The sequence below is a fragment of the Mustela lutreola genome, chromosome 18 (assembly GCF_030435805.1).
Source record: "Mustela lutreola isolate mMusLut2 chromosome 18, mMusLut2.pri, whole genome shotgun sequence".
Lineage (NCBI taxonomy): Eukaryota > Metazoa > Chordata > Mammalia > Carnivora > Mustelidae > Mustela > Mustela lutreola.
The window spans coordinates 4116658-4260836 of NC_081307.1; the positions used below are offsets into that span (position 1 = coordinate 4116658).

General features: G+C 42.0%; 3 protein-coding genes across 10 annotated transcripts; 1 reads left to right on the top strand and 2 right to left on the bottom strand.

The window, feature by feature from the left end:
* Window positions 1–2587: 2587 nt before the first annotated feature.
* On the bottom strand, window positions 2588–14051 carry SMIM19 (small integral membrane protein 19). 2 transcript variants are annotated; one of them, XM_059156309.1, is made up of 4 exons: window positions 13918–14051; window positions 9823–9960; window positions 8109–8233; window positions 2588–3034 (listed from the first exon to the last, which is right to left on the bottom strand). In XM_059156309.1, coding segments are annotated over exons 2-4 (261 nt in total). In that variant the 5' UTR covers window positions 9957–9960; window positions 13918–14051; the 3' UTR covers window positions 2588–3032. The 2 variants fall into 2 exon arrangements, with proteins under 2 accessions (XP_059012292.1, XP_059012290.1); XM_059156307.1 differs by having other exon boundaries at window positions 2588–3038.
* On the top strand, window positions 13946–121479 carry SLC20A2 (solute carrier family 20 member 2). Of its 5 annotated transcripts, none has more exons than XM_059156302.1 (11): window positions 13946–14083; window positions 71861–72413; window positions 77749–77889; window positions 79276–79361; window positions 82450–82546; window positions 91201–91317; window positions 95534–95737; window positions 96774–97365; window positions 106971–107156; window positions 108213–108297; window positions 120000–121479. In XM_059156302.1, exons 2-11 carry the CDS (start codon window positions 72125–72127, stop codon window positions 120162–120164), a joined length of 1962 nt encoding a protein of 653 aa, XP_059012285.1. In that variant the 5' UTR covers window positions 13946–14083; window positions 71861–72124; the 3' UTR covers window positions 120165–121479. The 5 variants fall into 5 exon arrangements, with proteins under 5 accessions (XP_059012285.1, XP_059012289.1, XP_059012288.1 ...); XM_059156304.1 differs by lacking the exon at window positions 13946–14083 and adding an exon at window positions 14096–14168; XM_059156303.1 differs by lacking the exon at window positions 13946–14083 and adding an exon at window positions 46040–46266.
* An 8780-nt stretch (window positions 121480–130259) lies between these two features.
* VDAC3 (voltage dependent anion channel 3) lies at window positions 130260–144032 on the bottom strand. Of its 3 annotated transcripts, none has more exons than XM_059156070.1 (9): window positions 143908–144032; window positions 140915–140983; window positions 139757–139806; window positions 136722–136874; window positions 135931–135983; window positions 133742–133969; window positions 132108–132258; window positions 131220–131277; window positions 130260–130782 (listed from the first exon to the last, which is right to left on the bottom strand). In XM_059156070.1, the coding sequence occupies exons 2-9, from the start codon at window positions 140979–140981 to the stop codon at window positions 130691–130693; spliced, it is 852 nt and encodes a 283-aa protein (XP_059012053.1). In that variant the 5' UTR covers window positions 140982–140983; window positions 143908–144032; the 3' UTR covers window positions 130260–130690. The 3 variants fall into 3 exon arrangements, with proteins under 3 accessions (XP_059012053.1, XP_059012054.1, XP_059012052.1); XM_059156071.1 differs by lacking the exon at window positions 143908–144032 and adding an exon at window positions 143611–143889; XM_059156069.1 differs by lacking the exon at window positions 143908–144032 and adding an exon at window positions 143058–143076.
* Between the last annotated feature and the right edge of the window lie 147 nt (window positions 144033–144179).

Sequence of the window (144179 nt, forward strand, 5' to 3'; positions counted from 1 at the left end):
ACCTCTGTAGTTTCTCTGTTTGGAAGAGAAGAAACTCTAGAACTAGAAACATCAAAAATAAAAGGGAACACAGTGGGCCTTCAGCATCACACTGGGGGCTCGACTACTACCAATAAGCCTGGACAGTGAGCAGCCTCCCTCGGATTTATCTCCCCTTCCTACTTGGAATGTGGAATGTTACTAGTCTATACAATTGGTTTTCGTTTTTTACTATTCCTGAGTAAAATAAAGGTGGAGAATACATCAGTATGAAATCCAAAGCTAAATGCCCCTCATTTATTTTGGGGTGAGAGGTCAAGGACAGGAGGGAGCTGCTGCTGTTTCCACATGTGCGTTGGGGAGTTCGTGGGGCTCACCCCCTTGGTTCTGGAGCCTCCTGCGTCATCCTTCCTCTCACATCCTCATTCAAGGCTGTGCTGCGCATAGACTTACAGGAGGCTGAAGAGGGACGAAAAGAGGAGTGGGATATTTTTCTTGCCTTATAGTTTTGTGTAAGTTTGGCTCTGGCTTTAATGGCGGGGCGGGGGGGGGGTTGTCCAGTGGAAAACAGATTTAAGACTAGACTTGAGTTCCCACTTTGTGATGCTCCTGGTTTTGCATACAGGTTGGAGATGAGCCAAGTGTCCTTTCTATTTCCATTTGGTTTTTCAGCCCCTGTTCCAGTTCTGATTCTATTACTAGACTAGAATAGCCTCTAGATCACAGACAGCTAGCACAGAGTCTATGCGCCTCAACAGCTTGTTGAATGAAGTACTTGGCGCCGCAAAATATATTTTTGTCCTTTCCCCCTTTAATTGTATTTTCTAAGTTAAATGTATTCTTAGCCATGGAAATGATTTTTATTACGATAATTTTATCTATTTCTTTTCCAGCCTTAAAATAGTTCTGACATTACAACAATTTCATGATCAACTCTGCATTTCATTTATGAATCATAAAGACTTCCACCTGTATAGATCAATAACAAACACCTGTGCCCTCTGGAGGCTAACTCCTTCCTTTAGTGCGGCTGGCCTGGCCAGCGCTAGCTAAACACCCAGTGATTTACCACCATGAGGCGGGACACCAGGAGAGGCTCACCAGTGCTTCTGCTGAAGATCTTATGCGTTAAAAAGAGAAGAAAGGAGGAAAAGGAGAACACAAGTGTTAGTTACCAGTTTATTAGTCATTCCAGTTTTCTTCCAAAGAAAATAGTTTCACTGAACCCTTGGATGAGTGGGCTGGGGGTAGGGAGAGGAGAAGCGGTACTATCAGCTGGTGTGGCTTTGAAGTGTGGCTGCAGGCCTTCCAGCCCTTTCCCAGCTCAGCTGTTGAAGCAGAGAAGCAACTTCAAAGGCAGACTCACTGTTGTTCCTGCCGGTGGGGGGTGGGGGGTTGGGGTGTGATTCCCATCAGTTGGCTTTAGAGAAAAAATGGGGAGGAATTCATCCTCTCCCTTGCCAAGGTTTGATGCTCACCAAAGGATCTACCACCTTTTGGTTTTGACTGTAGCTAGTGGAGGCAAACCAAAAACAAACCACAGTCAATTTCACTGGGACTTACATTTACTTATGTACACTATTTTACAGATCATCTGAGATGGTCAGTTTTTGTAATTTGTCCAGATTGTGCAACATGTCAATGATACAAGGAAACTGCTCCTGCTCCTGATTATAGTTTCTGTTCACAGAAATATAAAGTGGCTTTCCCAAGAGCAAAGCAGAGTTTAAGAAGATTGTTCCCTTGCTGCTCTGCGACCTCCTGCCCATAATTTTAACTGCTTACAGTCCTGAAGTTAGTTTTTCAGTGTATGTATTGGTAGTGCATTCAAACCCTTCTGTGAGTCAAGAAAGAGTTATTCCATTTGGTCAACAATTCACCTTGTACAAGAAAGACATTTTTGAATAATAAAATTTAAAAGCAAATGCAATTTCCCTCTATAATTTTATTTGGTCTAAATCTTTCCATTTAAAATTTATGTTCTTTACTTCACAATTATAAAGGGAAAAGAAAACAATGCTTGAAATATTAACTCTAACTCTTAAAATCAAACGAGCTTTGATTCAAAAACGAATTCTATGACAGTGATGGGGACAGGTAAACTTCCCGGCCACTAGCTTCCACCAACTTTTATTTAAATAAACTTGAAAAATTAGGTAAAAACATTTCAATGTACGGTACAAGACAGGAGAGTTTTCAGGGAAGTTTAATTATGCTAGAATAGAAAAGTGTAAGGAACCGGTCACATTAAACTTGAGAGTTACACGGCCAAGAAGCAAGTTGCCAACACCAGTATACAGGTGTATATTATTCAGCGGCATGCCTCCAGCATGGTCCAAAGAAGACTGTTCTGATGGGATGAAACTGGGGGATTTAAAAAAAAAAAAAAAAAAAAACCAAACAAGTTCCTGAGCACACAATGAAGGGAAAATATTCCAATCACAGAAAGCTTCCACAATTAGCAGAGTAGAAAAGACAGTCTCCTGCACAAGTTCGGAAGCAGCGAAGATCGTTAATTCAATTAACGCGTAGTAAGGACAGCAGTGAGAACCCAAATTTGTCCACTACCTGTATTACATTCATCACAGAATACGACTGAAGAGGATGATAATCTTCCAAGGACTGGATTTTTATTTTTGAATTTCACAAAAATGTTTAAATCACAGTGGCATACTCTCCAGTGTCACTTCCAAAGATGTATTTCTATTCCTCACTGACTGTATCCTGAAGAAATAAAAGGTCTTCACAAGGTAAAATCACCATCCCTGGTTACAGTCTGTGCTTCCCCTGTTTCCCCTTCCCTCTTTTTTGGTATAATAAATGACTTGGCGATATAATTTTGTAAAGAAAAATAAAACTGAGAGAAATGACAAGTGAAGTGATTTTAGGGACATAGGGTTTGGAAAAAAAAAAATGCTGTCCATGATTTAGTATATTTAGAAGCTTACTACCAGACTGCTGAACCATTACTTATGTTGTTCATTTTCTGTGATTTCATTCCAACGAGAGTTGCACGCTGTCAGCTTGGTTTTGTGGCTGCTGATAGTCATACTTCCTTGCTATTCAAAAACAAAACAAAACACAACAACAAAAGAAAGAGATAAAATTAATAAAAAGTGAAAAATAATTATTAGCTAACATCATTAAATCACAGTCATGATTCTCAGTAAAGAATTAGCTTTGAATTAAATAATTTTTTATTAGAGAAAATTTATTATATTTTGTGATCCTCTCATTTCTCAATACTGCTGATATCCATTTTTATATATTTATTATTATTTGTATATCAAGATTATTCAGAGCTTTAAAATAATTTTTTTAAAGATTTAATTTATTCATTTGGCAGATCACAAATAGGCAGAGAGGCAGGCAGAGAGAGAGGAGGAAGCAGGCTCCCCGCTGAGCAGAGAGCCTGATGCAGGGCTCCATCCCAGGACTCTGGGATCATGACCTGAGCTGAAGGCAGAGGCCAAGAGCCACCCAGGTGCCCCTAAAATAATTTTTTAATGAAGCTATTTAAATTAACATTTTTAAAAAAAGATTTTGTTGATTTATTTGAGAGAGAGTGTGTGTGCACGAGTTGGGGGGAGAGAGGGGAAAGCAGCAGAGGGAAAGGCGCAAGCAGAATGCACTGGACATGGAGCCTGATGTGGGGCTTGATCTCACAACCTTGAGATCATGACCTGAACCAAAATCAACAGTCAGATACTTAGCCGACTGAGCCATCCAGGCACCCCAAGTTAAATTAACATTTTATAATTTCCTTCTTTCTTATCTCCCACTTCCACCTTAAGATAAGTTAATAATACTACTTTTGTCCACATCATAAGGAATTTGTATTTCAACTTTTGAGTCTAAGAGACTTATTATTGAAGGCTGTCATTGATATAAACGAAGAAAAACAGATAGGCATTCTGCATCCTTTCTGTACTTCTGAGAAATGTTTATTGAAGAAGAATGGTTTTAACCTGCAACTAGACAAAGTATGGAGTTAAAATCTTTGTGAATGTTAAAACTTTTCACTCTTTTCTTTAAGTTTTTACTAGCCAAGAAAGAGATACTATTTATTTATTCTACTCAGGGTGCATCCAAATTTTTGTGGCCTAAAGTTTGTACAATTTTGGGAATCCTCTTTTTTTTTTTTTTAAAGATTTTATTTATTTATTTGAGAGAGAGACAGTGAGAGAGAGCATGAGAGGCGAGAAGATCAGGGGGAGAAGGGGAGACTCCCCATGGAGCTGGGAGCCCGATGTGGGACTCGATTCCGGGACTCCAGGACTGTGACCTGAGCCGAAGGCAGTTGCTTAACCAACTGAGCCACCCAGGCGCCCGGGAATCCTCTTTAAGAAAAAGAATTTTTTGTTATTTCCTCTTGAACTGCCAGACTGTCAGGACTAGATAGGTCACAAACACTAAGAAAGAGCCACTGTGAGGGAATTCATAAAATGTGCAAATCCACACATATAATATTTATTTATTTATTTATTTATTTATTTAAAGACTTTACATATTTATTTGACAGAGGGAGACACAGCGAGAGAGGGAACACAAGCAGGGTGAGTGGGAGAGGGAGAAGCAGGCTCCCCGCGGAGCATGAAGACTGGTGCGGGGCTTGATCCCAGGACCTTGGGATAACGACCTGAGCTGAAGGCAGCTGCTTAACGACTGAGCTACCCAGGAGCCCCACACATATACTATTTAAAAGAAAAATGGCTTCTAAAGATGTTTGCATCCTTGTCCCCAGAATCTATGAATATGTTACTTTACAGGGCAAACAGGACTTTGGAGATGTGATTAAGGTAAGGACCTTGTGAGGGAGAGAGTACCCTGTATTATCTGGTCCATCCTAATCACATGGGCCTCAAAAATCACATGGGCCTCACTTTCCTAAGTGCAGAGAAAGACTACAAAAAAAGGAAGAATGACCCAAAAGATTAAATGCTGCTGGCTCCCAAGATGGAGGCAGAGGAATGTGGGTGGCCTCTAGAAGCTGGAAAAGGCAAAGTTACAGACTCTCTTCTAGAACCTCCAGAAAGAGGGCTCTGCTGACACCTTGGTTTCAGACTGTTGTAGGACTTCTACACTACAAAACTGTAACATCACACATTTGCGATGTTTGAAGCTACAGGATTTTTAGTAATTTGTTACAGCAGCAGCAGAAAACTAGCACACCTTATAAACACAGGGATTCTGATAAGTTATATTTTATGGCATTGCCATCAAAGAAGAAAAAAACCTCTATACTTGGTTTAAGATAGTATAGACTGTGTTATTGAGTGTATTACTGCTAGGAAATAACTTCATTTTGACTGGGCATGCATGGAAACTTAATGTTTTATAATTTTCCATATAGAGCTTCTGCCTCTACATTCATTTTATTTTTTAGTATTTAAATTTTTTTAAGGAACTTTTCTTATTGTGGTAAAATACACACAAATATTGCCAATTATAACTATTTCTTTTCTTTTCTTTTTTTAAGATTTTATTCACTTATTTGACAGACAGAGATCACAAGTAGGCAGAGAGAGAGAGAAGAAAGCAGACTCCCCGAGGAGCAGAGAGCCCGATGCGGGGCTCGATCCCAGGAACCTGGAATCATGACCTGAGCCGAAAGCAGAGGCTTTAACCCACTGAGCCACCCAGGCGCCCATCCATTTGTATCTATTTCTAAGTGTACAGTTCATAGTGCTGTGCAACCATAACCACCGGCCATCCACAGAACTCTTCCCATCAGCCCAAACTGACCTCCACACCCATGAAACAAGAACTCCCCACTCCTTGTTCCCCAGGCCTCTGGCAACCACCATTCTACCTTTCATCTCTGCGAATTTGCCTCCAACAAGTAAAATATGTGTTCTTTTGTGACTGGCTTATTTGTCTTCATAAGAATAATTGTGAAGCATAATGTCCTTAGGTTCATCTGTGCTGTAGCATGTGTCAGAATTTCCTTCCTCTTGAAGACTGAATGACATCCGACTGTATTTCTCTACCACATGTTACGTATCTGTCAAGGACACTTCAGTTGTTTCCGCCTTGTGGCTATTGAGATAATGCTGCTATGTTAAATGTTACTTCTTATTTTGAACTGGTAACATAGGCGGATGGTACAAAATGCGAAAGGAACAAAGGAAACAGTAAAAAGCTTATCTCCCTCCTACCTGATAGGTCCTGCAGCTACCACCCAGTTCCTTCCTGTCAAGGAACTGCTGTCACTAGTTAAGGTAAAATTTGTGCTTAAGACTTTAGAAGTTCTGGGGCGCCTGGGTGGCTCAGTGGGTTAGGCCTCTGTCTTGGGCTCAGGTCATGATCTCAGGGTCCTGGGATGGATTCCCACATTGGGCTTTCTGCTTGCTCAGCGGGGAGCCTGCTTCCCCCCACCCTGCCTGCCTCTCTGCCTACTTGTGATCACTCCCTCTCTGTGTCAAATAAATAAATAAAATCTTTATTTATTTAAAGATATGTGTATGTGTATACACATATGATATGTATATGTGTACACACACATTTTTCTATTTTTCTATTTTTTTTTAGATTGAAATTATATTTCATTTTGGGGAGGGTATGTGCTATGGTGAGTGCTGTGAAGTGTGTAAACCTGGCGATTCACAGACCTGTATCCCCGGGGCTAATAATACATTATATGTTTATAAAAAATAATAATAAATAAATTATATTTCATTTTTCTATTTTCTATTTTTCACCTAAAATTCCATTCCATCCAAGATATATACTAGTGATATCTTGGGTGATCATCCTTTCTTCCTTCTTTCTATACAAACACACACACACACATCTGACTTTTTACTGTAGATGTCTTTTAAAAATGTCCAGTCTTTTCCCCTTAAATCCCACACAGTCCCACAAGGTAATGTATGTTAATAATCTGACACGTATCTTTCCGAGCCTTCCTCCATGCTTCCATGGTTACATAGGACATTTATATTACACATAGATAACACAAGGGATATTTTGGTCATTTGATTTTAAAAGAGTAGCATCCTGGTATATATACTATTTTATCTTGCTCTTCTCACTTCATAATACACCTTGGAAACTACTACTCTTTCTTTTTTAAAAATTTTTAACCTTTTAAAAAGATTTTTATTTATTTGAGATAGAGAGGAGATGCATGAATAGAGGGGACGGGCAGAAGGATAGAGAGAAGCAGGCTCCCCACTGAGCAGGGACCCCGTTGTGGGGCTCGATCCCAGGACCCTGAGATCATGACCTGAGCTGAAGGCAGACACTTAACCAACTAAACCACCCAAGCGCCCAACCACAACTCATTCTTTTAAATGGTGGCACAAAAGGCTGTGGCTTAGGCATACAATTCATTCTGGCTCCATATATTTTAAACTTTATTTCTTGTCCCTGACATACATACTCATGGTGTTTAGTACTATCTGACATATTAATAATAAGACATGAACTCTGGCCTTGCACATTGATATCACATGCCATATTCTTGTAAGCTGTTGGTTTTTGTTTTGTTTTGTTTGTTGTTGTTGTTGTTTTAAGTAGGCTTCAGGCCTAGCATGGAGCTCAGTGCAAGGGTTGAACTCACCATCCTGAGGTCAAGACCTGAACTGAGATTAACAGCTGGAGGCTTAACAGTATGAGCCACCCAGGCGCCCCTGCAAGTCATTCTTATTTTGCTTTGGCTTGCAGCGATTCAGTTCTAATGGAAATGCCTGCAAACTCCACAAATACAAAATTCAAACCCAAACCAAAGCGGGTCCAACTCAACCTCAGCCAGATCCCCAAACACTCTTGGTTTCTTCAATGCTACTCCACATGAGGGGAAGTGCAGAAGAGGGCAGACTGGAGCAGGCAGAGACAGCAGTTTTAACTGACGGTTCAAATATTGAATTTTTGCAAAATTTATAAAAATATCATCATATGAGCACCTTTCTAGGGCTATTCTCAGGGTCCTGGATAGGCCCTGTACAAGCAAAGAGTCCTGAAGCGTCAATTTCACGGCAGATATGCCTTTGCTAATACTGCTCTGAGCATCTAAAAGAGGCACTAAGTTTTCATTACCAACTCTTTCTGATAATTTTTGCTAATTGAATTCAATTCCAAAAAATTGATTTTTAAACATGCCTCCTTTCAACACAGAATATACTTACAGATGGAATACATTTCCAGTTGTTGTCTTAAACGGATTTTGCTCATTGTGTCATAAAAGCTGGGCTCTGATAAAGTTTCTGCTGTAGGTGGCACACTGAATATCCTCATAATTTTCCTTTTATTCCTACAACACAAAACCAATACGAAAGAGAGATTTATACTAATAGCTGCAGGTCTGTAATGGACTCAGGACTATAGTAATTAGAAGCTACGTTAAAAGGACTTAAGTAACAATGAGCTCATCTTCTGTCTCTGTGAGATGCTTCCTTGGCTCCAGTTTTCTTCCCCTAACTAAAAAGTATGAAGTTATATGTGTAAGGCCACAGAGCTCGAAGAAATCGAAGAAAGCTGAACACAGCCACTTCATATAACAAAGTCACATACCTCCACTGTGCTTCTACTCCTGCACCCCTCCAAAAATCAAGTATTCTATGGCAAAATGCACCAACTAGAAAATATCTTATTTTTCTCCTCCCTCTGGTGTCATCCAAATAAAGCTAAATTACAGGGTTAGAGAATAAACAGAATGTGACTAGATCTTAATTTTGGAAAATAATGAATCACTGTATTTCTTAAATACAATAGCATGGCCTTAGTGGATCCATCTACTTAAAATCAACAACAGTGTCTCTGTTTTTAAAACAGGATGGTGGGGAGGAAGTGGTGGCTATTTTTGGAGAAAACCTGTTACCTGTGGAGCCTTCTCTCAGCCACCCCTGAGGCCAGGCTGTCAATGGGCCAGACAATCCAGATGGGGCAGGAGGCGGGGGTGGGGGGGGGTTGGGGAGTAAGGTGGGTCATGTGGCCCAGAAGGGCAAAACTGCCTGCCTGAGAGCAGGTGCTACCCAGGCCAAACATCAATTATTTCTCAATTACTAATTACTCCGAACTATGCTTTTTTAACCTTGGTGAAGAATACCAAGAAGCATGTGGCTATAAGGAGAAGTGACTCCATCCAACTAAAACTGCCTTTCTTCTTCAAAGCACCCACCCTTTTTCTTTTTCTTTTTTTTTTTTTTTTTTGGTATTTAAAAGAAAGGAGCCAGGGAGTATAGAAAAGAATAAATTATGCTACAACATCTGGAATTAAAGCAGGAAATATTTATTGAGGATTTACACTATGTGGCATGCCAGGGACACAAAGGTTAAAGGTCAAAGTCCTTGTTCTGAAGGAACTGGAGTTTTTGTGGAAGGGACAGACAAGTCATCAGATAATACCATTATAATTCAGTAAGTGCTATCATATGGTTGTGTACAAGAATCAGAAGGGAAAGCTTAAAATGTGTGAGGAGAGAATTGCTAAAAACATAGGAATTTGAGTTTCTGCATTTCAGGGACAGTAAACCCAGGCTGGATGATCAAACTAAGCTATATTAGAAATATAATATATGTGTATATGTGTATGTACGTGTGTGTATATACACACACACACACATATATATATATAATATATTATATATTTAATGTATATAATATATATAATATAAAGCCGGTCAGGGTGCCCAGAGCTGGACACCAAATCTTAAAGCAACGGGCTCTTCAAAGCCAAACTGGCATCCAGAGCTCGAGAACAGACCCAAGGAGACAGTACTTCCCTAGCAGGAACAAAAATACTGATGAAATTATTTGTGTGCATTTAATTTGGAACAAACAAACATGTCAACTTTTGAAACGCTCACTTTCTTTCCAACCCTGAAACACTAAAACAATTACCTCTTGGCATACATGAAGAGGACAAAGCTAACAAGGATCACTACCAAGTAAACATTGGTGGCTTCGTTCCAGGCCTCGTGAACGCTGTAATCCATAGAGCCATCGTCCCCCATCACCCTGTAACCTGCAGGCATGGGGCTGGGAGAAAGAGAAGCGAGGAGGGTTTCCGTTAGTGCTGGGAAGACCATTTGTGGAGGGGCTGGCAAACAGAAGGCCTGCTGGCCAAGTCCAGCCTGCCACCTGCTTTTGGATGGCTCAGGGGCTAGAGATGGCTTTACATGTCTACACAGATACACTTTAAATAATTAAAATGTAAAATGTACCTGTATAATATCCTGACTTTTTGCTTCCCAGCCCTTGAAGTCAAAAATATTTACCACCTGGCCCTTTAAGAAAAAGTTTGCCAACTCCTGGCCTACATAACTAGGGCAAGTAACATATTTCCCCTTATTTTTGATTTTGAAACATTTTGTTTTCTGCATGAAGGTGAAAACTGGAGTTTAAAAACCCAATTACAAAAAGATAACAAAAAGGATATATGGCTGAAATGTTACTGTCCAGTTTTTGAACTGTAACTATCACCAGATAAAAGTACCAAAATATTTTATTTATTTATTTTTAAATTTTATTTATTTATTTGACAGAGAGAGAGAGAGAGAGAGTGCGCGCAGAAGCAGGGAGAGCAGGACAGCCTGATATAGGACTTGATCCCAAGACCCTGGGATCATGATCTGAACTGAAGGCAGACCCTTAACCGACTGAGCCACCCAGGTGCCCAAAAGCACCCAAATATTTTAAAACACAGACCCAAACTGGCCGTGATGTTAAAAAATATCCTGTCATGCTCATGATGGCACCCTAGAAAAGATAAGACTGCCCTCGCAATGCTCTTCCACTGGCCTCTCCAGCGAGTGGAAAATGTTGGAAGCTTTATCTAGTTTTGGCCTCCTGGCCAAATATGCTTGAAAGAAGCTATGGGATAAAAAGTTACTTTTTGCTATTTACACAGCTGTGACTTCTATTCAAGGAAATGGATTCTTTGGACATTTCCACAGAAAGTAAGAATGGTAAGAGCCAGTGTATCAAACAGCAAGTATAAGAGTAATGGTTTCCTCTTTGTGTTTGAGAGTTAGTTGAATTTTTCCTTGAAGAGAAAGTGCCTCCCTTCTGTTGGACATAAAAGGTAAGTCTAATAAGTAAAATGACCTACTATGGGAAAAAAACCCAAAAGCATTTTTAAGACATTCTATAAGAAGGAGAAAAACTGAACAAGTGATAGGTGATCAATGTACTGTAGTTTCTAAGAATAAGACAGTCATTTTCTAATTCCAAGAAAAAGAGTATCTGAAAAGTCCAAGAAATTGTTTTGCAATTTCTCTGTAGACATCCCACAACAATGAAGGCAATGCAGACATTCTTGCACTAAAATATCTTCCAATCTCCTGTAAGCCTCCAAAATGTCCTGTAATGTAGATCTGGCTTAGTAAGTTAATAAGTGTGCATTAAGGGAAATGTCTGTTTTCCTTCCTATAGCTCACCTCTGCATAAAAATGAATAAAATTCTTCCATAAGTTTGCTCTTAGGCCAGGTGGCATGTTTTCACTGTTCTGACATCTGAAATTTTTGTCAGATGTTTGGGGACATATTGTATTCATTTATGATAAAGTGAGTGTCATGAATGATCATATAACCTAGCTTCTGGACACTGAGGTCGAGAGTGAAAACTTTAAAAGACCTATTGGTGTCCGATGAATATAAAGATTGGTCTTGTGAAAATTAGCCAAGTATTAATAAAAACAATTTATTTTAAATCATAAAAATTTATAGACATAAGATCTAAATATTATTTAAACATCACACCAGACCCAATTCCTTGATATGAAAGACTGACTACAGATTTTTTTTTTGAGAGAGAGGAAGGAAGACAGGGGCAATTTGGTATATTCACAGTTTTAATTCTTATTTCCTACAACTAAACTCCAGAATTTCTCTGAAAGTAACATTATGATTCATAGTAAGTAATCAGTCTATTTTAGAAATGGAAACTTTTGGAAGACAAGAGACTATAATTATCTTTATGATTTATGGAATCTAGAATTTTGCTGGTGCTGAAAAGTAACAACAAGGAATGTGTTTTGGGCAAAAAGAGATGACTTTGAGTATCTGATTTGAGATGCTGCAGAAGGCCACAGACAATTATGCCACAAGGGTGGTAGGTTTCTGGGTTGGGAGCTGTTAAATTCAGGAAGAAATAGGGGACATACAGCAACATTTTTCAGGTGTCCTTTACCTGCAAATTACGGAAGTGTTTCTGACCTGTTTTCTAACACCTGAATGGATCTGACCCAGGTTAATTTCTTGCTTCAATTTCTCACAAAATTCTGTTCATGGGCCACTTAATAAGGGGTATATTCCTACAGAGCTTGTCTTCATCCTGCTACAAATATGTCGGTCTTGAAAAGTATTTAGAGAAGGATTTTGAATTACTACTGACCCAGAATGGTAAAATTTTAACATGAATGAAACAACATGTATTATACAACATCATTGGTATGCAATGACACTGCCATTCCACAGTTCCAGGGACACGCACTTGAATTATTTTTAGTACTGTAGTTGTGAAAGATTTGCACTGAGGGTAGGCCTCTCCTGCCCAGTCCTCCAACATGACCAATGGCACGACTTTGCAAGACTGCCAGGAATAAGGAATGGCCTTGTGAGGAGTCATAGTGCAGACCCATGGCCCACATGTGGCCTGAACTATGACCGTCACCTCCCAGCACGCTACAGTCTAACCAAGTGTACACATACATACTTGCTAAGTAGTTACTTCCTACCACCACAGCCTTCTTCTAAAGCAAAATGCCCATGGGCATTACAATGGTGCATTCCTGGGAAGTTAATATTTCAGCAAGATCACTAAGGTAGCAAGCCATGTGCCTAGATCGTCATTGAGGGCTCTTTTGAGAAAACGGAACTTTTTCACATATTTTTCCTGGACATTAATGCTTGAACAATTTCGGTAAGGAAATTCTAGGATGAGCTGAATTAAGATCCAAGTAAAACATTAGTATCCAGAGACAGAGTTCCCAAAATATAGCAACTAAGGGGTTAGTTTTAGTTTGATTAACTTTTAAGTTGAGAACTAGGAGAAAATTTTCAAGGGATCAAGTGATTATATCCTAAGTTTTAAAATCCGTTTCCTGATTTCAGGTTCCTGACTCCATATCTAGGTGGTTCTAAAATTGTGTAGCACTTGTCATTACGCCTCATTTGGCCTCTCAGAGCTTTGCTATCTGAATACAAATTCGGATTAGAATCATTTACGCAGTGCCTTACAACACAACCCACCGCGTAAATGTAATTTCCTTTCTCTGTCCTCTGAAACACTGAAGGTTTGAGCCCCTGAATCAGAAGGGTACGAGGTAACAGGCCTTCAACCAAGAGGAAGGAGGCAGTGTGTGGGGTTCACCAGGAGGGCAGTCCGCATGCTGCATTTCTGCCGCGAGGTCCTGAAGCTCCGTTTTACAGAAGAAACCGGGAAGGTGGGAGTGGTGGTTACGTAACTTGCCCCAAGTTGCACAGGCCAGGGCTGTCCCATGCACCTGACACCCAAACCTGAGCCCCTCCAGTCGCGCCCCCGGCTGTGCGACACCCGCTCCTCCTGGAGAGAAATCCGGCCGCGGGGGGATAGAGTAGAACCCCCTCCCAGGAAGCGACCGCGGCCGCCCCCGGAGCTGCCGGGACGGCTTTGGCGCTTCGCCGCTCGCAGGCTGCGAAACCCTGCGCGATCCGAACACACCCGCGCGCGACGGCACCGTCCCCGGTCGCCGGCGCGGCTGCCTCGGTGTATCGCCCGCATGGCCCGCACTCGGAGCCTCACTATTCCTCACGACCCTGAGAGGCTCGCGGCACCGGCTAGGATCAGGGCCCCGGTCCGGCAACGCGCGGCGGGCAGCGGTCCCTTCCCCCTCCCGCGCGAGGCCCCGGCGGTGAGGGCGGGGCGGGGCGGGGCGGCGCGCGGGCGAGGGGGCGGGGCCGGGTGACGCGGCCCCGCCTCGGGCCCGGGAGGCGCGGAGACGCGGGTCCACTCACGCTGCTGGCTCGGGAGGCGGCACGCGGCCAGGCTGCTCCGCGCGGGGCTCTTTCCCCTCGGAGTCTCGCCGGACGCGCGGGGCCCGGTCGCCGAACGGACCTGGACGACCTCTGCCTTCGTCATTTCCTGCCGGCCCGCCGGTTTCCGGATGAAACGAGGAGCCAGGTCTTTCCCCCCGCCCTCCCCGCCCCCCTTTTCAGTGTTCGAACGGGAGCGACGCCGCGGCTGCTCCGGTGCCGCCCCCGGGCGCGTGAGTGGAGCCGGGCTCCCTTTCCCCTCTCCCCGCGGCGCGTCACCGGCGCGCCCCACGCCCTCCGCGAGCCCCCGGCCCCAGCCCGGAGCCCCCCGCGGGCGGGCCGGGCGGGCCGGAGCGCCGGGCGCGGGTGCTGGCGGGGGGTGTCGCCGCCCGCGTCTGGAAGCCCACGTGGGTGGAGCTGTGGTGCGCCAACACCGGGCGAGAAGTAGCGGGGACAGGTCGTTGCCCGGAGTTCCGTGCCTCTTCCCGCCCCGCTTCGGCGCGCCCGGGCGTGACTCAAAGCGTGGGAGGGGGAATGTGCAGGGTCCCACGAATCGGGGTTAAGCTGGGCAACACGAAGACTTTTTTTTTTTTTTTTTTTCCCCTGTAATGAGGACATAAAGTTACTTTTAATATTTACTTTGATACCTCACTTGAGAAAGCATATGCTCTCCACACTGTCTTCCCACTTCCTCTGTCATAATAAATGTTGCGTGGCTGAGACTGTTGTTTTAAAAACTGGATGTGCCCAGGATGCTGCGGTATTGTCCGTTGAAGTGATTTTTGTGTCTTTAAAGAAAAATAAAAAATGTGTGTATAGGGACTTGAGAAATAAGTTTTCTGGCATAAGACAGGTAATGAATTTATGCAGGATTTCAGCATCAGTGTGGAAGTCATCAGATTTCAGTGGTTGGTAGCAACCTTGGGCATAAATGGTCATTGTCCACGTGCTTGAGGTCTTAACTGTTTATGTTGAGCTAGTTCTCTAGGGTCAGCTGACTGCTAATTATAATTCATCCTAGACCTTGTACAAGTTGTAGTCTTAATTAATAAGCAGAGGTAAGAACTAGCATTTAGCCCAAATCCCTTAGCAACTTTTCTCTGCCTTTTCTTGTGGCTCATTCTGTTAAAATTGAACTCACCTTTGTCTGGAGAGCATTGCTTCGTACAGTAAGGTACTAGCTTTATTTATAGTATTAATACATGTTAGTTTTTATGTATTATATATACATTGCCATATATATGCCTTATAACCATTTAGTATGACTTTGAAGTTGGAACATTAGGAACAATAATAACGGATAATGTTGAGTACTGCCTGTTTGCAGGACCTGTGCCAAATGGTACATCCTTTATCTCATTTAATCTTCTGGGATAACTTTTGTGTAAGCATAGGTTGCTCAAAAATTTTTGAATACATGGGTCTATTTAAATAGGTCTAAATTTGGAGTATGTATATTATTAATTACTTCTGTTTCTGCTTTTGCGAAAAAGGGTGTTGGCAATATAAAATGACTCAGTGAATTAATATGTTTTTCAAGTTGGAAGATGTCTTTAAAATTGCATAGAACTGCAATTATTCTCTTTACTTGGGTATTGGATAGTTTCTAAAGCACCGTGTCTCATTTATCCTAATTCCCATAACACACCACATTACCCAATGAACAGGCTATTCTTGGACATTGGTAGAAGGGAAATGTTGGGGAAGCCCTAATCGCCTTCTGAAAGTCTCCCTCCTACCATATTTTTTCTAAGTGGCATTCCTAATTAGGGATCGACAAATGATGATGAAACAAGAAAAGTAATTTTCCAATACCAAACCAAGGAAATAAAAATCAGTGGATTGGTTATTACTTTGTTGATGAGTCTAACATTCGTGGGTATACAAATGTTAAGAATGTTAGATTATTTGCATTGTGGGGTCTCTACCTAATTTTTCATTTTGCCTTTAATATCATAAGCATTTTGGAGTCCAGTACATTGTGCATTAAGAGGTGAACATTTTGACTGGATTTAATTGAGTAGTTTTGACATCCTTAATCAAGAAGTTTATTTTGACTGTGTTTCCAAAAATACAATGATTTGTATAGGCATAACAATGATGAGAGTGATGGTGAGTTCTAACAGTTTGCAACTTGTGAGAGTGGAAGTAGATGAAAAGGACTGGAGAGGACAAGGGAGATGTTTTGGAAAAATACATCTTATTTGTGATGAGTGCACATTGGACTTAACCTGTCTCCTGATTCTAGTGGCCCAGTTGTTGGAGAGGAAGAGATTGGGAATGCTTTGCCGGTCAGTATTTATAAGAGGCTCGTTTACCTCCAGGCCTTCTTTTGGGGAGGGGATAAGTAGAGAGCTGTCACCGATGGAACGATAGAAGAAGAAAAAAATGCACGTATTTTCTTTTGGAGTTAATACTTCCACCCATCGTGATTAACAGATTCTTGTCATCTTGTCACCACATGCATCTTCAGGCACTTTCCTTGTAGACGTTTGATATTTGTGGGCAGCCGCTGGTAGGGCAAGTGAAGAAAGGAAAAAGGGGGTGGATTGGGGGTAGAGACAAAGCTCAGGGGTATACAGCAAAGCATTAATGGGTTTTTCATTTGAGCAGAGTTTAGGAACTGGGCCTCCAGTGGCCTCTGTTATGAAAATCAATCCAGTAGTATTAACTCTATGTGTTTAAAATCTCTTGTATGTTATTTGTATCCAGAAATATGGAGAATATCCCTTTGATGTGTTTTACGAACAATGAAACATTTAGAATACAGTACATGGAAGTTAACTGAATTTTTCATGGTGGCCATTTCTGTATGTTTGTCGTTGTTGGAAAGTCAGAGCGACTGTGATACCAGCATTGGCTCCTGTTTGTAAGGCATTTAAGCAATGTTGTTTCATCCTTTTGGGAGATAAGTTCTTCTCATTCCTTCAAAACTTGGCTCTCATGTGGAGTGCCCTTTGAAGCTCCAGAGAGCAGGGATCTTTTCTCTCACTCATTGCCATATCTCCAGAGCCAAGAACAGAGCCTGACATATAGAAGGTACTCACTCAGTGACTGTTTGTAGAATGAACAAAAATACATCGGAATCCTCTTTTCTTTGCACTACTGAAGTGGCCCGGCCACTCCAGTTTACCTCCTTCACAGAATCTTCAGCCCACAAAAAGATCTTTGAATGTTCGATGTTTATGCCACATACTTTGGCATTTAATCCTTTATGGCTTTATACTGTTATATGAGCATTTCCATGTTTTGTTTTCCCCATCTAAAATAGAGGCTACTTGAGGGCAGAGAATATATATTGATAAAGTACTATTGATAAGGTACTGTTTCTTTATTTATACAGTATAATAATATCTACAGAGTAGGTTTATATTTGCTTTCTTTTTTATTTTTTTTTAAAGATTTTATTTATTTATTTGACAGAGATCACAAGTAGGCACAGAGAGAGAGGGAAGCAGGCTCCCCGCTGAGCAGAGAACCCGATGTGGGGCTCCATCCCAGGACCCTGGGATCATGACCTGAGTGGAAGGCAGAGGCTTTAACCCTCTGTGCCACCCAGGCTCCCTTTAATATTTGCTTTCTGAGTGAATGTTAGATACCATAGGGGAAATGTCAGAGATACTGAAAATGTGATTCCAGTCTTCAAGTAGGTAGTATTTTAGTAGGCAAACATTGTGTACAACGGTATGAGAATTTGCAGTTAAATGAAACAACATAATAATAAGAGTTAACATAGTGCTTAAAATGTGCCAGATACTGTTCCTGGAGGCTTTGCCTGTTAATTTATATGAATCTCATAATGATCTTTTGAAGTAATAGGTACAGTTAGAATTCCCTTTTTAAAATGAGGGAACTGAGGCATAGCAGGGTAAGTTACTTGCCCCAAATCACAATGCAAATAGTAAATAGGGAGCCTGGCTATGAACCCTGGTGGTCTGCCCCCCCAGACAGTGTCATTTCTGTGGGAAATTTACTTTACCTAAGAAGAGAGATCTAAAAGTTGTTACTACTTTTTCAACTGTAAAAGCCTCTTTCAGATTTCAGAATAGCATAAAAGATTGCAATGACTGCACTGCAAAAACAATGCTGTGGATTTTCCAAATACAAGCGTCTGACAAATGGTTACGGGACAGTGTTTTGAAATGACTAAAGGCAAGGGGAGAGAAACTGAATTTTGAATCTCAGAGCTAAACGAGGGTTATAACTCTTTGTAGGTACTGAATTCTAGGACAGTGATTCAGCAGGAAAACTTACGTGAGCTATAATATTGAATGATACTTGATGTCTTACTGCTTTTCTTTTTTAAACACTTACTAGATTCATCCCTAGTGGTAGTAATTTACCGGGAAGTGAATGTTACTGAAAGTTTCCTATGTGCTTCTACCCATTTGCTTTGTCCTTACGTGGAATCTCGATCCACTTTTTCAGCTTGTCTTGGGCAGTAGAGAGCACTGTTGGGGCCAGGAGGCCTCTTCAAACCAAGAACTATTTCTTTGGTGGAAAAAACTGTTAAAATTGTGCTCTTGATTGGATGACAGACCTGGAGTGAAGTGATCCTGAAGCTGTGTGCAATTGGATGTGGGGCTGCAAGATGAAGCAAGATGAAGAGAAATGGGATTCTCTGAAAACCCACTTTTGTGTCCCTTTTGTCAGGAGCTGACAGTATTATTTTGGGGGTGTTGGGCATCAACAGAGTCACTGAATCTAAACGGCTCCAGAGATAGGGGAGTACATACGTCAGCACCCCCACTGTCCAAGAATCAGAGGAGGAAGTGCCCTTGAATGAAGCATGGGCCCCAGTCCTGGTTAGCAGCCAGGGAGGACACACGCTCTGCAGGTATAGTATTCTGTGTTTTAGATACTTTCTGCTGGGCAGGAGGTCGTGTTGTTTGTCTTGGGGAGATAGCTTTATAATTTGAGTTGTCACTTTAATATCAGCACATATTTGTGGATGGCCTGTCAGGGAAACAGCTTATAAGTATGGATATTGTCGCACCCTTGTGTTCTATTTAAACATTCTAGGAAATAATTGGAGCTAAAATAATCTATGTTGAAGTGTTTTTCTGACTGGTGTGTTAGCTTTAATCTTAATTTCAGGTTCTTCTCTAAATGGGGAGTGTTAGGGAAAGAGAAGATGAAGCACTGATTCGTTTATTTTTGTTCTATCAGTATGGGATAATTTGATAAAATCTCTACTGCCCCATTGGATGAATTTTAGGGTTTTCTGAGCAGGATCCTGAATGTGATCCAGTGCTGATCTAGTGCAGTGGTTTTTTAAGTAGGAGTGTCGGTCAGAATGACCCAGGGTTTATGATGAAAGTAACAGATCTCTTAGCCTTACCCTAAAGATTCAGATTCTTTAGAGCTGGGCCTGGGTATCTGTATTTTAAAGGATCCTTAAGTGATCCTAGTGCCCGCCTCCCTCTGTAAGTACCAGCCTTGTATTTTATAGATAAGAAAAGTGAGGCAAAATCAGATGACTTGCCTAGAGCTGCTGCAGTGGTACCAAGATTGTATCACCAGATAACGTGTAATTTCAGAATTTTATGGCTGGAAGAAATTTTCCAAGTCAATTCAGTAGCTCATTTTACAGCTTAATATAAACCGTGCTTGTTCACACAATTTCCAAGTAATACATGAATGCAGCAAAATTTGTGTTTTCTCAAAGCCTGATTTCTGTCCTGGCCATGGTAAAGATTAAAACTTCAATCACCAGAATTTCTTTACAATTTTAACAGATGTTTTTGTATTAATTTCAGGAACTGTCCATTATTTGCAGTATTTTTTTGTGTACTTTGTGATGCTTTGTTAAAGTTTCTTGAAAATATAGTGTATTTAAAGCTGAAGTGAAAGGTTAAAATTTTTTTATTTAAATTACTTATTTTTTAATCTTAGTTAAAATGTAGTACTGTGTGAGAATTTGTGCTGTTTTATTAGAGTTTCGTGTTTTTAAAATCTGGTTGATTTTTAACTTTTGTAAAAATTTTTTTTTAAGGTATCTTACTTTGGAAAAAGCTCAGCGTGGCTTCTATGTCGTCTTTGAGTATTAGAGAGAATCCTGTTTTGAGCATGTCCTCAACAGAGACCAAAGAACCAGGTTTATTCCTTCAAAAAGTCTCCTGAAGCCTGTGGAGCAGCATCCTTTTCCAGAAGTCGATAATAATATGTTCGTGATGCCTGTGAATGGACTATATGGCCAAGTGACTCATTGAGATATTCATGGAAGAGTGGTTAAAAAAAAAAGAAGAAGAAGAAGAAGAATAAAAGGCAGATTTCAAGAAGCCCACCAATATCATTTCGAAGTTTTGAGGAGTTGAAAGAAGATAGTTCTGAAAATATGAGTGAAAGACTCTAGCACATATCTTTACATGTTTCTTACAGCACCTCTGTTAACCCAGCTGCTTTTGTGTATAATATTTGAGTTACTTTCCTCTACTGCAATAGCTGGTAGTCCCCTCATGAACAGAGTTTTATTTCATGTGGATGGAGAGCTAGTGGCTACTAGGAGAAATGGGAAGGGCTACAGAAACCAGCTTCAGCTCGGTAATTACTACAGGGACAGAATGTTGATGAATTGCTTCTTCATAATGCGCTGCTGTTTGTTCACAGTCTTGCGGCTTTAGATTCATCTTTTATCTACTCTCAGCCTCTCTGTGTGCCTGCCTCTTCTTGCACAATTTTTTTAGCTTGAAGATCTAATGACCATATTTTTTCAGTTTAAAAATAAGAATTACATCTTCATAAATAGATCTCTGTTATTGTTCTCTCCTGCCCAAGGTTATTTTCTAAGATCAAGAATAGAATAATTTCCATTCGTTTTTCAGATTTGCTCTTCTTAACTATTTTTATATTCTTGTTCAATGTTTGGTTTTCCTCTACTCTTTTTAGGTGGAAATGAAGGATGATGTCTGTGTTGTGTTTTTAGTTATCTAGGAGACCAGAATAACATGGATTGTAAAAACTTATAGAAAATTTACAACATCTTTTAACCATTACTCTTTTAAACTTGTTTTAAACCTCCATCAGACTTCTTCTTAGCAATGTTGATATAAATACTACCTTCTTACTCTGCACTTTCCTTTTTGGGGGAAGCAGTAAGAAGCAGGGATTTCTCCAAATGCTGGGTAAGTGCAGAGTGAGAGGAAAGGAAGAGAGGAGAGAGCACTTTTGTAACTAGCAAATGAAGCAGGAGAGAAAAGCTTTTGTACTTAACAAATGAAGCATTTGGTCATTAAAGTCATTAATGTGTATATTCACATTTTCAGTATAAAAATTGGTTTGTGGCTTACAACTAAAATCATTAATAGTAAATTTTATTGTTTTCAACCCTTCTTACTTTTGCAACTGATTCAGTTGACCTGATCCATAGTTTTCTTCTTTGTAAATTGAGAAAACCTCTATATTTATGAATCATGTTTTATGCAACAGAGAGGAATGTAGGCAAAAGAGCAGCTTTTAAAATTTAATAAGCTGAAATTCCAGAAACCATTTTTTTATAAATATTTCCTTCCCTGGTAGGCCCATTTACTTCACCCATTTTTCTCCTTTCTACCTTATCTGTTTATCACCTTGTGTCACTTTTACCTTTTTTTTCCCCATCTGTCCAGAATTCCTTGCTTGCTATCTGTGTTTTGCCTACTTCCTGCCTTTTCCATGATTCAGCCTCCCTTTGAAAGTGATTTCTGTTCTTACTGTCCATTTCCTTGGGTGGGCCTCCTTCCTACTCTGTTGCCTCCAAGTCTTTTGTTGTTATCTCTTGAAGAAGTTCAGCTTCTGTCATCTCCAGCTCCTTCCTGTTTTACCGCTCACCTGTGTCCACCTCACTTCCTGTCCACCTGCATCCCACTGTCCTCTCCCATCATTGGTATCTTGTCTCCACTGCCCTGTCTACCGCTGTCCGTATAAGCTCCCTGACCTATTGTGTTTCATGCAGCTCTCATCCCTTCTCACCTCTTAATCCTGATGTTTTCTTTCTGTACTTTATAGTCATTGTGCATTTGCCTTGTGAGCTCTATTTCTGTTTTTCTTGTCCCCGGGTGGTAGGTATTACTAGATGGATTTGTTGTCAGTATTTGCATAGAACACAGATTCTTGCTGTGTATTTCCTGGGTAGCCAGGATGAATCAATTATTATTAACTTTTCTTGGAACATTGAGCTTCCTGTGTTTTCTGCTTCTAAGAATTAGATTAGTATTCTAGAAGACTAATACTACCTTAAAGAAAGTCAGGATGGTCCTGTGATGCTGTCATTTTAACTTTTTATCCAAGGGTTCGTGACATTTGAATTCACTCCCTTGTTTTGAAAGATTAAAAAAGACATCCAAACCAGGTTTGGGGATAGGAGTGGGTGGAAGGTGGGAAGAGAAAGGTAAATACTAGAAAACGATTCATAGTCAATTTCTAGACCTGGAAAGAAAACTGAAAACAAACCACATGCTTTAACATTTCTTAGGTAAAAGGTCCCCTAACTGAAGGAAAAATACCATTAATTCTGTTAACTAGTTTGAGTTCTAGGTCATCTGTATTTTTACATTTCCGTTTAAGTTCCAGCACCTTTATTTAATGTTTAACAGAACAGAAACTTAATTTTGTAAACATTCATTTTATTTTGAGAGATTTGATGTCGCCTTAAATATTAACCTGTGTCACTTTATAATCACACTGTAACATTCTCAAAAATGCCGTTAACATCTGACTGTTAGTTTCTCATGTGGGAAAGCACATAAATTGTATGGTTTTGCCCCTCTGGACTCTGTAGTCATGTTATAATGAAAAGGTAGCTTATTGGCAAGCTTTTATTTTATGCTGTTGATGATATGTTGTCTTATGTTTTTCCATAATTTTTGTATATACTGGATGTGGAGTGATTCTGTAACTGAGTTTTCTATAATGTATCTGAACTACTGGAAGTAGACTAATGTAAGTGTAGATGCAGCTTTATGAAACTTAAAAAAACAAGAGCCCTATACACGTAATGTGCTGCTTCAGATTTTAAGAATAACCATACACCCTGGGGTCAATTGTATGGAACATTCTTTCTGGCTGAGCCTTCTCTAATTGTGGTGGTTGAGCATCTTGAAGCTGAAGGAATGGCTACTGATCTGATAATGTTTCTGTAATATTCACCACCTATGAGCAGCTAGTAAAAATAACATCAGAACTGTGGATAAGCCACTAAGAAGAAATTTATGTAGATGTGCAAAGTACAGGACTATGTTCTGGGATTACAGAGATGAACAAAGCATAGTCTATTCTCTCTGGAAGGGAAAATTGGTAAGTAGATGATTGCAGTACAGGATGGCAAATGCTAAAATACACATGTATAGTAGCTGTTACAGGAACAGACCAATTGTGTAGGTCAAAAACCTAAGAAAGTTAGGTATCATACATATATAACCTTGACTATATATTGTGTATAAATTCTGACTGTGATATAATTGCTGATGTCTCCCTTATTACGTGGGCAGGTTACTCAGAGCGCTCAGACTCCGTGTCTTCCCCTTGAAAGAGTGATAATTATTTAGGAGTGTTCTGTGTATTAACTGAGATAATATATATGAGGTACCAGTTATGGTCCTTTATTCAATTATTATTTAAAATTTGGAGAACACGATATAGGATTATACTTTCATTTCATTATAATATTGCTGCTCAGAATGCTTGGAATTCCCATTTTAAATTTGCTTTTAATAGTTTTTAAGAAAACTAAGCTTACTCAAAACCTTGTAGTCAGTATCCTTTTTTTTTTAAAGTCAAAAGGAGGTTATTTGATCTATTTGCCAGTTGTAGTTCTCAGTGACAGTTGTCTGTTCCCATAAATCAGAGCTGTTCTCAGAGAATTTAAAATTTGCTACCATTAAATGTATTTGACAAAAGTGTGCCACAGGCTTCTATAAACTATTTAGCAAGAGTGAAAATATCATTGGAATAGATCTTTGTAATGATTGCTTTTGGGAAAGTTGGGTAAGACTTACTGGGGACAGAAACTTTTGAATATGTTATAAAATCAGTCTTTGTATAGCTGTAGTCCCCACACTGGATTATATATATCAACCTGAATAGATTTCCCGAATTTTATCTATGTTTTTGTTATTTTAAAAGGTGTTTAAATTAACTTCCTTTAACAGAACCAAACTGAACAGCCTGCATTTTCTTATGTAGTAGGAAAAATTGGCCCAATAATTTAATATTACTTTGTTCATGGTTGATTAATTTTTTCCTAAATTAATGGGTCATTAAGATAAGGGTGTGTGTACTAGACTATATGATAAATCAGGCTGGGCAAACTTTTCATTTGATGAAACAAATTGATTCTTCTGCTCTGGGTGTTTTGGCCTTGTTATAAAAGTCCACTCAGTCATAACAAGATTAGACCGGTCTGTCACACTGATTTAAAGATAAAACAACCAGCCCAGAATTGTGTTACAGATCAAAATATATGTCTTGTTTAGAGCATCTCTATTAAAGTTCATGATTTACAGTCATGAGATTTAAATAGTTTAGTTTGTATCTTATGGTTGGTATTTATTCGTATTGACATAGTCATAGATAGGGAAACTATTTCCATAGAAAGGGAGACTTGATATATTAATATTCCAAAACTTAGTTTAAGCTGGTTGTGATTAGAAAAGTGGCTTTCACTTGTGTTCTCTGGAAGATTCTCAGGTCTGTGGGCATGTTAATAATGACATGTTTAATTCCCATAATATTTAGTTAGCAGAGGTATTTGGGAAATTGCTGCAGATGATGTAGAATGAGCTGAGGTACGTTTTTGTCTTTTACTGTTTTGTCCCTGTTAAGTTCTTAGAGAAACTAAACTTTTTTTTTTTTAAGATTTTATTTATTAGATTGAGAGAGAGCATGCAAGCAGGGGAGCAGCAGGCAGAGGGAGAAGCAGGCTCCCTGTTAAATAAGGAGACGGATGTGGGGCTTGATCCCAGGATCATGACCTGAGCTGAAAGCAGATGCTTAATCACCTGAGCCACCAAGGTGTCCCAGAACTAAATTTTTCTAATAATGATTTATTTTTTTCTTGGCTTTTAGGGTCCAGAAGTAGGGCCAGGCTCTTGACATACACTGAACTCTTTGCTACTGCTAATGTAATTCATTCTAATAAAATTTGATGTTAAGAAATAGTTTTTATATACTGTCCATTCATATATAATGTATAATGTATGTTTACATTGACAAGGGAGTAAATGCTAGGGCAGTTCTGCAGAACAATAGGTTTGTTGTGTTACGTATTTCCTATTATAAAAATGAGGACATTGAGGGAGGTTATTGAACAGCCCAAGGTCACACCAGTAAGTGGTAAAACCAGGAATTTAAGCTAAGTCTGGTTAAGTCTCATGCTTTCATTCATTTTTCCATACTAACTTTTAAATTATTTCTCCTTGGGGCACCTGGGTGACTAAGTGGTTAAGTGTCCAACTCTTGGTTTTGGCTCAGGTCATGATCTCAGGGTCCTCGGAAGGAGCCCTGCATTGGCTCTGTGCTCAGTGAGGAGTCTGCTTTTCTCCCTCTGTCTCTGCCCCTCTCCCTGCTCGCATGCTCACTCTTTCTCAAATCTTCAAAAAATAGAATATTTCCTCTTGGGAAAGTAAAATTTACCTTTATAAATTCACATTATTTTGAACCAGGGAGTACTTTTATTAATCCTGTGCTGTATGCCTAACTTTTTCCCAAAAAAATAAACTTTGTTTATAGTATATAAGGTTATAGAAAGCTCAATGTTCAAAGTAATCAATGCTTAGCGGAAAGAATAAAGTCAGATAATACAGAAAAGTATAAGAGGGTGGTGAAAATCACTAGTAACTAACATTCAGAGGTTAACATTTTGATGTATAATCATGCAAACATTGTAATAAAATACATATATGTATATTTTTAAAACAAAAATAGGTTCATAGCATGGATATTGTCTAGTAATACTTGTCATTATATATTGGCCATAATTTCACATCATTGTTAGTTTATATCTTACTAAATTTTTTTTTAATTTTTAAAACATAATTCTTTTATTTTAGAACAGTTTGGATTTATAGGGAAATGACACAGTACAGAGAGTTCCCAGACTCCCCTATTATTAACTTCTTACATTAGTGTGGGGCATTTGTCGCAATTAATGAACCCAAACTGATAATATTATAATTGACTGAAGCCCTTTTTTGAGATTTCCCTAGTTTTTACCTCATGTCTTCTGTTTCAGGATACCGTCCACAATTCCACAATACATCCTCATGTCTCCTTAGGCTCTCTGTGGCTGTAACTGTTTCTCAGACTTCCCCTGTTCTGCAGGACATGGCACTTTTGAGAAGTACTGGTCAGATACTGTAGAATGCCTCTGCGCTGGGATTGTCTGATGTTTTTCTCATGATTAGATTGGGGTTATATGGGGTTAGACTGAGGGAGGCCACAGAGATGAAATGCTATTTTTATCACATCATTTCAAGGGTGCATCCTATCTGTGGGACTTTATTGTTGATATTGACCTTGGTATCCTGGCTGGGGTGGTGTTTGTCAGGTTTTTGTATTGTAAAGTTATTTTTTTTCCTCTGCTTGCTTTCTTGTGCTCTCTGGAAGGAAGGCAGCCCACACTTAGGGAGCAAGAATTGTGCTCTACCTTCTGAAGGGCAAAAGCAGAATTTCTGCCTATATTATTTGGAATTCTTCTATACAGGAGATTTATCTGTCCTCTCCCATTTATCTCTGTTGAGTCATTTATTTGAATCAGTGTAGACCAATGGATATTGATACTTTCGAGTTAAATCCAGTATAACTTTATTGCTCTAATTTTTCTAGCTGTGGCCATTGGGAGTCTTTCAGTTGGTTCCTATATCCATAGACCATACTTTCAGTTGGTCCCTATATCCATAGACCATACCCCAATTGTGGGTTAATACCTTAATTTTTTTTCTTTTTTTTTTTTTTTTTTTTTGCATAGCTGCATGGTATTCCATTGTAAGACTCTACAACGATATAGTTAGCTAAACTCTGATTTATGGTAATCTGTGTATCAGATTTTTCACTGGTATAAACAAAACTGCGATGAGAAGTCTTCAAAATATATTTATGAAAGTGTTGTTTGATAATTAGGAAAAATTGCTGTATTAAAGGGACGGCCTTTTATACCCTTACCTGAGGCAAATTTCTGAAGTGTGAGCATTTTCACCTTGCCTATGAAAAACAGTGGTATATTTATCATGTGGTTGCTTCTCTGTTTTCTTTCTTTTTTTTTTTTAAGATATTATTTATTTTGGGGCACCTGGGTGGCTCAGTCATTAAGCATCTGCCTTCGGCTAGGGCATGATCGCAGTCCTTGGCTCCCTGCTCAGCGGGAAGTCTGCTTCTCTCCCTGCTACTCCCCCTACTTGTATTCCTTCTCTCGCTGTCTCTCTCTGTCAAATAAATAAATAAAATCTTAAAAAAACAAAAAAGACTTTATTTGTTTTTAGAGAGAGAGCACCCACACAAACAGGGAGGGATAGACTGAGAGGGAGAAGAAGCAGACTCCCTGTTGAGCAGGGAGCCCAATGTGGGGCTTGATCCCAGGACTCTGGGATCATGACCTGAGCCAAAGGCAGACACTTAACTGATTGAGCCCCCCCCCCCAGGCACCCCAGTTTTCTTTTTCATGTGATGAGAGCTGTTGGCAGGGGTGGCACCAGTGGACCTAGAGAGCTGCTGTGAGATCACATCTTGCCTTCAGACACCTGTGCCTACTCAGTATAGAATCAGTTACTGTACACAATAAACTCTGTTGGGAAGAATAAAACAGCATTCTCAAAGAGTAAAAACTTAAGAACTGGAAACAATCTTAGAAATCATGTTCCATCCCTGCATTTTAGAAATCGGAAACTTGTACCACAGGGTGAGATGATTGCCTGAGATTTTGCCATAATGGAAGCATTTAAGAACCTGAATTTCTGGGGTGCCTGGGTGGCTTAGTTGATTAAGTGTCCAACTTTTGATTTCAGCTCAGGTCATGATCTCAGGGTTGTGAGATTGAGCTCTAAGTTGCTCTCTGCTGGGTGTGATATCCAAAAACAACAAAACTTGAATTTCTGCTCAGAATTCCTTGTTATGTGAGTATATTTTGTATCCTATTGCAAGGATATATACAGTTTTTATGTTGGAAAATTTCAAACACATACCAAAGAAGACAAGATAGAATAATTCATCCCCATGTCCCCATCTCTCAGCTTTACTTGTCATTTTGTGGCCAGTCTTTAAACTCCATCCATATTATTTTAGAGCATATCCCAGATATTAAATTATTCATCTGTAAATATTTCAATATGTTCAAGAAATCTTTCTCAAAACACAACCACAATGTCATTATCCTACCTTAAAAATATTTCTATTCGAGGATATTTAGTTATAAGAACTTCAGAAATTTGTACTCACCATGGATTAGAATCAAGCATTACTGAAAATATATTTACTTGGTGTAATTCCCCCAAAATTAATAGATTTTTTAAAAGATTAATTTATTTTAGAGAGAGTTAGCATATGTGAGCATGGGGAGAGGAAAAAGGAAAGGTGAAGCAGACTCTCTAATGAGCAGGGAGCCCGACATGGGACTTGATCCTGGGACCCTGAGAAAATGACCTGAGCCAAAATCAGGAGTGGGATGCTTAACCAACTGAGCGTCCCAGGTGCTCCTAGAAAGATTTTAATGTGTTATCTGTATACCATAAAAAATGGCCTAGATTATAGCTTTTATAAAAAAAAATGTATTAGGGTTTTACCTGGGAAAAATAAGTTAACCTCTCATGAGATTTCTTTAGAGCAGAGAAATCCATCAAGACTGTATGACAGATACCCCCAGTTGTATACATTTGCTTTTTGGCCCTTCTTTACTCTTTATCTGTGCATGGAAAAGTCCAGGTATAAAATCTCTTTCACATTTTATTCTATTAACTGAAGCCATGGACAAGAACTAGTGGTATGGTCATTCTATTCACATCTTCTGTAGAGAGATTTTTGAACGTGAAGTAAAATTCCTGCATGCTTTTTCCTGAATTAGGAGTTTACAGAGCTTCTAAGAGAATCAGTGTGGACATCATCACTGCATTTTCATTTACTTTTAAGAAGATAATTTAAGAGGAGAGAATACCTTTTGTATCAGAGCTGATCCTAAAGGCAGAACCAACTGCAATTACCCTGTTTACTTCAAGCAGCACACTAAGCGGATTACTTGACTGTCAACAATTTAGAAGGATGGCTAATACTCCCAATATTTTAAATATCATATTTTCTTGGGGTTTCACTGGATCTTTAAAATTAAAATTGAGGTGTTATTTTCTCCTGAAAAAACAACCCTGTCTCAGACGCTTTGCAACCACAATAGGAAACTTTCTCCAAAACACCCATTTACTTGCATTGAATTTATCCTAGAATTGCTTCTGTTTTTTTGACATGCTATTAAAATATGCAATGATCTAAATTAAAGAAGGAGTGAAAAAGAGGGCTGAAATTTTCTTTCTGCTTTTTCTAAGCCAGACCAAAACCAATCTTAACAGCATAATTTTATTTAAAACTATTCTGTTGCTAATAAATATTCATCTTGTTCATTATATGCAGATTCATGTTTTATTCTAACCTAATTTAGACTTTTCTGCCTTGCGTTTCACAGTCTTACAGCCTTTCCATTTTCTTTCGTGAGTGGGCTTTGTTATAGTCAGCTTAATTTTCCTTCCATTTTGAGTGCCCTATTTGTATTATTTCTGAATGTTGGCACACTTTTATCTACTTGTTTTCATTCAGTGATCATCTTTTAAAGAAGAGAAATAATTGTTCTCATTTCTAAGCAAAAGCCAAAAGATTAACGAAAAATCATCAGTTTCAACTACATCTCTCGTCAAGTGCATTCAGTCTTCCTAGGCTAATGTGTATTGGGAATTTTAAGTTCTTGGAGGACATAGTATTCATCCTGTGCTGTGATTGACCTCTAGCATTTTACCCACTCTGCCTATTTTAAGCTACTTTATAAACCTCTTCTTGATACGTAAAGGATACTTCTTCTTAAAGTCCTCTTTGCTTTGACATCTTTACTACTTTGTCAGCATGTGATCTGGACTGAATTTCTTATCTTTCAGTTTCTTCCTCTGAACACTGAGGATATTAATCAGTAGTCTTCTCATTGGATTGTTGAGTTAAATGAGACAAGCTGTAGTTCCTGGCACATAATAAATGCTTCAGAAACATTGAAGCCATCCTTATTATCTTTACCCTTTGTTTATTTATACCTTCACTTGATTAGGAAAAATGGTATGCATATCTTAAATAAGTGACCCCCTTTTTACATTTTCCTCAAACTTTTAATTGTTTTCCTCAAACTTCAAAAAAAAAAAAAAAAACCAACCACCTTCATTTTGAAATTATTACAGATTCATAGGGAATTGCAAAAATACGGAGAGGTCCCATGTGTCCTTCACCCATTTTTCCCCCAAAGGTAGCTATAGTACAAGATCAAAACCAGAAAATTGACACAGGTGCCATCTGGCGCTTACTCAGATTTCTCCAGTTTTATATGCACTTTGTGTGTGTGTGTGGTGTGTATGGTTCTGTGCAGTTTGATCACATGTATATTTGTGTAACCACCATCACAATCAAGATACAGGAGACTATCCCTGACCCATCAACCCAAAGCTTCCTCTTGCTCTCTTTTATAATTTCCCCAAACCCTTGGTAACCACTAATTAGTTCTCTAGCTTTCTAGTTTTGTTACTCTGCGAATATTATATAAATGGAGTCATATGCTGCTTGTGATCTTTAGAGATTGGCTTGTTTTACTCAGCATAATGCTTGTGAGAGCCACTCAAATTGTTGTGTGTGTCAAATACTCTGTTCTTTTATTGCTGAGTTCTGTTTCATGGTGTGGATGCACCACAGTTTAGCCGTGGAAGGACATTTGGGTTGTTTACAGTTCTGGGTTATCACAAAGCTGCTGTGAACATTTGTGTACAGGTGTTTTGTGTAGACCTAAGTTTTCATTTCACTGGGATAAATGCTTAGGACTACAGTTCCTGGATCAGAACTTTCTAAATGGACCATTGTAAGCTTTTTTGAAAATACATGCTAATGCCATATGCAGATATTAAGAGCAGGTATTCTTAATGCTAGCCATTATAAATAATACAGTGTCCTCTGTTTTAAAATATCTTTCTGTATAACTTGCAGCGTCAGTCCAAAGTATTGAATCCTTTTTGTACTGTAATATGTTTTTTAACTTTTATTTTTTATTTAAATTCAGTTAATTAACATATAGTGTATTATTAGTTTTAGATCTTTTTGTATTGTAATATAATGTGTACTAAATAAATATTTCATTTTGTTAATGAATCCCCTTTCATATTGTATTGACAGTTTTCTTGGGTATATTGCAGTTCTTAGATACTAAATTTGAGTGGGGGACATATTTCAAGTAGTGCTTTTTTCTTTTTATCAGTTCTTTGCAATGTGGTAGATGTTGAAATTTTAAAATACTTGTAAAGATGAGCACGAAGAGTCAGGAAGTCCATTAATCAATATCCAGCAATATTTCAAATAATGAGTAATGTTGGACATTTGTTTTCCAACATAATGTTTGGGGTCCTAAGATATTTTATAAACTCATTGTCTCCAAGATTAAAAATAAATGATGTCATTATTAAGGCGAAGCTACTAATGCTCTTGACATGTGAAGAGCTCCTAATGGTAATACCCATAGATTTAAGTAATTGTTACTGAAGTTGGGCATCAAAAGTCAGGAGAAAGACAATATAAATTATGTGTGGTGGACAGGCATTAAATGGTTGATCAGTTCTGGCTTTCACAAATATATCTAATAGTCTTAAAATAACTAATAAAAGGAAAGCTCTAAAAATTGGTAGAAGAGAAGGAAACAAAATGTAGAAAGCAGTGGTTTTTAAGTCTGCTCATCTGAATATTGTCAGTCAATTTAAAAGTGAAACAAGCACCCCTCCCTGGGCCAGTTAAATTAGATTCTGGAAGTGGTGCCCAGGCCTTGGTATTTTAAAAATATGCCCAGGTAGTGTTTAGCCCGAGTTGAGAGCTCCTGACCCAGCAGGAATGGCCTCTCTGCTCCTATTTCTTCACCTTAGAATTCAGTAGCGTTTGTGCTGTGAGCATCCATCTCTTATGTATCGGACTCATGTGGGTTCCAGGTACCTTTTATTTATGGCTCTGTGGGGATGCCTGTTTTCCTAAAGGGGAGGGTACCCACACTTTTGGACACATTGAAACTATAACAGAGCTTTAATATGTGTAACAGAAGAATGCCTATCTTTGGAATGTACCCCAAACAGGGAGAAACTCTAAGTCATTGACAAGTCGAAAGGAAACTAAGTTTCATCTGGGGCATATAGTGGGTAGGACGCTTTTTGGGAAATTGGGCATTTAGGAAACCTGCAAGGGGTGTTGCAGTGAGAAGTCTCGGGTTTTATTGATAGATCCTATTGTCAGCCTTATTTAGTTTTTATTTCTTTATTTTAATTTTTACTTGGCAAAAAGTATAACAAGTGAAACTATGCAAAGATGAGTATAGACAAAAAGAATTAATACCCCACAAATTGTTCATAGCCTGATGTGAATTCTTTTTCTGTATTCATAAAAGTTTAACTATATAAGGTTTATGAATTTTTTGTTTTTAAAATAGGATCGTATTCTATACATTATTATGAAGTGTTTCCTCCTTAATATATCATGGATATTTCTTTAGGTCAATACAGATCTAAGTCTTACTTTCAAAAAATGAATAACATTTTCAATATGCCATGATATATTGACCCATTTGCCTGTGAATGGACAGAGCATTAACTCTTTTTATTTAATTTTTTAAAAATTTACCACAAACGATGGTGTATCTTTGTATATTTAAGCTTAGGTATTTTTGCTTTTGTTTGTAAAGCATTCTTATAATCCATGGTTTGGTTTTGGTCAGATTTCCTAGTTTCTGGATACTTTCTTTGATACTGAGAATTAATGGACTAATAATGTCAGTTGATTTCCAGCTAATTAGCTCCTAGGTATTAAGTTGGACATTAGGTAGAGGAATCAGTTATTTTAGAAATGGATATTAATAAATCCTCATGGCCAGAAACATTCATAGGTCCTAGAATCCCTAATGTGGAGTAGTACCTTAATGAGTGGCCATCAGATGGGCTTCATGAGGGGTCCTTGAACCGTCTGATGTTGATTGAAAAGGTGTGTATACATTGTACATTTAATGGCTTTTATTACCTTTTCAAAGGGATTTTTATTGCCCCTCAAACTGGTTAAAAATTGGTAACACAGATATCAGAGAATAGTACTTAGTCTGCAGAACTTGTAGAGTACTGAGTTGTCATTGATAGCATGTTTTTAATCACAGTATACTTTTTCTGTAAAGATCTGGATTGAAATATGTTTCTAATTTCCAGGTGGCACAAACCCAGGAGAGATGGCTAATGCTATAGCTAGCAGACTCCAGGCTCAGAATAACCTGAATAGGTCATAATAATGTTCTGAAATCAGCAAGATGATAAATACTGAGGATAAACATCTGCAGGAACTGAGGAATGCTTAGGCAGGGAGGACAATCTCAGATGCGCCTAAGATGAAAAGAGCGAGGAGCTGATTTGCCCACGGGCTTATGTGGGCTAGCTCTGTGATGTGGCTGTTAAAAATATGAGCCATGTGGACCACATTTGATGGGTTGTTTTGCGTCTGAAAACCACATTTGAGGTGAGACCCAGGAAAGGAGGAAGACTTGATGGGAGGGATGGACTGAGACGTGAACCCAGAAGTGCACCAACGCTGAAGGAGTTTGGTTTTTGGATCTGAAGGAGAGGGTATAAAAGAACAATGGTGGCAACCCTTGTAGGTGAAGGAATAGGAAGACAAGAAAATGTGCCCAGTAAATGTTTGAATGAATGAATGAATGAATGAATGAATGAATATTACAAGGCTAAGGATTTTGACTTGACCTGAGCTCTGGTGAGAGTTCTCCAGTAATGGGGTGGGCACGTCTAGAAAGCAGTGACTTCCCAGTAGAGCCCTTCAGTCATAGTGATGGGTGACTGGGGTAGGGCTGTAGAAAGCGTTCTTGTTCTCAGTGATAAACTGTTTAACAGGACTTTAAAACACTGTTAATTGGAATTTTGTATTTCTCTCAGGTACTTTAATTCTTAAATAGGAGACAATTCCAGGATAATATTGTAGGCTCTTTAAAAGTACTTTTATAGAAGGAGTGTTTTTGACTCACAGACTACATGATTATCCATATAGATACTGCAACATTGAACTGTAATAGGTTGGTTTTTTTTTTTTTCTTTTTAACATATGTATCATTTGCCTCAGGAGTACACGTCTGTAAATCATCAGGCTTACACATTAAACAACATTCACATTACACATACCCTCCCCAGTGTCCATAACCCAGCCACTCTATCACTCCCCCTCCACCCCCCAGCAACTATAATAGGTTTTTTATCTGAAACTGTGATGAATGCATTATTCCGCTGTTAAACCTAAAGTAGCTAGCTTGTCTAGACTTGTAGAGTAAGTATGCTTGAAGATTTTATTTTTCGTGACTTTAGAGAGAAGAAAAACCACATTCTTTTCAAACTACAAAAAGAGGAAAAAAGGGAATTTCGCCACTTGCCGTGGCCTCAGGAAACAGGTACACTATCTCCATTAGACTAATTGTCAGAGACCTGACTCCGATCATAGTAACACACCAGAGAACTGGCATCCTGCTGTGCCATTTACATATGTGTGCCCCTCAGTGTGCATACTGCCCTGTGGAAATGGATCTCTAATGTTTAAGTTGGTTAATAGAGATATCTTTTATTACCCCTCAAGTAGTCAAAACAGTGTAAAAGAACTTCAGGTTATAAAAATGGATATTGTCCAAATTATTTTATATACAGCTTTTTAAAAAACAAACCCTGTGTCTCCCACTAGCAGTTTTAAAATAGATTGGGGGATAAGGCCACTTGGGACCCCATGGTTTCCACTCCTTTTTATAGGGCCCTAGGAGTTTAGGTCAGGGTTTAAGATGGGCTCCACCGCTCACTGACTGGCCTTGATTTCCCGTGAAAGATCGTGCTGGTGCGCCTAAACATTGTGAGAAAGCATGGTGCTGGGTCCATCGGGAGAACTCAGTATCTATTCTGTATCTTCTGCTCTGACCTCGTAACCCCTTTCTCTTTTTCCTGATTCAGCAGCTACTGTCATTTGTATGTCTTATTCTGTCTTGAAAATAGCACATCTAAAAACTAATCTTTTTGTATCCCCACAGCCACTCCTTCCTCCTCTCATTCTTAACCTGCTCCTGCTCTCTCCTCCTGTCTCCTCTTTTTCATCTGTGGGTTCCACTCACCAGAGGTAGCCCTGGAGGAGGGCTGTGAGCTCTGAGTCCTACTGTCTTGGATTAAGTTCCAGCACTATCACTCTGTTGCCACGTGGCATTGGACAAGTTACTTAATGTCTGTCTCTAAATCTCAGTTTCCTCAGTTCTAAAATCAGTATGGTAGCCATCTGTCTTACAGAATTGGGAAAATTCCGTGAGATACATACATGTTAGCAATCGGTGTGGTTGCTGATGCTTACGCGAGTGCACAGTGTGCATTTATTAGTTCGAGCTCAAGCTGGAAGCGCTGGGGTCTTCCTTAACTCCCCTTCTTTCCCTCACCTAAGCGTCCTCTCAGCAACTGATTCTGCCTCAGGAGTTTTTCCTCTTCCTCATCCCTGCTTTTAGGTCAGGGTTTTTAAATTTGAGTTTATCATACTCAAAGAGGTTCATAAGCCCTAGAAATTGAACATATATCTATTGACCTATGTGCGTTTTTCCTAAGGAGAGGGCCTTTAGCATTTATCATTGACTTTCACACAGGTCAGTGATCCACACAATGTTTATAACTGCTGCTTGGACTCTCTCTAGCCTGTATCCAGGAGCATATGCACTGATACTCCTCCTCTGGCTCTGTGCCTGTAATCTCCCATACTGTTGCCCAGTGAACTTTTTTTTTTTTTTTAATGTTTTTACATCACCATCCTGCTTACAGAGTTGTGTTGATTCCCTGTTTCCTACAGCAGTGGTTCTCCCCCCAAATCACATCCCATGGGAAGTTTTTAAAGAAGTACCCAGGTCCCATCCTAGACCAGTCAATTGATACTGACAAATACTGGGCATCAATATTTTGTTTTAAAGTTTCCCAGGAGATTTTAATGTGTGGCCAGACTTGAGAGCCTCAGGGCTACAGGATGATGGCCAGACGTGTTAGCGTGGCCCTTAAAGTCCTCAGCAGCCCAGTGCAGATCTACCTCTTCAGCCTGATCTTCTGCCTCCTCTCCGATTCCTATCTCACCACTTGCTCTCTGGATATAGACTTTTGCTATTCCCAGAACATTCCATGTTATTTCCTCCCTCTGAGCTTTTGCCTGTACTGCTTGCTCTGTCTAAAATGCCTTTCACCCTTTCTCTGCCTGGTGATTTTAATCATAAAACAACCCTCCCAAACCCCCAAAGAGAATTGCAGCGCTACTTCTGTACAAACTTGTGGGCCTTAAAGTGTATTATAATTACTTGTCTATTACTATCTTCCACATTACACTGAACTCCTAGAAGGTAGGATCCTTCTTTATTTGATTTCTCTTGTGTTGACACCAGGTTTAAAGGAGTTCCTTGAGAGTCTAATGAATGAGTAAACGACAGTTCAACAAAGAGCAGGCTACTCTGGGGAATCTGGAAATCCGTGGGGTTGAGGAAAGTAAACATGGCGTACTAGCTGTGGTAAGGAATGCTCAGCAGAAGTTTAATCCTCTACTATTGCTCTTCTGTACTTTTTTAAGAATCAAAGATCAATATATGGAGTTTCTCATCTGGGACTAGGAAAGTCGAGACCAGCTTTGAAAACATCTCCAAACACTACTGAACATTATCAAACAATAGCGTAAAGTCATATCATCTTTGTCTCCTGAGACTCAGAGATTTCTGAATGAGAGATGGAGAATCAGCCATTATGATGATGGCAACTTTATTTTCCCCAGTGGATTATCCTAACTTAGTTACTGATTTAAAGACACCCTTATATGGACAGTTCTTCAGACATTATATGTTTCTAATTTTGATCTCACCCCTGGCCTTTATGTTTAGCTGCTGCCTAGTCCTTCTGTTGGCTATTTTTAATACTTTTTTTTTTCTGTGTGTCTCAGAATTGTCCCAACACATTTTAAAGAACAGTAACTTCAATGTGTTTTAGTCTTCCTGTTTCTTCAGTGCCCAGGATTAATTTAATGGTGATTTCTTTAGTAAACGGTCTAAGAGAGGTTCTTTTGGATATTGTCTGGGGGCTGTTTCATCTTACTTATCTTTCCTGAACGCGCTCCCCCCCCAACTACACTCTTAGGAGAAGAGATGGGTTATTTAACACTTACACAAAGGACAGTGGCTACTAGTCTGATGTCATGAGTTGCGTTTACATCATTCTGATATGCTGTGTATGAACAATGAAAATACCCTTTGTCTAACTGGCTTCTGATTACTTTATAATCTTAAAAGCTGGGATAATAAGGACAAGATTTTTTTTTTTATTCAAAGTCAGAATGTTAGTTGGAATGTATTACTATGGTATCCTTTTATGCTTCTATTCATCTTATTTAAAAAGTATTTTAAGAAGCCTTAAAGAAATCTGGATTTATCAAGAAGCCCTCCTTTAAATATGTTTACATAAAAGAATCTGAGTCTGTGAAACTAAAAAGAGTAATTTTTAGTCTTTTTTTTTTTTTTTAAAGATTTTATTTATTCATTCGACAGATAGAGACCACAAGCAGGCAGAGAGGCAGGCAGAGAGAGAGGAGGAAGCAGGCTCCCCGCCAAGCAGAGAGCCCGATGCGGGGCTCGATCCCAAGACCCCGGGATCATGACCTGAGCCGAAAGCAGAGGCCTTAACCCACTGAGCCACCCAGGTGCCCCTTTAGTCATTTTTTTAAGAGCATTTTTAGGAACAGATGTGAGTCAAGGAATTAGGAAATGGTCTAAGAGAGGCCTTTCTTGGCAAATGGAGGGACAGGAAAATATGTCAAGAAAAAGAAGAAACCAACGCTTACAATGATTGCATTAAGGTCTAAAATGGATAATTGTCTATTATTTCACAGTCTACAATCAACAACAACAGATACCCCGGTACTGTGTGTCCACTTTTCTTGTAGTGAGCCAAGACCTACAGAGAGGAACTGGCCTGTGGTGTTTTTGAGAATGGCTTCTTGGATTATTATAATTACTGGGCTGTTACAATTCTTAGAGCTGAGTGGTTTATCCTGTAGTTTTTTGCTGTTTTGAAAGGTGAGTACCCAACATCAGAGGACTGTTTTAAATGAGCTATTTAGTGCTTAAGAGATACAATTATATCTGTCTACTGTCAAGAGACTAGGCCATACCATGCCCACTCCTGGAAGAAACTAGCCACCTACTGGGTTCTTGTAGCAAGGGAAATTAGAATCTCTTATGAATATGTCAACAGACCACGTCCATCGACAGCGGAACTGGCAAAAGTTAGAGAAAGCATTCTTGGTTTCTCAAGTCCCTTGGTAATTGGTACCAGGTGTTGTATTCTATCACACACTTGAGCATTTGCCCTTCAAACAGATCTTACAAATGCTTGGGGACTCATGAGAACATATTTGAAATTATCAATAATAAAACCAGTGCTTTTGGGCTGTTATTTTGAAGATCCTTTCCTTCTTAGCCTGCAAGTACCCTGTTTATCCAAAATAAGATAGAGAGGGAACCTAAAAACTCAGAACCCCGAAGTAGATTCTCTACCACATACAGGTGGTTTAACCTGGAATTCCTCTTCAGTGTTAATTTCTATAGCTAAATATATATATATATATATACATAAAAGATATATTTTATATATAGAAATCTGTGCCAAGTACTGTTCTGAGTGCTATAGGTAAATTAACTTGTTTTCTCAACAGTCCTTGGAAGTGGCTTCTTATCCTCATCTTATAGGTAGGAAGAGTGAATTCTGTTAAGTGACTGGCCAATGGTTGCAAAGCTACTGAATTTTGATTTGAATGATCCCAATAGTATGACTCTTAAGTGTTCTCCAGTCCTCTTTTCCTTAGATAGTCTTAAATCTCAAATCAGAAAGTAGAGTAGCTCTTACCCTAAAAAGATTGTACATGCTCTTGAAGTAAGCTCGATTGCTATGAAGCAGTATGCATTGGAATAACAAAAATTAATACTTGGTGCTAATGTATCAAAAGCTTTTGGAGGTTAGTAGCTGGTTGCCTGATTCTTGATAGTTTTGCTCTAATTGGATCAAAGAAACAGAGAAGTGGGTGTTTATGGTCAGCAGCTCGGCATGGCGTATCAGTCCACATACTGGCCACCAATATGGGAGTGGCAACAGAGTTTGATTTGCAGTGGGTGAAATTTGTCTTTGTATTATCTGTAAGAAAGACAAATAAATAGTATGAGATCGCAGGACGTTTATTTATTTAAACAGACTCTTTTCAAGTACTTTCACCTTAAAAATGAAGAGAACTCACTTTAACCTTTTATTAATAGATTTGAGTAATAAGGTTACATTTTAAAGTATTTTCAGTGTGGATATATGACTGCCTTGAAGCCAAATTAGAGTAGAACTACTAAGATTTTGTTACTTTTGAAATATCTTTTGAAAAACTGTGGCTTTAAATCTAATGTTTTTCCTAAACTCTCAAATTACAGTACATTTGTTGGTTGTTTTGGGTTAGCTTGAATACTAATGAATTATAGAAGTTCAGATTGTACTTCATAAACCTATGCTAATTTTTCCATTTAAGGTGCGTTTATTACATATTAGTGCTTGTTTGTTCAAACCTGGCAGCTCGTCTCTGTCTGTGTAGCACTTTCAAGCAGAGCATCTTGTATCAGCAAATGCAGAAGTGTTGCTCCAGGAGAAAGGAGGAAACTCCCAGAGTAGAGGCTAATGTTAGGGCATATGAAAACGTCTGACCGTGTCCTTGTGATTCTCTATGAACTCCAGATGAAGGGAAAACAAAAAGCATATTTAGCACCTACTACATCCCAGGTACTCTGTTTAGTGGTATACCCATGTCTATATATTCACGCACGTTTGTCTATCTACCTTGCTGTGTATGCATAAACGTGCAAATTTATTTATTTAATAAAATATTTCTATATTAAGCACCAGTGTTTTACATGCTTTACAAACATAAACTCATTTAGTCTTCATAATAACCATATGAAATGTGTCTATTACCGTCCCCGTTTTAAAGAGGGTGAAACTAAGACACAGTGAGAGTAGTTGCCCACGGTCAGCAACTACTGATGATGAGGCTAGAATTTGAACCCAGAGAGAGATGAATTCTGAATCCATTCCATTCCCCAGACATGCATTATAGCTTTCCTTTTTCTTTACCTTTGCTGAGGTCTTTGCTTCTCTATAATGGTCTTTCCACTCCTTTTGCTCTTGAAAGCTCTCCAGCATGCAAAGGCTCAATTCAAACGTCACTTCCTCCAAGATGCCTTTCCTGATGAACCCAACTGGAAGCCTCTAATTAGATTCCTAATGGAATGAAATGAGATACTTACTGATTACTCTATCCTATGGTAGGAAGTTTATATATTCTATCATGTCTCATGCGAGATGATAAGTTTCTTGAAGGCAGAACTATCATTCACACTATTTTCTGCTATAGTCTTGAATATCGTGCCATTCGTACAAATGTTGCAGGCACTTGGGAATTTCATGGTGGCAGGAACCAGCTGTTCAACAAATGTTTGTTAAATGGATGACCATTAGGAATGTATGCGGAGGGTAAAATTTCCCAGTATTACTCTAAGATACTTTAAAAAATTAACTACATTAAAATAAGTATTCAAACAACAACAGTAATAATATTGCCTTAAGTTCACAGTCCTGTTATAAATTGTTATACAATCGTGCTAAATAGGGGTTCTTGGGTGGCTCAGTTGGTTGAACGTCTGACTCTTGATTTCAGCTCTGGTCATGATCTCAGGGTCCTGGAATTGAGCCCTGCTTCAAGGTTCCGCACTCAGAGAGGAGTCTGGTTGAGGATTCTCTCTCCCTCTGCACCTCCCTACCGCCCTGCTCATGCTTGCATGTGCTCTCTCTCTCTCAAATATAAAGAAATCTTTAAAAAATAAAAATAAAATCATGCTGAATTAATTAACTACTTACCAAGGTTTTTAAAAAGAACAGACTTTAAGAGTTTGCTGCTATGTATGTACTTTTTTTTTCTTTCTTTTTTTTTAGCTTCCAAAAAAAGAATGCTGAAGAGAAAATGGTTTATTCTTTTGGAGTTAGATTTTTCTGTTCCTGTGTGGATAAATTGGTACTCTAATCCATTTCTGAAGTATTTCGACAGATTGAATAGTTATGATCTATGCCAACATAATCACTCTGAAGGCTCGGGTGAACGAATCATCTCTTTAGCATATATGTGTAGTTGTAGCATTGAAGGCCACATATATTTGTCTCAAATTATAGGATGGAATAAATATAGAACTCCCGACTTTAGCAATATCTGATTTTATAATCAGACCATATGACTGTTTCATTTTAGTTTGACTAACAATAATTGATATGATAAGGTAAATCTAGTAATCAGAATTGTGAATTTTAAGAATAACAGACATCAGTTGGTCTTAAAAGGTTTAATTTGGAGATACAGGGATGGAATGTTACAGACTTTTTGGAGATATGTGTATCAGTGAGATTTTGCTGTGTAACAAATCATGTAATACTAGTGACTTAGGAAAATAAGCATGTATTATGTCTAACAATTCTGTAGGTCACCTGGTGACCTTGGTTTGGGCTAGCCTGGGTGATCTCTGCAGGCAGCTTGGCTGGGGCCATATGGTCTAGGGTGGCCTTGCTCACATGTCCGGTGGTCATTGTGCTGGCTGGTGTGGGGGCCCCGACAGCTGATAGTGTATCTTTGTTCCATGTGGTCGTCTCACCCTCAGTAGGCTACCCAGGGCTTCTTTGGGTAGTGTTCTCGGGGTTCCACAGTGCAGCAAGAGGGGCAAGCCCCAGTGGGTCAGCACTTTTCAAAAATTTGCCCTTGTCCTCCTGGCCAAATTAGTTAATATAGAAAGGGACTACCCAATGGTAGATGCAGGGAAGCAGGAATACATAAGGGGTCATTACCGCAACAGGTCTCTAAATTCTGATGTGACCTTAGGCCAGCAACATGAAGTGATAAAAAAGAAAAAAATGTGCAGGCTCTCAAAGCTACAGTTTTCAGAGAGATAGTTTACAGACCCTAGGTTTCCCTGAAATACTTAATAATCAGTTGAAGCCCTTCCGGCTTTTCATTTTTTGAAGCTTCGAGCTATAAAAATGGGGAGCCTTTCATCCTTCTCTCACTCAATAAATATCCCAATTGATCTTCAGCGAGGACCACAGCGATGACAGAACGGGTGTGATCAGACTGGCTCCAGCCACTTAGAGCTCCCGTGGGCTGTGTGGCATCTCGGAGAGCACTGACACTGGCCCTTGCTGTTGGCATCATTATCCCCGTGTTACAGGGGAGGAAGCAGACTCGCAGAGGCATGTAGCGGGTCGGTGGGAGGCTACATTTTGAACCCAGGTCTTTCGGACTCTACAGCTACATCCGAAGAAGAGTTGCTTACTAGTGGGTTGATCGTGGTTTTTTCCAGCATGAAGCCTTTGAGTAGTTCATGTCACCCTTGAAAAACTGGGAACCATGGAGAAACAGGAAGGGTTTTTGTTTTGTTTTTTTTTTTTCCCTTTCGACTCTTTCCCTACTCTACAACCCTCACTAGTTGGACCAAATAACCACGTTTAATTTGAAGATGATAAAAGCTCAGAATGGAAATTTTACTGCTGGTTCCAGATGTAATTTTTAAATCTTTCAGAATAACTGATCCTTCCCATCATGTCACTGTGACTCTTCAAAGGTTCCAAAGTGAAATTCAGAATCCCAAGATATTCTAGAACATGTATTTAAAATGTCATTAGAAGATAACCTTCATTTAAAAAATTAACTGTTCCTCTCCCCGACTCTTACCCCCATGTGCACTCCCAGAACACAGAGCACATAACTGTGTCCTCATACTCACCAGAACATTGTGTTTGCCTGGGTGGGTCTGTCCTTGTCACCAGAGTTTGAGCTTCTTGAACACAGAGCCCTTGTCTGTTCTCTCCCATTAGCACCTAGCCTAATGGGAACATTCTAGTATCTACTGTGTGATTTTATAACTGAATTCCATGCCTGGGGAGAAATTCTTTTCTTCTCCTTCCTTTTGGTCTATCTGTCCTCCTTTGGTTCTGTCTTTTCCTTTCTAGATCATTTTTCTCCCCTTTCAGGCTATCTCTGGTCTTCAGCCTTCCTCAGCTTTCCGTTTATCCCACCAGCTCATTAGTCATTTTTATACTCACTTCATGTTGAAATGATAGTATCTTGGATATATTGAGTTCAATAAAATATGTTACTAAAATTAATTTTCCCTTCTCTAACCTTATGGTGAGAAAATTTAAAATTTTACGTGTGTGGCTACTCTAGAGGGTTGATATCCAGGTGAATTGATTAATGCAAGTTCATAAAAACAGTTGTTTTTTATTTTGTTTCAATTGGATGGATCTGTTGCACTAAAGATCCCATAGATCACCATCTTCCGCTCACTTAGCGCTGCCTGTCCTGCCTCCCCCAATACCAAAAATTCATGCGAACGAATGGGGAGAATTTACCTTGCTTTTAATGATGCACACAGATTTTTCTCTACTGTCATAAGTATGCTTGGAACAAAAGTATAGGTGACTCTTAAATTATTTTCACTAATGAAAAGGAAGCCACAGAGTGACTAATGTAAATTGGAGGATACACTATTTTCTTTGGAATGTTTGGGTTCTTCCATTTTGGAACAGGTGTGGCCACTGTTGAAAGAAACAGTAGAGTCATACTCAGCATATTTGATACATGAGAAACTGGAAAACTGCTCAGCGTCCCCTGCCTTCCATTTAATGGATGTAGAATTCATCATATTGTTCCTCTGCAGTGCAAACTCCAGTGCCTCTAAGTAAACTCGGTTGTGTTTGCTTTTTCTTTCTGGTTTAGGGAAGAAATCATGTTTTTAGCTTAGAAACTCTTCTTCCGAACTGTGATTAATTAATCACAGTTATTAATCGGTTAAGGATTAATTGTGTCAAAAATAGCCTCACAATGTCTTCTTTTGCATCAAGACTTCCAGAATTGCTGTGGATCACTAAGAATTAGTTATAGTGATCTGCAGTTAATCATCTTTAATGAGTGCCAACTTGTTTCCCTTTGGCATGGAGTAGATCGCCCACTTTGGCATGGAGTGGGAAATCACCTCCAGTGATTTTTGGCTTGGGGTGGTGGTGAGTGCACATCAACTACTGTCTCTTGGGCAGGGTGCGGGGTGGGCAGTGGAGAGCAAGTGCCCTTTACAGCTGGGCAGTAGAAGTGTAACCCCAGACTAGCAGCTAGTCGTTTTTGCGAGTGACCTGGAGAGAGGGTCCGTGCTGGTGGTTACCAGCTCATGCCACCAGGAGTCAAGCTGTTTACCACTTTGGGGGTTTGTGCTGTAGGTGGATAGTGTTTCATAAGGGCATAGTCAGGTCTTTTTTTTTTTTTAAGATTTTAAAAATTTATTTATTTGACAGAGATCACAAGTAGGCAGAGAAGCAGGCAGAGAGAGAGAGGAAGAGAAGCCGGCTTCCTGCTGAGCAGAGAGCCCAATGCGGAGCTGGATCCCAGGATCCTGGGATCATGACCTGAGCCAGAGGTAGAGGCTTTAACCCACTGAGCCACCCAGGCGCCCCAGCGTCAGGTCTTAAGGATCCGTGTTTCAGGATACCTGCCTGTGTTAGAGAGTCAAGGAGGGAGCTAGCCCCTGGAGCACAAACCTGGGATTTGGGAGTTGAACAGAAAAAAATAAAAATCTCTTGAATTCTAAACTGACACAACATTTTAAAATCAGGAAAACAAACAGCTCTAAAAAGATTTCTGGGATTTTAGCTCAATGGTTAATATGGAAGACATGTTCTAGAGCGGTTGGCGGGGGGTGGAATAATCCAGTGTTGATTCAGACTGAAACTTTGGACAAGTCATTGAATTTCCCTGTTTTACCCATCTGTTTAGAGAAAGGAGGGGGAGGGGGATAATTTCTCCCAGAGGTGTCTGGAGATTTGATTGATGTTTGAATATGTTTTGATATCTTTCATAAAGTGACCAAACCAAAGTATGTCATCAGAACTCGAATGTCTAAAACATACTAAATCTGAACCATCTTGAGTAGATGTTAAGCGGTTCTGTGGCTTTGATATAAGTTGTACTTATTAAGAAAGTGTATATATTTTAAAGAAAGTTCTATGTTACTTTCTTTTGAATGTCAGATGTGTGCTTGAGGTCTTTAGCTGTTAACTTGAGTTTCAGCGTGCCTTAGAAATGGTCAGTCAGGGGGGGGGGGCGGGGGGGCAGCTTACCAGTTCCAGCCACCCCGGCAGTAAAATGCATTTCAAAAGTGCTTCTTGTCAGGGACGATGCCTTTTGCAAATATTTGACATATATGTTCTCAGTTGTGATTTATTAGTGAACCTGTGTCCTTATAACAACTCCTTGGGAGGTGCAGAAGACAAACCCCGAAAGCAAGTAAGTAACATGAGCTCGTTCTATATCCAGAAAAAAGCTTTCATTGAAGGGTACTTACTGATAGACTTCTCAGTATGTCTATTTGATGCCTATTTAATTTCACATAGTACTGCATCTAGTCACGCTGTTTCAAGAATCTGACAGAATGTCCTTTTACTTTGCTTTTCCTTGTGAGGAGCAAACAGCACTGCCACCTTGTTGTCAAAGTTCTGTCTCATTTGAATGTGCTGAAAACTCAAGTGAATGCCTGTCGTGGAAAAGCGCTTACTCTTTCTCTTTGTCAGTACTTGCGGAAACATCTTAAAAGAAGTTTGTATTATTGGACTGAATTCAGTAATTAGCATAATCATGATGCTATGTATTGTTCCGCAGAGCACGCCCCTTGGCCAAATTTCCCATTAAGAGGACACCGATGTTGTCCTAGTGAATAAATCCCGGCACACATGATGCAAATCAGCGAGTTCCTGCCTGCTGCGCCGGTGCGGTTAATTTTAGCCAGGGTCTGTTCTATGAGTTGTAAAACTGTTTACCCAAGTAGAAGTTAGTAAGCTGAAATGTGACTTCTCGGCCTAATGTGATAGGATATCTATTTTAGACTGCAGACTGGGTTTATGGTCGGGAGAGCAGTCTTCTGAAGAATTGCGGCTCAGATTTCCTTTGAAAGTGCTTGTAAGTAGTGGGTGGATTTTTAAGATTTCTCTTTGTTCTTTTCTCCTTAAATCTTCCTTCAGTAATTTTTTATCCCTTGGGAAAATTGGAAACTTTGGGGTGGGGACTTGAGAGGATTCTAGGAACGGTGGCAAAGGTTTTTCTTTACGAGTATCCTACTGCAAGAAACCTGCCTTTTTCGGTTTTCCCAAGAGAAAGTATTTGATTCTTACTGTTTTATCTTTGCAGAAGCAGTCTGTAGATTATTTCTTATTTTATCTGTTAAAATATTCGATTAATGGAATGGTTGTCTCATTGAGCTTTATTTCTATGGTAACCTAAATCTTAGGGAAAAAAAAAAGTTAGAAGTGGATTCCTGTTAAACTTCCTGTGAGCCACGAGTTTATATGCAGAAATAATGCAAGAGTCATATATGTAACTTTGTAAAATGTATAGACAGACGGTTTTTATTTTTCTAAGAAGATTTTCTGTTTAAAAATAGACCTGTGTACCCCTAAAGAGAAGCACTTAAAAAAAAAATAAGTTTAGGAGGAAGGCTTTACAAAGTAATTGAAAGCATCCTCTGGAAGATGGAGTTAGTTACCAAAATTAACGAAAGGTTATGAAATTTTTAAATCGTAATTGTTCTTAAAATTAACAAGTCATTGTCAATTTAAGTTCAGACCGAAGAAAACTAAAGATTTTAACATCAAGTATTGTTAATAAGATCTGAAGCACCTTACTTAATTTGTTTGAGGTGTGTTTTAAGTCAGAGTATACCTAACTTCATGCCAAACAACGTGCTTATAACAGAGAACCAGGGAGGACATTTTTTAAAATCAGTTAACACATAAATTGTATCACCTATAGGAATATTGGTTTTACTGAAACAATTCTAATAGGTCGCCTACTAGTTGCTTCCCAGGCATCCATGTCCGTATCAACGCTGTGAGCAAGGAGGGAGGCATTCCCTCAAATGCCATTTTCCCAGTTTGCAAGCTTTATTCAAAGACTTCTTTGTTATTATGTATTGTCTGATTTAAAATCCAAATGACCTAAGGTGTCAACAATGAAAGGAAATGTTTCAGTGGTACATTTAGTAGGAAAAGAATGTAAGAAGGGAAAACAGAACTGAGTTCTTGAGCTATTTTTAGAAAGCAGCTCCTATTAAAACTTGTTTTTTGTTGAGCCGAAGAGAAATTTACAGTCCAGATTCATTGTAATTATAACAGCAAAGTCTGTAATACAACTTAAGTAGTAAATGGGACTTTGTTCCAGTATTTGCTTCATAATACATACTTCCATCGGAAGACAGTAAACGGGTGTTATTCTTACTTTTAATTGTCACCTAGGCTCCGTGAGCATCTAAGTAGAGTGTTTGTAAAGGTGCACTGTTGGTACGGTTGGTACTAGATGGTTTTCAAGCTGTTATTCATTCCCTCCACTGTCCTTCAGTCCTGTAGAAAAGAAAAGCTGTTCAAAATGTATCCACTTTTAACAATTTAACAGAAAGAAGCTTCCATAGGTATTTTTACTAGAGGAAGTGTGTGTTCTTCTAGGAGTTGCTAAAATGCTCATAAACACTTTCAGAGTGTCCCTTTTAGTGATTTATGTGCTGTGAGAGCCTGATACAGGTGAATGAAAGGGGAGATCGTTTAATGATTTAAGCGTCAGTGTGGGAATTTCTTGCGTTCACTGGGCGGGTGGTTCTCTTCACTCCTTCTTCTCTTGTGTGCCTGATGGAGTGATACTAGTTATGGTTCCCTCATGAGTAGAGTCCCTGTTGACTAGTTAGGACCTTGGGTATGACCCATCACAGTGAGCTCAGCTCAAGGTAACAGGTGAGGGGTCCAGATGCTGAGCAGCCCAGGCAGCTGTGGGGCCTGCAGATAGAGCCCAGCAGCTCACAGTTCCGCGCATGTGCTGTGCACACCTGCATCTTCCATCACCATCGCCCTCCCTGCGCTTGGCTTTGTGCATTTCTGTCCTCCAGCCCTGTTTAAGCTGCTTTCCCTGGCAGCCTGACCCCCTCCTAGCCCTCTGCCTCTTAAAATAGTTATAGAACCAGAGGCTCTGACAGAGTGGCTCCTGCTTGCAGTAGATTTATTTTAATGTTCCTCTATTCCTAAAGAATTAGTGTTCTGCACTGAAGCTTTGAGAGATTTTTCAGGGAAGCAAAGAGGCTTTTCTGTTGGGGGTGGGGGTCTTCTTCATTCACATGAGGCTTTCAATAGGTAACTGGACTGTGCGGTTATATGGGAACTTATATTATCTAACAGGTTGCCTTTTGGTTTGGAGCTGAATGCAAGTGCACAGTGATCACATCTCTAGAATGTTCTCTTTCAAAAGGAAATTTTGTAGGAATAGTCTTTGTGATACTGAATTTCAGCTCTTTTTATCTAAAACGAAAGGAACAGTGCACAGAGGGACGCCTTGAGCTCTGGCTGTCTTGTACACAAATAGATGGTAATAGGATTGGGCCCTCTGCTGGAATTCTGATTTCTCCTGGAAATACTGGCACTGCTGTTATTATTTAGCACGTGTTAAGCACCCCCAGAGCACATACAATGCACAAAGACAGCATAGTTCCTACTCGCAGAGGACTCACGTGCCGAAATTAGGCACTACACAGAGACTGGCCCCCAACACCACATACTAAGTAAACTGGCAGAAGGGGCGCCTGGGTGGCTCAGTGGATTAAGCCTCTGCCTTCAGCTCAGGTCATGATCCCAGTGTCCTGGGATCGAGCCCCGCATTGGGCTCTCCACTCAGCAGGGAGCCTGCTTCCTCCTCTCTCTCTGTCTGCTTCTGTGATCTCTGTCTGTCAAATAAATAAATAAAATATTTAAAAAAAAAAAAAAACTGCAGAAACCATAATATGAAAGGGAAGAAAAGGAAAACAAAATGGAGAGGGGAGGGTTGGGGGTAGCTTGCGGGGTAGTTTTCAAATTGTCTGGGCTTTTGCCAAACAGGACAAACTACAGTGCCCCTCAGGGTGCTCCCTCCCTTTCTCTTTCAGCAGCTGTGGAAGTGATGGAGATAATGAGAGTGACCCCAGCAACCAGATCCCTGTTAGAATTCCCAACGAAAGGGAGGAGATTCACTAGTTTCTCTGCACCTAGAATGCTCATATGAAGGAGGTAAACTTAGTGTCTTATAAAAGGCAATGAATGTAGGAAACCTCTTTCCCAATATAACGGTATTTGGATAGAAATCTGAATTTGCATTCCAGATTTTTTTCTTGCCTCCTGAACTGATAGGCACTTGAACTAGTACCTTAACCCTGCACTGGGTTAGGGTGTTGAGTCACCTGTTGAATTAGAGAAGTGCTTTGAGCTTCTCAGAAGAAAGGCATTAGGAAGGTCACCTAAGCATTACTGCAGCTCATAAAGGAGTCAGAAGAACATGAATCAAAAGTAAGACAAACTTTGGGTATTGGGGATTAATAAATAGGAATACACTTTATTAATCTGTGAGTCATTTTTCCCTTTATATGCAGTCTCAGCCAGTCTCTGACCAAGGTTCCGGGTCTAGTTCATAGCTCCCCATCTAAGAGACTTGGAGAAGTCTCAACAAAGAGCCTCACAAAATGATTAAAGGGTTGAAAAATGATATCTATAATAAGATGTTAGGAAACATCTATTATTTAGCCTGGAGGGAAAGAAATGACCAGGGGACTGTTGAATTGGTATTCAAGTAAGTATATGCCTCAGAACCGAGGAATGGTGACCAACTAGTATCTATTTCCATTGAGAATATAAGGGTTCAGTCCTGCAAAGGTTAGGTTAGAACCGTGGTCTTCACAGTGCAGTGCTGGTTCTCAGCATCGCCTCCTCCTGGGAGCTTGTGAGAAATGCGCCCTGGCAGGCCTCACCCAAGATCTATGGATTCAGCAACCACCAGGACAGGGCCCAGCAGTCTCTGTTTTGACAAACCCCAGCAAGTGATTCTGCTACACACTAATGTTGGAGGACCACTAGATGACATACAAAGCCAGGTTTTAGAAAATGGAGAATTTTAGTACTGGACAATGTAAGCCTTTTGATGGAAGTCATCTAAAGATAGGTCTATATTTGTATGTTTTTGATATTCTCTCTGCAGTCTAGAGATAAATGTCCTCTCAAAGTCCCTTCTAGCCCTGACTTTGTTCTGGATTTCCTCTGTCACTTCGAGAAGATTAATAATTAACCAGGAAAATTTTGCAATTACTTTTCTGAACTCAGTAATTAAGACAGTGCCCATTTCAAATGAGAATCAGATGAGAAAATGTGATGCTACTGTTGTATTATCAGATAACATCACAGTGTTGTTCAGTAGACGCCCTCCTCCCCTTGTGACTTTTTACCGCCCCCTGAAGGGGAATTTGGGCAGAGGTCAAAACAAGGAACATTCGCTGGTGATCATTTTGTGTCACAGGCTGCTGGCTGGGTGGGTCACTTTGTTTCTTCATGAAGCCTAGGTCAGCAGATAGGTGGCTCTCGGGGAAGTTTGACCGTACCCCATTTTCCCTACTGTGTCCCTTCTGCAAGAGAACTTTGTCCGTGAGCTGTTCTGTCACCTGCGGGAATGCTGTGCCTCATCCCTGCCATGGCAAATTCCATCTGACACCCTAGGTGTAGGGGCAAAGCCGGAGGACCTGAAGAGAACGCAATCATGGGCTCATGTTAGCAGTTTGGAGGGTCTCTACTAGAGGTGAAGGGTGGTGACCTGTTTCATCCTGACGTTTTTAGATCCTCAGCAGTCTGTGGTACTGCTAGGCACTTAGTGCAATTGAATGGTTAATTACTCAGTCAAATGGTCAAGGCCACAGGGCGCTCTGTTCCCTCCTGTGTAATACATTATCCAGAGTTAGGAAGGTGGCAGTTCTTCCCTTACCGTTCAAAATAGTTATTCCTCCTTAGAGTCCCTCTACTCTTTGCGCTTTTGCCTGATGGAATCGTCTTGGATTGAAAACACAAACTACTGAGAGTGTGTCTGTTTGTTAAACTTTGTGTAGCATTTTGTACCATAAAAGCTTTATGTGGTCCTAACGAAGCATTCTCAGAGGGCGTGTTTTGCCGGTGCTGCTTGAAAAGTGTCACACAAGTGGCACACTGCTATCTCCAAAGAAGACATGCTCCGTCTTGGCCAGGATACTGTGCGCTCATTTTTTAGCTCTTAGAAATGGGATAGGTAGAATGCTTGGCTTTTATAACTAAAGCTAATTACACATTTGCAGAGTATTAAGAGTTCCTTGAAGTGAGAAAAGACAAGTGAGGGCATCCTGGCTGGAACTCCAGTTTGCCTCATAGTGGGAGACAGAGGCGTAAAGGTGGCGAGTGTATATAGCAGGGTTGCCCGGTCTGCAGACCTGGCTGTGTTTGAAAATACTGACCTCCCCGATGGGAAGCTGCATGCCCTGTTACTTTCTCCTTCTGTGTCCATTTAAAAGTATGAAATCTTGGGGCGCGTGGGTGGCTCAGTGGGTTAAAGCCCCTTCCTTCGGCTCAGGTCATGATCCCAGGGTCCTGGGATGGAGCCCCACATCCGGCTCTCTGCTCCGCGGGGAGCCTGCTTCCTCCTCTCTGTCTGCCTGCCTCTCTGCCTACTTATAATCTCTATCTGTCAAATAAATAAATAAAATCTTTAAAAAAAAAAAAAGTATGAAATCCTGACAAGATAGCTATATCTCCTAAATCCAGAGGCAGAGACCACTGATTTTTAACACACCCTGAAGTGGTCTGAATATTAAAATGCTCTCTTTAAAACCAGTGAGCTCTCAATAACTGTAAACCCAATAGAAAATTCAAATGTTTGGTTGGTTTGGTTCTTACTGATCGCAGACAACAGGCTGTTTTCATTTCTATACAAAAAGAAATTACTAAGGAGTCATTCCCTTTGGCATTTCACCCTGGCAATAATAATTTTGTTTTTAAAATCAAGATTATATTGAGTCCACATATGTTTCATTAAAAATGAGAGTGGGTAAATGGCTTGGGATAAACCTTTTTTATTATAGTTCTTCAGTCCAAAAAAATTAAACTTGAAGAGAAAGAAGGGGGAAAAATCTCCTTTGCTTATTATTAGACTACTAGAGAATTACTGACCTAATGTGTCAATAAAACATCCCCAGAAACAACCTAATAAGGTACTAGTTAAATAATTTATGGTGTTGCCACATAATGCAACTCTGTGCAGCCATTTAAAATGATGGCATTCCGGGTGGGTGGGAGGTTGGGGTACCAGGTGGTGGGTATTATAGAGGGCACGGATTGCATGGAGCACTGGGTGTGGTGCAAAAATAATGAATACTGTTATGCCGAAAATAAATTAAAAATTTTTTTAAAAGCAAAAAAAAAAAAGTAATCATAATTTAGATTTTTGTTTCAACATTTGTCATTTCAAATACTAATATACTCAAAACTAAGTTCTACCTTAAAAAAAGAAAAGCTACTAACTTTCCCATTAAATAAATGATTTATTCCAAAAAAAATAAAACAATGGCATTCCGTCTGAAATGAGTGAACCTTGCAGGTTCACAAAATACATATGTATAACCATTTTCCAACTGGAAGGCAATTTTTAATGGTCTAATGGCTTCATTTTCTTTTTTTAAAAGGAAGGTACTTGTATGTACATGAAAAAAAAGAATGCTGTGCACCAAATTAAGCAATGGTTATTTCAAGGAGGTGAGCTGATAGACGATTTTTCCTCCTCCTTTTTTGGCTACCTATATGTTAGATTTTTTTTTTTTTCAATGAGCATGTATTATGTAATAATGAAAAGTTTCATTTCAAAACATGACTATGATAATTCATTTTGATTTTGACTTTTGTATTTTATTTAATTTGGCAGTGGCCTGCCAGTGGCTTATGTAAGTAATGTGTACTCCAGTGGATAATACCGGTACACCAAAATGTACACAAAACAATGGTTATTATTCAGTGGTGAGCGAGGAGCATTTTTCTTTGTTTTACTTTCTTTTGTTTTTCCCAGATTTTTTTAATATGAATGTGTATTATTTTTATAATGGGAAAAGTTGGCTTATTTTTAAGGCAGAGACTTGAGACCTTGGTCCTTGGGGAAGAGACCCACATAAAATGATGCATGGCAGTTATTGACAAAGGATAATTTTGTGAATTCTGCAGTATAAAAGGTATTCACCAAAGGTCTGCTTTCACTACTCATGGTAGTGGATGTTCAATGAACTCTAATATGACCTCAAATTGAATAAGATCTCAGGCTCAGTATTATTTAAAGGAAAGGAGTTGTGAATCTAGCACATTTTTAAGTCATTAAAATATTACTTTATGGCAGGATTATTCATTTAAATTTTGTAAGGGACCATCATTCTTGATCTTATATATAAAGTAGTGGATGGTGGAACCATATGTTGTAAAGCTCAGAGAACATTTTGAGTGACAGTGATGAGGGGTGATGGAAAGAGCAAGCCACCTAGCTAGTGTTTCCAAAGCCCTTCTCTTTGCAGTATCAAAGTGTATCTCACCAGTGTTTATTAAAAGTGACAGTATTTTAAGACCGTACCGGCTCCCTCAATTATTTCTGCCAAATGCTGCTAGGATGTTCTTGTGGCCTTAATCAGAAGGTTATTTGGGGTAACTCTTTAGTACTAGTGGCAGTTGATTTAAGAAAATCGTGAGCAAAAAGAGTTGGCCTCCCTTTTAGCTCGTTTTATGTGGTAACGCGTGAGAATAAGTCCTTTTGGTGGTTATTTAAAGGTGTCTCTTTGAAGTGTCTTCCTAAGTCTGGGCCTAAATGAGTAGAATCTGTCACCAGGTTTTCTTGGAGGTAGAGGTCTAGATTGAGACTGTATTGAAGCCACTCTCAATGGGACTGATACCTTGAGAAACCACAAGAAATCTGGTAGCATGTGTGTACTGCCATGTTTTGGCCTAGTCTTCCTTTCAGGACCTTCGTTACTCATAGAAGAGTATTTTCTGGAATACTTGGAACTAAGAAAGCTGGTTTTTCAAGTTTCCTTCTTACCATCTTTGACCCTTATAAGGAGTGCTCTCCTTGCCAGCCCCTTCTGTATTTCTTTACCATCTTGCCTCTCTCCTGTAGTTGTAAGGTAGGAAGAATCATGTCATTCCTCTCTGCACTGTTGGCTCCTCAGGAAAGTAAAGACACCTCCCACATGGGTTTATTTTCATTTCTTCTGGGGAAGGAAGGAGAGAAAGAGATGTTGGAGAACAGTTTAACCCCAGTAAGTCACGCAGTGGACTAAGGGCTGCCGCCAGTGAGATCTGAGATCACCACATTGGATGTCCTCACCAGCAGGCAAGTCCCAGCCCTCCTCACACGGGGTCAGCTCGGATGTGTGACATGCCACATGCGTATCAAGGTAGAAAAAAATACGTGGTTACAGTTTGATTGGTGGAATGCTTTGCGGGTTGAGTGGCTCAAAGCAAGAAAGAGAATAGCTTTTTAAAAGCGTTAAAACAGATAAAAATATTTCTAGACTATATTCTGAGATTCTGAGACTCTAGACCAAGTTAGAAAACGTAGAAAAACTCTCTGGTTGCTGTCAAGAGAAAGGGTGGCTTTAGGAAGAGAGAGGGGAGACTGGATCTCAGCTTAAAGATTTGGACCGAGTTTATTTTCTTCCCTTTTATTTTTTCATTTGTTCATTCATTTCTTGGTTTTGTTTGGTTTTGCCTTTAAAGATTAAAACTGGAAGTAGGAGGATATGAATGCTCTCAGCATAGTAAAGTGGTTAGGAGTTACAGATGAGCTTATCTATTATTATAAATGTTTTAAAAAGAAGTGATTGCTTAAGACTTGACTTGGAACTAAAGTGGCAGCTAGTGCAGGAAGAGAGAATGCTGGGATATTCTGTCACTTTCTGCCTCAGCCTGCTATGCAGACTTAGTCTTCCTGGGAACCTAGAGGGTAGGTTGTCCGGCCAAGCACCTTCTGTCAGACCTGATTTTTGCCATCTCTTCCTTTGTTTACTTTTTTTTTTTTTTAAAGATTTTCCTTGATCTTTAAATCACAGTGTCTTCAGGCTCTTTGAGACTTGTCAGTAAAAATTAAATGATCCGGAATTTTTATTTGAAAAAAAATGACTTAAAGCTTAATCCAGAAGAAACTTCTGATCAGGGATAAAAACTTGATATTGTCATATGAACTATTAAGTATTATAGTGATACATTTTTTAAAGTTTAGTTTTCATTTTATTGCATTCTGAGAGGAAATGACCCTCAATTGGCAATAGTATAATGAGAAAGTTTTTGTTTTATGTCTCCTCATTAAATATTAAGTAGTAAACTTCTAAGAACTCAAATGATCTAATTGGATCCAACTATGCAAGAGCAATACAGGTATAGAAGTATCTTTTTTTAAGGACAAATCATGGCCACTTCAACAAATACTATATATTGTAAAATTCACTTTTTCTGGTGACACTATAGTTCTGTGAGTTTTTACACAAACTCAGGGTTTTGTGAGCACCAGCACATACAGAGTAAATAATAATTAAAACGCCCCAGAGGTTACCTTTTTGCTGCCCCTTTGCATTCAGACCTTCCTGCCATCATTTGATGAAAGGTGAAATTCTAACTAGTTAAGGGAGTTTATGCACAGCCTTTGACCAGTTAAGTGGCTTTGGGTGATTCTCAGGAAGCCAGACTAAAATGGGAAAACAAGGGAGAAAAAAATCTGAGCAGGGACATAAACAGCTATATACTGTGTGGAAAGTAGACTTCACAGATTTACATCAGGCAAATAAACAGATACCAGGAACAAAACCTCTGGGAGCTGGGAATATCAGTAACCAGAATATTCTACAAGATGTTACCTAAAATGTCCAGTTTTCAACGAAAATTATGAGACAACTAAAGAAACAGGAAATTGTGACAGCTACATAGGAGAAACAATAGAGTCTGCTTTTGAGGGGGCCCATTTATTGAATAAAGCAGACAAAAACTTTATTTTTAAAAAAGATTTTTTAATTTATTTATGTCAGAGAGTGAGAGAGAGAACACAAGCACGGGGAGTGGCAAGCAGAGCACACAGAACAGGCAAAGGGAGAAGCAGACTCCACGCTGAGCAAGGAGCCCAGTGATGTGGAACTCAATCCCAGGACCCTAGATCATGACCTGAGCCGAAGGCAGATGCTTAACTGACTGAGCCACCCAGGCATCCCAAAACAAAGACTTTAAAGCAGATATTATAAATATATTCAAAGATTTAAAGAAACCATTCTTAAAGAATTAAAGAAAGATACGGTGGCAGTGGATCATCAACTAGGGACTATTTTTAAAAGAGATAGAAATGATAAAGAGCCAAATGCAGATATGATACCAAAAACACAAGCAATAGAAGTGAAAATAGATAAAATGGAGCACATCAACATTAAAAGTTTCTGAACAACAAAGGACACAATCAGTAGAATAAAAAGGCAACCTTTGCAAGGGGAGAAAGTATTTTACAAATCATTTATCTAATAAGGGGTTAGTATCAGAATACATAAAGAACTCATACAACTCAACAGCCAAGAGCAACTCAATTTAAAAATAGGTAGAGGAAGTGTATAAACCTGGCGATTCACAGACCTGTACCCCTGGGGATAAAAATATATTATATGTTTATAAAAAATAAAAATAAATTTAAAAAAATGGGTAGAGGATTTGATAGACATTTCTCCAAAGAAGACATACAGATGGCCAACAAGCCCATGAAAAGATCCTAAACATCACTAATCATTATAGAAATGCAAATGAGAACCACTATGAGATATCACCTCATACCCATTAGAATGGCTGCTGTTAAAAAACAAAAGCAAAATAACAAGTGTCGGTGAGGATGTGAAGAAATTGAAGATTTATACCTTGTGGGAAATATAAAATGGTGTGGCTGCTATGCCAAACAGTATGGTAGTTTCTCAAAAAATTAAAAACAGAATTACCACATGACCCAGCAATTCCACTTCTGCATATGCACCCAAAAGAACTGAAAGCTGCAGAGACTTGGAGAGATATCTGTACACCCATTTAGTTTAATTTAATTTAATTTAATTACCTATCTTTATTTTTAGGGAGGGAGAGAAAAAGGGGAGGGGCAAGAGAGAAAATGAGAGAGAATTTTAAACAGGATTTATGCCCAGCACAGAGCTCAACGTGGGTCTCAGTCTCACAACCCTGGGATCATGACCTGAGCCTAAATCAAGAGTTGGACACTTAGGGCGCCTGGGTGGCTCAGTGGGTTAAGCCGCTGCCTTCAGCTCAGGTCATGATCTCAGAGTCCTGGGATCGAGTCCCACATCGGGCTCTCTGCTCAGCAGGGAGCCTGCTTCCCTCTCTCTCTCTGCCAGCCTCTCTACCTACCTGTGATCTCTCTCTGTCAAATAAATAAATAAAATCTTTAAAAAAAAAAAAAAAAAAAAAAAAAAGAGTTGGACACTTAACTGACTGAGACCACCCAGGCACCCCTGTATATCCATTTTAATAGTCTTATTCATAGTAGCCAAAAAGGGGAAGCAAACCAAATGTCCATCACTGGATGAGTAAACAAAATGTGGTATATCCATACAGTGGAATATTATTCAGTCTGTTAAAAGGAAGGAAATTTTGACACATGATACAGCATGGATGAACTTTGACGACATTATGCCAAGTGAGAAAAGGCAGCCACAGAAGCACACTGATCTCACTCATGTGGATGTACCTAAAGTAGTCAAACTCATAGAGACAGAATTTAAACATGGAGGCGATGCTTGGGTGGCTCAGTTGGTTAAGCAACTGCCTTCAGCTAGGTCATGATCCTGGAATCCTAGGATCGAGTCCCACATCAGACTTCCCTGCTCAGCAGGGAGTCTGCTTCTCACTCTGACCTCCTTCTCATGTGCGCGCGCTCTCTCAAATAAATAAATAAATCTTTAAAAAAAATTTTTAACATGGAAATACTAAAATTGAAAACTATTAAAGAAATGAAAACTCTGGGGCACCTGGGTGGCTCAGGGGGTTAAAGCCTCTGCCTTCAGCTCAGGTCATGGTCCCAGGGTCTTGGGATTGAGCCCTGCATCAGGCTCTCTGCTCAGCAGGGAGCCTGCTTTCCCCCCACCCTCTCTCTGCCTGCCTCTCTGCCTACTTGTGATCTCTGTCAAATAAATAAATAAAATCTTTAAAAAAAAAGAAAAGAAAACTCACTAGAGGGCTCAATAGTAGATTTAGGTTGTCAGAAGAAAGAATCCACGAACTTGAATAGAGAGCCATGGAGATAATGCAGTCTGAAGAATGGAAAGAATGACAAAAGAGCGTACAGAATCTCAGAAAAATATAGGTTACCATTAAGTGGACAAGAAGTAGAAGAGAGAAAGAAAGAGGCGGAAAAATATTCAAAGACGTAATGACTTACAACTTTCCCAATTTGATGAAAACCACTAAGCTACACATCCAAGATGCTTGACAGACTGTTGCTTGACTGATGAGGGTAAGCATGAAGAGATCCACACCCAGACATGGAGTCAAAATTTTGAAAGACAGAAAGATGCAGAAAGTAGCAAGAGAGAACTGACTCAGTTATAGGGGACCTGCAAGAAGAGTAACACCTGACTTCTCATGAAAAACAGTGGGGGCCAGATGGCTGCAAGAGGCCATGTTAAAGTGCTGACAGAGTCCGCCCTGCAAAACTGTCTTTCAAAAGCAAAGGCAAAATGAAAATATTTCCAAGTAAATGAAAACAGAATCCATTGCTACCAGATCTGCCTTACAAGAAATACTAAAGGAGGTTCACTAGGCTGAAAGAAAGTGACACTAGAGAGTAATTGAAATACGCATACACACACATGCGCGCACGCATGCACACACGCACACACGAGCTCCAATAGAGGCAACTAAGTGGGTCATGACCAAAGACCATATAGTTATGTACTTCTTCTTTCTTCTCATAACTGATTTCAAACACCAAGGAGCAGCTTATACCCAGTTGCTTTCTAGTGATTATAATACAGCTCTTCATGTTCACATCAAGGCGTCCTCCCAAGCTCCCAAGTTTTCTAAAGGGAAGACTGAGCCAAAGGAAGCCAGTGACTTGCCCAGGAAAGTTTATCTCAAGTCATTCATAAGGACATAAGTAGCAGGAGCACTCTCAGAATCAGGAGATAATATTCAAAGACATCTTAAAAACTTATCTCTCTGATATTTTTAAACTGCTATTTTCATCATTCTTTGAAGGTGATGTCAAGCAAATGCTTATGGTTTCTTAATTTAGTAAAAAGATTTCAATTTTGGTTGTCTCCGTGAGAGATATGGAAAATGTCCTAGATTTCCACCCGACTTCCTGACCAGATGAACGATTTTTTGAACTTACTGCCTTGTTTAGACTGTTTATACCACTAATTTGGGTGGAACTGAATCACGTTTGCAGACTTCCGATGAAGCGCTTTAGAGACCTGAACCAACTTTCCTACATTGCGAAGAGGGAAAGTCTCACTGAATCAACTTAATCATCTGCTCCCTCTTGCTTTTTCTGCTGCCTAAGAAGTATTGCTTAAGAAAGAAGCTTTGGAATGAGAACAAGAAGTATGCGGCTGTAAGTTGAGCATGGAAAATAGTTAAGATAATAATCTCCACCTATCAACTCTTCTATTTATATTAATGTTCTATTAATAGAAAGAATATGTCGTAGTATCAGGAATCAGTGTTTTTGTAAGTATCATTCATAGTTCTGTTGAGCTTCTACTGTAATCATACCAAAACTAGCAAATAAATCTGTAAGAACCATGATACTATTTACATATATAGTTCCATTTTAAACTGCGGCCGAAGAGAAGGTATTTCCCTAATATAGCTCTTGGAGTTTAGCCAAACAGTCCAACACTTCAGGGCACAGAACCGGAACAAGTGCTCCCAGGTTTGCCATGTGATCGAAGTGATGCTAAGTGATTTGCTCATGAAAACAAATCTATTTTTGGTTATGACTGAAGAAAAAAAATTATGTAGACTATCTGAGGGGAATCCATCTGTAGCATACACCAAAAGGGAAAAATGTTTAGAAGCCATTTCTCTCCTAGAGTGGGAATAAATTTATAGAGGGCAGCCATCCTTGTCCTGTGCTTTCAAGCGGTGTTGTATCTACAGCACTCCAGCAAGGTGGTCATAATCCTGAAAAAAAAAATTGTGCAAGTTAATTCCACGTTTCTAATGGTAGCGCATTGCAGTGTGCAGTAAGCCATTCGATTAGAAATTTTTTCTTCTCCAAGTGCAGTCTTATTACAATGAAAGACTTTTTGCCATATCTCCACACTTGATAGAGAATGACCAGTATGTATTTCCTTATAGTCACTTTTTCATGAAATCATCAAATTATAAAATTGAAATAGAAGCAAGCAGCAGGGGCGCCTGGCTGGCTCAGTTGGTGGAGCAGGTGACTCTTGATCTTGGGATTGTAGGTCCAAGCCCCGTGTTGAGTATAGAGATTTCCTAAAAATAAAACCTTTAGGGGCATCTGGATGGATCAGTCAGTTAAGTGCCTGACTCTTGATTTCAGCTCAGGTTGTGATATCAGGTCCCGAGATCGAGCCCAGCATCAGGTTCCACACTCAGTGTAGAGTTTGCTTGTCCCTCTCCCCCTGCCCCTCCCCCTCCAAATAAATAAACAAAATCTTTTTTTTTTTTTAAGATTTTATTTATTTGACAGAGAGACACAGTGAGAGAGGGAGCAGAAGCGGAACGAGTGGGAGAGGGAGAAGCAGGCTTCCTGCTGAGCAGAGAGCCCAATGCGGGGCTCAGTCCCAGAACCCTGGGATCATGACCTGAGCTGAAGGCAGATGCTTAATGATTGAGCTACCCAGGTGCCCCAATAAATAAAATCTTTAAAAAAATAAAATCTTCTGAAAAAAATATAAAACAGGGACACCTGGATGGCTCAGTCAGTTAAGCGTCTGCCTTCAGCTCAGGTCATGATCCTAGTCCTGGGATAGAGTCCCGTGTCTGGCTCTGTTCAGCAAGGAGCCTGCTTCTCCCTCTCCCTCTCCTGCCACTCTACCTACCTGTGCACTCTCTATCAAATAAACAAAATCTTTTATAAAATAATAAAAAATAAATAGAAACAACAAAGTTTCTGAAAATAATTGCTCATTTAGATTCCGTTTGAGCATCTTCTAGGAAATGGCACTTCTGTGACATGAGGCAGTCTTTCCGTTTTTAAAAAAAACTATTTTTCACTTAGGTTCTGTAGGTCCTTCTCCATCTTCTCTTTCTCTTCCTCAGGCCAAATTGTCATGATTCCTTTAACTTTATCTCCTTTTCATTATTTTTGCTGTTTCTTTCTTTATCCTTTTAAAAACATATTTACTTAATATATTCATACAATGCTTTCCCAGAGAGCAAAAGGCTACTGGAAGACATCTAAGTAACACATACGCTTTACAAGCCAAAAACAAATGTAACTGTCAGAATGACAAAAATGCAGGAGGGAGAGTGAATACAGCAGGAATGAGCCTGGAAAAGAATCAGGGTCCAGAGGGGCTGAACCCTCAAGGTCTGCAGTAGAAACTTTACACAGAAAATGAGTTTGTGGGGCGCCTGGGTGGCTCAGTGGGTTAAAGCCTCTGCTTTCTGCTTGGGTCATGATCCCAGGGTCCTGGGATCGAGCCCCGCATCGGGCTCTCTGCTCAGCAGGGAGTCTGCTTCCTCCCCTCTCTCTCCGCCTGCCTCTCTGCCTACTTGTGATCTCTGTCTGTCAAATAAAATGAGTAAAATCTTAAAAAAAAAAAAAAAGAATAAAGAAAATGAGTTTGTGCCATATTCTATACACTCATGAAAGCCATTGATTGCATTGTTCTAGAAAGGGTCAGGAATTTCCACCCCCTCTCCCCACAGCACAATCCTGTGGTTCACATTTGCAGGCTGCACTGCCCCTTCTTAGCCCTGTGGTCTCTGGTTGATACAGAATAATTGAGCTGGACGGGACTGGAAGATATCATCTGCTCTTGAAAATTTCCAAGGATCACGGTTCTGTGGCACTCTTTGTAACCCGTCCTCTTTTTCACCCTTTTCTCTTTCCCTGCTCTCTCTGCCTCTCCCTCCCCAAGGAATCTTAACTCCCCAAGTAGGAGCTAGTATCATCAGGAAGGCCAGCCAGGGGCACCCCTTACACGCCCCTTTGCGTACCTCCCGAGCAGTCAGTGGGTATCACGTTTAGGGAATAGTCATCTCCTGTGTCTACTTTCAGTGACGGCAGTCACATCTTCAGAATGACCAGAATTGGACCAGACTACTTCTCAAGTCTTTTCAAACTCTAATGTTCTCTGATTCTCTAATTCTGTGAACCAAAGTAGGAATCAGAGACTAATCATAGGTTGTTTCTTGTAAGCATTAACTTCAAATACCGCTTCAGTCAGGCTTGCAGTGTACTTGGCAGGACATTTTTCTTGATTTCTGGGTAAAGTTTGGTTCTGACGGCCAGTCCTCAAGAGAAGCACAGAAAAGATGAAGGGAGAGTTCTAAAGGAGGACCAGGTGTGTCTGGGGACGTGCTTTAGAATCCTGTAGATGGGACTATGGTAAAGGCTCGGAACCGTGCAGTGACCTTTCCACCCCGTGCTCAGATGCCAGAACTGTGGGGTGTTCTTGAAAGTGAAAAACAAAGATAAGATCAGTAAAAAAGTATAGAAGGTGTATTTACCTCTTGAGTTGTTAGGTCATAACTTGAAAGGAGAATTGTCTGCGAGGCCTGGGCTGAAAACAGACTCATGATAAATTCATTTTGTTTATTGCAAAAATGGAGCGTATGCTGGTGGTGCATTCCTAACTTATCAAAAAAAGTGTGCATTCCTCAGTAGTGTTTTGAAGGGTTTTTCTGACACTAAAAGTAGTAATTGCTCATCGTAGGAAGTTTGGGGTAATATTAAAAAAAAAAAAAAAAAGTCAAGAACAGCTAGAGAGAGCCACTCTGAACCTTGGGTGTGTTTCTTTAAAATCTCATTGCTGGTGTATTCTCAAGCATAGTTGAGATCATTTGGCACATACCATTTGTATGCTGATTTTTCCCTTTGCAGAGAATGTTCCAATGCCAATTATGTAACTTGAAAAATTCTTCAAGTTACATCATTTTATTTTATTTTATTTTTTATTTGAGAGAGGAGGAGAGCGTGAGAGTGTGAGAGAGATAGCATGAGCAGGGGGAGGGGTAGAGGAAGAAGCAGACTCCCACTGAGCAGGGAGCCAGATGTGGGGCTTGATCCCAGGACCCTGGGATCATGACCTGAGCCAAAGGCAGAGGCTTAACTGACTGAGCCACCCAGGCACCCCTCAAGTTACATCATTTTAGTTACTATATAATATTTCCTCTTTAGAAGTCATCAGTGCTTCCTTAGCTTTTCCTCCTATCTGGGGGATAGTTAAATGGTTTCCTTTTTTTCATGATTGTAATAAATGACATCTTTGTACATCAGTATTTGTTCACATTTCAGATTATTTGCTTATTTTATTGGACTTGTGAGGTTCATGTCATAAAGCCACCCATACTCTCTCTGCGTACTTCTTGTTCGTACTGGGACTGCCACGCATCTAACCCAGCCTGGTACCAATTCCCATACGAAAAATAAATGCTCCTGCTTAGAACTGTTTAAATCATTTCCAGCTGTACTTATGAGAGAGAACATTTCCGAACCCATTGTAGAGTCGGTATTGGAGTAGCCCAGCAAGGTGACATGTTTATTTATAGTTTGCTTATGCTCTAACTTATTTTAATTGACCTCCTTGAAGCCTTTGGTATATGAAGTGTCCGCAAATCCAGATTTAAACTGTTTTTCATCTGTGGGCCTCCATAGGGGTGATTTTCAGCTGAAGTATTTATATTTGCTGTAAACCTGAATGCTAATGAATGGGATTCCACCTTTTAGATCCTGAAGAAGCAAGGTTGGAGAGTTGGCTCCACAAGAATGCCCTGCTTTTCTTTCCCTGTGGAAATAATATGTGCCTGGTTGGAAGAGAGGTCTAATCTGTCCCCACAGCAGGCCTTCGCCTTTCATCTCTGGCCTGAGTCCCTTTCTGTGGAACTTTGAATTTGCACTTCCTCTCACTGATCTGTATTTGCTCTTTGCTTCTTGATGCCATTGTTTTAAACAAGGTGTGACACCTTGTCCCTGAGCCCTTGCTCGATTGGTCAAATGGGCTGCTTTTACTATGTTTGAGTAGAATGTTCCTTCTTCCATTCAATAAGAGAGTTAACTTTTCTTTCTCTCTCTCTTCCTTCCCATTTCTTTTCTCTTCTTTTCCTTTTAACTATTTAACCTATGGCAGCTGGGGGTGGGGGAAGGCAAAGCCAGCAATATAGGAAGGGAAACATATCAAGAATGAATATTTTATATATTTTTATGACCAGTATCATATTGGCTTTTTAACCTCAGCTTTACTGAGGTAGAATACTGAGGTAAAGAATTAATTGGCAAGGGTGCCTGGGTGGCTCAGTGGGTTAAGCCGCTGCCTTCGGCTCAGGTCATGATCTCAGGGTCCTGAGATCGAGTCCCGCATCGGGCTCTCTGCTCAGCAGGGAGTCTGCTTCCTCCTCTCTCTCTCTCTGCCTGCCTCTCTGCCTACTTGTGATCTCTCTCTGTCAAATAAATAAATAAAATCTTTTAAAAAAAAAAAGAATTAATTGGCAAATAAAACTGTAAGATATTTGAAGTGTACACCGTGATGATTCTGTACACATATACATTGTGAAAGGTTTCCTCCCATCTGTTTAAAGAATACATCCATCGCGTCACGTAGTTATATATGCCAGTGTTTTTATAGTCTGTTTTATTGAGGTATAATTTATATATAATAAAATTCACTAGTTGCAAGTGTACAGTTTCATGAATTTTGATACATGTGTCCAGTAGTGTAGCTACCACCATACTCAAGATATAGAATAAAAAGTTCCCTGTGTAGATACGTGTTTTCATTTCTCTTGGGTGACCATACCTCAGAATGGGACTGCTGACTTACGTGATGAGCATATGCTTTATAAGAAACTGCCATCCTGTTGTCCAAAGTGGCTTTACCATTTTGCATGGTATTTTTTTCTTAGCACCTTTTGGAAGTATCTTCATCTACTTCTTCAGCTCCATCCAACCCTCAAAACTGTTCCCGTGCCTTCCAATGTATGTCAGTCTTTAATCAAAGACAAGGCCAGAATTTGTACATCGAGGAGGAATAGGACTAGAGGGAGGTGCGGTGGGTATATCTGCATGACTGCTAGAGGTGGGGGGTGTAAGAGTGAGAAAGATCCTTCTAGAAGGTTTTTGGAGCTTCAAGTTGTTCTTCCTGTGTCTACAGTGATACTGATAACTTCAGGTGGCTTGAGGCTAACCACAACTACAAAACACTTAAGCATTTGTTAGGTTTGATCCTAACAATCATTCTACCAAGTACATGTGTTATTACTATCCCCCATTTTACAGATGATGAAATGGAATTCAGAAAGTGGATGTGTCTTTCCCAAGGTCACACTGCTAGTTAGTAACAAAGCCAGGAGTAGGCCTGGGTTTCCTGACCGTGACCCCAGGGCTTTATCTGCTAATAATAGTAATAGTCACCATGTATTGATCCCTGGCATTGAGCTGGGGCCTTTACATGGCCACCATGTCTTGTGTCATTATTCCCATTTTCCAGATGAGTCATTTAAATGACTTTGCCCCCAGGTGTGTAGCTAGTAGCTAGCTGAACTGGAATGGACCCAGAACCTCAGATGGCAGCTCCTGAGCTCTTTCCCTTTCTTCATGCAGGAGAAACAAATGTTCCTTTTTTAACAGCAGAGAGAAAAGGAGAAGGGGAAGGTGAGGAGCATGAAGTGCTGGGGACGGCCACAGTGTTCGTAAACTGTCCTTGCCGTTTATTGCCAGTTTACTTTGGGTTTTAATCTGCAGCTTGTTCACTTTGAACGTCTTTAATGAAGATTATCAGGCTTTACACTCATGCTCTTTGTCCCCGTTGAGTAAACTTGCTTCGTCTTGCTTCTGTGTCCTTGTGTTCCAAGCTGGGTCTAACATTGGGCTTGGTTGTCTTGCCTTCCCTTTGGACAATTTCCCCCCTTCTCCCTCCCTCTTTCTTTCCCCTTCCCTCTCTCTCTTGCTTTCTTGCTTCTGCTTCAGTCACGATATCATCTGCCTTTCTCCAGGCTCCTGTGCTCCCATAGACTGCCTTGCATGTTCGTAAAATATGCCATTTAAAGGTAGTTAAAGCAAGTTTCAGAGCCATTCTTGTCCTGTTTCCATTTTTTTAATCATTATTGTGAAAATATGAAACTCAGTATGTTTTGTCATAAGTATACTATTTTATAATTAATTTTTAAAATTTAAGAGTGTAAAGGAGATGTTTTTATGAGCTATTCAAGAATGATGGTGTTGATAGAAACTCCTTATGACAATATCTACCTCCAGTGTTGAAAAGAAAAAAATGCTTCTGCTATACTATTCTGTAAGTCAGATTTCAAAAATGAATCTTCCATTTTTACCTTTCCATTTATTGGGAAAAGCTAATAGTTTTGATGGCTGAGTAGCCAGGTTTACTCACAGGTAGCAGAGTTGTTAGATTTACACCACACCATTGAAGAGACTATCTGTCTTCAGATTTCTACCAAAGTGTCAGAAGGCAAGATTCAACCCTAACTTTTAGGAAAATAGGTTTTACATTTCTAGAGGGTAGGTGTGAGTCACTTTTGGTTTTGTTTTGCTTTTTTAAAGATTTTACTTATTTATTTGACAGAGAGATCACAAGTACGCAGAGCAGCAGGCAGAGAGGGAGGGCGAAGCAGGCTTCCTGCTGAGCAGAGAGCCTGATGCAGGGCTCGATCCCAGGACCCTGAGAGCATGACCTGAGCCAAAGGCAGAGGTTTAACCCACTGAGCCACCCTGGTGCTCCAACTTTGGGTTTAAGTGAGGTGTTGGAAAATTACTTCAGAGCCCCGGGGTCCTCTGCTTGGAGGACCTGGCTCCTTCCCCTCACCTGTTGTTGGAGGATCTTGGCCTGGGTACAGTCCATGAAATCTCAGGGACAAGCTTGGCATAGGCCAGAAGCAAACAGAAGGAAGGGAGGCTGTCTGTGGGCTAGGCCTTTAAAACCACAAGGTCCCTGGGAAGGAGTCCTAATTAAGCCACAGTCCACTCCAGACCTGATTGTCTGGGATGGGTTGTGCCAGCTGAGGGGCTGATGGGACTCCAAGGCTGAGAGAGAGAGGAGGGCGGATGGAGGTTTGCAACAGGCATCCTCTGGCACGTTTGCTTGAGAAGGCCACGGGTCATCTTGGATGTTACTTTTAGCAACGTTTCAGAACTGGAAGCCTCCCAACCAAGCTTTTTTTTTTTTTTTTTTTTTTTTTTTTAATTAATGTCTATTAAGTGCCATAGCTCAGCCACATCCCTGTTTTTAAACTATGTACAGATTCATCTAGAATTAGTCTGAAAATATTTGTTTTCACTTTTTCTTCAACATTCAGATTTCTAGTGTAGATAAGAGGGTATGAGGTAGAGCTGAAGCAGATGCTCACGGAGGAAAATTCTAGAAAGAGAATCTATAAATCCTTGGCTTTGGGAGTCCTGCCAGTGCTCTCACTGGGCCTGGTGACAGAGGCATGGCTGGTTCAGAGATCAAGGGACAGAAGTGATGGTGGGCAGGCCTCAGAGTTGAGGAGCTTGCTCAGAAACATCGAGGGCCCTGAGAGAAGAGAGTGAGGATCTTATTAACTTTACAAGTTTGGGAGGTAGAACTTAGAAAACCCCTTAATACCTCTTCCAGTGATTCCGAACATTCTAAGGTCTCTGTTCCTCTAATGTGAGAGGTCAGTGGCATTTGAAAACTAAAGAGTATCTTGACACATTCAGTTCTGTGAATCGAAGCCATACAGGGGCTTTCATACTGGGGGGAAAGCAAAAGATTTAGGAGGCTTGTCCTGACCCTATTCGGAGAAGCCCTTGTAGAAGAGAGAAAAGAACCAAAGCGTTAGCTAGAAGATCTAAATGCCATTGTGTCCTCGCTGAGAATCATTGCTGAGCAGGAGAGGAGGCATTTCCCTGCGACACCTCCACACGTCAGGCCTCTCTGTCTCCCAACGACATGATTTCTGTGAACTCAGATGAATCGATTCTTTAGTATCAGGTCTAGGCTCCCCCATCCCAATATTAAGTAACTATTTACCTCTGTGTTTTCTTCTTTTCTTCAGGTTTCAGTTTTTACATTTAAATCGTCAGTTCATTTTGGCTGGAGGTAGGGATCTAACTTATTTCTTCCTTCCAGGTAGTTATGAGCAAGTTAGCCTAACATCACTCGTTGAATAAGCCAGCCTTTTCCCCACGAACTTGATTGCGCACGTCCATCCTGTTTTCAAACAGCCAGCACTGTCTGGTGACACATCGGCCAGACCTCAGCCACTCTGGATTTGGGCTTCTGTACCCCTGACAGATTCCCTTCTCAGCCTTGTGCTCAGTGCTCCCTGCCCCCGCTGTGGGGGGGGGGGGGGGTGCCAAGCTCTGTTTCAGCAATAGACTGTGCGGTTGTTGAAGTGCTTTGTTTTATTTTGTTCCCATTTGATAAAAACGAATGGAGGAGAGAGAAAACCGGGGTGTTGGGCCTTGCCATAAAAATACCGGTCTTATAAATAGAATAAAAAATAGAAGTCATTTGGTCTCGAAAAAGCCTTTCTCCTCAAGCAGATGCTTATTGGACATAATCTGAAGGACAAAACCTACATTTCACGGACACAGTTATAGAAATTAATTACCTAAGATTATCTGAGTAGGAGAGGGGTCCTGGTCTGAAATGGTGCCTAAGGTATCATAAAGACAATTAAAAGCCTCTCCAAGCCACGCCAGGCTGAGGACATATCTGCCTGGTGCTCTTGGATTTGACCTCTGTGTGCAGCCTGTCCCAGAGTGAACCTGTGGGTGAACCTCGCCCTAACGTGTGAAAACAAAACTAGAAACAATACCAAGGAGAAAACATAAAAACTCCCCTTGTCTGTTTCTTAGCCCAGTCCTGCCAGCCAACAACCATCTGTCTCTCTTAGTCCCCACGCATGTGCCACCACCGCTTGAGCCCCAGAAACCTCCTTAATAAACGTCCTTTCTCTTCGGTCGGTGGCACGGCCACGCCGGGCCGGGGGGCCTCTGTGGGGGCTGCCTGCACCACGCAGTAGCCCTGAATCAGTCTCAGCACGTTTCCTCTTCTGTCCAGCCCGTTCTGCACATGGTGGCCACGGTGACCTTCTCGAAAGTCTGATCCTGTGGGCCTCCCTCTGATTACAACCCTGCAGTGACACCCTACTGACCGCGTGGTGGCCACCATCTTCAGCTTGCTGGACGCTGCCTCGCACCGGCCTGCCTGTCCTCCCCCGCATTGCCCCTTCCCCCCACCCCTGGCTGTGCCTGGAATGCCTCCCCCTGCCCAGAGTTCGCTGCCCCTTCCTAGATTGCCTTCCCTGCTCTCACAGGTCTGGTCCTGGCCAGAACTGCGCTCTCACAACACCGTGGGCCGCGGGCCTCCTGCCTCCTTGGCACTCACCACAGCCAAGGGTCGTACATTTGTGTGTTTACGTGCTAGCGTCTGCCCCCGTCATGGGTCGGTGAGCCCCACATCCATTTTCACTCATCGTCGTGTTCCTAGTGACTGGCACAAGGGAGGTTCTCAATAAATACTTGTTGAATGTTGTGCTTGTTCGCCCTGTTGGCAAGCTAACCTGACAAACAAGATTTCATCAAGATTTCTATTTTAAGATTCGATCGTATTGGTCCAAAATATTTCCTATTTTGTATTTTCACTTCTAGATTTGATGTGTCCATGGTATTAATAAAATACTCTTTTAGTAGGATATTGTTCCTTGCCGTTAGAATGGTCTTTTCATTTGTCTCATGTGGGCTCTAAATCTCTAGAAGTGCATAGGCTTCAAATCTTAGGAAGTGACAGAATCTATCAGTGTATATTTTCTATTTCATTATATGCCTATAGCATTGCATACATAAATGGCACTACGACCAAATATTTATTATGTACTATTTTAATTTGAAAAGCATGTTACTCAGTTTCGTTTTGGATGGAAAGGAAAAAATTGTCTGTAACACTACCTGCCACTCAAAGTTAGCCACTGTTCTGATTTTTAGTATATTAACCTGCCTGTCTTTTTATATGGATTTTAATACTACCATGATCACAATATACATAAAATTTAGTGTCCTGTTTTTCCCCTAAATAATCTTAATGTTGATTGATCATTATACTGTCTGTGACATGACATGTGAACCTAATTTATCTGGTTAGGGTCAATAAGCATCTCTGAAGAGCCACACTGTGGTAAAAAGCACCATTCTGTGCACCGAAGTCAAAAAATTCATTAAAAAAAACACAGATTTTGTACTTCAGCTGTATAATAACAGAATACCACAGTTCCAAAGCTTTTAGTGACATTTTTACTTCTTGGATATACTAATTTTGTGACATTGCCTTTTTATCTTAGAGGACTTTTCTCCATGTTTAATATTAATAGTCCCTTTTTTCATATATTCAAAAAATTGGTTAGGGCTTCCTGCATGCCAGGCACTATTCAATGTCCTGGAGATACAGCGGTGAAACCAAGTAAAGTACCCACACCCTCCTGAAAGGAGACAGACAAGAATGAATGAATAAATGAATGCAGTGATAAGTAAAACAGCCAAAAAGTTGGGTGAAAAGGGTGGATAATGGCATGGGGGGGAGGGGCTGCTCTTTCATGAGGTCAGGGAAGGCCTCTCTGATGGTGACATTTGAGCAGAGGCCTAAATAGCATGTGTAGCTACACAGCTGTCAGGGAGAGTTTTTCTGGCATAGGGATCAGCAGGTGCAAAGGCCCAGAGGTGAGAGCGTTTGGTGATTTCAAGGAATAAGAAGGAGCTTGTGAAGGAAGGGGCAATCGGAGCTGAGGACAGTGGGCTGGGGTGGGGCCTTCAGGAGACCATGGAGGGCCTTCCAAGCTGTGGGGTGAGGCCTCTGGCCTTTCCTCTGAGTGAGGGATGGGTAGTTGGGGAATAGTAAGATGATCTGAATCGTATTTCAGTAGGATCATTTCATTCTGCAGTTTTCTCTCTTCCTCCTGAGGGCCTTCGGTTTCCACCTTTGTCAGACTCTGACAAATGTATACTAGAACCTGTAAGCCTTCTTTCAGACACATGCACGGTGTGCTCGTAGAGCGCTCATTCTTGTCTGTAAATGTTCAGGCAGGTCATTAGCCACACCCTGTGGCTAATATTTGGTCATCACCGGTCCAAGAATCAGGCATATTCCATGTATCTGAAAAACTCTATAACTGAGTTTCCCATTTCTTTATCTTTTACCCATTTGAAGCAATTTTTTCTTTCTGAAAATAATGACCAAATATGTTTTTCAGATTGCAAAAAGTCATATCCTGTTAAGGCTTACTGTCAACCTGTAATTCTCAAGCATACCTCACCCTCTGACATTCTAGAAACCAACATTTTTTCATGGGGGAGTGGGGGGAGATTTTAACCTAATTATAATCTTCCTTGAGTTGCTTTATGCTTAGATCTGTCAAATGCCAAAGATAGAGCCCATTAGTAGGCTTAAAACACTTATTTCTGATGGAACGAACTGTTACAGGTTTCTTAGGGTAATTGATTTCTTTTGTTTTCTTTTCTGTTATAGGAGGAGATATCACAGCTTTCCCAGATTGGGAGGAAAAATATGGAATGTGTTTTACCGCTGACTGAACACAACCAAATGAACTGTACTGACAGTAGTTTGAAAACCAGCAGTTAGCAGTTTGTTCAGGCTCTAACATTGTCCAGCACTTTCCAGAGCAAACTCACTGTTTACAAGAACTCTCGGCCTTACGACGTGTATAACCTCAAGCTTTGTTTATTTAAAATATTTCTGCAAAAGAAAAGTACCTGGAGCCCACTTTCCAAAATGGCCATGGATGAGTATTTGTGGATGGTCATTTTGGGTTTTATCATAGCTTTTATCTTGGCGTTTTCTGTTGGCGCAAACGATGTTGCCAATTCATTTGGTACTGCTGTGGGCTCTGGCGTGGTGACCTTGAGACAAGCATGCATTTTGGCTTCAATATTTGAAACCACTGGCTCAGTGTTACTGGGAGCCAAAGTGGGAGAGACCATTCGAAAAGGTATCATTGATGTGAACCTATACAACGGGACAGTAGAAACACTAATGGCCGGGGAAGTTAGTGCGATGGTTGGTAAGTAGCCTTATTCTTTACATCAATGGGAAATGCACCCAATGGCCTACTTCTGTACAAATATTTCTGTCATGTCCATAAGTGTGATTTATGTTTTGACTTCAAAACTGGTTTGATGTTTCATATATACTACATCTTATTTTTGCTTTCTGCATTCTAACTTGATTTTTTTTTTAATGTTCAAATATCAAATTTTTAGCAAGCGTTATTAAAATAGATTTGGCTAAAAGTGCTTTTTATAAAGTAACAGACAAAGATGTTTGTAGACTAGCTGTCATTTTAAAGTAGTTTGAGAATCCTTAAAGAAATAACAAGTCTCAGTGAATGTGTTTGTAAGGTTGACTTGTGAGATATCCTTGACAGTTGATGCCTATTTTTCCATAGATTATTCATCAGTTAGGCTGCAATGTTTTGAAAACGTGGATGCCAAAAAAACAATATTTATTAAATTTTGTGTCCTCAGTTTGAGGTTTTGAGCCTGACTGAATCAATGTCAAGTGCTTGTGTTTCAGGAAATTCTAGTCTTCTACCTTATTTTTAATCCCTTTGCTGGGAATTTTGATTTTTGTTTTGATTTTTGATTTTTCTGATTCTACCTCTAGGAGATCCATTTGGGATGGTGTTTGTTTTGTTTTCTGGCCAAACAACCATTTGTGTGTCACCTGTTTACAGTACAGCCTTATATTGGTAGTTTCAAGTTGTTTAGATGAGGGGGAAGTGTAGAGGGCAGTGAAACATGGTAACAAGCTGACTGACCAGCCAGTCGGTGTGATTTCTCCACTGGCCAGGCTGACCATCAGCTGCAAGCACCATGGGGGTGCTGCCCTGTCTGCCCTCGCTACCTCCGGAAAGAAGATTCAGGCAGGAATGCTTAAGTGCAGCCCCCAGGACTCTTGCTCTGCTTGTCTCTGGGTAGTGATGACGTCACAGCAGACAGCTGATCTGTATGGGTAATTTGGTTAGGGAGAAGATGATTAGAGAGGAATCCTACCACCTTCTACTTTCATCAGGACATACCCTTTTGTAGGAAGGGTTCTGCAGTAGGAGGTAAGGTGGCTGGTGTACCAAGAATATAGCTATAGTCCACAGGCCCCTAGTTCTTGACTCTCTCTAGCGTTTCTGAAGCACCCAGAATGTGGACATTATTTACCAAATATAAGATGGCCCACCATCTTTTTGCAATAGCAGGTTAGTTTGAGAAATTGTTGAGGTGTTTGATCCATATCCAATTCTGATGTACTAAGGTATTAAATACCAAGCACATGATGCTGATAATACATGCTAAGGAGTTCTGTTTCTCAACATTTTGTGTTTTAATGACGTAAGGTTTATGATGGCTTTCATGACAGCAGCTTTTTTTTTTTTTAAGGTTTTATTTATTTATTTGACAGATCACAAGTAGATGGAGAGGCAAGCAGAGAGAGAAAGAGAGAGGGAAGCAGGCTCCCTGCTGAGCAGAGAGCCCGATGCGGGACTCGATCCCAGGGACCTGAGATCATGACCCAAAGCGAAGGCAGCTGCTTAACCCACTGAGCCACCCAGGTGCCCTGACAACAGCTGTTTTAATGGCTGGATTTTATTTACCTTCACTGGTTATCTGTTTCTCATCATAGCCAGATAAAAGTGAAATTTCCCTTAGAAAAATGACAGTTCTTTGTAAAAGTCATGCCTGGTTTTCATGATAGGAATCTAAGACATAGTCATAGTGAGCTAAAATTAAGATTTCTCTAGTCAGGATGATATGGGCAAGAAATGTTGAAAGTAGGGGAAAAATAAGGAAAAACATTTATAAAATTAAGTTTTAACAGTAGCTTCTTCTGTCTTTGGATAAAACTTCTGAGGAATAGTTGTATTTATGTTTTTTTAAGATCTATTAATCAGAGAGCGAGCGAGAGAGAACACACCAAGCAGGGGGGCTGTAGGCAGAGGGAGAGGGAGAAGCAGACTCCCCACTGAGCAGGGAGCGTGATGCAGGACTCGATCCCAGGACTCTGGGATCATGACCTGAGCAGTTGGCAGATGCTCAACCGACTGAGCCACCCAGGCGCCCTGGCATGGTTATTGTTGTTTATAAAGAGATTTGTCCGTGAGGCCACACAGAGGCCCCGGCTTAGACTAGAAGCCTCGTGAGCTCAGACCTTCATGTCACTGCTCACGTTTCGTGTGGGCAGTATGACTTGTCCAGTTTTTCAGTTCTCCCACCCCGGCCTTTGGCTGTTCACTGAAAGAATGAGGAATACTTACCTCAACTAGAATTTAGGTTAACCAAAGCAATTTGAGGTTTTGCTTGAATAACTTGATGTTGTTTGCTTTGGTTTCTTTCTTGTAATCTTCCTTTTTTTCTTCCTTTCTCTTTTGGTGTATGGGTAGATGAATCTCAAAGCCTATTGTGTTGGGAATTTATGTGAGTTACTAGATTTTTAGAACTGGGTTCCTTGCAAATGAGAGCTTTGTTAATTTAAGGCGGTGGTGTAATCATTATTGGCCAAAACCAAAGCTGATCCTTCTCCAGTACCTGAACTGCCCCTTTCTCCTTCTTCTAAATTCGATATCCATTTCTTCTCTCTTTATCTCCCCCTGTCATATTCTACTTTTTCTTTTTTCTTTAGAAGTGTCTCCCCAAGCCTTTGGGTCTCTGTGCTTTCTTTTTTTTTTTTTTTTTTTTTTTTTTTTTTAATTTATCAGAGAGAGAGAGGGGGAGAGAGTGAGCACAGGCAGACAGAATGGCAGGCAGAGGCAGAGGGAGAAGCAGGCTCCCTGCTGAACAAGGAGCCCGATGTGGGACTCGATCCCAGGACGCTGGGATCATGACCTGAGCCGAAGGCAGCTGCTTAACCAACTGAGCCACCCAGGCGTCCCTGTGCTTTCTGATCGAATGGTGGTAGCATTGGCTTGGTTGGATGGAAGAAATCATTTTTGCCAGCGAAACTTCCAGAATTAAGCCTCTTTGTACACTACGCTCAGCCCTGAAGCATTAGTCGGTCCACTTAGTATGAAACCACCAATGGTTCCAAAAATCTGCTGAGAATTCAGAACCCACCATCTTCTCATGGAAATATCTGTGATAGCATGAACAAGCAGGTCTCCTTGAACCAAAGTAAGAAGTGCCGCATCCCTTGGCCTGTCCCGAGCACACTCACGCTGCGGTCTGCTTCCAGCGTGACCGGGCACCTTTGCGCGGCCACCTCCCCACATTCCCCCAACTTTCCCTAGATTTTGTCTGACACCTTTATTCCGCACTTAATCCCTTCCTCTTTATAAGATATCATTATCTCAAGTTAAAATATCTCTGTCTTTTTTCCCACTGTTTTTCTTAACACCAGTGTAATCCCGTTGGCCTTCGGAAATTCCCAAGGCTTAGGAGGCCTCGCGCTCTCACTTTGCCAGGCGCCCTGCAAATCCCGGCCTCTGCCTTGCCCTCCTTTCCGCTGCCCCTCCCCTCCCGCCCCCCCCCCCCCGGCCCCCGGCCCCCGGCCCCCGGCCCCGGCCCCCGCTCCTGACTAGGCAGGCCTGTCCTCCCTGACCTTTCCTTACAAACCCTGCTGCTCCAGGACCCATGTCATAAAGTCAGCCAGAGAAGGGATAGCAGCTTTCAGGAAAGAAAATCCCATGGTCTGAATTCATCTGGGTGACTCTGTACTCCTCTCTGAATGTCAGCACATTATTTTCAGTTTGTAAGAATAGAAATCATAAAGTTTCTTTCTCAAGTTATAGCTCTGCGCCATGTAACGTGCTCTAAACCCTGGCTCTATTTTTAACACAAACTAGTCAGTCAGTCAGAAGCTCGGGGCTTAGATGGGAAGGCTTAAGGAATTGTCCACAGGGAGGCCTGGCTGCCGCCACGGGGGCCTGTCACCAGTTCGGCAGCACGGGGACGGCCCCTCCTCCTCCCAGCACATGCTTCAGGGGTAGCCACGGATAGGGTCGAGCCCAGTTTGGCTCACAGGTGGGCATGCCCAGCTTCACGGAGCAGTGGTCAGCATTGCTGCCCAAACTAGGGCCTGTACAGCCAGTAGTGATCCTTTTTAAGTCAGATCTTTTTGAAGAAAATGCCAGGGATCTGCTTAAAAGTGCTGCTGCCAAGCAACCAGATTTCCAGAATTAACATTTGGGATTAATAACGTGCCCTGCTTATCAGCCAAGGCCTTTGTTCCCTTACAGTTCTATATGAGCTTTTCAACAACTGTTTCTGAAAGTGATCTTGCCCAGCTGATGCTTTTAATACGCACTGCAAAATTTGATCTGCTTATGAAAATATCTGGAGTGAACTGTAGCCTAGAAAAACATTAAGCCTGGAAAAGGAGGTGAAATTGAGGTAAAAGGACACAAAGCCAAAGCTAAGGATCCTCTTAACTGGTAAGAATTAGAAGACTCGAGAAAGTATACAAAGAAAATGCCTGGCATTCTGGTCAGGGGCTGAGAGCAGATGCCCACCTGTGGGTTAAATGTCTTAGTGACTTCTTATGCAAAAGAGACAAATACAAAAAAACAACGTGGAATTACACACTCCCTTTTTTCATTGAGGTGTCACTGACGTGTAACGCTAGATTAGTTTCGGGTGTACAGTGTAATGATCCACTGTTTGCATATTACAGTCTCTCTTACAGACTAATCCGTGTGACCTCACCAGCGTCTAGCCCTCCTTATTATGTGACCATAGAGTTAACTGCAGTGACATCTTTTCCAGTATGCAGCCTTTCCTACTTCTCTGTGTTCACTAGAGTCTGTAATCTCTTGCTCGGTCTTGGCCACACTTCACATTAGAACAAGTTCATCGTCAGCACCTGTACCTAACTGTGGAAAAGGCAGTTAATAACTGGCATCAAGAGACTTTTCTGGAAATATTTTCAATAAATCATCATTATCCCATCAGTGTTGAAGGGTGTCCCTTTGACTAAAGTGAGTGATTTTTGTCAGGACTTTAGCATTCTGTAAAGAAAGAATCCACTAAAAAAAATCAGCCCTAGCTGGGCACCTGGGTGGCTCAGAGGGTTAAAGCCTCTGCCTTCAGCTCAGGTCATGATCCCAGGGTCCTGGGATCGAGCCCCACAGCGGGCTTTCTGCTCAGCAGGGAGCCTGCTTCCTCCTCTCTCTCTGCCTGCCTCTCTGCCTACTTGTGATCTCTGTCTGTCAAATAAATAAATAAAATCTTTAAAAAAAAAAATCAACCCAAGGGAGATACTATTAGGAGATAGATAATATTAGGCGATCAACCCTAGGGAGATACTATTATGGAGAACTATAATTTGGATTTCTTCCTTTTGTGGCTGTTTGAGGTACTGTATTCTATAACTAACTTTTTTCTTTTCTTTTTTTTAAATCTCCCAACCTACAGGGTCAGCAGTTTGGCAGTTGATTGCGTCCTTCCTGAGACTCCCCATCTCAGGCACTCATTGCATCGTCGGCTCTACCATAGGATTCTCACTTGTCGCGATTGGCACACAAGGTGTACAGTGGATGGAGCTCGTCAAGATTGGTAATTGCCATTTTCTTTTATCTGTCAGAAGCACATCTTACATTCTCTAGAGTAAGTCTTATTGAAAGTCACCATTATCATCTATTTTTCCCTTCAAATGTTAAGGTTTATTTCTTTTCTCTTTGTTTCAAATGTTAAGTTTTAGAAGACAAGACCTATGTGGGTAATACATTTCCCCCTAAGATTTCTGCTAACCAGAGACTGTGAACTTTTATGTGTTAAATTGTTTTTTAATGCCACTCTTTTCAGATGTCATCTGGCTCTGAAAATCAGTATCTATCTGTTGTTCCCAGACAAAAAGGAAATGTATGTGATTGAAATGAGCCTGTAGTCAGAAAAACGAGGTCCTCGTGAAGGAAATACCTTCCGTGTTCAGGAGGCAGGGTTTGTGGTCATGGGGAAGCCAGGGACCAAGGCCGGGCTTACTTAGCTCACGGCATTCAGCAGGTTTCCCTGTCTGCCCCCACAGAAGAGACACTCTAGTGCTCTTTCTGGGCTGTAGGCTGCCCAGCAGGGACGGGTATGACAGGTCTGATGGTCAGCCTCCTGGCTCTGCCTTTTAGCAAGAGGGAGGAAATCCATTCAGCCCCATAAGTACAAACCCACCTGTTCTGAACAACATTCTCCTGCCCCATCTCCACCCACTGGGTTACTCCCCCGTATCAGAATCACAGTGGCCTCAAGAGCTCTAGGTTAAACAGATCCCTAACCTCCCAAGCCAGGGACACAGATGGCTGGGAAAATCACCTTAGATCCCAGGAGGCTTCTAGAACAATGTCACTCAACTCTGGTTATACATGAGAATTAGCTGGAGAAGCAGTTAAAAAATATCAATGCCCAGAACCCCATTCCAAACTTTTTAAATCTAAATTCTGGGGGTGGAACCTGAGCATAACTGGTGTTTGAGAACTCCCCAGATGTTTCCAGTGTGCAGCCAAGATGGGAACTGCTGGGCCACAGTGCCAGGATGGCAGTACCAGGCTGACCTAGGAAAATGCAATGGAAGGTGGCTCTCCTTTTAAATAACTTTACTGTTGAGCAAGGACCAGGTCTCCATCTGTGGATGGGTAAGAAGAGACAGAAGGGGCTCAGAGGGAATCACAGGAGACTGTCTTCCGAGGCCAGGCTCAGGGATCCCTTCCCTGACCGTGTGCTGGGAGAGTGCTCACAGACTCGGGACTCTGTGTGTGTGTGAGGATAGCTGTGCGCGTGTGAAGGTCAGCCCTGCCAGGGAAGTAGGGTCAGTTGGGTTCTGAGTTAAGGTGAATAATTCCAGCAGTATTTATTAATGTAGGTACTATGTGTTGGTTATCATTCTATTGTATAAATATGACTTATGTAGAATTTTAACATTCATTAGATTTTTTTTTTTTTTAAATTATTCAGTTGCTTCTTGGTTTATATCTCCACTATTGTCTGGTTTCATGTCTGGCGTGCTGTTTGTACTGATCAGAATTTTCATCCTAAAGAAGGTAAGTGAAGCTGTTAGGTTTTTATTAAGTTTTAGAACTAATTTGGTTCTATTTAATAGAAATGATTAATTAAGGAGAGAAATGATTGCATTTTTACTTTGTTAAGGCACGGCACCCCTGCAGTTAGGATTAGACTTTATTTTAAAGTAGGCCAAAAGGGGCGTCTGGCTGGCTCAGTCTGTAGAGCATGTCACTCTTGATCTCAGGGTTGTGGTTTCAAGCCCCACATTGGGTATAAACATTACTTAAAAATAAAATCTTTAAAAAAAAATAAAGTCGGCAGAACAAGTCAAGGTAGAGTACCGAGGGGCTCCCCCAGAAAGCAACATTGTAAATAGTGTTTCGTGCCCTGTGATTTAGCTCGTTAGGCAGTGCTCCCTGGCATTGCATGCAGACCTCAGAAAAGGAAGAGTAATTCTTTGCTGAATGTTAAACAGAACAGAGTGAGAGTGTGAAGATTTTGAAGTAGACTACCACTACACACACCTGGAAAATTTCTTTTCCCAAATATAAAGTGTTTTCTCTATTTTAACAGAGAAAAAGCAAGCTTGAGACACTGACTTTTTCTTCTCCCTGAGGAAAGGATGAAAAGAAGGAAATACACTTATTGGGGGTAGATTTGATCAAGAATGAAAGGAGACTGAAATTAGAACTTACTAAGATCCCTATTCTAGAGGGAAAAACTTGATTGTATTTTTTTGACCATCAAGGGGTTGTTGCAATATTTTATACGCCCTAAAGCAGGCCCCAGGTCCCTGTGTCGCAGCACGCACTGAGCACGTGTGACACGGGGCAGGTCTTCCCTCAAGTGCATCCTCACTTGAAGACGCCGCTATTTCCCATCAGCGCTGCCTGGCAGTCTACCGGAGGACTCCCTTCTCTTGGATCCGTACAAAGCTACCTTCCTTCTCTTGGGCTCCCTGCATACTAATATTTATTTACCTCTTGGAAGGTGCCACCCTCTCTTGCCTGCTAGACTTCACTTTTCTGACTTCCTCTGCCTGGAACCCATCCTTGCCTGCAAACTCCTGCTGCTCCGCAGCCATCTTGTGCCACTTCCTCGAAAGCCTTTCTTCTCCCAGCCAGTTCTGGTTGCGTCCCTCCCTCTCGTGCTTCTGCGACGCTCTGTTTCTTCTTACCATTGCACTGTTGTGCTGTGTGGTGGTGTGCGACTTGCGTGCTGGCCTGCTTGCCATCCGACTGTACGATCTGTGCAAGTAGAACCATGACTCTCTTGTTTACTTTGGTAGTCCAGTGCCCAGTGCCATGCTTGGGAAGACACTGGTATTTAAGAGGGAACGACGGATGCTTAGATAAGTAGCAGATGATGGATAGACGGATGGAAGGAAGGAAAGAAAGGAGAGAGGGAGAGAGCCAGGAGGGAGGCGAGAAGACAGGTCTGGAGACAATTGGCATTTGAGTTTTAAGAATAAGTTACTTGAGAAAAAATAAAGTGATTCAATTAAAAAGACCATAAACTCAACACTTGTACACCTTCCCAGGTTTCCGGGTGGGTGTCTTTTTCAACACCTCTTGTCCTGAGAGAACGTTTTGGAAACCAGGGGCAGTGGGCATTTGAGCACCCGAGCATTTCGTTCGTAGCGGGACCTGGGTTCTTGTCACAGGGTACGTGACAGGTTAGAAGAGCACTGTACCTCATCCTTGCTCCTGCCCTGGGTCCTGGCTTCTTCCTGTTTGCTGGTCTGGCTATGAGTCTCATGCAGTTGAATCACTTACGACACCTGCTCTTACTGGTCCTTATACCCCATTACCATTCAACTCAAGCCTCTTGACAAGTGCTGATGGCTACTTGAGACATTCCAGAATAGGTTCTGAATGGGTTGTACTGTTCTGCAGACACACCTGATTTCCATACATGTTTGCATTTGGTAGTAGGAATCTTAGTCTCTACTTCTCTTTACTCCCATAGCCCACAGTAGTTCTTAGATCTCATTTTCTTTTTATCATGGGTAGGTGGCAGATTCATATAAACACCAGTGTCTTATGTGGTTATTAGAAATTAGACATTGTTTGAATGATTTAAGTGACATCTAACGTGCCAGTGCTGTACTGAGGAGTTCCCAGTCTATGGTTTTTTTTTTTTTTTTTTTTAATTTATCTATTTATTTATTTGTCAGAGAGAGAGAGAATGTACAAGCAGGGGGAGCAGCAGGCAGAGGGAGAAGCAGACTCCCCACGGAGCAGGGAGCCCGACTTGGGACTTGATCCCAGGACCCTGGTATCATGACCTGAGCCTAAGGCAGATGCTTAACCAGCTGAGCCACCCAGGTGCTCCAGTCCATATTTTTGCTTTGATATGTTCTGTAGATCTTCTTAAAACCCTCCATTTCAAATATTCTCTCAGATGTTATTTAGTGTAAAACATATGCAGTACTATTCTTGTTAAAGTATTAGATTTAGGGAATGTACCAAAAGCCTCAAGTTGTAAAAAAATGTTTTATTAGAAAAAGAACCCCCAGTTCTTTTTAACTTTCCGTAGTTGAAGGTTAAATACTATGCTTTATGAAAAGATCTTAAAAAATCACAGCCCATGGTAATATATTTGCCTTATACATTTTAATCGAGCTAAAATGTATTGTGTAATAGGGTGAAGTAAAGTCTCCCAGTAATGCAGTGGTGTTTAAGTCACTTGGCTCTCTGAGAGCCTCCTCTGAGGGCTGAGCCTCAAGATATTGGTTGCAAGCGGATTTTCAGGGCCAAACCTGAACTTAGCTGGAGGAGTGAGCGCCACCGGTTTTGAAGCAGATGCTGAGCTCTGGGCTTCGGTCCCCAGGGACTGGCTTAACCTCACAGCTCTGCTCTGTTTCTAAATCTGACATCAGCTCATGTGATTCTAGCGCTTCAGTGTGTCTCCTGGCCACAATAGTGCTCTTTGAAACAGTATTTGTATAGGAGACACGGCCCAGGCTGATGTGCAACAGGTCACACGGCAGCGACATGGCCTGCCATTCTGGCCACACCACTGTTTGAAAGCCTTTCTCGTAACAGTGTTTTCTGTCATTTTGCCTTTGTTTGCTCCAGAGGCTTCCTGAATCCTGACCTTCCACTTTATCTCATTATCATACAGGAGGACCCTGTTCCCAATGGCCTACGGGCACTCCCAGTGTTCTACGCAGCTACAATAGCAATAAATGTGTTTTCCATCATGTACACGGGAGCACCAGGTAAGAATTCCTCGGAAGCTTAAATTCGGCAGGAAAGGTGTGTAGCGTTAGACTTCACAGTCTCACTGGGCACACTATTGTTGGCGGACAGTAAAAAACCTCCTTCGTGCTCATTACGGAAGAGGAAATGCATGTCCTTGTTTTAAATACTCAAGAAGTATGCAAAGGACAAAGGCAACAAACAGGTTTTCAAGTGAAAAAAGAAATTTGAAGTCCTCCTTCTGCCTTTTGCCCTGCTGTGGAAACACAGCAGCCTTCATGTGCTAAGTCTCAGCACAGGGTCTAACACTGAGCACCTCCCCTGAGCCACGGAGGCGTTTGGGGGGTGCACGTGAATGGCCACATGTCAGTGACATGCAGAGGCAGCTCTAACGTGGCCTGTGGCACAAACGCCGAACTGCCCGGCATTTGTCTGACCAAAGAATCCCGTGAGTGGACGCCACCTTCCCACTTCTGCTTTTTTAAGATGCTGAAATCAGTGGTGATTTTATTTTCAGAATTACTTCTTCCCATTCTGACAGCTTTTGTTCTTCTTATTAGGATTTTAGGGGCTTTGGGGGGTGTAGGGTTAAAAGTTGTTTTCTTTGGCATTTTGGATGGCTCAAGAGAGACATAAATGGTGTTCCTGTTGGCAAACATTTCAGTGTGGGTTAGCATTCCAATGAAATCATTCTGTACACGGTTTAGTAGAGAGGTTTCCTCCCGCTGCTCTTTGTGGTGGCCTCCTACAGCGAGATCCCAAATATACCTGTTACTGTGGGGATATCTGGAGTCAGCAGATAGTTTGTGTTATTTTTCTTCTTGTGAATATTCTTTATGGAATAAGATTCAGTTATCGGCCATATCTGACCAAAATCTCCCTCTTCCTGTTCAAAAAGATAAAATTTCCCCTAAGTAGCACATCATAACAGTTGAGAAGTACCCTTTTCCAAAATGGGGGAATGTCCTTACGAATTCCTCAAACTCAGTGTCATCAAAGCTGTGTTTCTCAGATTTTATTTTATCAGACATAAATAATTATGTGTGTGTACTTCAGTACTGCGCATAAGAAACTTTTTCTGAATAAATGTTAACATCATATAACTTTCTGATTTGGCCTCTCTGCAGCATTCAGAGTGTTAATCTTCAGGGTTTAAATACTCACGATCAGGGCTTCCAGACTTTGGGTGGGAGCCCAAGGGTAGAACATCTCAGCTGCCTTAAGTTATATGGAAAGCACAAAGCCGAAGCTCATGGGGACTAGGAGAGCCTGAGGGGGATGGAACCCCAGCCTCAGATATGAGCAGCCTGGTGGCCCCGGGCGTTTTGTAATTTATGGACTGGGAAGGGTGTGTGTCACAGACTGTCTTCTCAGTACATAAGAAAATTGGACGTGGGGAGATCACAGCTCTGCACCACAGAGTTAATCCCACCACCAAGTGTGACTCTCCTGAAGCGTTCACACGGCCCTCAGCTGGCCCTGAGCACCAGGACGGGAAAGAGCCATCGTGGAGCTGTGGTGTGCATCCCATCTCCTCGCTCCTCGGGACTCTTGGTTTTTGTTTTTGTTTTTGTTTTATTTTATTTATTTATTTGACAGAGAGAGAGAGAGATCACAAGTAGGCAGAGAGGCAGGCAGAGGGGGAGGGTGAAGGAGGCTCCCTGCTGAGCAGAGAGCCCAATGCAGGGCTCGATCCCAGGACCCTGAGATCATGACCTGAGCCCAAGGCAGAGACTTAACCCACTGAGCCACCCAGGCGTTCCAGGGACTCTTGTTCTTAATTTTTATATCGGCTCCCAGAGCACAAGGTGGTGGAAGAAAAAGCCCAGCCGGTGTGAACAGCCACCTCTCGGCTTAGTGATTTGGAAACTGAGGGGAGGCTCGGGATGCCTTTGTAGTACCAAGTCCCAGAAATGGGAATTGGTATAAATGAGGATGATTATTTTTATTTCTGCATTTTGTTTTTTTCTACGTTCTATGCTTCTTGGTTCTGGTGGTTCTTCTGAACGTCAGAAGTCAACTGTGTGATTTTAAGTAAAATTTGCCTTATTCTGTACTTGGTCTAATTTTTTCCATCTCTTCTTTCCTGTTTCCTCATCATTTGCTGCAGTTTTACTCCAGATTTGCTGAGAGAATCATCTGAGGGGAGTAGTAAATATTGTAGAGAAAACTGAACTGTTTGATGGATGAGATGCTAAGGATAACATCAGTACTTCACAAGGAGGCTGAAAGAAAGAAAGAATATAAATGCTGAGTTTCAGTGAGCTGAATCACACATGAATTAATCCTTTTGGTCCCCTGGCAGTGCAGACAGGGAAGCGAAGCGTGGCAGAGCTGAGTCGCCAAGGGCATGTAACTAGTGAGGTAGAGAATCCTACTCCCGAACCCCGGGCTCTGTGTGATGACGTTACACTGACACGTGACACGGGTTAGACACCTGCTACACAGTTCCTGGTCCCTCCTGTCACCGTTAATGACAGTCAGTGCTAACGTTGGAGCCTACTTCAAACAAGCAAACAAACATACACCAACCTTCATACATTCTTCCCCTTCTTTTCATTCTCTTTACAAATGGCTTTCAGTGCAGTCACCTGAGTGGCTCATTCAGTTAAGCATAAAACTCTTGATTTGGGCTCAGGTCATGATCTCAGGGTCGTGAGATTGAGCCCCACAGTGGCCTCTGTGCTGGGCATGAAACCTGCTTAGGATTCTTTCCCTCTGCCTCTCCTCCTGCTCACGCTCTCTCTCTCTCTCTCTCTCTCTCCCTTTCTCTTTCAAAAAAAAAAGGCTTCTAATACATTTAGAAAACTGGTTCTATGTTTTTGTATATATTTAATATACAGGTACTGTAAAAAGAGTAGCTACCTCTTTTTTTTTTTTTTTTTTTTAAAGATTTATTTATTTATTTATTTATTTGGCAGAGAGAGCGGTCACAAGTAGGCAGAGAGGCAGGCGAGGAGGGAGGGTATGCAGGCTCCCTGCTGAGCAGAGAGCCCAATGCGGGACTCGATCCCAGGACCCTGGGATCATGACCTGAGCCGAAGACAGAGTCTTTAACCCACTGAGCCACCCAGGCGCCCCACTACCTCTTTTAATTAGGGATATTAAAACATCTGTACAAGAACCTCCAGGATCATTCCTTGTTTGAAAGCCCAGATAGTATTCGCCCTGCTGGGGTTAACATTAAGGACTTTGGTTGGGCAGCTGTGCTGTCAGGAACGTCATGTCTCACCTCTGAGCCTCTGTGCGTCACAATAAAGTGAGGACAGCAGGAGGACTTCCGCGAAAGGCCACCACATTATCTGAGACAATGCAGGCAGGGTGCGCACACAGTGCCCGACCCGTAGTGACTCGTAATACGTTTTAGAGCCTATTTTGTGACCATCAGTCATAAGTAGCTCATCTTTTCCGCCTCAAGTTGCCAGCATATCCTGAGTCATCCTATCTTTTTATTTTTTCCCACTTGTCAGTTTGGAAAGCTTCTTACTTGAAGTTTTCCGGGGTGGGAGGGTGGGGAGGGCTTGTCTCGAGGAGAAGGAGAGAAAAGAAGGTGATTTTGTTTCCCCACTAAGTCAGAAAAGGACTTTGCTAATATTTTGGTTCCTGGGGCATGTTTGTAGAATACCATTAAGTGTGTCCAGATCTTCTGTTTATTTAAGCAAAGGTTAACTTTTGCCCTTCAAACCAGACTTCCATTGTCTAGTGCTCCACTCTGTCTGATAGCAGTGGTGTCATATTTGGTGATAAGGCTGAGCTGAGAAGGGTCCCTTCCACGGTGACTCAGTCAGTCTCCTTTCAAAATTTGTCGGCCTTCCTGTTGGTCTGGAATGTATTCCTCCTACTTCCCTTCCCTTCCATCCAACACGTAGCTGCCTCAGAGGCAAAAGGAAGGAACAAAATTCCCTCACAAAAATGAGTAGCAACATTAATCCTACCCTGTTTCAGCCGTAAGAACTTTTGATAAATAGCATTTTTACGCATGGACACAACTTCAGTGGGGCTCACTGGCTGTTGAGCTCTAGTGCTGTGTTTTGATTTCTCTGCTCCTCCATTCTAAATTATTTTGAAGTTGTTTATATCTTGGGCTGGGTTTGATTTGTTTTACTTTGCATTTGACATAACTTTTCTCAGAAAAAAAAAAGTCATTCTTCTACTTCAAAGCCTGAGCACTTTAAAAAATTCTCTGTGTTTTTGTCCTTAAAAAAATAATTTGCAAGAAGCAAAAATAACTTTAGGAAATAAAGTGCTCACTTGGGTTGGATAAAGGCCTGAGGTTTATTTGTAATGAAAAAGTCTTCAGTTGTGTGGGACCTGGTTTTGTTCAGTTTTGAAAGAATGAGCGCTGAAGTTCATTGCATGCTACTTTGGGCTGCCAGAGCTGATAGGCTAAGCTTACCTCTAGCGGTTCTGTTTAACTTCCGGGTCAAAGTGTGGTCCCTTACCCAGCAGCATCAGCATCTGCACATGAGGTAAAGGGGTGAGTGTGTGTGTGTGTGTGTGTGTGTGTGTGAGAGAGAGAGAGAGAGAGAGAGAGAAACTGTGGAAAGATGTCCACGATGTATTGTATATGGGAAATGAAATCACAGAACAATAGATCAGTTTGATTCTATATCTGTTCATTTTTTTAACAAAGGAAGAAAAAGATTCTCACAAGCATTTTATACTGTATGTTTATATTTGGAAAATACCTGGAAAGAGAAACACAATATCGTTGATATTATTTCTCTAAAATGAGGAATTTTTATAATTGTATATTATACAGTTTTGTACTGATATTTTCATAGTAAGCATATATTATTTATAAAATTAGAGAAGAAGAAAGGCTGTGGAGAGATGCTGAGAAGTGGGGGCATAAGGGAAGTAATTTATAGTTAATGCCCTATTGGTTTTATAGGAGTTGCTTTTATTCTGTAGATTCTGACAAATAACAAAGTAATGAACCCAGAAGATAGTGTTTCTGAAAAGTCTCCTGCATATTCTGATCCTTGGGGGATTTGAGATCAAACTGTGAAGATGTTCGAGGTTAGAGCTGCATCCCTGGTCATCTGGTCTTAGCTATTGAGAAACTAGAAAGAGATGCACGGCCATCGCGTGCCTGGGGTTGGAGGGCTGGGCCTCACGGCCCCGGTGTCGGTGTCCGTGTGGGCTCCCATGGCCACTCCTGGCCGAGGGAAGGGAACAGTTTGCTCCGTGTCCACAGAGTGACGAGGCACCCTGTGTCTTATTGCCAACTTAAGGTGTGATGTTGGAAAGCAGTTTGAGATCCTCACAGGAAGACAAGGCAAAGTAGTTTTGTCAAAAGTTTTGCCTCGGATGTGCATTGATTCAAGTGCCTTTCTACATCAAATTTTTGTACTTAGTTGTTTGTTATCCATGAACTTGCTTTTGTATATTTAGTACCAATCACAGCAATGTGATGTTAACGGTCTGTTTGCATGTCTTATGTGATGGCTTTTATAAAGTGAATCTTTGTGTTCGTTTGCTGCCTTGGTACATTACTAAATTGCTAGAATAGTTTGGTCAGATCCAAATTCTGTCCCCATTCTTTTCCCTTCTGCTTTCGTTATCAGTGACTTTCACCGTTTTTCTCTTCCTTGTTTTTTTTTACTGTCTCTCCTCCACTTCTGCCCTCAGTGATGTGTTTATCCGCTATTCTCCCTTCCAGTTTCTCGTGACTTAGGGTGACCTCAGAGCTTTCTGGCCACTACCCAGGCCAAACTGATGGCGAAAGAGATTGTGATGATAGAGCTACCAAGGGCAGGTGGTGGTGTGGCTTTTTGTCAAGGCAAAGGATCAACCTCAGTTTCTCTTTTTTGGATGTTGGTCCTGATGCCTCAGGGTTCCCAGGGGACCCCAGCAGAAAGCATGAAGACGGGCTTGGAAGGAACATAGAAAGCAGCCCTTCTCTGCTTTTATTGTGGTTGTACTCAGCATGGGTGGAAAAAAATAGTGCCCAAGAGCAAACATGCTCACTCATTTAAAATAGATTATACAGGGGGCGCCCGGGTGGCTCAGTGGATTAAGCCTCTGACTTCAACTCAGGTCATGATCTCAGGGTCCTGAGATCAAGCCCCGCATCGGGCTCTCTGCTCAGCAGGGAGCCTGCTTCCCCCCTCTCTCTCTCTGCCTGCCTCTCTGCCTACTTGTGATCTCTGTCTGTCAAACAAATAAGTAAAATCTTTAAAATAAATAAATAAAAATAAAATAGATCATAGAGAGGTAGATAATATATAAAATCTATGAAGATATATATATATCTCCAGATTCTCTTTTCCCACAGTAGAGGGACTTGCCCCTCTTACATCAGATTTACACAATGAAGCTAAACGTAGCACAGTTAACAATTTTATCAACTAAAGTAGAAGGCACAAAGAAAACTTCTTCAAAAACCAAATACTTGGTGTCCCTGTGTGGCTTGGGCAGTTATGCATCTGCCTTCAGCTCGGGTCATGATCCCAGGTTCCTGAGACTGATTCCCACATCGGGCTCCCTGCTCAGCGGAGAGTCTGCTTCTCCCTCTGCCCTTCCCACCCCTGCACTGCTCATGGTTTTTCTCTCTCTCTCAAAAAAAACCCCAAAATACAAAAAACCTTTTAATCTATAAGAATGATTGGTGATGTTCTTAGTTTATCAGTTCGATGTTGCCAATTAACAGTTACTACTCAGTTGGGCAAGAACCAGCTTTGACGTGATTTTTTATCACATGTATTAAGATACTGATGTGAAGTTGTAAAGCAGAAGACAAGAAGCCAAGGCCCACGGGTACAGCCCAGTGAGGGGAGCCTGAGTGGTTTTACAAGTGGCAGAACCAGAGCAGGAGCTGGGCTGCCAGCTAACAGGGCCCAACGCCCTCTCCCCCAACCCCCCCACCCCCCGTGCCCTAGTCCGTAGCTTCCTGACGTCAGAGTGAGTGCTCGGAGTGGATTATCGAGCTCCTGAGTGTCCTTACTCCTACCGGTGATCCCTGAGCTAGAATTAAGCTAGGTGATTCTGGTTTTTTGTTTTTCCTATTTATATAGGCTAATCATGGCTCTCACAGTATTAACTACCCATTCTACCTCTTACAGTTACCAAAATGTTTACTGATACCTTAATTGAATAACATTGACTGGTTTTGTATGTATGAAATGTTTAGCAGTGTAACAAAGCCTGCAACATGAAAGATTTATGTAATCCAAGAGCAAAGAGCCAGGCTTTAAATAGTTTATTCCTTGAAAACTTTAAAAACATATTTAACAGTTTACAAAAGTGACATGCTTATTACATGTTGTCCAAGTACAGTACAAATGTATATGTAGTGAGAAGTGAAAGCCCCCTCCAATTTCCTTTCTCTCTACAGGAAGAGCCCTTGTATCATTCCAGAACTTTTTCTACATGCTTGTACGTCTGGGAAGAGTATAAATATGGGGTTTTCTCTTTTAATCCTGAATTGGATCATGAGATACATCCAGGCGGCCTTTCTCCCTTACTAGATCGTGGGCCTCTTCCTTAACCAGTATACAGAGCTCGGCCTCGTTTTTATTTCACGTTTCCATGATGATGCACATATTCACTGTCTTGCACATTCTTACTGTTACACATAATGCCACGGGAGTATTGTACACGTCTGCTCGTTCCTGTGCAAGGGTGTTGTTTAAGTAGAAACCTGGGAACGCGGGTGACACGTTGCCTGGTGCCAGCAGTGAGCGAAGAGTACAAGATGCAGAGTGATGAGTTCTGGAGACGGTACAGTGCCTGGAAAATGGGATATTCCTCAACCATGTGCCCTTCACCCCTTTCATTGGCTATTGTAATTGCAACTTAGTGCGCGTTATTGAATGTTAATGAAAAGTTTTTCTGTATTGTAATTCCATGAGTTGACACTTCAAAGAAGAGTTAAGTTTGAAGGTCAGTGTCCTTTGAAAAAAACCTTTTGTTTCCAAGCTGACTTTGAAAAAGTTTGTGGATGTGGTCAGAGTGTCCTGGCCATTTAAAGCAGGGGGGCACCTGGGTGGCTCAGTTGGTTGGGCGACTGCCTTTGCCTCAGGTCATGATCCTGGAGTCCTGGGATCGAGCCCCACATCGGGCTCCCTGCTCAGTGGAGAGCCTGCTTCCCCCTCTCTCTCTGCCTGCTGCTCTGCCTACTTGAGCTCTCTCTCTGTGCGTGTCTCTGTCAATAAAAATAAATTTTAAAAAAAATAATAAATAAATAAAGCAGGGCTGCTGACTCCTCAGAAACCCAGACAGGCAGCAGTCAGCAGCCATGTGCTGTGAGGCTTCCAGACTTCGGCTCCTCACTGCCTGGGAGGGGGCCGGCGGCCGGGCAGAAGATGGCAGAGTCCCTTCCTGGCCATGTTTGTCCACCCACCCCAGAGTCTCGGTGTTGAGATAATGAGTAAATGGCTTTTTTTCAACTTAATCCACTGTTTGAGCCGCCTTGGTAAAATGTTAATAGCTGGCTTACTACTACACAGTTTAGCCACATAGTGACAAGATGCAGTGTGTCTTAAACACACACCCTCCTTCCTACCCCCAAAACTGTAGATTTTTTTTTTTTTTTTTGGTTGAGAGTTTTATTAAATACAAAGTCCAGGTGATTGTTTTTGGATTTAGGAAATGTAAAATTGTGTCGATGTGAGGCCTGACCTTTCAGATGGTGTCCGCTGACAGCACCACTGTCCTTTCTACTTCCTAGTGCTTGGTCTGGTCCTTCCCATGTGGGCGATAGCACTCATCTCCTTTGGTGTTGCGCTGCTGTTCGCCCTTTTTGTATGGCTCTTTGTGTGTCCATGGATGCGGAGGAAAATCGCAGGTAAGGGCTTTTTTCTTCCTCTCACTCACAAAATCCCTGGTTCCTGGGGCTTCAGGTATAATCCACCATCACCCTTACTAACACAGGAAACTGGAAGCGTCGATGACTCTGGAACACAGCACTGAGATACATGCCCCATCCTTGTCTCTTGACTCCTGCCTACTTTCCCCCTCAAGCTTTTTCTTGGTAACTCGTGACTTGAGTGAGCAGTAAGGTCCTGGTTGCCTCGGATAATTACAAGTTAACTGTTTAGTCAGGTCCTACCGGCCTGATGAAAAACATTAGGGAAAATGCAGGGAAATGCATTTTAACACCATAATATAATATCAAATTATATAAAATGCAAATTAACACCATAATAAAATATCAGTTCACACCCACAGGAAAGGCTAAAAGTGAAGGAACTATTTCGAAGTCGATGAAGAGGTGAAATGTAAATGGTCCACCCGCTCCGGAAGTTGGAATACGTTTCCTGTAAAGTTAAGCTTACATTTACCACATGACCCAGTAATTCCACTCCTAGGTATTTATCCAAGAAAAGTGAAAACACACATTCATAAAAAGGCTTGTATACAGTCATTCTATCATAACAGGAAAAACTAGAAACAGCCCCAGCCCCAGTGTTCCTAAATAGGTGAAAGAATAACCAAAACTGTGGTCTGTTCATCCAGTGGAAACCTCCTTAGCCCTAAAGAGAATGAACTACCACAGCATAATGAATTTCATACACATTGCTTTGAGTAGAAGAAGCCAGATACAAGAGTACATACTGTATGATTCTAGAGAAAACTAATCTACAGTGATAGAAACCACTGGGTGCTGGAGGTGATAGGGAGTTTACAGGAGACTGATAGCAAAAGGACACATGGGAGCATTCCAGGGTCATAGAAATGTTCTCTGTCCCCGTTGGGGGAGTGTTTATAGGGTGTACTCATTCATCATAGGTCATCTGCCTATACACTTAAAATGTATGTATTTTTTTATGTATAAATTACACCTCAACAAATGCTTTTTTTTCTTTTTTAAAGAAGAATATGGGTCAGAAAGTTGCCAGAGTTGTTTTTCTGTCACTAGCAACATAATTGCAAGCCGTGAGGCCACATGCTCTTATAGGGCTCTTAAAAGAAAGGAAGTATTTACTTTTGGCCTCAGAGTGTGCCTTACAGTTGTGTTTCAGTGTGGACATACCAGAATTTGAAAACCCATCTTTCAAAGAAGAGCAAAACAAATGAGGAGACATACCATGTTCATGAATTGGAAGACCCTGTAAGAGTTAAGATGTCAGTTCTTGTTAAATTGCTCCCTAGATTTAATAAAATTTAAATTAAAATCCAGCAAGATATTCTGTAGATTTAGACAAGGTGCTTTTAAAATCTATATGGAAAGGTAAAGGAACTAGAATAGCCAAAAACAATTTTGAAAAAGAACAATTTTGGAGGATTCATAGGATTCATATAAAGCAACCAGACTGTGTGGTATTAGTGAAAAAATAGAGACCCCCGTTAACAGAACAAACTAAAGTCCAGAAATAGACCCACATAAATACAGCACATTGATTTTCAACAAAGTACAGAGGCACCTCAGTGGAGAGAGACTCATCTTTCAACAAATGGTATTAGAACATTTGGACATCTGTATGCAGAAAAAGAACCTCGACTTAAACCTCACACCTGTAAAAAAAATAAATAAATAACCAAGTGTATCATAGATTTAAATGAAAATAGTGAGAAGACTTTTAGGGAAAGAAATAAAATGCATAAAATTTGTCCATATTATTTTGAGCCATCCAGATCAGTGTGTAGTGATATCTTGTGATTTTAATTTGTACTTCCTTGATGACTAACAGGACTTACTTGCCATTTATCTAGCTTTACTGATGAAGTGTGTGTTCTTATTTTTTGCTCATTTTTAACTGCTGTTTTCACAGATTTCTATGTTGTTGTTTTTTTTTTAAGATTTTATTTATTTGTTTGACAGAGATCACAAGTAGGCAGAGGCAGGCAGAAAGAGAGGAAGGGAAGCAGGCTCCCCGCTGAGCAGAGAGCCCAATGCGGGGCTTGATCCCAGAACCCTGGGATCATGACCAGAGCTGAAGGCAGAGGCTTTAACCCACTTTAACCCACCCAGGCGCCCCCCTCTCTATGTTCTGAATACAAGCCCTTTGTCGGGGGATTTGCAAATAACTTCCTCCCAGTCTGTAGCTTGTCTTTTCATTCTTTTAATAGTGTTTCTCAGTTTTTAATCTTCACGAAGTGTAGTTTACCAATTTCTTTTTTTTTCCTAAGTTGTATTTTGGGTGTCACATCTAAAAACCCTTTGTTTCATCCACTCACAAAAGTTTTTTCCCTTTTTAAAATTTTTATAAAAATCACAAATGTTGTGGTTTCATTTATACAACATTCTGAAAAAGGCAAAACTGTAGGGACATAGTCAGTGGTTGCCAAGGAGCTGGGCAGGGGGTCTGACTACTCGGAGGAGCTCCGGGAGGTGATGGAATCTCTCTTGTGTCCTGCTTGTGGTGACGGCTACACGGATCTAGACAGGTCTTACAATCAGGAAGGACTCACATATACGCACATAAGTCTTAGTGCATAAATTTAAAAACGAATACAAAAAAGATCTACATTATGGGTGCCTGGGTGGCTCAGGTCATGATCTCAGGGTCCTGGGATCGAGTCCCGCATCGGGCTCTCTGCTCGGCAGGGAGCCTGCTTCCCTCTCTCTCTCTCTGCCTGCCTCTCCATCTACTTGTGATTTCTCTCTGTCAAATAAATAAATAAAATCTTTAAAAAAAAAAAAAAAGATCTACATTAATTAATACATCCAACATCAGACTCAGTAGTAAAGCCACGTCAGTAATGGGTTGATAAGTAGCTGCTGCTGCCTAAAATGAGCCACTTAAAACATGCCACTGGCCTGATTGAACCCCATACTTAAATGCTTTGACGTTTAAAGGCTTTTCCTACTATCTGAACATTCTTGTCAAATAGACTATAAAATCTTCACTTTTCATCTTAAGGCTATTAATATAACAGCAGGAAACGGACATTCCTCCCCATTCTGGCTTCCCAGGAAATTTTTTTTTTCTTTTTGGTCAGTGCCATCTTTTGTTATTTCAGTATATATTTCTTGTTTGGTTGTTTTAAGTACACACTAGTGATTAAGGACACGAACCATAGCCCTAAACTGCCTGCAATTTACCACCTGGGTGACTCTGCTCAAATGACTTAATCTCTGTACCTCAGTGTGCTCATTAATAAAAAGCAGAAAATAATGAAACCTGTCTCATGTAAGCATTAACGATTTTGCTTAGTTATTATTGTTATCATTACAAATATTACCTTCTCTCATTTTTATTATATGCGCCTTGTGGTAGGAGATCTGTGTGTACCTTTCTTCGTTCCCTGTAGTACAGAACAGAAGTGTCGTTTTGGAAGATCTGTGTGTGTTTCTTCCAACTCTCTTAATAGAGAGAGGGGCTGGAGATGCTGTAGGTGTATCCAGCAGAGGAACTGAAAATACTTGCATTTTAGTTTTGTAGGTAAGAGCTTAGAGATTTGCCCAGGAGAATTTACAAGCAGTGAGATCATTAAATCAGCCGCACCACTTATTAGATCTGATTAAAAAGAATGCTACAGCACTTTTGAGCAGCTTTTTAAAAAATCCCTTCTCCTTTTTTTTGAAAGTAAAATATTTTTAAAAGTAAGTAGGATCTCTCTGTTCCTTTTTGGAAGGTGATTTACTTGTTTCCTAAGATTTGGTGACCTGAAGAAATCGGAGACCAATAATTTATTGAATAGAAGAAAACCAAACAAACTATAACTAATAGCTCTGAAGACAAAAAGGATAAACACTTGAGTGATTTTGAGGTTAGTTTAAGAACACAGAAGACCATTCCAGATGGTTGTAGGATTACAGAATGCTGGCCCCGGACAGGACCGTGGGGACCGAATCTAGCCATCTCTATTTGTTGGTTTTGGAGGAGAGAACTGAGGCTGGAGCCTCCCTCTTATACTCAGTAGCTGAATTTTCTGGCTCGGTTTTCCCAGATAATTGAACTCTCCACTTTATTTTTTTCTATCTAGCTGTAACTATATTTTTTCATTTCCCAAGTAAGTAGTACTAAAGTATAAAGACAAATATTCATCTTTATATTCATTTTTTAATAACAAGAACTCTGTTTCAGCATTTTCAGTTATGGCTATATTTTCTTTAGGCAAATTACAAAAAGAAGCTGCTTTATCGCGAGTGTCTGATGAAAGCCTCGGGAAAATTCAGGAAGCAGAGTCCCCGGTATTTAAAGAGCTACCAGGTGCCAAGGCCAATGATGACAGCACCGTCCCTCTCACGGGGCCAGCGGGGGAGCCAGCTGGGACCTCGGAAGGCACATCAGTGGGGAACCACCCCCGAGCCTCCTATGGTAAGATGTATGCAGAGGATTTGGGTTTGCTTGGTGGCAGAGAGCAGTTCTGGGGGAGATATACAAGTGTTTTCATGCACACAAGTGTTCCCCAGTGTCATGGTTTGGGAGAACCCAGGTGTTAAGGCTGTCTCAGGAGACCATGCAGTCAACAGAGCAGGCTCACTCTGCGCCTGTTATGTTCTTCCAAGAACTATTTCTAGTCTCATGAGGAGCCCACACATTGGCCGAGCTCAGCCTCCGTGCGGCTCGGCCAGCTGCACACACATCCCTCTGTGGGGCAGTCACTTAGCTGCCAAAGATTGGCCCTTCCAGCTCACTAAGTGTGCCTTCCTCCCGGAAGACACAAGGAGAAAGCTGAAATTGGAGCCAAGGACATCGTCCTACTTTAGAATCACAGAAACCTCAGAGAACATCGAGATTGTCCTGTGGCAGTGGGGTTCTTTTGTCTCCTAACATTTGCGGAGAATGATGGGTGAGCCCCAGCCTCTGCCAAGCCTGTCTGGGCAGCTCCCCACCTTCCTGCAAGGTGGGGCCCTGGCACCTGCTTTCGCTTCCTGTAGGTGCGCCCTCAGACTTGGCCCAAAGAAAGCAAATGGGTTTTGTCCCACTGAGATCTGACAGATAAGTGCCTCTGACTGTCATGATTGGCCTTTAAGGAACACCTAGAATTTCTCTCTCCCAGTGAACTTCCTCTATGAAGTTTCCCCAAGTTCCTTTAAGGATTATCCCTTTATTGGTTACTAGAAACAGGAAGGAGTGTCGTGGTAATTTCTAGAAGACATATTTTAGGAGAAAAATAGCATCACTTTCAAAGGCCATATTATTCATTCGTACATTTCCAACTTTCCTTTGCTATTTTAACCGTATTACACATTCTTTATAGTAATTTGGAAAAGAAAGCATGGGGGAAAAATTGGAAAATGCCCCATAACCTTAATTTCCAGAAAGAACCACTGTGAGGAGTAATATTTCCTTTCAGAAACAATTTCTCTTCAGAAGGCTAGAAAGTGAGACTCTCGTTCACCCTTTTCAGGAAGGGCACTGTCCATGACCCATGGCTCCGCAAAATCACCCATCTCCAACGGCACCTTTGGCTTCGATGGCCACACGCGGAGCGACGGGCACGTGTACCACACGGTGCACAAGGACTCGGGGCTCTACAAGGACCTGCTTCACAGAATGCACGCGGACAGGGGCCCCGAGGAGAGGCCCGCCCCAGAGAACAACTACAGGCTGCTGCGGCGCAACAACAGCTACACGTGCTACACGGCCGCCATCTGCGGGCTGCCCGTGCACGGCACCTTCAGAGCCGCCGACTCGTCCTCCGCGCCCGAGGACAGCGAGAAGCTGGTGGGCGACGCCGTGTCCTACTCCAAGAAGAGACTTCGCTACGACAGCTACTCGAGCTACTGCAACGCGGTCGCAGAAGCCGAGATCGAGGCCGATGAGGGGGGTGTGGAAATGAAGCTGGCTTCTGAGCTGACCGATCCCGACCAGCCCCGGGAGGACCCCACGGAAGAAGAGAAGGAGGAGAAGGACACCGCCGAGGTCCACCTCCTGTTCCATTTCCTGCAGGTCCTCACTGCCTGTTTTGGATCCTTTGCTCACGGTGGCAATGATGTGAGGTAAGTATATGCGTTCCCTCGGCAGGTATGGTGCTGAGGGCCTGCCTGCGGACCAGGCACCGTGTGGACACCCGACGGGGATCCCTGTCACCGGGAGCAGACAGACAGCAGCTGTGGTGTGCTCACAGTGTAGACTCCAAGGGGAGAATCAGGTCTGCAGGGGAATGGCAGCGTCTTGGGGACTGTGGTGTTGGCGAGGCTACTCAAGTTAGGGCTCACGGGGTGAGCTCTGAAGGGGCTAAGGGAGCCAGCTGTGTGAGCAGCTGTGCAAGAGAAGCTCCAGGACAGCAGGTGCAAAAGGCCTGAGGCAGGAGCGCACCTAGGGTATTGTAGGAAGAGCAAGGAGGCCATGGAGGGAGAGTGTGGACCAGCAGGTCAGCAGGTCATGGAGGCCTGGACTACGTAGAGTCTCTATTCTCTTCTTACGATCTGGGAAGCCCTAGGCAAGCCACGTGTTTGTTTGGGAGCCTCAGTGTCCCAATCTGTAAAATGGGAGGAAAACTAGTACCAGCCTCATGGGGTTTCTAGGAGGATTAAGTGAGATGCTATATTTAATGTGCTTAGGACGGTGCTTCTCACATAGTATCTATGTATTTTCTCCATTACTATTATTATCATCAAGCCTAATGTTTTTCTCCAAATCAGGAAAACATGCTGTTGTATTTCTTATTGCCCAGATATATGGTTTTGATTCTACAGCTCTGGCTTTTCAGACACTGCCTAACCATGTGCGGTTCAGGGTCTGTTCTTTTTAGAAGAAGTCGTCCTCCCAGACAAGAGACATGGTCAAGTCGGGTTCCACCCGCTGTTACGTAGGTGTTGCCGTGTCACTGTATTTCAGGCATCGTGTTCGGTTCTAGCTTACTTTTGTGACTACGTGCCCAGCACCACCCTACTTCCTCCTCCTCCAGATCAAAAATTCCTACTGAAGCCCTGGTACCGGCAAGGTGTTCTGAATTGGGTCCCTGTTCTTGGAGTTTAAATTCCAGCTGGGGAGATTAAAAGAACATACATGGAGAAGTAACGAAGCACCCCAGAGCCGTATTGCAAGGCCTCAGGAGGTCCCAGGCGGAACTGCTGCAGGGGACTGGCGTCTCGAGCAGTGGCTTGCTGGGCAGGGCCTGGTTTTGAGGCTTCCGAGTGCAGACATGGTCAGGTAAAAGTGCAAGGTTCTGGAAGTGATGTGGCAGTGAAGAGAAACTTCTATTCCTTTAACCCAAGGCTATTAAGTTTACTCCAGGCTTCATTGCTGAACCATTGGTAACTTATTCTTAATCCGTCTCCAAACGGTCCTTTGAGGTCATAGTGGTATCCTTCAAAGACGAAATCTGAAGCTCAGAAATACGATGTCTCTTGCCCAGGATCACACAGCTAATAAGAAGCAGACTCGACAGGCAGCTCTTCATGACCCTCAGCCTCCGCTCTGCCTGCACGGCATCCGGCGGGCTGAGGAGGGGAAGCTGGAGCCGCAGACGGCCCCTCGAAGGCCTGTGGGGGCTTCTGCACAGAGGAGCTCAGAGGCTGCCACTCCCTCCTCACAACAGACTGAAAAATCAACAACTCCTCTTGGAGCCGTGAGAGAGAGGAGGGCCGAGGGCAGACGGCTGGCCCCAAGACGAGTACGGGAGAGACAGACAAGCATGGGGGTCACGGGGGAGACACGTGAGTGGAAAGCGTCGTGGGAACCAGTGCCGGGCCGGAGGGCCTGAACGGTAATGATGAATTCCTAGAGGCCCAGTGGAGGCGAGTGTGGGAGGTAAAGACTCCAGGGAGAGCCCATGGTAGGGCCCCCACCAGACTGTCCGTTTTGCCTCTAGGAGCTCTGCCAGCTCCTCACAGTGAAGATCAGAGGAAGCAGTCGCCTCCTGCTTCCATGGTGGGGGAGAGGCAAAGTAACCATACTTGACAGACCCAGACCACTGTGTTCTTAGCAAGCTGCCCTCAGGGGAAAGTGGTTAACCGGAGCCTAACCCGCTGAGGTACGATCATAGCCTAACCTCGAAGAAGAGAAACTAGCCCATGAGAACCATGAGACAGAGCAAGTATCAGAACCAGACGTGGCAAGGCATGTTAGAATGGTCGGGTTGGGAATTTAGAACAACTGTAATTAACATGCTAGGGGTTTAATGGATAAGGTAATCGTCGTGCAAGACAGATGGGCAATGGAAGCAGAAACAACGGAGGCACTAACAGAGAACCAGAAGGAAATACTGGAGACGACCCTGTAAGTGAAGAAGGCCTTTGGTGGGCTTACTGGTGCACTGGACACGGCTGAGGAAAGAATCTCTGAGCTTGAGGCTATGTCAAAAGGAATCCCCCAAACTAAAGAAACCAAAGACCAAAAAACCAGAATAGACTATCCAAGGAGTGTGGGACAGTTACAGAGGTGTTAACATATGCGTAATAGGATTACCAAGAGAAGACAGAGAGAAAGGGACAGATGAAATATTTGAAACAATAATTATGGAGAATTTCCATGAATCAATGGTAAACACCAACCCAGAGGTCCAAGTAGAATAAATGCCCCCAAGAAACTATATCTAGGTATATCATTCTCAAACTATAGAAAATTAAAGAAAAATTCCTGGAATAAGTCAGAAGAAAAAAACTTACCAGAGGAACAAAAATAAGAATTAATCCATCTTCTCCTCAGAAAACCATGCATTTGAGAGGGTAGTGAAATGTATTTAAAGCGTTGAGCGTGGAAAAAATCCACCAGCCTAGAATTATGTACCCTGGGAAATTATTCTTCAGAAGTAAAGAAGAAATAAAGACTTTCTCAGATGCACAAAAATTGAGGGAGGTTTTGCTAAATACCTTGCCTTGTAAGAAATGTTAAGAGAAATTCTTTAGGGGCACTTGGGTGGCTCAGATGGTTGAGCGTCTGCCTTCGGCTCAGGTCATAATCCCAGGGTCCTGGGATCGAGTCCCACATCAGGCTCTCTGGCAGAGGACCTGCTTGTCCCTCTCCCTCTCCTGCTCCCCCTGCTTGTGCTCTCTCACACTCTCTGTCAAATAGATAAATAAAATCTTTAAAAAAAAGAAAGAAAGGGGACGCCTGGGTGGCTCAGTTGGTTGGACGACTGCCTTCGGCTCAGGTCATGATCCCGGAGTCCCGGGATCGAGTCCCGCATCGGGCTCCCAGCTCCATGGGGAGTCTGCTTCTCCCTCTGACCTTCTCCTCGCTCATGCTCTCTCTCACTGTCTCTCTCTCAAATAAATAAATAAAATTTAAAAAAAAAAAAAAAAAAAAAAAAAAAAAAAAAAAAAAAGAAAGAAAGAAAGAAAGAAAGAAACTCTTTAGAGAGAAGAAAAATAATATAGCTCAGAAACTCAGATCTACATCAAGAAAGGAAGAACATCAAACCTGGCGATTCGCAGACCTGTACCCCTGGGACTCATAATACATTATATGTTAATTTTAAAAAAAAATTTTAATATTAAAAAAAAAGAAAGGAAGAACATCATGGAAGGATTAAGTAAAGGTAAAAAAAAAGTTATTTTTCTTATTCTTAAGTGATCTAAATGATAACAGTTTGTTCAAAATAATACTAACAGTGTATCAGTTATTCAGTTGTATATGCTAGTATATACTATATGTACATATACAGTTACCTAAATATAGTTTAATATATAAACATATCTCAACAAATTAAAAAGAGTATAATACAATGTCTGCTGTCAGACCACAGTTGAACTATACACACACACACATACATATCCCCATACATACACACAGCTATATATATATGTATATGTATGTATGTATATATATAATTGACCTTTGAACAACATGGGTTTGGACTGTGCATCTACTTATGTGCAGGTCTTTTCAATAACTACAGTACTATAAATACATTTCTTTTCTTTATGATTTTCTTAACATTTTCTTTTCTCTAGCTTACTTTATTGTAAAAATATAATATATAATACATATAATATGCAAAATATGTGTCCATAGGCTTCCAGTCTTCCACTTAGCACTACTAGTAGTAAAGTTTTTGTGGAGTCAGAAATTATAGAGGCTCCTGGGTGGCTCAGTTCATTAAGTGTCTGCCTTTGGCTCAGGTCAGGGTCCTAAGGTCCTGGGATCGAGCCCCACATGAGGCTCCCTGCTCAACAGGGAGCCTGCTTCTCCTCTCTCTCTGCTGCTCCCCCTGCTTGTGTTCTTTTGCTCTCTCTGTCAAATAAATAAATAAAATCTTTAAAAAAGAGAGAGAAATTATACACAGAGTTTTTACTGTGTGGGGCTCAGCATCCCAATCCCCACAATGTGGAAGTCAACTAAGTATATATTTTATATATTTTATATTTGATGTTTATATTTATATTATATATTTTATATGTGTGTATATATGTATATGTGTATTGATACATGTATGTATTATATATATGTATGTGTGTATATATGTATATAATACATGTATGCCTGTGTTAAATGAAATGAATGACAGCAGTGATATAGGGGATGGGAGGGAGAAATGAGGATTTTTTTTTTTTATTTTAAGGACCCATGCTGTCTGTGAATGGTATAGTCTTTTTTTTTTTAAAGATTTTTTTTTTTTTTATTTGACAGACAGAGATCACAAGTAGGCAGAGAGGCAGGCAGAGAGAGAGGAGGAAGCAGGCTCCCTGCTGAGCAGAGAGCCCGATGTGGGACTCGATCCCAGGACCCTGAGATCATGACCTGAGCCGAAGGCAGCGGCTTAACCCACTGAGCCACCCAGGCGCCCCAATGGTATAGTCTTTTTTGAAAGCAGACATAGAGTAGCTATATAAGTATGTATTGCAAAGTCTAGGGCAACCACTAAAAACAGTTTTAAAAAAGTATAAACGATATCCTAAGAGAAGAAAGAAAATGACATCATATAAAATGCTCAATTAAAAGGCAAAAAAAGTGGAAGACAAAAACAAGAAAGAACAAGGCCAACAAATAGAAAAGAGTAACAAATATGGTAGATCTTAATCTTCCTAAATCAGTAATAACTTTGAATGTCAGTGGTCTAAATGCACCTGTTAAATGACAAAGACTGCTGGACTGGATCAAAAACCAAGACCCAAATGTATGTTGCCATAAGAAATCCACTTTAAGTAGAAAGACACATTCAGGTTAAAAGGAGGAAAATATACCATGCTAATACTAATAAAGGAAAACAGGAGTTTCTGTATTAATTTTAGATAGAACAGACACAGGTTCAGCAAACAGAAGAACAGTAAGGATATAGTTGAATCCCCTAAACCCATCAAATCTGCTGGATATAACTGACATCTGTGAACTAGTTCATCCAACGGTAGCAGAACTCACATCCTTTTCAAGCCCATATGGAACATTCAGTGAGATATGCTGTATTTTGGACCATAACACACACCTAAACACATTTGAAAAAATAAAGCTAATATAGTGTCTGCTCTCAGAGCACAATGTAATTAAATTAGAAATCCACAACAGAAAGATAATTAGAAGATTCCAGAATACCAGGAGATTAAACAACACACTTCTTTTTTTTAAAGCTTTTATTTATTTATTCAACAGATAGAGATCACAAGTAGGCAGAGAGGCAGGCAGAGAAAGAGAGAGAGAGAGAGAGGAGGAAGCAGGCTCCCTGCCGAGCAAAGAGCCCGATGTGGGGCTTGATCCCAGGACCCTGAGATCATGACCTGAGCTGAAGGCAGAAGCTTTAACCCACTGAGCCACCAGGTGCCACTAAACAACACACTTCTAAATAACACATGGATCAAAGGAGAAATTTTTAAGTATTTTAAACTAAATTAAAATGAAAACACATCAAAATTAGTGGGATGCAACAAAAGCAGTGCTAAGAAATTTATAACACTGAATGTATATATTAGAAAAGAATAAATATATAAAATAGGTAATCTACATTTCCACCCAAGGAAACTAGAAAAAGAGGAGAAAATTAAATCCAAAGTAAGCAGAGGAAATAATAAGAATTAGGAAAGAATCAGTGAAATTGAAATCAGGAAGTCAAAAGAGAAAATCCTTGAAACCAAAGGCTAATTTTATGAATAAATTAATGAAGTTGATAAGCCTCTAGCCAGGCTAACTAAGAAAAAGAGGATACAAATTACTAACATTGGAAATGAAAGAGTGGACTTCACTTTAGGTCCTATAGACATTAAAAAGACAATACTCTGAACCGCTCTGCTCATAAATTTGATGACCTGATGAAAAAGACTGAATTCCTTGAATGACACAATTTTCCAGAACTCATGAAAGAAGAAATAGACTATCTGAATTGGTCTGTATCTATTTAAGAAATCAAACCATAATTAATAACCTTTCAAAACAGAAAGCACCATGCCCAAATGGGTTCCTTGGTGAATTCTGCCAAAGATTTAAGGAAGAAACTATGCCAACTCTCTAGTCTCCTTCAGAGGATAGAAGTAGAGGAAATACTTCTCAACTTATTCTGTAAGGCCAGTATTACCTTATTACCAAAACCAGAGGAGGACATTGACATAAAAGAAAACTGCAGACCAGTATGTATCACAAACATGGATGTACGAATCCTCAACAAAATATTAGCAAATTGAATCCAGTGATGTATAAAAAGAATTAAAAACCATGACCAAAGGATGTTTATCCCAGGTATGCCAGGCTGGTTCAACATCCAAAAATCAGTTAATGTAATCTATCACATCAATAGGCTAAAAAAGGAAAAATTACATGATTGTATCAATAGTTGCAGAAAAATCTTAAACAAAATTCACCTCTTTTTCATGATAAAAACTTTAAGTAAACTAGGAATAAAGGGGAACTTCTTCAGTTCCTGAAATGAGTAAGCAGTTATAGCAGGGTTGCTGGATATGATGTTAATAAACAAGTCAATTGCTTTCCTACATACCAATAATGAACCAGTGGCATTTGAAATTAAAAACAGAATATTGTTTACATAATGAAACAGTTATAAATCTAACAAAATTTGTACAAGATTTACATGCAGAAAACTATAAAACTGATGAATAAAATCAAAGAATTAAATGGAGGGATTTTCCATGTTCAAGGATAGGAAGACTCAATATTGTCAAGATGTCAGTTCTTCCCCCCTTAATTTATAAATTCATTACAATCCCAGTCAAAATCCCAGCAGATTATCTTATGGATATCGACAAACAGATTGTAAAATTTGTCAGGAAAGGCAAAAGACCCTGAGTAGTCAGCACTGTATTGAAGGAGTAGGACAAAACTGAAGGACTGACAGTACCCATCATCAAGACTTACTGTAATAAAGCTACAGTAATCAAGATGGTGTGGTACTTGGGAAAGAATAGATAAGTCAGTGAACCAGAATAGAGCTCAGAAGTAGACCCCCTTGGGGGTGCCTAGGTGGCTCAGTCGATTTAAGTGTCTGCCTTGGGCTCAGGTCATAACCCCCGGGTCCTGGGACCAAGCCCTGCATCGGGCTCCGTGCTCAGAGGGGAGCCTGCTTCTCCCTCTGCCTCTGCCCCCCACTCATGGGTGCGCACGCTCTCTCTCTCTCTCAAATTAATAAACAAAATCTTTAAGAAAAAAAAGAAATAGTGCCCCATGAATACAATCAACTGATTTTTGACAGAGGAGCAAAGGAGATGCAACGCAGCAAAGAGAGTCTTCTCAGCAAACAGCGCTGGAGCAGCTAGACGTCCATGCGCAGAAATGAATCTGGATGCAGACCTTACACCAGTCAGAAAAAGGAACTCAAGATGGATCGCAAACCTAAATGTAAAGTGGGAAACTATTAAAACTCCCAGTAGGATGACACAGGACAAAACCTAGATGACCGTGGTTATAGAAATGACCCTTTAGGATACAACACCAACAGCACAGTCCATAAAGGAAATACTAGGTAAACTGGGCTTTATTAAAATTGGAACCTTTTGCATGGCGGAGGACAGTGTCGAGAAAATGAGTAGAGAAGCCAGATATGGGGGCACCTGTGTGGCTCAGTTGGTTAGCTGTCTCCCTTCAGCTCAAGTCATGATCTCCGCGCCATGGGATTGAGCCCCATGTTGGGCTTCCTGCTCAGTGGGAGAGTCTGTTTCTCCTTCTGCCCCTGCTCCTCCCCACCCATCTGTTCTTTCTCTCTCAAATAAATAAAAAAAAATAAAGATGCCAGAAAAAGAAAAAAATACTTGCAAAAACAAATCTGCTAAAAGAGTAATATACAAAGAACTCTTAAAACTCAGCAATAAGAAAACAAACAATCCAACTTAAAAAGGGGTCCAAACACCTTACCAGACACTTCACCAAAGAATGGGGCGCCTGGGTGGCTAAGTGTCCTACTCTTGGTCTTTGCTCAGGTCTTGATCTCAGGGTCATGAGCTCAAGCCTTGTACTGGTCTTCACTCTGGACATGGAGCCTGCTTTAAAAACTAAACAAAACCAAACCTGTGGCATCCCCCATAACAGTCCACATGTGCCTGCCAAGGGTCTGAGTGACAGTAACGGTTGAGGAGAAAGAGGGTGAGGCCTGACTCCTGCCTTCAGCTGGTGACGTAATGTTGGCATCCATTTCCTCGTCAGTAAGATGGGAGCAGCCATACCTAGCGGCAGGCTGGGTGTGAGAACTGAGGGTCAGAGACAGTGTTTGTGGTCTGTCGTGTGGGAGCTGACATGGCTGCCCAAACTGGTAGCTTGTATTAGTAGCAAGGCTAGTCATGAAAATAGAAATAGAGAAAAAATAGAAAAGAAAAAAAGAACTGGGTTTTTGTGTCCACTTGTTGTGATAATTCAGTACTTCTTTAAAAAATCAATAAGTCACACACCCATTAAGGGAGAGGCTCCTGTTAAAAAAGAAAAATCACGGTGACCAGTGTTAGCGAGGGTGTAGAGAAATGGGAGCCCTGGTGCGCTGTTGGCGGGCATGTGAACAGGTGCAGCTGCTGTGGAAAACGGTCCGGAGGTTCCTCAAACTATGAAAAATAGCACCACCGTGTGACCCAGCAGTCCTTTTCCTTCTGAGTTTGTGCCCGGCAGAGTTGCACGCAGGGTCCCGCAGGGACATCTGTACCCCCGTGTTCACCGAAGCGTGTTTTGCCGCAGCCAGGAGGTGGCAGCGCTAGGCGGACGGACGAAGGTGTGGGCTGTCGTCGGGGAGCAGGGTGCACAGCCTGGAAGAGGAGGAACTTCCGACTCGTGCTCCCACGTGGATGAACCCTGAGGACGAGATGCAGAGGGAAATAAGCCCATCACATGAAGACAAATACTGAGTCCTTCTCCTTCTGTGAAGTGCCTAGCGTAGTCCAATCCGTGGAAACAGAGAGTGGGCTGGTGGTGAGCCGCGCCCGGTGGAGGGGTGGGATGGGGCAAAGGGACTTCCTGTACCTGTACCGTGGGTGTAAAGTTTCAGATTTGCAAGGTGAGAAAGTCCTAGAGCTCTGGTTCACAGCTGTGGAGCTGCTGAACACTACAGAGCCATACGCTTAGAAATGGCGAAACTAGTAAAGTTGATGGGGTTTTCACCACAATAAAACAAATGAGTCATTTCGATTGTGTGGGCGACGCGCAAATACAGGCCGGTGGGCTTTCCTCAAGCCCGGGATGCACGGCACCGTGGGCTCATGCAGACCATGTCTGTGTCACTGTCTCTTTTCCTCCTTCCCAGTAACGCCATCGGTCCCCTGGTAGCCTTGTGGCTGATTTACGAGCAAGGCGCAGTCCTGCAAGAAGCAGCGACCCCCGTCTGGCTGCTGTTTTATGGAGGAGTTGGAATCTGCACCGGCCTCTGGGTCTGGGGGAGAAGAGTGATCCAGACCATGGGGAAGGACCTCACTCCCATCACACCGTCGAGGTAGGCCAAAGCGCCGGCCCAAGGGGCAGGGCTGTCCTCCCGGGCCTGCGGCAGAACCGGCTTGCAGTGTCTGAAGCCCTCCCACGCTGCTCCTCTGCCCCCATGCCCTCTGCACAGCCTCGGGGGGCCGCTGGGGCCCAGTGGGCTCCACGCCCATCGTTGCTGTCCCTCGTGCGGCATACCTGGCCCATCTGCAGTGGCTTCGAGTGAGGGAGAGAAGCTGAGAGGCTGGGAGTGTAGGAGGAAGAGAAGCTGAACCAGAGCGGGAGGGAAGAGGAAAAGAAACCTGGGTCCAGGCCCCCTGGTGGTCTTACCCCTGGGGAGGCCCAGAGGGAAGCAGGGCCCACGGGCATGCGAACCGCTGTAGGCCCAGGGTCTGCATTTCCCAAAAATTCTCCGCCACACTCCGCCACACTCTCCGCTGGCACCCTCGGAGGTTAGCTTGCGCGTGCTTCCTGCAGCTGGTCAGGAGGGAGCCGTGACCCGCCATTTGCCTTCGGGCGGTCCTTCTGCTGTGTGTTCTGCACGTGCATTCCGGGTTAAGGACAAACCGACAGGAGAACTTGGAGGGCACAACTGGACATGGAACCACCTATTGTAAAAAGTCTTCCCTCACCCCCACCCTTGAAACTCACTGTAATGATTCTTTTATAAGATTGGTTTGAAGAAAAACAAGCAGTCTGAGGGAAAAAATTCACTTTTTTGCAAGAAGTACACATTTTAAAAATGGGAGTAGTTTTTTTTCTCCGCCACTTTAGAAATGACTAATTTAGCATTTTTTACACAGCAGGAATTTCTGACCCACTTACGACAGTGTGTGCTTTTTGAAAACATATCGGAAAAAGGCTATTTAGGGCTGTCAACAGTATCACACACAGTCTTAGTGTGAATTGTTGTCATTATGCAGCAGTTTCTTTTCTGTTAATGTCATCTGCCCGGTCAGCAGCCCAACAATCGGCCCAAAGAATGTTCTGGTGAGACTCTGGCACCCCTGGGGTGTCTGTGAGGCTGATACAAAGAGCGCCTGTGATGTGTATCTTGCCCTCCCCCCTGCAGCGGCTTCACCATCGAGCTGGCCTCCGCGTTCACCGTGGTGATCGCCTCCAACATCGGGCTTCCGGTCAGCACCACACACTGCAAGGTGGGTCCCTCCATCGGGCTGCCGGGGCCCTTCCCCGGTCGCCGAGTGAATGGGAGAAAAGCTGGCAGCTCTTGGCATGTGCTTATTTTTGACGACAGTCATCTTGAGGTTTGCGGGGTCTGCTAAGGTGTTGTCGGATGCGGGCCTTGGCTTATCCCACGCTGTCCCTCTCCACCCTCCAGGCGGGGCAGCGTGATGCCTTCTGTCGCACACACTTGGCTTTCTCAGCGTGTGCATGGCAAGAGCTCTCCCTCTTTCCATTTGTCCTGTTTCTCTCTTCGTTTTTTTTCCACAGTGTGTTTTGCATTGATGTCCTGTGTACGCTAACCATATTCATAGGCTCACACGGGGGCATGGCACTCAGTTCCAGCCAGCGCAGGGGACTGGGTGTTGACAGTGAGCGTAGACATTGAGACATCATCTCAATGGAAGTGTAAGACTCGATTGTTTGTTTCAGTGCTTTTTCCTTTTATGACTGGTCAAAGTGCCTCAGCTGCCAAGGAGGGGTAATGCTGAATTCCATCACTGCCAAGTGCTCTAGAACTCGGGACTATGCAGGAGGGACTTGCTTACAAAGGGGGAGTCAGAGCCGCAAGGACCCTTAAAGGTCAAGGAAGAGGAAACGATCTCCTTGAGTCCCCCGGGGAGGAGGCAGGACTAGAACCCAGGTCTGCCCCGTATGTGGAGAGATGTTAAAGCGTACCCAGTGGGCCTCCTATACACAAAAATATTCGCTGACTTCAACGAAGCAAAAGACACTTCCAGATTTTTCATATGTTCATTTGTTCGTGTCATTCAAGAAAAACATTTGTACCTGCTCTGTGTGAGGTGCCGTTTGTTGTGGGCAGCAGGGGTACCACAGTGACTGAGACAGAGACCACCATCCATGTTCACACACGGTTTAAAAACAGCAACCGATGTGTCAATTATAAACAAATACCACTACATGTGAATGACTTTGCTTCAAATATTAAAACGTCAAGTGGCATTTATAGGAATATTTTAAGTGGGCCAGCTGACAAATCGGACCCTTCTGGCATGGAGAGTCAGCCTCATGGGAAAGAGGCTTTTTGTTTCCTTGTTTGTTTGTTTTCTCCCTTTTTTTGCCACAGTATATAGAAAACTCTCAGTTTCCACAAATTTTTATTGTAAAAATCACCGCCACTTACTGAGTGCTTGGGGAATGCCAAGAGCTGTGTTCAGGGCTTCATACATGCTCAGTAAATACATCACTGAACCCCACAGCAACCCTCTGAAATTGGTAGTTATTCCTGATTTAAAGATGAGAGAACTGAGGCCTCCAGAGTAAGGTCACTCTCCCAAGGTCATACATTGAGCAAGTGCTAGAGCCAGGATTAAGACACCGACCTAATGCTCTATGCCTCCTGCTCATCAGAGCGATCCTGGTGATGATCAACCAGCCACAGCTAAGACGGGGCAGGGGCTTTCTGGGGCAGCGTGTTAAGTGCCCTGTGAATGTGAGTCTATTTAATCCTCCCAGGCCCCTGCTGAGGTGAGTGCTAAGGGGACCTCGGCTTTAGCAGTGAGGAAACTGAAGACAGAAGGGTTAAGCAACTCACCCACGCTCACTCAACCAGGGAGGGGCCCAACTGAGGTCCCACAGCGGCAGGGCAGGCCCCGTTCCCTCCCTCGCCCTGCCCTGCCCTGCCCTGCCCTCCGGCTCCCTCCCACGCCCTGCCCCACGCACAGGCCAAGTACGAAGCAGGGAGGCAGGAACGGTGTGCTGTGCCCCTGCCAGTCTATCACCGTTCCTGTTCTGAGTCCAGTGATGTAAAAGTTACAAAAGGAGCACGGGTTCATTGGAGTATTTCAGACGACACAAAACTCCGTGGGCTGAAAAGTGATCCTCTTCGCCCGCTTCACATCAGCTTTGGTTCACGAGCGCGTGGGAGCAGAAAGGAGATGCCTCTTACTAAATAGATTTTCCTCCCGAGGAGATAAGCTTTGAACTTTTCTGCAGGCATGGAGAGTCTTTGGGGCTGCTTTTAAATAAATGTTACTGTCTTCTTTTTTTTTTTTTAAGATTTTATGTATTTATTTGACAGAGATCACAAGCAGGCAGAGAGGCAGGCAGAGAGAGAGGGGAGGAAGCAGGCTCCCTGCTGAGCAGAGAGCCGGGTGGTGCGGTGGTGCGGGGCTCCATCCCAGGATTCTGGGATCATGACCTGAGCCGAAGGCAGAGGCTTTTTAACCCACTGGGCCACCCAGGCGCCCAAATGTTACTGTCTTCTTAATGACTAACCCTGCACATAACCAGCCTAGTGAAGGCCGCCTCTTTCCCACCAGTTGAAAGATCTCTTGAAAAACAGAGTTGTTCCTGGCTGTAACCTAACGCTCTCAGCAGTCTAACCTATACGAATGTATGAAGTGTTGTAACTGACAATGCTTCTTTTGCCCATAACACTAAACTTTATAATACTACTTACAGAAATAGATGAAAAGTATTAAGTGCCCATAAAAACCTACATTCATGTCATTTCCCCAATATTTATATTTCTACTATAATGAGGAGGTGCTCCTAAGGGATTTATATCCAATTTGTATAGGACCTTAATGGATAAATGTGTATGTTATCGTTTTCCTAAAATAGCCATACAAATCATGTGATAGGTTTTGCTTCCTTAGAGCTGATGGTAAGTTGAGTTAGGATAGCTCGCTGGAGGCTTAATATAAGTCTCCTTAACACGAGACCACAGTCGATGTCACCTATCAAATAGATGGGAGCCAGACCTCAACTTGGAATGAGGTCAGTCTGGCTAGTGTCACTATGGTGGACTGACGGACAAAGCGCAGAGCTGGTTGCTGCAGTAGCTTAATTCAGGGTCCTGGCTCTCCAGTCCTCCCCATGGAGCGCAAAGCCTGGGTGGTGAGGCCCTGGGAAGAGCTTGTGGCTGCCCCCCCCCCCCCCCGCAGAGTGCCAGCCCTCCCGCAGCGCCAGCTCTGTGCACCCCAGCCCCCCACGCAGCAGGTGCACGCGGAAATAGAGGTACAGCGTGGTGTTAGGAGCAAGGCCCCGTGTGGGTGACACCATGATTCTGGAAACATTCAAAGGTGCTGACATCCACATAAAGTCATAACTGAATGCCGTTGTGTTTTCAGGAATAACCACCCCACCTGTTCAATTTTTCCAGCTCTGCTTCCTGTCCGATCTGCTTGTTAGGCTTCTCGCTTAGAGCCACCTTCCACACAGGGGGGCAAAGTTAGGAACTTGGCAGGAAGGGATGGAAACTGTTGCTGAAAATAAGCTTTTGAATGTATCTGGGTACATTTTATTCATTCATGCGTTTTTCTAAATGTACATAGCTAATGGCATACTTTAAATTTTGTTGTACCCCATTTAAAACACTTATAAATCTCCATTAAGTGATCCAAATGTTAGCTGAATATATGATTTAGAAAAGGATAATTAGAAAAATCATATTGTCCTGAATAGTATACCCTATTAGTGTAATCTATATTTCAGAAGGCATAGGTAAGACAAGTTTTGTTTTCTATAAATCTTTCGGTGTTATACATTTTTATATTTTACATCCAAGTTCAGTTCATTAAACATTTTCCTGGGACACTACCTCTGGTTAAAGTTCAAAGCCTTAATTAAAAAAAATAGAGAGGACTCTTGAAAATAAAATTATCCACAGATGTAGGTTTCAGGAACTTGAATTGTTCCCCCTTCTGTGAGCCTTGGTCACTTTGGTCTCCAGCCATGGCTACAGCACACAACGGCCACTCTTGAACACATCCCTGAGCTATTTAACCATGATTCAGAGTGGTGTTATCCCCAAACATCTTAATTCCACATGGGGGTGGTTTGGGATGACTTTTTTGTGAATTACCCACACTGTTCATCTATAGTGATGACATAAATGATTACTCAACCAGCCTTTGGATCTGGAAGCACTTTTAGGAAGCACTACTGATTTTAAAAGTTAGTATTATAATTTCTAATTTAATGTTCTAATTCTTGGTCTTTGGTTCCCCTGCTCTTCAATAATTCTCTTGCTCCCTATGATGGCCTTAATCTGGAAACACATTTAGCTTACTAAGAGGGAGGTTACAACACAGCAATGAATAATACAAACAAAAGACAGAATCAGTAGTGAAAAGATAGCACTCTGAGTCCCTTGTGATCCAAAAAACATAACAACTAAAAAGATAAGGCACAAGCCACTAGAACTTAAAAATTAATATGTCTAAGTGTGTGACAGATGAAGAAGACAAAAAGTATTTAGGAATATAAAAGATTTGGGGTGTTTTGGTGGCCCTGTCGGCTAAGCATCTACCTTCACCTCAGGTCATGATCCCAGGATCCTGGAATCAAGTCCCACATCGGGTTCCCTGCTCAGCAGGGAGCCTGCTTCTCCCTCGCCTGCCACTCGCCCTGCTTGTGCTCTCTTTCTGTTAAATAAATAAATAAATGTTTAAAAAATATATATATATACATATATATGTATATGTATATATATGTATGTGTGTATATGTGTGTGTGTATAAAAGACTTGAGGGACACCTGGGTGGCTCAGTCAGTTGAGCACCTGCCTCGATTTTGGCTTAGGTCATGATCGTGGGGTCGTGGGATCAAGACCCCCACGTGCTGCAGAGTGGATCAAGCCCCACTCTGTGCTCAGCAGGGAGTCTGCTTGAGATTTGCTCTCTTTCCCTCTCCCTGCCCCTCACTCGCACGCACACACTCTCTTCTCTAAAATAAATTTTTTGGGACGCCTGCGTGGCTCAGTCGGTTGAGCATCTGCGTTCAGCTCAGGTCATGAACTCAGGGTCCTGGGATCAAGCCCCATATCGGGCTCCCTGCTCAGGGGGAGCCTGCTTCTTCCTCTCCCTCTGCCTGCAGCTCCCCTTGCTTGTGATCTCTCTTTCTCTGTCAAATGAATAAATAACATCTTTTAAAATAAATAAATAAATTTTAAAAATGAATATAAAAGATTTGAATAATAGATTTAGAGCGGTATAATAAATATATATCCAAGTTTTACCCTGCTGATGATATATGACTTTTTGTCAAGTATCATCAAGCATTTATCAAATTAACCATAAATTCAGAAGGCCATGATAAAAAGCACTTTAGGGGCGCCTGGGTGGCTCAGTGGGTTAAGCCGCTGCCTTCGGCTCAGGTCATGATCTCAGGGTCCTGGGATCGAGTCCCGCATCGGGCTCTCTGCTCAGCAGGGAGCCTGCTTCCCTCTCTCTCTCTCTGCCTGCCTCTCCATCTACTTGTGATTTCTCTCTGTCAAATAAATAAATAAAATCTTTTAAAAAAAAAAAAGGCACTTTAGAATTTATAAAGTAAGAACAGAAGTTGTGCTAAACACACTAATCACAATGAAATTAAAGTATAAATTGATTGTGTTTTGAAAAAGGGAAGTATCCCTTTGGGTGGTTTTAAATGCTCTTTTTAAGTAACAGTTCAGTCAGACAGTTTAGAAATTATAATGATAGCTTTCTTTTAAAAAAAGAAAGTGTGTGTGTATGTGTGTATGGATATACATGGGAAAACCTTTGATGGCCAGTTATACTCAGTTGAAAAATCCTATCGTTAAATGGTTTAATTGAGCAAAGAGAAAATAAAAGAGCTGGACATTCAAATTAGGATTTTATGAAAAGTGCAGAACAATAAAAATTCTGAGCCAACTAAGAAAGGTATAATAATTAAATGCAAAATAAATTTAAAAATACTAAATGGGAGAGAGAGAGAAAAGTGGTTATTAATAGAATAATATCAAATCACATAAGGGAAAAAGGAAAAGGAATTAAGTTAGGAGAAAGACATAACAGATAGATAGAGAAGGGCGTTCTTAAGTTACACAAGAAATCACAAAGCTGTATGCTAAGGAATTTGTAAAAATCTGTAAAATGAATCATTTTCTGCAAAAAGTATACATGACAAGTAAATATTGTCAAGGAAATAGGAAAAAGTGGAAAATCTGACCAGAGCCGAGGAAGAAATTTTTTTTAAGATTTTATTTATTTATTTGATAGATCGATCACAAGTAGGCAGAGCAGCAGGCAGAGAGAGGGAGAAGCAGGCTCCCTGCTGAGCAGAGAGCCCGATGCGGGGCTCGATCCCAGGACCCTGAGATCATGACCTGACGAGGAGGCAGAAGCTTAACCCACTGAGCCACCCAGGCGCCTCCCAGAGGAAGAGATTAAGGACATTCTCCAAAAACAATTCTTTTCATCTGAAAAAACAAAAAGGAGGGGCACAGCTGACTGCAGCTCTAGGCAGATTCATTAGATAACTTCTTCCATTTTATTTTTAAAATTTATTTTTAAAAATTGTATTTATTTGAGAGCAAGCACGAGTTGGGGGTGGGGAGCAGAGGGGGAGAGAGAAGCAGACTTCCCACTGAGCAGAGGGCCCAATGCAGGGCTGGATCCCGGGACCCCAGGATTGCAGCCGGAGCCAAAGGCAAACACTTAACTAACTGAGCCAGGTGCCCCAAAGATTGATTTATTCACTTGAGAGAGAGCGCGCGTGTGCACACACACGAGACAACAGAGGAGCAGAGGGAGAGAGAGAATCTCAAGCCGACTCCCCGCTCAAAGCAGAGCTCAACTCAGGGCTTGATCTCATGACCCCAAGATCATGACCTGAGTCAAAACCAGGAGTTGGACATTCAACCAACAGAGCCATCCAGGCGCCCCATAGCCTCTTCATTTTAAAAGAATAATTTTCATGCTATTTAAATTTTCTAGTATAAAAAAAAAAAAAGAACAGGAAACTCTTCTTTTTGTTTTACAAAGTATATACTATTCTGAATAAGCCTAGTACCAAAACCTGATTTAAAATGATATATGAGGGGCACCTGGGTGGCTCAGGTCATGGTCCCAGGGTCCTGGGATCGAGCCCTGCATCAGGCTCTCTGCTCAGCGGGGAGCCTGCTTCCCCCTCTCTCTCTCTGCCTGTCTCTCTGCCTACTTGTGATCTCTATCTGTCAAATAAAATAAATAAAATCTTTAAAAAAATAAAAATAAAAAAATAAAATGATATATGAATATTTGTGTAATTAAGGAGCTAATAAATGACATCAGTGATTTTAGAACATTTCAGCAGGATCAAATTGATTTTCCAGATTACTAGAAAACAGGCTCTGAACAGGGCAGGGTTTATCCACCTCCAGACCTACACAGGGCTGGCCCTCATAAGCGCTCAACAGATAGGTATTGAGTGAATCCCAAGAAGGGTGTTCTGACACCTTCAAAGTAATGCAGTTTATCAATCCATTAAAATACAACATATGATCATCTACTGACATATATACCAAAAAGACGTTTGATAAAATTCTCTAAAACAGTGCTAGAATTCAGCAAAAATGACCAAGCGCACCATAAAAATAAAGAACTCTACAGCTCGTCTGTCAGCAGCAGCCAATGCGAAAATGTAATAAAAACAACAACACCTCCAGAATTGCAGCAAAAAGACATTTCAGAATAATCCTAATAAGTGTGAGTGTTGTATATGAAAAAGGCACATAACTTCACGCAGACATGAAAGCAGACCTGCAGATGAGACAGTGTTATGGGATGGGAAAACTAAATTTTATAAAGATAAGAGTTCCCTCCAGGGCGCCTGGCTGGCTCAGTAGGTGGAGCATGTGACTTGATCTCCGGGTCGTGAGTTCAAGCCCCACCTTGGGTGTAGAAATTACTTTTTAAAAAATCTTTTAAAAAAAGGTATTATGTTCCCCACAAATATAAACCCAACCAAATTTTTCTTCTAACTTTACAAAAGACCAAAGTGAATTTGTTGGGTCAGGTTCGCAAGGATATAAAATAATCTAAAAAGAAAAGTAATGACGGACAGTCTTACGAGAGAGTTGAAAGTATACAGAGGTGAGGCAGCAGTGTGGACGGGGACAGCTTCAGCTGGGGAAGATGACAAAGTTCTGAGGTGGATGGTGCTGGTGCTTGCAAAACAATGTGACAATACTTTATGCCACTCAATTGTACACTTAAAAATAGCTAAAATGATCAATGATATGTTATAGGTGTTTTACCACAACAATGAAAAAAAATCTGCTATTTCTACAAAAACAGTAGATAGGCCAGAGATAGAGCCTGCTATACAGGAGTGTTATAGTTTGGTGATGTTGGGTAAGAGAGGTTGGATTGCTGGCTATCAGTTGAGAAAAACAAAATTAGACACACAGCTCTCAAAAAATTAATCTGATGGCCTAACTAGCATTTTTAAAACATTTTAAAATTTAGAATAAAATAGAATCTTATTTTAGAAAATTTACAGTAAAATAGAACTGAATAGTTATCAAATATTCAAGGATAAATCATAGGAGAAGTGTACAGCATACTTTATTGTATGCAATTAGAAACTTGAAACAAAGCAAAGCAGTGAATCGAGAAAAATCTTTGCATTAAAGAAGAGTTAAGGGGCGCCTGGGTGGCTCAGTGGGTTAAGCCTCTTCCTTCAGTTCAGGTCATGGTCTCAGAGTCCTGGGATCGAGCCCTGCACTGGGCTCTCTGCTCAGCAGGGAGCCTGCTTCCCACTCTCTCTGCCTACTTGTGATCTCTGTCTGTCAAATAAATAAATAAATAAATAAATAAATCTAAAAAAAAAAAAAGAAGAGTTACTATCTTTCAATAAAGACCACACATAAATAAATTAGAGTGCCTATTTAGATTCCAATTGTGCAGAATACATGGAGGGACAATTTTATATATAGTAAGGACTAGAAGGGGGACAATTGGATAAATAAATAAAAGTTTAGCCTTAGGAGTAAAGAGATGCAAATTAAAGCAACAGTAGCCCATATTTTTGTTGATTGCTTAGCAAAAAAGAACAACTTGCAGGTACCAAAATTCACGGATTATGGATGACCTTGTACATTTACAACTATTAATAAAACTATTTGGCAGTCTGTGTGAAGACCCTGTTCTTCCTCCTTGCAGCATTCCATCTGATACATGGTAGGGAGTCGGTAAAATACCATGTTGCAGCCATTGTTGGTGAATTACCATTTTGTAACCGTTGTAGTGAGTCTTTAGCGAAGGAGAGAGAGTTGTTGATAAAGAGAAGGCTATTCTAATAGTCTGAAAGTGTTTCTTCATGGATTGTGGCAAAAGGTTAAGAACTGGTTGGGCGCCTGGGTGGCTCAGTGGGTTAAGCCGCTGCCTTCGGCTCAGGTCATGATCTCAGGGTCCTGGGATCGAGGCCCGCATCGGGCTCTCTGCTCAGCAGGGAGCCTGCTTCCTCCTCTACAATAAAGCTTTTTGCAGCAAAAAAAAAAAAAAAAAAAGAACTGGTGAATTTGGGTAAAGGGTGTGTGGAGTTCTTGCAACTTTTCTCTAAGTTTCAAATTATTTCAAGATGTTTTTTAAATACTCCCTTTAAATTGCTGAATCACTATTGTACATCTGAAATTAATATAACCCTGTATGTTAACTGTACTGGAATTAAAAACAAAACTAAATAAATGCCCCCTTTAATAATCCATTTCAGGGAATTTTTTTTTAATCCAAATATAAGCTATATGAATGAAAACACTAATCATGGAACTGTTTTTTTTTTTTTTAAGATTTTAATTTATCTGTCAGAGCGAGCGAGAGTGTGCACGTGCACAAGCCGGAGGGAAGGGCAGAGGGAGAAGCAGGGAGCCTGATGCAGGACTCAATCCCAGGACCCTGGGATCATGACCTCAGCCAAAGGCAAACATTTAACTGACTGAGCCACCCAGGCGCCCTGGAACTATTTCTAATAGGGAAAAATTGGAAACAAACTGGAAGTAGTTAAATTAAGGTGCATCCATCTAAAGGGTGTGTGCCATCTCTCACGATCATAAAGCGTGTGAGCACTATGGGGAGATGCCTATAATAGAATGTCAATTTTTTTAAAGAAAGGAAATAAGGTGCCGGTGCCCTATGAGTTACAAATAAAAGTACATTGATAAAAACAAGAAAGGAATATATAAATGGGACAGTAGTGGAGGTCTGGGAAATTGCCCATCCCTCCTAGTACATAAACTTGCTATAGTAATATTCTAACTTCATGCTTCAAAAAAAAAAAAAGATGTATTTGAGAGAGAGAGAGAGCACAAGTGGAGGGAGTGTGGAGGGGAGGGGCAGAGGGAGAGGGAGCAGCAGACTCCCCACTGAGCAGGGAGTCTGAAGCGGGACTCGATCCCAGGACTAAGCTACCTGGGCTCCCCTACCTTTATGCTTTTTCAAATAAGTTTTCTAAGGAAGGAAGAGGGTGTGGTAAAATGGAAACTTGAACATGTCCTTCCTAAGGGAATCCAGAACAACCAAAAGGGCCCTAAAGAGGGCGCGCTCCGGGGAGACAGGGCGCAACGGGAGTTAGAGTTTGTGGACTTGACTATCTATGTTTGAGGACCACCAGAAACTAGCTGACCCTTACACAGTAGAAAGATCATGATTATCTGTCATGTTTTAGGAACTTCCAGACAGCATTCTCAGGTTCATACAGGGTACTGGTTACAGCCAAAGATTGTAAGTACAACAATCACTTTGAAAGCTCTTCGTACAGGTTAGTTGCTGTCCTGAAGATGTTGGTTAATCCCGGCTTGGGTTGACGGAATATCAGATTAACTGCCTTTCAGTAGACCGCTGGTTTTGGTGTTCCAGTTTGTGTCCATAAACAATCTGATGTGTTGGATTTTATTTTTCCTGTGGTTATTTTTTATAACGGTGCTATTTGAACTGCATTGGCCCCTGATGACTCTGGAGTATTTGAGGGTCAGTGGAAACAAAGCCTATTTTATGGAAAAATCCAGCTCACAAATGGGCATTCTGTCCAGCTCCACGCCCCACCAGAGCAAGTGAGGCATGAGATGTTATGGAATTGTACTTTTTCATTTTTAGGATACTTAAAGTTGAGTCTTTTTTCCTTTTTAAACTTTCAACAAACCATAAAAATGAACGGTGAGTGTTTCGAAAAAGCTTTGAATCCATATTAACGTTGTGATTTCCCAATATCTGTACTTGTCGTTTTGTGAGGCACGAGTGTCAGTCCCGATCCAATAATGTGTATGTGCCACTTTGTCTGACTTTATTTTACTTCGCCGTTTACTTGTTTACTTCCCTTCACACTAGCGAAGGTACAAAGACAGCCAGGCGCTTGAGATAGAGGAGAAAACCAGCTTAAAATCAAGCGGCCTGAGCTCTGTCCTCAGGCTGCGGCAGTTCTCCCGGCCCCGGGGCCCCTCGGGATCTGTCTTAGCGTCTGCAAAATGAACCATGTGGATTGGACATTCTCAGAGGTCTTCTCCAGCTCTGACACTCACGATGCTGCTTTTGCAAGGGAAGGGGTACGTTGTCGCCGTGGCACGGCCCTGTCAAAGCAGGATCGTATGTTGTGGTCCGCCGTAGCCCGCCTGCGGAATATTGAAGTCAAGTTAGTTTATGAGGTGCAGAGAGAAGGGGGGACACGCACTTGTCTAACGTTCCACTCAGATGCAACGGATCATAGGCGAAGTGTGTCAGCACTGTGCGCGCAGCAGAATCGCGCGAAAGTAATTATACCTAAGATCTTAATTATTTTAAAAGCTTTGAACAAATCAAGAGGCAAGAATTGGTGGTTTTATAATGCAGTTTACTTCTGAGATTAGCCGCTTTCCATGGCTTGACTGTAGAGTCTGTGCCTCACCCTTAAATTCACGGGCCTCCGTTTTCACCTTGGAATGTCTGTGCTCCCACAGGTGGGCTCGGTGGTGGCCGTGGGCTGGATCCGCTCCCGGAAGGCCGTGGACTGGCGTCTCTTCCGGAACATCTTTGTGGCCTGGTTTGTGACTGTGCCCGTGGCTGGTTTGTTCAGCGCCGCTATCATGGCCCTCCTCATGCACGGGATCCTCCCCTACGTGTGACAGTGTCTTCTTCCACGCCGCGCACAAGGGGTGGTCTGGGGTGGGCACGTGGGGGCGGCACGTGGCACGCGGGCTGCCCACCCCCGCCCCCAGCTTCTCCGCGTCCCTTCCCTAGGGTTCCAAACCACACTGTTCACCTACACTGTAGAGTCCCCTCCAGAGCTAACTTAACTACTGTACAGAGTCACGTGCATTAAACTGGCATCGTGATGACACGGCGTGGTGCGGTTACTTCCCTGTCGGCTGCGTAGTGTGTGCGTAGACTAGATAGCGTTATCTCCGACATATTCAACATGGGAGTGGAGCTGTGTTGCCTAGGACCCAGTATTCAACAAACCCTTGTACGTCGTGATTTCCGTGGCAAATTTCAAGAACCTTTTCAAAGGAAAGTGTAGATTGGAAAGTGGTGTTTTCCCTGTTGAACAGACTGTAAGACAAGCGCGAGTCGGGATGGCTGGTGCACATTTGGGCAGGTGTGCGAGCGCGGGTGTGCTCTTGATACTGGGGTGGGGGTTCCCGAGGGCTCTCACTGAGGAATCTGTTCATATACTGTGTATTGATTCTGTAATATATCATAATCGCTTCTGTAAATACTTCAAACTGTAATTTTTTAATGGTGTGCTTCCCTATACTTTTTTGATCAGAGAATTTTGGAAAGTACCAAAGAAGCAGGGGAATAGTTTGCCAGTATTCTATTTTCATATTGCCTGTCTCCCCTTCTCATTAATCCTACCGTTAGCCTGTGCTGGAGGGAGACCGCGGGGCCCTGGCCTGCCCCTCGCAGCGCAGATGCTGAAGCACCAGCCCTCCCCTCCCCCACCTCCGCCCCCCCATCCCCCACTGCCACCACATGCCAGACACTGGTGAACCCGGCAGTGGCCCTTCGTCGTCATCCGTGTAGAGAGTGTACGTACGTAAGGATGCGTGTTCCAGCACCACATATCAAGTCCAGTTTAAATTTTCACCCCTCTTCTCCCCTCGCAGCCTGAGGAACAGAATTCTTGTCTCAAACACTAAGGCGAATGATACAACATTCTAGAAATTCAGGAGCAGGGAGAGTTGAAATATTAGACGATACACTGGATTTGAGGATTTCCTTGAGGCCTTTACTAAGCTGAACATCTTGATGCTCTACTGTAGTCCCGTTGGATTCTTTATTTGGTAGCGGGAGGGAGGAAGTGTGACTAATGTTAGAGCCTGAAACTATGGAAATGCTGCTAAAATTTTTATATTGACAAACATTTTCTTGGTACTTCATTGTGATTTTTCATTAATCAACCACATTAAATTTATAATAAAAAAATGCCCCTCAAAAGTTTGCCTCTGAAGTCTTTTTCTAAGTATCTGTAGGCTTTTCAGTTTCCATAAAAATAAGAGTTACATAATGTGTTTATTTCTATTTTCCAAATAACTTTCTTATTTTACTACTATTATATGTTTGCACACTAATACACATGAGCAGGAGAAAGCAATGAGGGGCACGGCCAGCGTGCCGCAGTCTCCTCCTGTTAGCACACACGCACACATGTTGGCTCTTCAGCAGAGACCTGACAAGAGGGTGTGTCCCGGGATGGAATTTTTGTTAAAAAATGTATCACACTTCTGTGCTCGGCCTCTCCCAATTGACTCTGAACTTAGCCTCTTGGGGGGGACAGGGGGGAGGCAGTCGGTTCACGCGTTCAGGGCTAAGAGCCTAGCAGAAAAATGCACTTCGTCTTTCTTCTTGGCTCAAGCAGCAACTCCCCGCCCCAACCCACGCACCCTCTTGAAGCTTCGGAAGCGAGAGCTCCTCCAGCCTCCGCAGCAGGGCTCACAAGCCCCATTTCCTTCTGGAGCCAGAAAGGTGACAGGGATGCGGGACACTGACCAGGTGTGAAAAGTTCTTCATCTCCACAAGGAAATGTGCTTTCTCTGATTTTTTTTTTTAAAGATTTTTATTTATTTATTTGACAGCGAGATCACAAGTAGGCAGAGAGGCAGGCAGAGAGAGGGGGAGGCAGGCTCCCCGCTGAGCAGAGAGCCTGATGCGGGGCTGGATCCCAGGACCCTGAGACCATGACCTGAGCCGAAGGCAGAGGCTTAACCCACGGAGCGACCCAGGTGCCCACTTTCTCTGATTTTTAAAGTGACATTCGAGGCCTTTCATTTCCCCACTTCTGATAAAACCATAGATTCAAGAAAACGTTCGATTTCCTCCTAAGTTTATAAGAACAATAACAGCAAAACAGTGCCAGCTCTCCAGCGGCGTCCTGAGAGAAAGGCCGCAGGAGCAGAGGCCCGGGAACCCAGGGGGGACGAAGGTCACACGTTCACAGAGCCTCGGAATGACTGAGCACGAAGCGGGTCTGGAGCACCCCCCCGGCCTGTCAAGCTGACAGAGCGGGTGTCATCCCCGTCCCCGGTCCCTTCCCCACGAGGGCCAGGGGGCGGACGAGCTCTGGCAGAGGATGGGTCACCTAGGAGGGGCGCGCGGACGCTGGGAAGGGGCTCCCCTGCCCTGGCCGCCAGAAAGTGTCTCATCTGAGCCTCTCGTCAGCAGCCTCTTCCTGTGAAAATGCACACACTCCTCAGACCAGGGGAACTCTGAGGACCCCCACATCTTCACTGGGACCTGGTCACCAGGTCACCGTCTGTGGAAGAGAGCTGCGTGGGGCTGCGGAGCGCCGTGGAGACCCTGCCTCCCCCGTGGCTGCCGGGCCCCCTCAAGGGGCAGAGTCTGCAGGGGGGACAGGCAACAGCTTCCAAAGGAGCTTGAAACTCCCCAGTCATTGCTCTTTTACTTTATTTTCTGCCTTTCTGAGAGGACTGAGCTTTTGAGCAAATATGTAAACACACTTACTCATTTTTAACAAGATAATTTTTAAAATTAAGTCCTCTTGGCTCCTCCGAATAAGCTGCAGGATTAAAAAGAAAACAAAAGAAACCCAACCTTTCCATCATTCAGAGAATGTGGCCTGTCAAGTTCTAGGGTGTCGGGGAGTTCATCCGGTTACATAGTGAGGCAGGAAGAGGGCTCTGGAAGGTCCTGCAGTGTGTGCCATGGAGCCCTCGGGTGGGGGAGACCGCGTTCACGCTGCGCCTTCAAGTGCTCCTGCCGGAGGGGGTCCTGGAGTCAGGGAGGGCTGGGCCCCCACCCTGTTCCTCACCGGGGCTCCAAGGCCTCACGTGGGGCTGAGAGGAGCTCTGGGGGGACGGTGTAGGGAAAGGGGCCGCTCCGGGCCTGGCTCAGAATAGGGCTCCACACACTCGCGTGTGTACCGTGCCTTGTTTTGAGGACGATTCCCCTCAGGTGGACTGCTTGGAGGAAAACTGTAAATTAGATGATGGAGAAAACGAATAGGAAATAAGCCACAGTTCGTTGGACAAGACAAAACAGCCAGAGACTACGAGAAAGCGGAGAATGGGTTCTCTGGGGCTAGGTGGAAGAAGATTGAGGAGACCTGCGGAATCCGGTTCAGTTCTCATGAAGGGGCGAAATGTAGCCCTGTCCTTGGATTATCACCCTCTTAGAGCTTTTCCTAGCACTTCATCCTTTATTATGGAAAAGACAACGAAACAACCCTGATGCCTATTATGAAACAAAGGGGACAGTCACCTCCGTGATCCCCCCACGTTGAGACGTCGGCGCACCCGGAGCCGGCCAGGCACTGGGGAGACGAAGGCACAGCATGGGAAGACATTTAGGCGGCCAAATGGACAGAGGACCAGAGCAAGCCCCAGGCTTCCCGAGCTCCTCTCAGCCTCTCCCTCTGAGCAGCTGTCAGACCGTGTCCTCAACTGTGGTCTCTAGAAAAAGGGAGGACTGTGCCGTAGGCCTGGCAGGAGGGTCCGAGAAGGAACCCTGGCAGGGGATTAAGAACCTGGAAGCCCAAGAGGAAAGGGTGGGAGGTTTCTCCTGCCTGTATTTATAAAGGGAGCATGAGGAATTCAATCTGATTTAAAGTAAGGAGTTCCAGACTTAACAAAGGTGATCAGCTGTTCTCTCATCTCTACTGGCTAGAACAAATAAGAGGACTTAAGAGCGCAAAAGGGGTTTGGGCTACAGTGGGATGGGCAGTTGCCTTGCCTTTCCCCAAGGCTTGAGATTTGGAGGTTCAGAGGAAACCCAACTGTAGATGTACCAAATCAGGAGTTGGTAGCGTGTTTGGGAAGGGAGGTCAAAAAGGAGCCAGACTCACCTGTCAGCCGGAAGGCCCCGGGACTCCACAACAGCGCCATCATCTTCTCGTGGCAGTGACAACAGCGACACCCAGTGGAGTCCAGTGCAATTGCAACCGTGACCGTCTTCCCAGCCAGAACCTTTTTAAATTGCGGCAGTGAAATCACCTCCCGGAATATTAATTATACCATAATTCAGAGAGGCGCTGCAAATGGCAGTATCCGTTTCTTTGATGGCCGCAGGAAAATACGAGTACTCTAAGGAGAACTTCAGTCTGTATGCAGAAATCCCCACAGCTTGGAAGCCAAGCCAGGCCCACCTGCCTACTGGCTCATTTTCATCCATTTCAGTAAACACGTGTCGGCCTGGCCACTGGAGGTAGGGAGGCAAAAAGACTTCTGGTAGTTCACAGGCAGGAGCGGGGGAGGGGTAAGCATAAAGGCAGTACAGTGTGATTGTTGCCTTCAGGGTGGGGAAGCCTTCACCAAAGAGGAAGACATTGGGCGGAAACTCCAGGTGCAAAGTGGACAGTGAGAGCATTGGGGTCACTTTGGGAATCAGAGGTTTTAGAAGCCCGCAGACCCTCCGAGAAGAAGGTCTGACTGCAGCTTGCCGGAAATGTTTGAAGGTCACGAGGGCCGTCTGAGATGTGGCTAAGCTCTGGGGACAGCCTTCGGAGGCAGCTGTCAGGAACATAGGACCAGTCATTTTCAAGAGCCAAGGGCAATGGGCACGTGGGGATCCCAGGAGCTGTGCTGAAGCACAGACTCCACTCCCCCAGCACCTCGAGGTCTGCGCCCGTTTGCTCAGCGGACAAGCCCCGGCCCTGGGAGCTCACACACTCTGAATGCTGTCCTGTTCTCGGGGTCTCCCGCGACGTGGCAAGCCTACCGTCCGGCCTCTCTTCACCCTCGTAGTCCCTCCACCAGGAGCAGGAGGGGCCGTGAATGGTACATTTGGGAAGAATGAACTGGGCATGTTGGGGTTGGTTCCTTCCTCTGGGAAGCGCTAGAAATCCCTGTCCTCCGTTCCACCCTGCCTGGGCCTGGGGGAGGCCTGCCCTGGCCCAATGCTGCTGTCACTCTCGCCCTCAGCGAGTGTCAAGTAGCCTTCATCAGACGATGCGGCTTTTGGCTTCTGTCCACTGACACCGTGTCCTCATTTACCTTTTGTTTAGAACCTGAAGAAGAATGGTGCTATTATGTGACCCCCTTTATTCTGAGAAGGCCTGTGAGGCTATCAGAATCTCCGAGGACAGGCAGATGTCATCTGAAAAAGCTACTCACACAACGCCAGGGTGTAGAAGCAGAGAAGGCTGAGGATGGAACCGAATGTCCACATTTAAGGGAAGGCAAAAGAGAAGACCATTCGATTCTAAAGGGCAACAGCGGAGAGTTCACAGAGCATGCGCCATCAGAGCCTGTTCTCTTACAGGGAGGATGGGCTTCCCATGCAGCAAACACGGCAGCCCTCCTGTGTGTGCAGGGACCCAACACTGGGGCAGCCCACAAACAGCTTCAGCTGTCTTAGAGCGCCTCCCGGCCGAGGTTCCAGAACCCGGGGGCTGGGCCGTGTTACTGGTGAGCTTCCAAGAACAGACACTTAGTAAGGAAACTTTGGGACATTAGCACTGCCCTCTGTTCCTTCAGCAGTGTTGCTCAGGGTATGAAGATGGACTAGCAATGCATCGTGTGGGCTTCTGATCTCCTGGAGAGCTGATCTTTAAAATGAGATGTGCGGGGCGCCCGGGCGGCTCAGTTGGCTAAGCGTCTGCCTTTGGTTCCTGTCATGACCCGGACTTCCTGTCGGGCTCCCTGTTCTGTGGGGAGTCTGCTTCTCCTTCTCCCCCTCCCTCCTGCCCTCTCTCAAATAAATAAAATCTTTAAAAAATAAATAAATATGATATGTAAACATCAATGTCTTAAAAATTAATAAAGACCTCACACCTATTAGTTTATCATAAGAAACACCAGTACTTTGATCTGTTTGGGTAACTCTCCTAAGGGTGGTAGGAGCCTCTGGTATTTCTTGCCTTGGCCAATGCCTTGGGGCTCACTGTCCCCTCAGACTAGGGGACACGTTTTCTGCTGAACTGCACTCACACTGACCACCCATTAGATATGGGGCCCACTGTGCTGCCACAAGGGGCTGTTCGCCTTTTTAAACAATAGTAATTAGGAAAGTATTTCCCTAATTACAGAAATAAATTTACTTTAGAGAACGAGAAAAATATAATAAAGTATAAAATCAATAAAAATTATTCATGATTCCAACTTCCTGAAATAATGAATATTAATATTTTGGAGTATTTTCTCCTATTTCCTTATATACTTTTTTAAAAAAATATTTGAGAGAGAGAGAGAGAGAACATGAGCGGGGACGGGGATGCAGGGGGGGGAGAGAGACTCTCAAGCAGACTCCCCAGTGATTGCAGAGCCTGATGGGGGCTCAAGCCCATGACCCTGAGATCATGACCTGAGCCAAAACCAAGAGTCAGATCCTTAACAAACTGACCCACTCAGGTGCCCCAACATACACTTTTTTAAAAAGTACAAAAAAGTTCATTTTTTACTCTGCTTTTTCTATTTAAATTCTATTGTGAACAATCCTCAATGGTTATTCTTCTTCAAAAACCTGATTTTTAATGACTAAACAATGTGCCACTGGATGAATATACATACCATCATTTAACCATGCCCGTTACACATGTGGAAATGTTACACATTTTCTCTATAATCAAGAACTCCACGATGAGCATCTCTAATGATTTCCTTAAGGCAAATTCCTAAGAGCAGAGTCACTGAATCAAAGAGTCCACTGACATAAAATACATATAAACTAGAACGTCAGTTCTGTGTTCCCAGGTGCAAAGCTGACAGGCTATGGTTAAGGCCAAAATAAGTTACCTTGAGAGTAAAGCTCAAAAGGCAACACCAAGGGTCCTAGCAGTGTCCTGAACAAGTCAATTCAAAATTTAAATAGAATCAAATTAATGCCCTAGGAGTTACAGGCTAATCTGGGGGGAAAGGAGATGAAGAGGGAGAATGAGGAGGAGACAGCTGGGGGCGGAGGGGACAGAGGTGCTTGTGTGCATTTCACGGAGAGAGGGAGCTACTGAGAACCCCACTGTGAAAACCACCAGGAACTGCTCTATCCTAGACCACCTCTCATGGCTTTCCTTCCTGGACTGCTGGACTCCAAGATGTCTGCATTAAGACTGTGTCATACAAGGTGACCCCTGCATAAGCTCCGGAAGCATGCCAGTCCGTCTGCGACAAGCTGCACACCACGAAGCAGGGGGCGTGGGCAGCAGTGGCCGGCCCGCCTCAGCGCACCCCCCACCCCGCCCCAGCGCTCGGGCTGCGCGGGGTTCTGCTGGCGACAGCTAACTGGACACGGGGGCCGACAGCCGGAACGAAGTTGTCGTTTTCTCCTCTCACTCCCTTTTCCTTTGCTGTGGTACTTTATCTCCTGTAGTGGTGGTTCAGTCCACAAAGATAATGAGAAAGTCAAATTACATCATGTGGTTGGTGTCACAGATCTCTTCCAACAGAAGGGGTGGTGAATGGAATTTGGCTGCTAGTAAAGATGATCTTTGCGGGGGGAAGGTGGGGAATATCTTGCCGCGCTAACATTTTTCAAAAAGCAACCATTGTGTCTACTTGTAGGACTCATCTGGAAACTGAGCAAGAATCCGAATAGGCCAATCAGGTTATTAAATGACCAGTAAATACGTGAAAACAGCTCCATCTCAATGGCAATTAGGGAAATACAAATGAAAATAAGATGCCATTTCTCATTTCTAAGACTGGTAAAATTTCTGAAGTTTGAGGCCACATTTGAGGATGTGGAAAATGGGCACTCTTGACCACCAATGGTAGAAATATAACTTGATAGAAATTTCTGAAGGACAATTTCGTACTACTTATTAAATGTATATGCCCTATGATTTAGCAATCTCAAATTTAGTTAAGAGGAAATAGAACTAAAAATTTAGTTCTTCAAGAGCTCCCAGCTGGCTTGGTTGGTACAGAGCATGTGACTCTTGTGAGTTCAAGCCCCATGCTGGGTGTAGAGATTACTTAAAAATAAAAAAGTCTGAGTTCTTCCACTGACCTAGTTATATTCCAAGTGCTCAACAGCCACATCTGCCTAGTGGCGACCATATGAGGCAAAGCAGACAGATCATTTTCACCATCAGAGAAAGATCTAGGCAGTGCTGCTATGAAAATATTTACAAAAGTGGACAAAGATATTCAATGCAGTAGTGTTTATAAACCAAACAATGTAATACAGTAAAAAGGGGAATAGTTAATATCACCTTTATAAGTCAAATAGAATAAAGAAATGTGAGGCAGAGCTATATAAACAAACAGAAAGAAGACTGTTTGGTATGTCAGATTTAAATGTACATTGTAGGGCTCCTGGCTGGCTCAGTTGGTTACAGCATGTGACTTTTGAACTCAGGGTTGTAAATTCAAGCCCCATGTTGGGTATAGCCATGACTTAAAAATAAAATCTTAAAAAAAATAAAATAAATGGGTGCCTGGTTGGCTCAGTCAGTTAAGTGGCTGCCTTCAGCTCAGGTCACGATCCCAGGGTCCTGGGATCGAGCCCCGCATCGGGCTCCCTGCTTGGCAGAAGTCTGCTTCTCCCTCTCCCACTCCCCCTACTTGTGCTCCCTGTCTCTGTCAAACAAACAAATAAAATCTTCTAAGAAAATAAAATAAAGGGGTGCCTGGGTGGCTCAGTGGGTTAAAGCCTCTGCCTTCGGCTCAGGTCATGATCCCAGAGTCCAGGGATCGAGCCCCGCATCAGGCTCTCTGCTTAGCGGGGAGCCTGCTTCCTCCTCTCTCTCTCTCTCTGCCTGCCTCTCTGCCTACTTGTGATCTCTCTCTGTCAAATAAATAAATAAAATCTTAAAAAAAAAAAAAAAAGTAAAATAAAATATACTGCAAAACAAGATGTGCATTTTCACATTTTATAAAGATATTTATGTAATCTCTAAAGACACTGAAAAATATTTGCAAGCATTGAACTGCTAGAGATAGTAGATAAAGGGACTGGAGAGAGGAAGGGGAATCCTCATTTTTGTGTCTGCGTGCATTTGTTGCAACCAGCATATATTGTTTTTATTTTTTTTTATTTTTTTTTTTTTTTAAAGATTTTATTCATTCATTTGACAGAGAGAAATCACAAGTACACTGAGAGGCAGGCAGAGAGAGAGAGAGGGAAGCAGGCTCCCTGCTGAGCAGAGAGCCCGATGTGGGACTCGATCCCAGGACCCTGAGATCATGACCCGAGCCGAAGGCAGCGGCCCAACCCACTGAGCCACCCAGGCGCCCCGCATATATTGTTTTTAGAAAGAGATTTCAAAAAAGAGTTCTGTCTTTAGAGGGGAAGATATTTACCCGTAAGCCCTGAAGGTATTACAGCCTATTCATTTCTTTTTGAAGCTGGTATCTCCATTCTTTGGTTATTGTATCTCTAGATCCAGTACTTTCCTGAGGCCCTAAAGGGAGCCACAGATGGGTCTCCTCCAGCCCTGGCCTCCTCCTACCAATCTCTTGCCCACAGCATTTCCCCTACTGTATTCTTCCCTCTGCCCATCCTTCTGCTCACTCCCCTCCCCCGCTCTTTCTCAGCCGCTTACACCATCAATAGGACCCTGCTTTACCACAGTGCCGTAGGACGCAGGCACCCCAGCAGATGTGCCTCTGCCCGGTGGAACAAACCTCCTGGTTTCAGTCCTCGGCCTGAGTGCAGAAGGGCAGCGGGCCGGATAAATGAGAGCGGAAGGGGAAGCGAGAGCACTCGCATGTCAGACGTACCCCTCTAAATACAAATCCCACCCACCACCGATGAGAGGATTTTTTCAAAACAAAACCAATCACACCAAATACAAGAAAACCACCACAAGCAAGTCACATGAGCGATTATGTTCCAAATGTGATGGGTTTATTTTATTTTACTCTGATGCAAAACCAAAGATTCCACTACAGCACAGAGACCAATATATTAAAAGGTCACGAAAAAGTGGCGTGGGACATGCAGGACGTGATGTACTGGAGGACCGGGTCATTTCCTTTGTAACATGACACTACACTGTCGCTGAGGAACACATTAAAAATAACACTGCGGAACTCAACTGAAATGTGGCACAAACATGACAACTTCCAGGCATGCCTTCAAGTACCTCCCTTTGGATGGACTTGCGATCTCTAGACTTCAGTGTGGGGAGGATTACAATTCTTTGGAAGAATAAAAAGTTCACACTTTTGAAATTTCACAGAAGAATTTTAAGGCCAAAACATAGTGGGTTCTCTTCACCTCCAGGGACAAATCGGATGCTTTATTCAAAACCACGTTAAGCTTCTAGTTCAAATCCCAACCCAACCTTGTGACCTCCTGCATTGAAGTTCTTTCCGTCGATTAAAGCTGACAGGGTCAGTTTGACGCCTGGGAAGAAGAAGACACCACAATCACTCATTATAGCAAGAATTACAAGCTTATCTTCCATTTTCTAGAAACAACAGACAGAGTCAAGGGATAGATTACAGCCGGGTATGAGAGTTACAGGCATTCAGGTCCGAATAAATCAACCCAGGTTATCTATAATCCTCTGATCTGCAATAAGCAAAGCATAATCACGGCAAATCACCTGGAGTTCAGGGTTAAGAAAAATGCATCACAAGCCAGAGTGACCAAATTATAGTAAGAAATCTATAAAGACTTGTTAAGCACAGGCACTTGGATCGGTTTTACTTTGTATAAACAATCAACTGTGACAAAATGGTCTGAATTGACCTACAGTTGATTGTAGGTTTTATAGGTTATTTTCATTATTTCTCCATTACCTCCAACCCACGCTCATTGTTATTAATTCCTTTACTCACCCGGTCGAAGGGTCTGAGTATAACCCAGTCCGATCAGGCTGGCATTATTTACTTTAGCCTAAGATTAGGAGATAAAATAGAAACAGTTAGAAAATAATCAACTTCATAATATGTAAGTCCAGTACAACCACTATTTCATGCAGCAGATTTCCAAAACTAAAGCAAATTTGGGCCAATCTAGAACTACCAAAACTGAAAATTTAATTAATAAAAAGGTAGAAGTCTCTTCAGTTAATAGGACTGGTAGGGATAGTAGGGTCCTTGAGAATGCACGCTTAAAGGCCTCAAGCAAAATTTTTAAAACACTGTGCATCCAAACACCCCTGGTGTACTGAATTTTTTGAGATGTCAGCTTACAAACTCAGACCATGGTTAGAACATGAACTCTGGTGAGAGAAGATCTGGATTCCAATCTTGACACTGCCACTTACTTGGGGCTCTGGGCAAGTTACCTGACCTTTCCAAGTCTCAGTTCCCTCATCTATAAAATGGGCATAAGGATACTACTCACCACATGGAGTAGTTGGGAGGATTAAATGAGATATTACACATTAAGCCCTTAGCACAGTACCTGAAATTTGAGAGCTCAATTAGTGTCATTATTAATAAGAATTACTAATACCAACAGGAATAGTAATCAAATCCCATGAATTTACAGATAAGAAAATTTTGAGGCCAAAGAGATGACTCCACAAGGTCAGACAACAGCCAAATAATTATAGGAAGAACTAGGACTAGAATCCACATTCCTGGACTTGAGGTATAATACTCTTTTCACTATACAATGACTGGCTCACTAAAATCAATAAAGAACATGCACACACACCAACCAAATCACAACACTCATTGACAACTTAGCGGAAACCCAATCTCACAGCACGTTCTTACAGACAGAGAAGTTCTATAGTCCAGCTTGTATTTAGCAGCGATGCCAAAACGGGTGTTGTTACTGCCGGCCGTCCAAGCAAGGTTTATTGACGTTTCTATCTTCTCGTTAACCTTCTGGTAGATAGACCCTCCAAATTCAGTGCCATCATTCCTATTTTAATAGTATAAGAAAAAGTCATACCTAGTTTGTACCACTCTTATGATATGGAAACAAATTCCAAGACTGTTTAGACAAGGATCTCATTTTCCAACTCCCCTATTTCAGCAAACTTCTAGTATAAATAACTCCCAAAGAAAACAAGGAACTAAATCCAGTTATGTAATTTATACTGGCTAATTAAAATGTAATTAACATTTGATTCATTTACTCAGCTCCCCACAATGTAAATTTCTTAGACATATGTCAGTTATGCACAAAGGTAGATACTTCAAGGAAATATGATCTATGAGTCTATGAGATGTTGAAAGAATTCAGAAGCCTGAAAGTATAGTTCAATAAAGATTTCTGCAAAACAAAAAACACAGCAGTACAAGAATAAGCCACTTCTGAACTTTACTTGAAACATCCCTGAGTCCAAAAGCACCACCCCCACAATACCTAGAGCGTACTGCTCTAGAGACATGCCTAAGTTATTGCTTTTAAGCATCCCAGAACTTAGCCCCTGAGTTTTCAAGGTTTTCCCGATTGTACTGTTTCATCAGTTTTAACGCCACTGTCTATACCACTGCTTGACTTTATTTCAGGCATCATAGTGACCTGGAATGTCTAGTGGAGAGCAATCTAACACTTCCAAAACACAGAGTTCTTCCTTTACCTTTTTTTCCCCTGGTATATTAACAGTGCCCAGTAGGCCAAGACATAAACTATAATTTAAAAGTTCAAATTCGGGGCGCCTGGGTGGCTCAGTGGGTTAAAGCCTCTGCCTTTAGCTCAGGTCATGATCCCAGGGTCCTGGGATCGAGCCCCACATCGGGCTCTCTGCTCAGCTGGGAGCCTGCTTTCTCCTCTCTCTCTGCCTGCTTGTGATGTCTGTCAAATAAATAAAATCTTAAAAGAAATAAAAAAATAAAAGTTCAAATTCATTTAACCAAGAGGATGCAACCTACAGAACTGAATCCAGGATTGCTTTGAGGATTTCTCCTTCTTATGAATGCCATAGGGCGGCTGGGTTGTGACCAAGAATACCAAAAGCCTCCGCAGAATCACTGGGGATGGTCCAGGATGGTCCATCAATTACACGGTTGCTCTTCATGATCCAGACCTACTTCCCGATACTGCCACGCTGAGTAAGGCACCAGAGGAAGCAGAAATATCTCCACAGGATCCCTTTTATCAGAAGGCGACCTATGCCCGGGCTCTCTCCCTCCTAGTGGTTCTTGTAACAGATTCTAGACCTCCTTAAAGTTTGGTGTACAGGCTGAGAGGCTAGTAACTACCAGTAGCACAGCACAATCACCAAGTGCACTAACCCTGGGCAGTGTTTTACTGATTGGGAAGAGAGTACAGTGAGGCTGGATGTCCACCAAAGCATACTAAATGCAGGAACGATCATTTCTAACCTTCTCGACATGCTAATGGCTACCCTCTTCTTGGACAACGGCACCAGTAAAGGCGGAATAAATTATAAACTCACACATGAGTGTGCAGCTGGAAGTCCGCAGCCTTGTAACCCAGGGCGAAATTATTCTGTGACAGTTTGGATTTGGCTGTGTCAAAACTCATCTGATAGCCAGCAAGCCAACCTTCAAAAGCTAACACAGCCCAGCCATAGATGGTTGGTCCAGAAAAATCAATATCAACATTACTGCCAAGACTGAAACAATCCCGTTTATACGAGGCCTTCAATTTTCCACTCTTCTTTCTGTAAGAAATAAAAACATGAGTTTCTACTACCGTCCAGAGTAAGATCCCCTCTTTCCACCAATATAAATATTATTTTGATAAATGGCATACATATAATAAAGTTTCAAATGACTTAGCACTACAAATATAATTTTGTTAGGATTAGAAATGCATATACTGGGGCCCGTAGGTGACTCAGTTGGTTAAAGCATCTGCCTTCAACTCAAGTCGTGATCCCAGGGTCCTGGGATAGAGCCCCGCATCAGGTTCATTGCTCAGTGGGGTCTGCTTTTCCCACCACTTGTGCTCTCTTTCGTGTGCACACTCTCTCTAATAAATAAAATCTTTAAAAAGAAAAGAAAGAAACACATATACTATTCTTACCTATTCTTCACTGTAAGTTCAAATGATAGCATATATCATGATTAATATCATAAAGGCATGAATAAAAGTATAAAAAGGAATAAGCTACCTCAGTATCAAATGGTCTGAATATATATTTATTCATGAGAACCCAAATTTCTTTAAATGTTTTTAAAATGCCAAATGCTATAAAACATAACACTTGGGGCGCCTGGGTGGCTCAGTGGTTAAATCCTCTGCCTTCGGCTCGGGTCATGATCTCAGGGTCCTGGGATCGAGCCCCACATGGGGTTCTCTGCTCAGCAGGGAACCTGCTTCCTCCTCTCTCTCTCCCTGCCTCTCTGCCTACTTGTGATCTCTGCCTGTCATATAAATAAATAAAATCTTTAAAAAAAAAAAAAAGTAACACTTGACAGACATACTTCACTTCTAAGTAATTAACCTATCATGAAGAGAAGTGTATTTTTCTTTTAAGGATACAGTCCTTTAGTAAACATATTCATTTTTCCTTAAGGTCAGTGTTTTCTCCCTGGACAACATTAGATGGATGGAAGAGACGCATATAATTCTGAAGAATGGTACTGAAAACATGAAATTGGTTTTTATCATCTTTGTCCTTAATCAGGCTTCTGAGAATATTTGTCTGGACGATAACTCAACTGTGTGGCAGGAATGATACACATGTTGTTACAGCTGAAGAAAAATGCCACTTTGCCCTTTTCTAGCACCAGCCCATGGGAGGCAGATAGGAAACAACATGATCCCTGTTTTTTAGACAAAGAAATTGAAGCACAGAGGTTAGGAGATTTCTAAAGGCTAAAAAAGGACGTCGGTAGCAGAACTATTGCTTATAGCTTTCCACAGCCAGGAGATTACACTGTTTTCTTAAGAAATTAACCTCTCCGTGAAATACCACATCCATGAATCTTAGAAGCACTTAAGAAATATCTAGTTTTGGGGGTGCATGGGTGGCTCAGTGGGTTAATAAGCCTCTGCCTTCGGGCTCAGGTCATGATCTCAGGGTCCTGGGATCGAGCCCCACATCAGCTCTCTCCTCAGCAGGAAGCCTGCTTCCCCCCATCTCTCTCTGTCTGCCTCTCTGCCTACTTGCGATCTCTCTCTCTCTGTCAAAGAAATAAATAAAATCTTTAAAACAAAAACAAAAAGAAGAAATATCTAGTTTTGGAACGCCTGCTGGCTCAGTTAGTAGAGCATGCAACACTTGGTCTCACAAGGGTTGTGAGTTTGAGCCCCACAATGAGTGTAGAGATTACTTGAACAGAAAATCTTAAAAAAAAAAAAAAGAAAGAAAGAAAAGAAAGAAAGAAAAAGAAATATCTAGTCTCAAAACCTTCTAGCTCCTGAACTTTTCCTATAATGTGCCTCTGGACTAGCTTTGTATTTTGTTCATCTGTTCAATTTTCAAATCAAAACTTTACCCTACTTCAAAGGAGTCCTCCTATCTCTTTACTGTACACACAAGGTCCTCTGGTATTCCTAACAGCAACCTCCTAAGTTTTCCCTGGATCTAAACGTTTCATTGCAATTCCCCAGTCTAAAGTGCTCTCTCCCTACAGTCTACAAAAACATTTCAGAAAATGGGGTTTGGATAATTACCCTGTGTTCGGTACAAATATGGTATCAAGAGTCAGTTTCAACCCTTCAGCCAACTGAAAAAGATTTAAAATAAACAATTAGTAATTTTCTGGTTTTTTGACCAAATATTAAGTTACTTACTAAATTATGTCTTTATCCTTCCCCTCCGCCTTAACTCCAGGTTTCATCAGATTCTCTCACCAAAAATCAGGTTTAAATGTATAGGTTAAATTCTATCACAGCCAATAACATTAATTACAGTAAAATAACAACAAAATTCCAATACAACCAAGTAATCTTGTTACTCTCTTGAAATTACTGTAATGAGATAACCCAACATTTAACAAGTCAACCTAAGGAATTTATTCAGTTACTCATATGGTAGCGTGCATGTAGACATACCTCAAAAAACAGTGCCCTGTACATAGCAAATACTTAACGAGTATCTGCTGATAATTTTTTCTCTGTGAAGACATGATAGAATTTAGAAACAGTTTTCTATGGAGCCAATTTTGCAACAATTACAAAAAAAAAAAAAAATCAAACTACCTCACTATGAATAGTTTGGTTTACCCAGGAGAGGCTCAGTTATAAACAGAACTGGTCAGAACAAAGATGTAATGTGCTAATTATGCACTCACAAAGATGTATTTCTAGAAATCTAAGACATATCAAAGATGGCCACATGCAGAGAAAAAATATGGCTATTATCTAGGTTATAAGATCTCACTCACACTGTATTTGGGGTTTACAGATCATTTTATCTGCAAGATAAATTTAACCTACAAATAACTCCTAATGCTTTCTCTTACCTTATTCTCCAAAGAGATTTCTGTTCCAAGAGTATTGTCTGTATTCCATTTCTGAGTGAAGGTAAGTCCATAGTTACAGACCTTATATTTGGTCTCTAGGTTGCCTGACGCTTTCCCTGTATCAGTGTAGGCATGACCAGAAGTAGAAAATTCCTGTTAAGCAAGAAGAATAATTACTTTAAAATCAACTCATCCAACAGAAAAAATTTCAGAAAGTAGTGTTGAATGCATCAGAAACCAATACAGTTTGTTACCACAAAGTATTTCCTGCTTTCTTATTTCTAAAGTTTAATCAGTTTCAGATCTTTCCACTGTTACAGCTCTCTTACTGATACTTCTTGTTCCACATACTCTTACTAAAATGGGAATCTTAACTTCTTTCCTTTAGAACACAAATATCTTTACTGAATTGCCTTTACTAAAAAGAAGAAATATGGAATCTTAAACATTCTACTTTCGTGACTTGAAACAAGATTACTCATTCTCTATCACATCTTTCAAACTATTTGTTAATTTCAAAGTCCTTAAAAATCCCCAAACACCAGAAAGGATTACCCACCCTCTTTTTTTTTTTTTTTTTAAAGATTTTATTTATTTATTTGAGGGGTTGGGGAGTGAGTGAGCATGCAAGAGCAGAGGGAGGGAGAAGGGAGCCACATGGGGCTCAGTTCCAAGGCGCTGGGATCATGACCTGAGCCAAAGGCAGACCCTTAACCGACTGATCCACCCAGGTGTTCCAGCCCTACCCTCCTTTAAGAGAACTTCAGTGCATTAGATTTTTTATTTTTATCGTGGTAAAATATATCTCACATAAAATTCACCATTTTTAAGTATGCAGTTCAGTGGCATGAAGTACAGTTACACTGTCACAAAAACTTTATTGCTTTGGGCCACAAAACTATCGGGAGAACTTCTGGTATAAACAATCTCAATACTTGAAAGTATGGACCCATCCTTCACAACAGAGCGGAATGGCATGACTTGTCTTTCTCCCTTCTCCGCCATCGACCTTTTAAGGCGCTTTCTGTCAAATAGTTGCTACGAACCCCTCAAAGTGCGTCCTCCTCCCCAGTTAGGTGTCGTCTTAGTCATGGGACAATGAGCAAGAGGAAACAGATGCCCCCTAAAAGGAAGCAGACAGTCACCACCTGTCACTGACAATCTATGAACTGTCAAGAAATAAACCTTCTGATGGGCCCTGTTTTCAGAGAACATTTCTGAAACGCTGCCAGCAGCCATGAAATGCTGCCAGCCCTGAGCAGGTCTGTGTCACTGCCCGCAATATGAATCCTTTACCAAATAGCCTGTTCCCTAGCTCTAGCTCTAAGGCTGATGGAACGACTGGGAAACTATGATCTGTTTATCAACAGCACGCAGGAAATTTTCCAAGAGAGTATCATGCTGCACACTTTAGGGCAAGACCTCAGCACAAAATGACAAAACGTGAGTCATGTTTAATAGTCCACACAATGCGAGCACTGCTTTCTTTAGTAAATCCAACTTTCCAGTGTTTTATTTTTCATATATGTCCCTCATAAACTTGAAAGTATAGCATAGATAAACCTCAATTTCTGTGTTAGGAAAACTTCACACACACAACTAAGGTAGAAGTGTAGTTAGTCTACATCTTTTCCTTGTTACCATTATTTCTTAGTTTGAAGTTCTCTCAAAAGTCTAAAATACCTGAAGAACAAATCTTAAAGAAAAGGCCAGAATTTTTCTAAGTTAAAAAGTTTAATTGCCTCACCATTGCTTTAGTTTTTCTCTAACTTCTTCATTAGATCAAACAGTGCAAAATACATTTATAACATGCACATAGTATCTACAGCTCTACAGTAAAGGCTAGCATGCGACGAAACCACCAAAAAAATGTTATGTGAAGTAGATGGTATATAATACAAATATTAAGTGCAATCTAAGAATGGACTGCAATGGATGAATGGAGCAATGGATGAAATTTATCCTAAATCAATACCAGAGACCAAAAGCAGCCATAAAAGCAAGCACACAAATATGCTCTGTTTTTCTTACCATCTAAATGAACAGTCCCACACCACAGCAGCATGGAAAGGAGATAAAATTTTAGTCGATGATTTTTGCAACACAAACCTAACTTGACCAAATTCTGAAACCCTATTCAGTTAGTATAATATTTCTCTTTTAACAGAACCATGTAACAATATGCCATCCAGCAGTAGCTGCATATGTATTTATTTACCACTACAAAAACCCAGGAAGAAAATGATAGTGACAAACCAGGAGTATGAGACAAAGTATCGTAAGAATTCCACATTCCTTTAGCTCCTCTTAATTAAATTATTGTTATCTGGAAATAAAATTAGCACTGGTTTAAACAGGTAAATACTAAAAAGATATGCTATATGCTATCGGTGAGCAGAAACCAGAGAATACAGTGAATGTAAAGTTAATCTATTTGCCAGATTTACTGAATAAAAGTTCTGGTTATTCTGGTTAATGGTACTTTGAAAATATGCCTGTATCCTTTACTATATTCTTAACTTCCAGTAAAAAAGACCTTACAAACATCCAATGAAAACTGTAGATTAAGCCTTTGTATGAATTTAGTTCTACATTTGTTTTGACCAATCATGCAGGGACAGACTATAATTTGTTTCTGTAAGAGGGCAATAAAACCTACTTGAACCCATCATAATGGAAGTAAGGTTTTTAGTACCCACATATGTATTCATGAAAGTATAAAGATACGATATGGGTCAAAAAAATACATATATTTTATATCTCCTGAGAATAAAACTCAGCATATTCTTATTATGAGGGGAAGAATTCTTATTATTATTCTAATTATGAGAACATTTCTTCTCCCCCAAAATTCAACCTGATTGTCTAAGGCGAAGGCAAAGATGCTCACTGAAATCTGAGAGTATGACGAAACCGTAGGGAGGACAGCATAGTGCCAAATGTACACTGACTCACAGATCTAGACTAAACAATTTTTTAACAGGTTCCTTTAAGTTAATTATGCTACATCTATTAAAATTATATTGGATACTCACCACTCCACTACAGGACTTGGTTTTCAGATCTATTTTGACCATGCCAAATCCTAGGCGAAAAGAAAAATACAGTAATATACAAAATGTGATATTCACTCCAGTTTTTTTTTTTTTTTAACAATTTTTATTTTATTTGACAGAGAGAGAGATCACAAGTAGGGAGAGAGGCAGGCAGAGAGAGGGGTAAGCAGCCTCCCTGCTGAACAGAGAGTCCTTGCTCCCAGGACCCTGAGACTATGACCCTGAAGGCAGAGGCTTAACCCATTGAGCCACCCAGACGCCCCTTCACTCCAGTTTTTACAACTTAGAGATTATGAAAACAGTCCATATACCCTCTATATGGAAAATACACAGTATCCTCATCAGGTGAGAGTTCCATTAAAAACTGAATTATGAAATAAGTATAATTTTTAAGCTCTCAAAGAAAAAAATTATCAGAAAATATTATGCTTATGTAAGTATAGACTTAATTATACCATATACTAGTTAATAAGAAAAATCAAATGTATATGGCACAAAAATTAAAAAACTATATTTTAAAAATCAAAAACAGGGACACCTGGGTGGCTCAAGTCATTAAGCATCTGCCTTGGCTCAGGTCATGATCCCAGGGTCTGGGATCAAGCCACACATTGGGCTCCCTGTTCCGTGGGAATCGTGCTTCTCCTTCTCCCACTCCCCCTGCTTGTGTTTCCTCTCTTGCTGTGTCTCTCTCATCAAATAAATAAATAAAATTTTAAAAATATATATATCCATTTGGGATCAAGAATATGCTACATCAAAGAAGTCAAAAGTTCTATCTTCATGCTCATAAAAATACCCATTATTTGGAGGAGAAAAATGTACCCCCCACTTTAACTGTCTCCAGAACTGGCCAGAAGGGACAAAAGTATTACAAATTTCTATTACTTCATCTTAGAAATAACATTAAACATGCAAATGTATATGCATGCATATTTGTATTATTTGCTTTTAACGCTTGTAAGGCACTCTACCTCTAATTGAGTAACTAATCTGTTGATAGTTATCCCCTTAAATCTTGTGAAGTAGATTAATATTAACTTAACCTCATTTTACTAGCACTGCATCTTGCATATAGTAATAAGCATTCAACACTAACCCTTACCCCAAATTGGAAATGTACAAAAGCACACCTACCATATCCTTTATTGAAGACATCCTTCGCGGCCTTTCCTAGGTCACAGTAAGTCGGCGTGTTACACATATCTTATGAAGAAAAATAAGGACAAAGGAACAAAAAGAGCCATTTAATATTTACTCACCCAAAGTCTTAGTATTTAGCCCTGTGAGAAGAGGTGTACGGTTTTCTCTGCCTGTGCATCATTAATGCTCACACCCTAATGCAAGCAAAGTTAGGAGAAGGCATTCTGCTTCTTTACGAAGAACTTTCCAGGGGCGCCAGGGTGTCTCAGTTGGTTAAACAACTGCCTTGGTTCAGGGCATGGTCCCAGGGTCTGGGATTGAGCCCCACATCGACTCCCTGCTCAGTGAAGAGCCAGCTTCTCCCTCTCCCTCTGCCTGCCGCTCGGCCTACTTGTGCGCTCTCTCTCTCTGTGTCAGATACAAAGAACTTCCCAGAATATGGCATAATAAGAGGATTTTTTTCATGAGATTCACAGAGATCATCTTTCTGACTGCATTTCAAAGAAACATTTCTCAGAGGCTGAAGAAGAAGCTTTGTTAAAAATTTTTTTTCTTTCTTTTTTTTTTTTTAATTTACTTGACAGACAGAGATTCACAAGTAGGCAGAGAGGCAGGCAGAGAGAGAGGAAGGAAAGCAGGCTCCTTGCTGAACAGAGAGCCCGATGCGGGGCTCGATCCCAGAACCCTGGGATCATGACCTGAGCCGAAAGCAGAGGCTTAACCCACTGAGCCACCCAGGCGCCCCAGGAGAAGCTTTGTTAAATTGGACTTTCTACTTTAAAAATCTATATATACATATATATGCAAACTTTACATTAGAAAAACATTTCTTGTGCTGTTATAAAGCCAAGAGCAACTAAAGTGACAAAGTAAAACTGTTTTGAAGAACTGTAAGAATAGATGCATTAAAAATCTTCAGGGTTAACATTTTTGCCACTGTGAAACTCAGCTCTTTTAAAATATTTACCATACTAATTGGAATGCATTCATTCAGAATATGTTCTCTCTCAAAGCTCTTTTAAAAATAAAATTACATAATCTTACCCATTAACCGCAAACAGGATAAATTCTACCTGCAGCAATTCTGCTTACCAAAAACTGGTGTATACTCTAAAGTCAAAGCCTTCAAAAATCAAAGGTGCCTTCAGTTTTCACCTTACCTACTTCTACTGCAGATATGGCTCTCATGTTGAAGTTCTCAGAAGCTCTGTCTACATGGATAAACATACCACCCCTCTGCCCTCTTGTCCTGCAAACAGCCTCAAGAGCCACATCTAGCCAACTGTAGAACCATCTCAAGCAGTACCATTAGTCCAATACCAGAAAAATACAAGAAAAATCCAGAGCACCAGCTATCCCATGAAATTACTGTCTGAATTATCTACACAATCAAACTAATAATTACTTATATTCAGCCTGGCTCTTAAGCTGCCCCTCTACTAAGTTTCTGCCTATACCATCATATCTGAACACAACATATGCTTATGATGCACTTTTTTTTTTTTTTTTAAATTTATTTGTCAGAGAGAGAGGAGCGAGAGCGAGCACAGGCAGACAGAGTTGCAGGCAGAAGCAGAGGGAAAAGCAGGCTCCCTGCCAAGCAAGAAACCCGATGTGGGACTCGATCCCAGGACGCTGGGATCATGACCTGAGCTGAAGGCAGCTGCTTAACCAACTGAGCCACCCAGGCGTCCCTATGATGCACTTTTTAATTGTGATTTAAAATTTGTTCCTAATCTAAACCTGTCAAATATGACAGACATACGTTAAGAGGGTGAAGTATAATACAAAATATATATATAAAAGAGTATAGTAAAGGTCAAAGAGAAAGTAACGACTCACACGGTAATAAAACTTTGTCCTAAGTCAGGGTTTCAGAGTTCACTTCCAGGGCAATTCTTTTACAATTCAATTTCCTGCATTCAAATTATCAATTCTAGACTATTTACACATTGCCAATGCAATCTGATACTACTCTTTTATAATTTCAGCCGATGCTGGTATCTGATGTAATTTGCCAGAAGTCTAAACATGAGGAGGTTGGTATAGAAAGGCAGGCCCTATATAGTCAAATAAAAATGTTAAGTCTTTACAGTCTGGATTTTCATCTACTGACAAGAGAAAAGATACACTTAACTGTTTAGAAACATCCATCTGACGACAGTCTTTTAGCATTTTGCTCTAGTTTTTCAAAGACACTTTGCAAAAGTGTAGCCGGTTTAGTTTACTAAGTGATCTCAATTCTGCCTAGTTCAAGCTTACTTTTTCAGGCCCGTGATTCTGATGGGAAATGCACTGCTGGTATGATCAAGCAAAAAACAGAGAAGACAGAGACTTCATGTCACTGGGGAGTCAAGCTATCATCGCACATTTCTATCAGCTCTACAAAATGCACCCGTTGCTCGTTGGCATGCACAACGCACGAGGTTGCTGTAGATGCAGACAGCCGGGGAAGGGTTAATTAGGTAACACTGCTTTACACAATTACTAACTTGACAGTCAAGAGCCCCTTTTGTTCCCCGTTTCGCCGCCTTCAGCTGCACACACAGCATCCTCCCCTTGGCGATAAGGAGTGCTACAGGGCTCCCCTGATACTGGACAACAATTCCAGAGAGGAAGCTGGGGGCGGGGGTGGGGGGTGGGGTGGGGTGGGTTTAGGGTTCGAGGACCCAACTTCCCTAGAAACCAACCTCCTTTCTGGCCTGACGCCTACAAAGTCCAGCGGGCCCACCAGCAAGGGAGATGGCGCTCCACGCGCCGCTCCCCACGACAGCGTCGCGGCTCCATCCCCTGAGGCGGTCAGGGGAGCAAGGTCCCCTCTGCCGTCCGCAGCCCGCCGGGGCCCACGCCCCGTGAGGCTCCTCTCTCCCTTCCGAGCCCCCCGGTAGGCTCGCCTCCCGCTCGTCCCCTGCTCGGTGGCGGGCCGCTACCCACCCCGGCCCCACCGTGCTGCGAGCCGCCCGGCCCACGGTCTCGAGTCCCCTCACCTCCAACTAGAGGGCCTGGCTCCGCTCTGCCAGGGCAACGCTGAAGGTCTTCTTCAAACCAACGCCGTCCGCGCCTGCGCGGCCTCACGCTCCCCCGCGGCGCCTGCGCGCCTCTACCCGCCCCTCCCGCGCACGGCGTTTGCGCCGCAGTGTCGCGCCGGGGTCGCGCGCCGCGGGTCTGAGCGCCGAGAGGAACTTAGGACCCAACTGTCCGGCTCCGTGTGCGCGCGTGCGCGTGCGCGGGAGAGCCCGGCGAGCAGGTGGCAGGAGCG

Coding starts and splice junctions, on each gene's coding strand:
- SMIM19 (XM_059156307.1), bottom strand. CDS start 9,956: ATGCCTGCAGGTTACAGGGTGATGGGGGACGATGGCTCTATGGATTAC. Junction 8,234..9,822: donor CTCTTCATGTATGCCAAGAG/GTAATTGTTTTA, acceptor TTTGTGTTGTAG/GAATAAAAGGAAAATTATGA. Junction 3,039..8,108: donor ACTGGAAATGTATTCCATCT/GTAAGTATATTC, acceptor GTTTTTGAATAG/CAAGGAAGTATGACTATCAG.
- SLC20A2 (XM_059156302.1), top strand. CDS start 72,125: ATGGCCATGGATGAGTATTTGTGGATGGTCATTTTGGGTTTTATCATA. Junction 77,890..79,275: donor GATGGAGCTCGTCAAGATTG/GTAATTGCCATT, acceptor TAAATTATTCAG/TTGCTTCTTGGTTTATATCT. Junction 82,547..91,200: donor CATGTACACGGGAGCACCAG/GTAAGAATTCCT, acceptor TCTACTTCCTAG/TGCTTGGTCTGGTCCTTCCC.
- VDAC3 (XM_059156069.1), bottom strand. Junction 139,807..140,914: donor TGTCTTCAATAAAGGATATG/GTAGGTGTGCTT, acceptor CTTTTCGCCTAG/GATTTGGCATGGTCAAAATA. Junction 133,970..135,930: donor ATATTTGTACCGAACACAGG/GTAATTATCCAA, acceptor TATTTCTTACAG/AAAGAAGAGTGGAAAATTGA.